Source organism: Terrapene carolina, unplaced genomic scaffold, assembly GCF_002925995.2.
Source record: "Terrapene carolina triunguis isolate 2854851 unplaced genomic scaffold, T_m_triunguis-2.0 Scaffold31, whole genome shotgun sequence".
Taxonomy (NCBI): Eukaryota; Metazoa; Chordata; order Testudines; family Emydidae; genus Terrapene; species Terrapene triunguis.
In genome coordinates, this window is record NW_020664382.1 from 709,764 (window position 1) to 819,391 (window position 109,628).

The 109,628-nt window shown below is 41.1% G+C and overlaps 2 protein-coding genes across 6 annotated transcripts; both read right to left on the reverse strand.

Moving 5' to 3' along the window:
• Window positions 1-4,954: 4,954 nt before the first annotated feature.
• Window positions 4,955-64,995, reverse strand: LOC113406533 (homeobox protein PKNOX1). Of its 5 annotated transcripts, none has more exons than XM_026651812.1 (14): window positions 64,929-64,995; window positions 48,921-49,010; window positions 41,853-41,952; window positions 32,254-32,381; window positions 30,518-30,689; window positions 18,309-18,479; window positions 15,783-15,882; window positions 14,396-14,493; window positions 10,940-10,978; window positions 10,665-10,793; window positions 9,608-9,684; window positions 8,204-8,376; window positions 7,738-7,824; window positions 4,955-6,928 (listed from the first exon to the last, which is right to left on the reverse strand). In XM_026651812.1, exons 3-14 carry the CDS (start codon window positions 41,901-41,903, stop codon window positions 6,717-6,719), a joined length of 1,437 nt encoding a protein of 478 aa, XP_026507597.1. In that variant the 5' UTR covers window positions 41,904-41,952; window positions 48,921-49,010; window positions 64,929-64,995; the 3' UTR covers window positions 4,955-6,716. The 5 variants fall into 5 exon arrangements, with proteins under 5 accessions (XP_026507597.1, XP_026507593.1, XP_026507600.1 ...); XM_026651808.1 differs by lacking the exon at window positions 64,929-64,995 and adding an exon at window positions 53,876-54,054; XM_026651815.1 differs by lacking the exons at window positions 10,940-10,978; window positions 64,929-64,995 and adding an exon at window positions 53,876-54,054.
• A 19,760-nt stretch (window positions 64,996-84,755) lies between these two features.
• Window positions 84,756-103,405, reverse strand: LOC113406476 (DNA topoisomerase 1-like). Its single transcript, XM_026651625.1, has 4 exons — window positions 103,358-103,405; window positions 96,446-96,539; window positions 88,535-89,503; window positions 84,756-85,026 (listed from the first exon to the last, which is right to left on the reverse strand). The coding sequence occupies exons 1-4, from the start codon at window positions 103,403-103,405 to the stop codon at window positions 84,860-84,862; spliced, it is 1,278 nt and encodes a 425-aa protein (XP_026507410.1). The 3' UTR covers window positions 84,756-84,859.
• Between the last annotated feature and the right edge of the window lie 6,223 nt (window positions 103,406-109,628).

A 109,628-nucleotide genomic window follows, 5' to 3' on the forward strand; every position in this document is an offset into this window, starting at 1 on the left:
TTCCACCTGAACACCTGTTAAACCTTTACATGAATATGCTTATAGCTGTGACTGCTGTCAATCTTTTCCAGATATTATATTCTCTGATGAAAGGACACGACCCTGAGATGTGCTCTGCATCCACAACTTCTATTCAGGTGAACACATCTGAAGATCAGAACTATAGCCTTATAGTCCTTTTGATTAAGATTTTCAAAGCTGACTAGGCAATTTAGCTATAACACACCCACTGAAATTAATAGAAGTGATGCAGATAAATCCCCTTGTCATCTTTGAAAATCTTTTTTCCTTAATATTTGGAAGAAAACATGCACACTGTTTTATGTCAAAAATGCTTAAAACAGATTAATCTAAGTGTAAAAGATCTCCAAGACACCATACCTGCTCCAGACCGGTGGCTGAATTAGTTGACATAGCAGAGATGTATTGACACGTTTACCCACACACAAATTAATAGAGGTTAAGGACTGCAAGACCAACGAAGGTTTGTAACAGAATTGTATTCCACATTAGAAGTATATAAATTTTAGAAACATTAAAACAAAATGCAGCATCCGGTTGATTTTTTCCCTATGATTAAATGCTGTTCATTTTCTTTTGCAGATTAAGTACTATAGGTAAGAAATATCCAATTTCACCAGGGACCATCAGTATAATTTGCACACTTTTCACGAGTAATAAAACCCCATAAAGCGGAAAGACATTTGGATCGAGACAAAAATCTCTTCTCATCTCCACTGTGATGTTTTTATTTTAATACTAATGTCACACAAAACCTACTTTAAGCAACATTCAGGGTCTGCCAGAAACGAACCCAAACCAATATATAGAGAAAGAAGGCTGGAAATTATTCTAATCTCCTGTGTCTTCTGTGAATAGCCCAGCTGAAGTCAAGGGAACAACAGGCCTAAATCAAAGTCCATTTAATTCAATGGGAGATTTTTCAGTGAGTTCAGTAGGCTTTGGATCATGCCTTATTTGCATTATTAATCTTTTAAGAAGTAAAGTTGGGATCTGGCCTATTGTCCCAGCTCTAGATTTTGCAGGAGTTTCCCAACAGTAGGTAATTTAACAGCCGACAGGCCGGATCCTGCATGCCTTGCACACTTAAAACTCCCACTGACTTCAGTAGGATTTTGAGTATGCCAGGAATGCAGTACTGAGCACTTGCATTGTCCTGCAATATCCTCGGCACTATTAAGTGGGGGATGGACCAGGCATTTGGCAGAACTCTGATTTTATGACTTGTGTCAGTTTAAGTTAGAGGGTTATTTTAATCTTTTTGTGTGCATATGTTTCCTTTTATTAAGTGTAGGTTTTTTAAAAAAAATCTCACTTTATATTAAAAGGTGAATTTATAAACTGTTTACAAAAGGGTTAATAAAGGCTTATTATATACTGTAATAAGTGGTTAATCAATTGTTTTGGTATCAAGAAAGAAATAGATTGCTTAGAGCCATTTCTAATCACCTTCTAGTAAAGCCATTTGTAATTTTTTTGGGGGAAGGATGAGGATGTATGTCCATGATCTGTGGTTGAAAGACTTTTTTCCAGATTTTTTTTTTTTAATTTGTAGTCTTCATCTGATGTACATTGTTACCTGCCCTTCATTAGGGAAGGCTGGTGGAGTTAATTGATTTGTAATTATGTGGTGCTGCTAGGTGGTTATTGTAAGTTTAATTATTGCCAGGACAGCTTTAAATCTGTGGTTTCAATGTCACATTAAAGACATAATAAAATACTGATGTGTCTAAGACCAACTACTATAACATACTACTTATGTCTATAACGTCTATTATAATCATTAACCCTTTATTAACTATTTATAAATGTATTCCTAGTATGAAGTGTGACCAACAAAATCTCTCTCCCTCTCTCATGAACACATACCAGAGTTGCAGAGTAATCATAAAATCTTCGTTGTCCTTGAAAATATTTTTATGAACTTATAATTACATATCCAGCCAAGTAATGAGTTTGGAGAAAATGCAACTGTAATCACATAAAAAGCTTATCTGCTTTTTAAAGTGAGGATTTCTGATCTAATAGAGCATGATAGTTCTAGAAATCCATTACAGTCTATCTGCCTTTGAAAAAACAAGTTGGCACATAGGCCTTGTACTGCATTGCACAGGAAAAATCGTTCTGAAAGTGTTTTGAAAAAGCAGTTCCAAAAAATGGCTTCCAGGCATGTACAGTAAGTTCAATGTCCATACCATTTTAATTAACAATTTCAGAGCAACAAAAACAAAGAACACATATCATAGACTAACTACCTGCTAAGTCTTTCATTCCTCAAAACAGCTTTTGCGCTGCAAAATCACAGTCCACCTCTCCCACCCAAAAACATTAAGAACCAGTAAACCATTTTTTCTGCATTTGGGTAAACAAAACAAAACAGGCCAAAAAACTGTCCCAGACAAAAAATCTTGGGTAACTAGTCTGATATGATATTTTCCAGCTATGTTACAGATTCCTGAAAATACGACTGATGTTGAACTAAATAATGCTAATATAATTAAAGCAATGTGAATGCTTCAACTTTAAAGATGAGGCATGCTTTTTCCATTCACAGAAACTGTTCATGTAAAAATCCATCATCCATGAAGCATGTTCTGATTTTTAATTTTTCTTTGCTTTGATAGATCAGTTGCTTCACAATATCCCTTAAAAGACAACTATCCAAGAAAAGCTAAATGTACAGTGTTCACATTTTAAAGATTGTCAGTTTTATAGAACAAATGTTGCTAAAACAGTGGAAGATTGAGGGTCATTTCTGTCACTATCTGAAAACATGGGCATCTAATAACATTAGGTAAATATTTTGACAGTAGACTACAAGGTTAGTAAGTTTGTAAAAAGGCGCGCTCTCTCACACAGTCAAAAAAAAGAAAAGAAAAAAGTGATTATTCAGTAGATCCTATAGAACTACAGAGCAGAACAAAACTTATATTTCCATGTTGCACAGGTAACCAAATGACATGGTTAGGGTGATCTTTTAACAGCATACTTGCGCCATCTTTCATTCTACTTCATGTTGAATGATTAAGTAAAATTATTTTATAATGTGAAAAATAAAATACTTGAAAGAGTTTAGTAAGCCTAGAAAAATCAGATTTGGGTTTGGCAAAGCCAACCTAGCTACTCAATCTACAATGAAACAACAACAAAGTTCAGTCAAGTCCTAAATGTTTCCAGGAGTACTCTTCAGCAATACATTGCACAATTCAGAAGTAATACCTGTTTAACTGTAGTATTTAAATGAACAAAGTAAAACCTAAACTTGCATTCTCATTGATTTTTCTTGGCTAGCTTTACTTTTGGGGGGAGATGATTACAGTCCGAATGCATTCTATTTGCTATGGCAGAGCGGGAAATTGTTTAGAAATAGAAATGTTTCACTAGTGTTAACATCTTAGATTTTCACGAGGGAATGAAGGTTACTTATATTTCCAACATGCTTTCCAAATTATATTTTGCCTAGTCAACTTTAAACCCAGCTGAATTTTTGGTGAATGTTTTGTCTGAATGATTATCAAAAATAAAAGAAGACCAAAAATACTACAATAGCGTACCTATAAATCACACAGTTATGGCTGGAGAGGTAATTTCATCTTGCATAGACTGAATAATTATTCATTAATTGCTCCCAAGCAGGTTTGGTACCAAAAATTGAATCATTAGTAACTTAAATTCACTTAATTACAATCAAGTGCATCTGTTTTAATTTTGCACAATATCCATGATTTCTTTTTAAATGTTGCAGTTTTAGTTATTAGATGTCAGTCCTTGAAAAAAATTGGGCCCCATAGTTTGTTAAATAGTACCTTTGATTATTAAAAGTGAAGTAATTTTACAAATATAGTTTACTTTTCACTATACTGTTCACTTTTTGCAGTTTTCTTGAGACTGACATTAAAAATGGATTACTAATAACAAAAGAAAATGGAGTAACTTTCCAGTCAATTTCACATTCCAGGTACTTATGCACTGGATAAACGCTGCAAACACCAGCAAGAACGCTTACTTATTCTATTGAATACAAAAATATATATTTCCACTAGAACGAAGGAAAAAATCCAAGGAAACACTTTTAATTGGTGTAATGATTTGTACAAGCTTGCTTTCATAAAATCAAAAGGGACATTGTCAACTTGAAATCTACTTGTTTTCAACTTAGTTAAAAGTTTCAGATACTACACCCTCCTAAGTCTCCCTGCCAATATATATGTATTTAAAAAAAAAAAAAAAAAATCACATTTTCCTATTTTTTGAGGACTCAATTCTGCCAGTTTTGCTCGTATTGAGCAATACATTATTCTACTCACGTATGTAAGTATTTGCAGCTCTGTGGCTTCAACTGCTACTAAACATGAACAAAGCTGGCTGAATCAAGCCCTAAAAATATTTTTCCTCTCACCTTCTGTTGTATGAAAAACATACACAGTACAATAGGAAAAAATGGCTCTACCATGGAAACACTGAAAAAGTGCTGGCAGAAGCAAACAGTAAACAAATTGAAAAGATAGAGAAAAGTATTTTTGCTTCCAATCTCTGTCAGTTATATTCATCTTGGGTGTTGCTTGTAACAATAGTAGGCAAAATGTTTTCATACAGGAGTTTGATTTTTAAAGTTGACTGTGCCCTTTTAATTTTTGGGTCAAATTGGACTTGTCAGTATGCCTTAAATCAATTACATTATACCAGTTTTCATAATTAAATCTTTCATTATACACTCTTAGTATTTTCTTTAAATTGCTCAGTACATATGGAAAGGGTACTAGAGGCAAAAACAGAGAAGATAGATTAAAACAAATGCTTTAAAAACTTTACTTTAATAATTCTAACCATAATAATACCTCATTACTGCAGTTGAGTCAACAGGCCCAATTCATCACAGGCATAAGTAGGTGCTACAGTAGCGAAGTCAGCTGCTTACACTAGTCGTGAATGTAGCCCAATGCCAGTAAAACAAGGATTTTTTTAATGGTAACCTCTGAAAAATAAATTTGCCTTCTATGTACATGTAACAATTTTTTAGCATCTCCTGTCAAGGTCTCTGTTCATGCTGCCTATAAATTGCTCAGTAAGGCAGACTTTAAAGCCCCAATTCAACAAAGCACCTAAGCATGCGTTTAATTTCAAGTATATGGTTTAACCCCACTGAAGTCAACGGGATCTAAGCACATGCTTGGATATTTTGTGGAATAGGAATGGCTTTAAGTAGGTGCTTATAGTTAAGCACATAACTAAGTGCTTTGCTCAATCAGTGCTTAAGATTTGAAGGTAGCACCCTCCTTTTCACACTGTCCTGCTACAAGATTTCTTGAGTCTACTGTTATTTGCACTTAACAATGGGGAAAGACCAACTTTTTCAGCATGAAGGGTCAATAACAGGTGTTCAGAAATAACAATACACAACTCAAGATCTGCGGATAAACTGAAATTAACCATTATCACAGATAAATCTATTTTCATCACTAGTTCTGAGTTTGTTAAAAGACACACAAGGATTTTTTACAAGCCTGTTGTAAATTCTGGTAGTGATGTTTGTATTTGAAAAGATTCTTTATATAATCCATAAATTATATTTTTTGTATGTGGAAACAAATTTCAAATTCAATAATATAACTGAGGTGGAAAAACTAGCCAGTCAGTTTTTCATTTTTAAAAATCAGACTGAAAAAACATGAACTATTAAGTTTCTCTGTTGATTACTAGAAATTGTGGATAATTGTACTTACTTACCTGAATACCTATTTAGCAAATATCTTCAGATACAAGTTTAGATACAGAGTTAAATGTAATTTGAGCATTAGTTTACACATATATAAATCAAAGTTTGACAATATCAAAATCCCATCAAACTGTGGGCCCTTCTTATGCTATTATCAAATATACTATACCACTATGGGATAGCAGAGAACCATGGAACACTAGCATTAGGCATGTTTATTAAATTTGGTCAAATTTTCAGAACCTTCCAAATAGGAATACTAAACATTTATTTTCCCCTTCTGGAAATTTTTTTCTCATGCTCAATACAGTTGTCATTCCAATTCCTACTCAATTTATAAAAATATTTTTTTTATCCAATAATCCCGCCAAGGTAAAAATAGGAGTTTTTATAGCAAATGATAAACAAGCTCACTGACTATGAGAGAAATTAAACTTATTTAAACTGTCATACATTCGCTACTGAATCACACATCTCCATTTTCTTTGTGGGTGTGTGTTGTTGCCCACCTCAGACTGGCAGTTTTTAAGGTGCAGAAGCATCTTTCAAATGTGTGTCTAACTTAATGATCAAGTGCCACATGCTTTGAATTTACATCGTTAGTCAACCAAGAGCTGTCTTTAACAACAGGTCTAATTGAAACTGCATAATTCTTTAGAAATTGTAGCACTTTCAATCTAATGAGAGAACAAAAGGGGTATTTATGTGGTTCATTATATTACTAGATGCAATTTTTTGTAATTAAAAAAAAACAAACTCAACCTCTCTTCAAAATTCAAAAACACATTTGAAAGAAGTTGCTGCACCTGCAAAGACACTCTTTAAGCTTACTATGAAATACAAAAAAGTGCACCCTTCTATATCTACATATAAAACATATTAGAAATAAAACTTGTGTAAAATGTTTGCTGTGCAAACTATAAAAACAGTCAGTCAGTCCATTCATTTTCCTAAATATTTTGTCACATTCTCTTGCTTCCTACTGCAGAGAATCACTGTTATCCAAAACAAGCCCACTGATGTTTGTTGTTGAGAGGTCTGCTCCATCGTCTTCACCACTATCCACAGATTCATCCTCACTTTGTCCTGCCATCATAACTTGCTGAACAGCCAAAGTAGCACCATCAGATGACAGAGACTGGAGACTGTCTACATTCATGTTGACCGGAGCTGTAATTGTTACAACAGCTCCTGGAGAGGTGAAAACATGTATACAATTAGTAAACTGAAAACAATGATCAAATCAGAATTTAGATTTAACATTACACAAGAGAATTTGGTTTTTTTAATAGGATACCTTGGAAATTACATACAACAACTAACTATGTTATTTAGGTTGCAAAGTCAAGCTCTCAAAAGTTAGGAAATTTCAGAATTGAGATTGCAAGACTCTATTTGGTCCCTCTGTGTGCATGTATGATACAGTCTTTAATTACATGATCACAAACTAATATTTCCCACTGTACCCCTACCTCATTCAGTGCACAGGCTGGAAGGTGCTCAGGGAATGAATCAGGGTTACTTAAATGGATGAGACTGCTGCCTTATTTAGCTCCCGTTGATGTCAACAATTAATTGCAGTGGTGTTGTAGCAGTGTTGCTCCCAGGATATTAGTGAGTCCAATAAAAGATATTACCTCACCCACCCTGTCAACAGTTACTGGCAGCTTTCCTATTGACTTCAGTGGGAGTCAGATCAGGCCCTTGATGCAGATGCTGCAAGGTGAGTAGGGACTTGAGGCAGGGGCCTGCAGGAAGGGAAAGGCTGGTCCTGTGGTTAAGGCAGTTGGATGCCACCCAGGAGGGATAACTGGGTCTGTTCCTGCCTCTGCCACAAAGTTCCTACATGATGCTAGCCAAGTCATTTAAACCAAAAGTTCAACAGGTGGTTACTAATGATATAGTCCTCATTTCTCAGTGCCCAGTGTGAGACTCTTGGGGCCTGGTTTGCAGCACTGAGCACACAACACTACAAGAGAATTCAATGGGAGCTGTAGTACCTTGGGCAGTAAGGCAGGGTGGTCTGCACGAATGAGAACAGCGTGGAGAGTCAGGAGGCCCCATGTAACAAGTCTGGCTCTTCCACTCTGGGAAAAATAATACATGTTCATGTAACTAAAAACTATATCACAATACACATGCACCAGAGCGAAGAATTAAGGTTGCATGGACAACTTTAATTCTGACATTTCCTAACTTCCGAGTGTTTGACTTTGAGAAACCTAAACAACATTCTTGAAACACATTTTTTCTAAATATAATATTATATACCAAAAATCCAAGTATTTAGCTAAAATTCTGAGAGAGAAATTTCTGTCAATTTTTTCCAGACTACCAACACAGTGGTTTAGCTACATCAGGAAATGCCCCAAAACATAACAACAAAAACCACTTTATTTCTATGTAATAAAGACATTTAAATAAGGAATTCATTTTACTATACATGTTCCAGCCAATTTTCCTTACCATCTGACATTGTAAGTTCATTAGATTGCTGCTGAGCAACTCCCGATGCAATGGAATCAGGCCAGAACCTCTGAACTGGTCTGTTTTGAGCTGTTTTTTTCTTTGTTTTTGGAGTTTCGGAACAGCTAGAATCCAGCATTGGCTGAAGAATTCGTCTTCTAGCATTGATAAACCTAAACATGACCAACAAAAAAACCCCCACAGCTTATGACCAAAAAATTGTGAATGCATGCGCATACACGCACACACAGAGACGGTCTCAACCAATGTTTTATGCAAAAAATAAAAATTAAATAGAAATTAATATTAAAAATGAAAAATGCTATTTCTTAGCACCTTGGTTTCACACTCCATGTCAGGGATGCACGAAAACCATTGAACCACAACACCTGCTCCTGGAGCACTGAAGTCCTTTGATATTGCAAATCTAACTAAGGAAGCAGCTCTCTACTTCTCCCTGGCTGTCAGGCCCTTCTTCCTCCCTCCTCTACTGCCAACTGGTACAGTTCTTCTTCTAGCCAGGTGCATTCTAAGGTCCACCCACCCAATATACGCTGTGAATCATTGCAGCATGGCCCAGATAATGGACGTTCCTCTAATTAGGGTCACCCCAGACACGGCTCCTACTTGGGTCATTTGCTCAGGTTCCCTGCTCACCTGGCTCTTTCCTGTTTCTCTCTGGTTTGTCCCTAGCTCCTGCCTGACATCCTTTGATGGTCCCACTAAATTTCCCATGCCTGGCTCTTGCGCCAGTCAATCCACTCTCTTGTCAACAGTCTCTACCAAACAGATTCTCCACCTTCTTCCCAATTCCCTGTAACTCCCTGCTCTCCTCCTGTTTATTTCAGGCCCCTCCAATTGCTGCACAGGAACCATCCTTCCCTCTCTTTCTGCTCCTGAACATAAATTCAAAAGCCTGAAAAGCCATCAGTAATTAATTTCTCCTGGTAAGGTAAGGAAGGATTGTCTTATAACAAAGCACAGGACTTTGAATGAGGAGACCAGAGCTCTATGCCAGATATGACAAAGACTTCTGGTCTGTTGGACGGGTCATTAAAGCTCTCTAGCCTCAATTCCTTTATCAGCAAAATAAGCATACTACTACTTCCATATCTCTCGGGGTGTTATGAAGTGAAAATCCTTAGTGCCTGGAGGGTGTTTTGAGGTCTTTAGGTGCTTTAAGTTTGCAGAGTACTATTATATGGAAGACCATCCATTGTTTCCAGGCAAGTTTAGTGTAGAACTGTAGATTTAACTCTAGATGTTCATGATTTTTTAGTTTAAGTTAGACTCTTAATTTTATTTCTATGTATTGTACACATGTGGAAGGCACTCACATACACAGAGTGTACCTCCATACCCACACTCCAATTATGGACATTAAGCCAAAGTTTTGGATCTTACCAATTGTTAACCTGCAGTAGTGTCAGATTTGTCTGGGCAGCAATTTGCTTTTTCTCATCTTCTGTTGGATATGGATGCTAAGGACAAAAAAAAAAAAAAAAAAGTAAGAAAAAAGCAAAAAGTTTACATTCTTTAAAAGAAAATGAAACTTTCTTCATTACTATTGATTAAAAATTGCTAGAATAAAAAAAACACCTGTTTCATTAACAAAATAATTTTTAAAACAAAATTTTACTGATACAGTCACTTAACAAGTAAAACTTTACTAAACAAAAACTGATTTTATCTTTATAAAGTGTATATGCCATCATTTAATTGCCAATGTCAAATTCAGAAAAAAAATGCTTCTCACAGCTGCCAGAGTCCTTGTTAGACAGTGTGATCCTTCATCAGCACAGCATGTGGTAAGATTTGATTAGTTACACTGTCTGACGGCTATGTCACATGAGAGTGCTGATGAGCCTTACGTGGTTAAATAACAACCCCCCTCCACCCGAATTAAACAGGACAAGGAAACTGTATGTAACATAAGAAATGCACATGTGATTTTCATGCATAATTTATCAGTTGTAACATCAGTTAGCTAAAACAGAAGATAGAGCACTATAAATTAATGGAGTATTTATTACTAATAGAGACCTATCTTCCCCTTCCAGCGCAAGTATGTGTGCACAGGGAAGACACTGTAGAATAACATGGAGCCAATGGCACAAAGCAGTTGTTGGAAAGTTTGGTGAAAATTCAATTCCCTTCCACATATAATTTATACATGAAAAGTGAGCCATGCATTGGAGGAGTACCTGGCACTAAATCCTGGGCACCACTGAAATAAAGAATAACAACTTCTAGGAAATTTAATAAGATCTTGCAGTTCAAATGTTAAATATATGCAAAATTAGGGCCTTATCCAGCTCAGATTAGAGTCAATGGAAAACTCTAACAGATTTCAGTGGAAGCTGAATTGGGCCCTTAATGCATACAAAGTAAGGCCAAAAAGTTTTATCTTCCTCAGAAAGTCTTCTCTGAATACTTATGACTGCTGATGTTTAATTCTTACCCCTATGTGCTGAAAGAGCCAAGATCTCATCACATTAGTAGCGTGCTTTGGAAGAACCCCTCTCTTATTTTTTGACGAGCCATCATCTTGATGCAAGATACTTAGATCTTGGTTTAACTGTAACTGAAGCTGCACAAATAATTTAAGAAAAATGTAGAAAGTTATAAAGTTACTTTAATGAATAAAGATGTTGCACAAAAATTGTTTTTATCATGTGAAAGCAATGAAATAAATTAGCTCTATAATCTGTGTCAAAAAAAGGGTACTTTATTTACCTGCAGCGGTAGTGGTGGAAGTTCTCTTGCAGTATTATCCTAAAGAGATCCATACTCTGGGTTACATATTATCAGGTTTCTGATGTTTTAGCATTTTCTAGAACCTCTTTCAAGAATTGCTGTAGTTGCCAGGAGGCTGTATTCACCGCATCACAGCTACCAAGTGCCAATTTATTTTCACTTACAATAAAATTCATTCCAGTGCAGGGGGCCAGGCATAAGATCATCCTTATCCTGTAAACACCATATTGAGAATCTGATTCTCTACTGACTTGCAATTTGTGTAGCCATTTATGCATGGTGCACAAAGAGTGTAACATGCTATGCTTATTTTGTAGTGTTTCACACTCACTTTACGCAGGTGTGACTACACAAGATGCAAGGCTGTGAAGAATCAGGCCCTAGGGGTTTAACATGGAGCTTAAGTAGTGTAAGACACCTTGTGCGGGTCTTCTGCACTGAGGTGAATTTAACTCTACGGCCCTTACTTCCCCAGCCTAAAAAAAATACATCAAAACTCTCAAAGCACAATAGGTCTGTGCATGTGCCTCAATACACATCATCATCATCTAAGAAGACAATAATGACAGGTATAAAAAGCAGCTCTCACTACTTAACGTTTCCCCCCGCCTCCAGCCTCTGGAAACTACAAAGCTGAACTGGTGAGAGGTGCACACACCAGCTCCTTAAAGAAAGCCATATATATAAACAGATACAAAGAATATATGTATGACAACTAACTTTGTAAAATAAACAGCTATCACCAGCTCCACTTTTAAGAGAAAAATCAGCTAAACTCTGTCCTTGAAGTATGCATGCAGTTTCTTGGGAACTGCATGCATACACGTTCAAGTTGAGTTTGGCCTGATGAATTTAGATTATTGCAACAATAAGTTCAAAAGAGCATGAGAACAGAGTAAAATAAATGACGAAGTTTAAATGATTGTAGTGGAAATTCAGCAGCTCCTTTAGCAAGTATATAACTGTATGCAAAGCCACTGTACAGGGAGAATCTATTACTTAAATGTACATCCTTAAAATACCAATTAATAAGGTTTTCCTCATATATCTCTATATGTGCACATACATTTTTAAAAACTACACTAAAGCAAAATTAAGTTTTAAAATTTAAATACACAAAAATCAGGCGATTCTGAATTAGAGTTTCCACACAAATTTTAACTCTACCCAGTCAGTAACCAATGCTGCATGCACTTGATTTATATTTATGCTGTACCTTTTCTACAGCTTCAGAGGCACATATTTAGTTTTTGTTTTACCAACTCTGGGTTATAGCCCCTGAGGCTGTATTATATTCTCCATGTTCCCTCAGCTACAGAGCATAACCAAGTGGCACCAGCTGTTTTAGAAAGGGCTGACTGGCTTCACCCGTAAATGTTCTTGGTCCCCCAAACCTGGCAGGCCACTGCATGATTAAAAGGAGCACAGCATACAGACTTGAAACGAGACAGTCCTCTCAGTCAGCTGGAATCCTCTGAAACCGAAGTCAGCAGGATTTGAAAAGTCTGCACTTGGGATAGAGAACATGAAACAGATTTCAAAGCCTGCTGGCCAGGTCTCCCCACAACCCCCAAGACATCTGAAAAAAAAAAAGTTGTACTGTATTGTTTCTATACTGTAGGATCATTTAATGGAAGACCCTAATGTAATGCCTACATGGGGAAGAGTTCAGGCTATTGTAGGATCCATAACAGCAAGTAAAAGCTAGACCTTAATGATTTTTAACATAGATGTATGAAACCTTCATAAGTTATCAATCTTTCCCTCTTTTGTCTCCTTTTTTCACTCTCAATTGATGTATCTAGATGTTCCCACATTGAAAAAATCTGCATCTATGAACATTTGGAGAGACGCTCTTCAGTGTTTATCCAAACCTAGTAGGAAATAGCATAGAGCTCACATATGATATATCATTTCGAACAGCTGTGTTACAACTTCATTATTTCTAAACCAAGTTTCCTCAAACAAGACAGAACACTGGTTCATCGCCAAGCATTGTGTATATGCTGAGTGTGACTATTTTTAAAAGGCTGTTCTTGAGCTAAGTGTAAAGTATCATATGAAAACAAAATTTCTCCTAGCCCCCAAACACATTCAGAATTGACAACACACACAGCCAATTTTTTTAAATTCACAGCAATCGGCTTCTCTGCAGAGGCTCACCATTGCATTTTTCAGCTCCCACAAGATAATTTCTTCCCCACTCCCTCAGAAATTTATGGAACACTGGAAATAGGAATTTAGGAAGATCTATTTCATGCCCAAGGGTTACAGTGGAATACAGGGTCAAAGTCAACCCACAGATGGACTTTGGAGTTCCAACAGAAGTCAAAGGAAACGGACATATTTGTGCATAAATTGAGGTTATTATTTCCCACTGGAAGCCACACTTTTCCCATTGAAAGAAGCAATAGTTTTCCCTCCCAACAATCCAGTTTATGTGAGAAATTTTACAAGTCAGGGGCATGGATGCAATTCCTATTAACTCAAAGGTATATGTATCTGAGGGCAGTATTTGGCCAGGTACGTGCTGTTACAAAGAATAAGTGAATTTTAAATATACTCTTTCATGAAAGAAAATCAGTAATTGTTAATGGACTTTATATTATGCAAATGAATCTTCCTGTTCAAATGTTTAACAAAATTAATCCACTCTAGGATCTTCTTATTCCTGGATAATCTGATTTACCACTTTCTGATACATGGACCACTATCTTGATGTTCTGATTTGAGACTGTCAATCTGTTATCATATATTTTCCTTTCCTGTAATGCAGATTTGATTGTACTGTCCTATTCTAAACTGTAAAGGGCTTCTCAGCAAAAGAAGGCTGATCTTTCTCTTTCTTGAGTGTGATGTAATGCACACTATTTGGCTGTCACCCATTTAGTTCAACACAGTACTCTGAAAGTTTGTGTAGTGAGAAACACCTCTTAACAAGAGTAAACTCTGAAATATATAAAAATAAAGTTTTAAATTACTGGTGCTGGCAGCCTTCTTGCGAAGTGACACTGCTGACACCAGCAGTATGGCATCATAACATACTTGTGTACATCCATCCTGCCATAATACTAGTTCAGTTAGAAAGAGTTTAAAAATGCTTAACGTTTACTCAGTAAACTATTTTTCTTCTATACAAATACTTCTCTGCTATCACCAAGAAGAAAGGAATTGATAGTTGATGTCATGATGTTCTGTCCTGTCAAGGGAGATTTTTGCAAATCTTTGAGATCCTATGCCATATTACAAATGTGGGGATCTTTGCAGCAATGCTTAACATTTTTTTCTGGATTAAAGTAATTAATTCTACATTAATTAATGTTTATTTGTGTAATGCTCAGTCTGTCACTTTATCATACTGAATACATTACTACTACTTTAAAAAAATAGTTTTTTTACTCCAAGAAACTATTCCATGAAGACCATGAAACAAACCTGTGAATTCTGGATCCTAATTGTCCCAGGTGACAGTGCTTGTGTCACTACTTGACCTTGTGGAGTGACCACAGTGACTGGCTGATACACTGTACCCCCTTTAAAAACAAACACAAAATTATGATTATAAAGTAGATGAAAGTGAATTTTTGAAAAACATGCATTTCAACACTAAGATCACTATTAAGTGAATATCTTGATGGGAGTTATTTTACTGACAAACATCATTCTTGTACCATGTCTAATTTAAAGAGGGACAAATAACATTCTATTTAATTATTTTAATAACATTATTGCTGACAAATAGAAATGCATTTTTTAGATAACTGATATTAACTATATTTTATTACAACTTCTCTAACACATTAAGATGCACTCTTGGATATTAAAGTTTCATTCATAGAAAACCATAACAAGTTTGACTCAATTTCCATCCATTTTAGATATGTCAGATCAGATGCTCATAGTGACCTTAGTGACAAGACATTTCAAGTGTATTTCATCTTGACTGCCAGCCCAACACAATGGTGCAGTTTGATGTTGTCAGGATTTCACTGACTTCCAGTTCCTGTTACCAATCTACATAATGCGATGAAAGACTTTAAAGCACAGCATTTCAATAATACATATTTTTTGCCTAATAATATTTTGAAAAACAGTAGAAAACATATGTTCTTTTCAACAATAGATCAAATAATTTTTCCATTTATAAAAGGACATTGCATAGAGATATATCACACCCTTCACCCCCACTTTCCACAAAATCCTTTAGATATATTTCTGTGCAATGTCCTTTTTTTGGCTGTATATACATAAGTATATACCAGTGGTTCTCAACCAGGGTTCCGGGGCCCTCTGGAGGGCCATGAGCAGGCTTCAGGGGGTCCCCAAGCAGGGCCAGCATTAGACTCGCTGGGGCCTGGGGCACAAAGTCAAAGCCCCACCGCATGCGGCTGAAGCCTGGGGTCCTGCCACCCAAGGCTGAAGCCAAAGCCTGAACAACTTAGCTTCTCGGGGCCCCCTGTGGCATGGGGCCCCAGGCAAGCGCCCTGCTCGCTACCCCTCTAACACCAGCCCTGGCGTTCATATGCAGAAAACCAGTAGTTCTGGCACAGGCGGATCATGGAGTTTTTATAGCATGTTGGGGGGGGCTCAAAAAGAAAAAAAGATTGAGAACCCTGGTATATACTATACTTAATTTACACACAACATATGAAACCAGTATTCAAAAGAACTACTGGGACACTCGGTTGTATGACATTTGGAAAGTTACTATTATAGGAGTTATTAATAATAAAAAATATTCCTATCTTTGTACATTTCTTAACAACTGTGAAAGAAAGCAAAATAAAAAGCAATATGCCAGTTTTTCTTTTCTGTGTCATACCTGCTACTGTTGCCATAGTTACATTTCCCTGCTGCAATGCTGATGCAGGCACCATAATCCCTTGGGGACTCAGTGTGCCTGCAATGGCACTTTGAATTTGCTAGAAAAATAAAATAATTAGTTTTTTTAAATTAAGTATGCTCATGTAATTTTTAGTTGCAACAAATCTGGGGCTTTAAAAAGAGGATCATCTCCAAGGGAAAGACTCCATCACTCAAAGGTCATTACTGCAAACTGATCAGCTTGAAAACATTAGTCATTAAATAATAAATTCACAAAGCAGACATGAAATACCCAAATATATTTGGGGATAAAAAAGATTTTGGATACAGAACTAAACCAGAAGTGAAACAACAATTTTCAAAGACATAGAAGATAAAGAGTAGATGTAATTTTACCTCCTGAGACCAATTGTAAGTGAATTTGGAGGTTTAATAAATAACTTAATTCCTTCTGTAGCTTTCTGACTTAAAAATGCAATATGTACATGATACCTTAATATTATAATTTAATTAAACTGTGTAATACAGTTATGTAATTTAAATTATGTTCATACACCCTGATCCTGCAAATATTTGTACATATTCTTAACTTTGCCTGTGAACAGTCCCACTGACTTCAAAGGAAGTACACGTGTAAAAATTAAGCAAATGTGTGTCTGTAGGATTGACAGCTAGTAGCCATGCCACCAAAAATTGTTTTAAGTAATCTCTATCTAATTTCAAACTTTCCTCGCCATGCTTCAAGGTACCAAAAGCAAAAAGTGAGCTTTAAAAACTGAAATTTAAACCATTAGGAATATTCATAGTACATAAAGTTAAACATGCACGTAAGTCATTACAGGATCGGCACCCTAGACTAAAGCACTACTAGGTAGTATGACATCATTGTCCACACTCAGGGAAATAGGGTTGCCAACTTTCTAATCGCACAAAACCAAACACCATACCCCCGCCCACTACATTCCCCCTCCCTTGGTGGCTCGCTCTCCCCCACCCTCACTTTCACTGGGCTGGGGCAGGGGGTTGGGATACAGGAGGGGGTGAGGGCTCCGGCTGGGAGTGCGGGCTCTGGGGTGGGGCTGGGGATGAGGGGTTCAGAGTGTGAGCAGGGGCTCTGGGCTGGGGCAGGGGGTTGGGGTACGGGGGGTGAGGGCTCTGGGCGGGGGATGCGGGCTCTGAGGTGGGGCTAGGGATGAGGGGTTTGGGGTGTAGAAGGGGGCTCCAGATTGAGGCAGGGGGCTGGGTGCAGGAGGGGGTACAGGCTCTGGGTTGGGGCGGGGGATGAGGGGTTTGGGATGCAGGTGGGGGCTCCAGGTTTGGTGGGGGCTCAGGGCTGGGGCAGGGCATTCGGGCTCGGGCGACTCCTGGTCAGCGGCTCAACGGGGCTAAGGCAGGCTTCTTGCCTGCCTGCCCACCCTGGCACCCCAGAAGCGGCCAGCAGGTCCGGCACCTACTAGGTGGGGGGGGGGCCAGGAGCCTTCACGCGCTGCTCTCGCCCGCAGGCATCACCCCTCCAGCTTCCATTGGCTGGGAACAGGTCAATGGGAGTGCAGAGCCAGTACTTGGGGCGCGGGAAACGTGCGGAGCCCCGTCGCCCTCCTGCCTAGGAGCCGGACCTGCTGGCCGCTTCTGGGGCGCAGCACAGTGCCAGGACAGGTAGGGACTAGCCTGCCTTAGCCCCGCAACACCGCCAACTGGACTTTTAACAGCCCGGTCAGTGGTGCTGACTGGAGCTGCCAGGGTTCCTTTTCGACCGGGTGTTCCAGTTGAAAACCGGACACCTGGTCACTCTACAAGGAAAGAAGTACCAAAAAGAGTAATAAAGCAATCATTACCTCTCGGATTATTTTATACAATAGATTAGGTATTGTAATCAGATATTTCAACAATCTAGCAAATACAGTGCACGTGTATAAGACTATGTGCAGCTGTTAATATTACAAGGTAGATAGAACAGACACGTGACACATCTCTAAAATATTACGACTAAAAACCAACAGGTAACCTTTGTCCACTCTAAAATGTTTGGATCAATTTATACGTTCAGTTTATATACACACACACTGAGCCAAACCGTCTTTTCATCTTCAGTGAGGCAGATAAACCTGACAGCTGGGTCAAAGCTAAGGAGACACTGCCAAAGAGATGCAATGCATATTACGACAACTTTTTCTTGTGCCCATTCGCTTTCCTAACATCTGTTCTCATCAAGGCAGCAACTCCAGCAAATCCCAAGTTTTTGTTTGTTTGTTTGTTTTTTTTGAAGTTGCTGGACTGAGGTAAGAAGTAAAAGGAATGCAGGCAAACAGTAATTATGGCATGTCTCTAAGTGTTGACACTTTTCAATAAACTTGTCCACTGTTCAGCTCCTCAAAAGAGGGTTGCTAACCTTAATAAAAACACAATTACAAAGAACAAGGTAAGCAGTGCATAAGTGGAATTCTTACAAAGTGCAGCAAAAAGGTATTTATAAATTTTGCAGTATTTCTAAGCAAAAGCTAATTTAAACTAACTTGAAATGTACCTGCGATGGTACAGGTGAATAAGGACTTCCAGGTTCTCCACTTAGTAGAGTTTCACTGTTCATTTTAGTTTTCAGACAGGCAATGTAACGACTACAGAAATCCTTGCAGAGTTCATTAACCTTTTCTAGCTCAAGCAGATGAATACGTAGAACCTGGATTGCCTTTACCATCTAGAGAGAAAGATGGAAAAAAGACTTAGAAACAAGGCAAGAAAACACTATTACTTGCATGAATAATATAGGGCAAACTTTAAAAACCATGTAAGAATATACTATTTCAATTATCAGAACACAGAATTAGTGATGCAGAAGGCTGCTCACAATACTCTTTCCCAGGCTGTATTTTACTGGAGTGTGAAAGGCATGTGTTTAGAACAAAATCCTGTGTTGCTCCACTGCTTAGGTAAACTGTCAAACAAGACAGAACAAACACAAATACAGCATAGGATTTTTCTTGTCTTGGCCACAGTCTATATTACTGTACAATTTTTAAAAAATGGTTCGGGCAGGTGTGGTGAACAATAGTACTCGGAGCTATACCCAGAAGAAGGGGTTCAATTCTTCAGTCCCGTTCCCTCACTCCCTGGTTCAGAAGAAACCATAAGTGCTATGGAAGCCTTGCTGAGGAGGAGTGCTACCCATTACTCGGCAACTCAAGTGTCCAATTAATGCTGCCCTATTACCTAAAAGGACATTGGCAGCAACATAAGGCCTCAAGAACAGAGCTGTGAAAGTGAAAAAGTGGGAGAGGAACCTTCAGTTCTTAGACAAGAATAGAGCCCGTCAGCAAATAAATAAATAAATAAATAAGCAAGCAAGCAAGCATTCATGCCATCCTTTGGATATAAACATATTTGTAATCATATCCTTTAAAATGCAGTTTTATTCCAAAGCAAGACTACATAAAACTGACATTTTACTCAACAGATCTGCTCCTATGTGTATTCAGCCATATCTGCTGACGTTAGTAACAAAAACGCATTGTTTTTCTGCTTTTTATGCCAGTTTGCAGAGCTAACACGTCTAAGAAAGAATCCTCAGCTCACCCTATTTCACCTTGTGCATCAACAGGCTTGCTCACGAAACTCCAATCTGTTATCCCAGTACAAACTCACTGAAGGTAAGAGGGTTGCACTGGTGACACTCGGGATAATTTGAAGACAATGGGAATGCATGTGTAATCTTATCTGGCCTACAGAACTTTATTACTTACAATGTACAAAATACAAAAAAATCCTGTGGCAGGACAGGGGAAAAATCCTATCACCCAGAAGCCTTAGACAAGTTAAATTGTTATCTGGGCAAGTAAAAGCACCAGACTTCCTGTTCACCAAACAAGGACATTAGGAGAGCCAGAATGACATCAGACACAGCAACATAGACCATAGTCAGAGGACCGAGTGGATGGGAAAGGGGAGCAGAAAGAACTAAGTTGCCTCAAGAGCAGGGACAGAGAGGAGCAGCAACACTGAGCTACCAGTGAGAGTGGAGGGGAGATGCTGGGCAGAGGGATGGGCCTAGCTGCTGTCAGCCAGATATGCAATGCTTTGGGGAAAGGGGCTGATACAAGGGGAAAAGCACACTACTGAGCATATCTGAGGATAATGTGTTGGATACAAGTGCTCTGATCAGACGTCTGCTGCAGTCAGATAGTTCAAAGGCAGTCAGGTATCTTTGCCAAAAAGGGAAGCCACGGTTTAACGTTTCAGCCAAGCCAAAGTAGGCTGTGTATTATTATTTATATTGTAGCAGCACTAGAGGCCTCAATCAGAGATTGACACCATTTTGCTAAGCACTATATGTACCTAACAAAGTCTGCCCTGTCCCCACAGAGTTTATCGTTTACTCAAACTAACTAAAAATGTCATTACTTGCTGCTGCTAAACACAATTTGATTTTATTTAGAATGGAGATGATCTCTCTCTAATACTTTGTTGCAGCCTTCAAACTGCAAATTTACTGCTACTAAGGACAGGTAGTCTGATTTTTTGCAGCAATCCTTGATTTACACACTACATGCTTAAGAAACATTTGTGTAAAGACTATCTATGCACCTAATTTTAAACAAATCTGAAAAGTGCGTGGAAGACATTGAACCACACTGCTGGGTTTTGGGGTAAAAAACCATCATCAGCAGAGCACAATATTGGAGGCCCTGGGCCAAGAAAGAATAAAGCACATGACACATAAGAAAAATGAGATACTTAGAGTTAAATGCAATTTCCAGAATTAATTAAAAGCTACTATAGATGTAGTTCATGTCAGAAAGATGAAATGTTCTGTGTAATTTGCAGAAAACATGAGAAGCTTTCTGATAAGAGAGATCTTCTTGTAAGTGGGTGAAAAACCGTTAGAACTGATTTGCTACACGTACATGATTTCTCTGCTGCTCATGCAAAATACACTGATGCAGAAAACAAGTTGCTTTGCCCCCAACAAGAACCTGTTACTATATAATTTTCTGTAAAGTGTTAAATAAGGAGATCCAACAGTTTGTCACCTTGTTTAACACTCTTTACAGTCACTAAACAAGATTTTAGTTCAAGGGATTCTGAGATTTTGCAATTTGAAGGCCAAAAGTGGCCTTAATCCTAGATCAGGGGTGGGTAAACTATGGCCCGGGGGCTGCATCTGGCCCTTCAGATGTTTTAATCCGGCCCTCGCGCTCCTGCTGGGGAGCAGGGTCCAGGGCTTGACCCGCGTAGCTCCCGGAAGCAGCAGCATGTCCCCACATAGGGACAGCCAGGGGGCTCCACACGCTGCCCCCGCGCCAAGCACTGCCCCCGCAGATCCCATTGGCTGGGAACCGCGGCTGATGGGAGCTGCAGGGGTGACGCCTTGGATGGGGCAGCGCGCAGAGCCGCCTGGGCACACCTCCGCATAGGAGTTTGAGGGGGGACATGCCGCTGCTGCCGGGAGCTGCTTGAGGTAAGCACCGCCTGGAGCCCGCGTCCCTGAACCCCTCCAGCGCCCCAACCCCCTGTCCCATCCCTGATCCCCCTCCCACCCTCTGAACCCCTCCTGCACCCTGGAGCCCGCATCCCCAGCTGGAGCCCTCACCCTCTCCCGCACCCCAACCCCCAATTTCATGAGCATTCATGGCCCGCCATACAATTTCCATACCTAGGCCAAAAAGTTTGTCCACCCTTGTCCTAGATCAAATCATATTAATAACTATAGCATGGAAGACTTTACAAATGCAAAGTTTCTTCAGGAAGTGCCTCAGAAATATATACAGATAGCTAGCTTTGTTACTGTGCTTGCTGATGAATCAACTGACAGGTAAGTAACTGAGCAAGAGATGGTGAAATCTGATTTGCGCATGATAACAGATCTTGTACTCTTTGCTGATACAGAAGACTTGCAATCTGGGATAGCTAGTGGTACTACTCAGGGAATAAAAACAGCATCAGGAATTGTAAATATCATGGCAGAATAGCTACAACCAAAACCAAATGGTCTTTCAAGACTGATTGTACAGTAGTGAATACAGGATATTAAAGTAAAGTAGTGTGCAGGCCAAATTTAGGCACAATACTCCTTGGCTGGCTGTTGTAAAGTGCATCATCCACAATACTGACTTGCTATTCTGGATCTCAAAAAAGATTCTCCTTATTCTATAAAGTTTGGATTTCTTTTGTGCACTATTTTGGACAAATTCACCATGTACACCGATTTGCTTGCCTGGCCAGAGCACTGAAGCCAGTGATCAAAAATGATCATTTAACAGTCACCCATTTTGCTACATATTGCAGAAACTAAGCTAAGGGGCTGAAGTAACCTTAGTTAAGGGCATCTTAAGGAGATCAAGACAGGCAAATTTGTGCGCACATTGTTTTCCATGATGGATGCAGCCTACATTGTGCCTGAAGTTTTTCTTACTCTTCAAGGAGAGGATCTCTTTCTTGTATGAAGTTTTAGCAAATCTAGAAAGTGGTATGTCGGAACTCACAGCAATGAAAGGCAATCCTAGCCCTTTGGTCCAAAACCTTATCTGTAGGGATGGCAAATGCTTCTGAGTCTTTAAAAGAAAAGCTGCAGAAAAATCAGATCCATGTGCTCAAAGTGTTATTTAAAATATGAATGCACATTCACCAGATTTCAATATTTTGACTACACAGAGTCCTAGTGATAAAAAAAAAAAAAAGCACCAAGCCATTATGAAAGTATACAATAGACAGTCTTCTAGACCAATGACCTCTTCCAGCGGTTGCCTTTAAAATTGTGTTTAAATACCTCCAAATCCCATATAAATTATCATGAACATGCATATTTAACAAAGTGTTTAACCAGCAGGTCACCTGCTTTTAAGGGTATACTGTTCTTGGTGGAAGTATTATTAAAAAATTGTCCTGTAATGCCGCAATGGTAGAACATGGGTTTTGCACAAAGAACTTTAAAACAAAAACAACCAGTGGCAAAACAAGACTTGATGTAGCTACAAGTAAACAGCCTAAATATAAACTTTTTTTAGCCTCACCAAACTATTCTCTACTGGCTTGAAGGAGGACCAGGAACAAAACACATTCATGGACAAAGTCACAATGAGCATACAACAGTTAGGTAGCATTCACTGGAGGGCTTGACTAATGCTAATCTATAGGATCAGATGGACAGTACCCATAGTATTACCTAGGTATCAAAACTTTTACTTGTTTGAAATAAGTTACCTTGCCTCAGTTCTGACCCTCTGTCTCAGATTAGTGGTGATACTGTAATTAACATTAAAGCAAGGACAAAACTAATGTAAGATAAAGTGAGAGCTAGACACACTAAAAACCAAAGAATAAAAATAAAATTCTAGCACAATAGTCCAAAACAGAACAGACCATAGAGAAACGCTTCCAGACAATTGCAGCAAAAATAATATTTCATTTTAATTCGCTTGAGAGAAAGAGACCACAGCCTGAAAATTGGGATGTGCACATTTTCGCATGTAATAAGTACATCTGCAGTCTTAATTTCCTGTGGACAAAGCATTAGAATTCTTTTCCCCCAGCATGACTGACTATTACATGCCACCTAATTATGGGTGTCAATAGTCATCTGATATTGTCTTTCCAGTTGCAGAAACAAATCTGGAACATCCACTAATGGTTAAATCCAGTAAGCAGAATAATTTGTCCATAGGTACCAGACAGTAAAAAGTACATTGATATTGTTTTAAGCAAACCCAGGCATATACTACAAAACAGGGAATAGGACTAAAGGAATGCCTATGCCATACAGATCCTTTGTCCATTTACTTCAATATCCTTTCAGTGAAAGTGGCCAGCACCAGATACTTCAGAGGAAGTTGAAAGAAACCTTATAGCAGGACAGTTATAAAATAAACTGCCCATGGAAGAAGTTTCCTTCTGACTCTCCACCATCTCATCAGATATCCTATGAGATTGGCTTATGCACTAAAAGATGAGGGTTTATTGTTCTTCTAAAAAATTGTATTGTATCTGTTGCGACTGTACTGAATCTAAACCAAAGTCCATTAAAGTCAATGGAAAGACTCCCATTGACTTCAATGAGAGTCATATCAGGCATATTATCACTACAAAATGTCTAATCCTTTGATGTCTATTAAGTTTGGCTTCAATGACAATGAATTCCACATGTTGTGTGAAAATTATTTTTTAAAATCAGCCTTAAATGTGTTGCCTTTAAATTGCACTGCAAATTCCTTGCTCTTGTATTATGGGAAAGAGTAAACAGGAGTGCGCAGATTTATCTTCTATATATTATTCATTATTTTGTCCACCTTTACCATAACCCTTTTATTTGTCTCAAGATCACTTTTCCTATGGAAAGTCTCTCCTTGCCTCTAAATAATACCATAAATCTGATAAAGGAAACATGGACTGCTCTGAGTTTCTATGCTACTTCTCATATGATAAATAACTGCCTGGATTAGCAACACCACCTCCATATGTCCCCCACAGGGATATATTGGGAAATATAGTCAGACACACTACTCGCAGGAGGCCACTTCAATACCTTGGGGTCAGCAGACACATCAAAGATTATGTGCATTCTTTTGTAACATACACCTCAGTGTTGCCTTTGAAAATTGTTAGTGTGCACTTCTGAGTAATGCAACCAACTGATGATTCTAACTAATCTTTAATTCTCTGGATCAATTCAAATAGGTGTAAAAATAAGTTGATAATGTTAAACTGCTAATTTGTTAAGTCTTCTTTTTAAATGTTGCCAGATAGCCTTTTCACTACTCTGGGTGATCTGAGCTACTCTAAATACTCTGCTTGGTAATATCTGTAACAACAGAACTCGCAAAACATACTGCTAACAAGTCTCATCGGTAAGCCCCTGTGGCATTCTTAGTACTGACCCAATAAAGAAATCTCATTACCTAATGCTAACAATGGTTGTACCATTACATTACACTGCATCTAGCATACAAAGAATACAAGTACTAATGTGTATCTTCTCTAGGATAGATTACTTCAGAGTTATTCACTGGGGCCTCATCCAAAGTCCACTGAAGTCAATGGGAATCTTTCCACTGATTTCAATGGTCTTTGTATGAGACGATGTTCGGAGTGGCACCCTTTAGGATACTATGCCAATTGATTCAATTGGGTGCAGCATGGAGGAACTGAATCCTCTCAATTCAAATAATCAGACAGTGCTGAAATTTAATTTAGATGTCATTCTCAACTACAGGTGCACTAAGGTGGTCCTTAGAGATATTTCAAGTAAATTCTGCTGGAGTTTCACATGCTGAAATCTTTTGCATAGCATTAGTGCAGGAATCCATCAGCTCACTTAAGAAGTGAGTAGTCCTCATAGGATCAAAGTAATAGGAAGTCATCAAAATGACTAAAATTTACTAAAAACTGCTGAATCACTGTGCTTTAAGATTCTGCAACCCAATAAAGCTCACAATCCACTCCCATTTTAGCCAAACGGCTTCATTCCCAAAAGATCTGTGCCATGTTGGCAAACCACTCTTTAGAGGCCATGTACACTTGATCAACCCCTTTTTTTGGGAGCATCTCAGCCAGTTTAGGTGTATGAGACAGATGAATCACCTTTAGAGTTCTGTTACTGATCCATGGGAGACTCCCAGACCATCCTTTATGATTGCTCAGAATATCCTGCAATTAGTGGATTAGCCTCTGTGCTGCCCTTGAGCCATATGGGTTTGCTGAGGACCATGGTCACAGTATCCCAATTATTGTGGCGCTATTGTGACCTCAGAACAGTCCTTGAAGCAACACTGAGTAAGTCATAAGAACAGCCATATTGGGTCAGACCAAAGGTCCATCTAGCCCAGTATCCTGTGTTCCGACAGTAGCCGATGACAGGCGCCCCAGAGGGAATGAACAAAACAGGTAATCATCAAGTGATCCATCCCTTGTTGCTCATTCCCAGCTTCTGGCAAACAGAGACTAGAGACACCATCCCTGCCCATCCTGGCTAATAACCATTGATGGACCTGTCCTCCATGAATTTATCTAATTCTTTTTTTAACCCCGTTATAGTCTTGGCCTTCACAACATCCTCTGGCAAGGAGTTCCACAGGTTGACTGAGCACTGTGTGAAGAAATACTTCCTTTTGTTTGTTTTAAACCTGCTGTCCATTAAGTCTAAATTCTGAAAGCTGTTCTCTCCCCCGCTCCCCCTCAAAAGTAAAAAGAAAGCTCTTTCACCTTGGCCAAGCTCATGGCTCTTCGTCTGTTGGTACTGAAATATGTGGCTTCTTTTAAATCAATACTGAAATGCATGGCTCTTCCTAATTCAGCTCTTGTTCCAAGATGACAGTGTACTATTGAGCTGGTATTTACCCCCAACATGTTTATGTGTCCACAGGAAATGCAACGGGGCCTGGACTGGAGGGAAGGGAGTCTTGGAGTTGTGTGGCCCACTCTGTTAGTGCCTGTCTTCTTTGCTTGGATGAGCTGGGGCCAAAGACAGAAGAAGAGAAGCTGGGGGGCAGGGGGAAGGAGGAGGAGAAATCAACCTTGTAATTAAGGATCCTGCCCACTCCACCTGGATATATAAATATATATTTTTAAAAGTTATAAGAGAGGAAAGGCTGCCATTGCAACCAGTTGCAAGCCTCCCTTGTGGGAGCACCAATAATTCAAGGAGGGTTGACATAAGAACCCTGTGTCTGGTTGGCTCTTGGGGACGAACTCTTCTGCTCATTTCTTTGGTGCCCTTGACTGATGGACTGTATATTGACGTGTGAACAATCCAGAATGTCCAATAATACCAACAGGTGGGGGAAGAGGTTACACTGGTCAAAGGTGTCATTTCTGAATTATCTCGTAGTGGAAAGCTCCCAAATAGGGGAGGAGTATGGCTAACAGACATACCATAGAGAACCTATCTAAGGTATTTGCAGTAGACATAAACAAGTCCACATGATCTATGGGCAAAGAGCTTTAAAGATTTTGATTATTCCTCTTGAAAGAAACCAGGAGCGGAGGACAAAGGAAAACAGTGTCTTTGTTAATATTCAAAAAGTTAAAAATATCTTGAGGCAGTATCATCTGATCTATTTCATGCAGAATAAAATGACTTTCATTTTGACTTATCTTGATGACAGAATCTAAGGCAGATTAATAGAAGTCTGAAAAAAAAAAAAAAAAACACACCGCACAGGAAATGCTAAGATGCCAGCCAAAAGCTGTGGCTGATTTAGGAGCAGCAGCAGTCAGGCACTCCTTTGCTGTCAGTCCTGAAAGAACTGACAGAGGCACTACAGGCTAAGAAACTGGCAGAAGTGAGGAAAGAGAAGAGCTGTCCCTCAATTCTAATACTATAAGAATTCCTGCCAGTCAATATACTAGGATCATGGACTTAAAAATGACTAAAACCAATGGTCTGTTTAGGGAATTCTGCTTACAGTTCTGTCATGTTATCAAGTGACAAACTCACAAGATCATGTACCATGTGACTCATACTTCAAAGATGACTGAATCTGAAATAATGGCTGCAATCTTTCTCAGAAAGAAATCTTTATGGCTATTTAAAACCATTAAATGTGTTTCTCCCCTTGACAATGAACCTCATATTTAAACAAGATATTTTAATTGAAAACAATCTGAAGGTGTGAAATGTCTGCAGCGGGGCTCTTTCTTTTCAACAGGAATCTAAAATGGTGGTAGCAATGTGGTGGGTCTTACAGAATGTCAGTAAACCTGCAGTGTTTTCCACTGGCTTGGCTACACTTTTCATATGATGGGAGAGAATATATCATTATAGCCATTAATGAAGCAGTTATTATTATTACCAACACTTATGATAATATAGTGGTATGAGTACTTCACAAGACTTCACTGGGTCATTAACATTCCAGTTAAAATGAACAAACACCATGTGCCCCTGCTGCTTGCAGCTTTCCAAAAGCCTGTGGAAGGACCTGGTTTATTTTCTCTCTTCCACATTTTGTCCATTATTTTTGTCTATGGTGGCAACAGCCACTCTACTACAGGATTTAGCCACAGAACTGTTATAGGATACAAACACATTTTGTCTTTTTTTGTTTGGACAAATTATTTTACAATAACAATGACCTTTTCTTATGTAAATTACACCAAACTTTGCCTCTCCGTTAGAGAGATACAAAGGTCTCATGGTTGAAACACTAGACTGGGACTCAGGAGTTCTGAATTCTCTTCCTAGTTGGGACCTTGGACAAACCACTGAATCTCTGTGCCTTCAGTTCTTCATCTGCAAAATGGGGATAGTAAGATCTCTCCACCTCACATAGGTGTTGATTATGCATTAATGCCTCTGGGGTACTCAGACTACAGAGGAGTGCCATTGAAAGGCCTATAAATGAATATAATGTAAATATTTCACTAACTCCTTAACTGTTTCTCCATCTTTCTTGAACAAAAACTGGGTTTTCCAGTTTAACTCTGTTCAATTAGAAGTCACCAAAACAAACTTTCTACTTGACAATGGAAATATCCTCAGCTATCTATCTCCCTTTCATTCAAGTCTAGTCATGGAGTTGCCCCCCACCATGAGCTCTTCTCTGCACCTCAAATGTATATAATCTGCAAGTAAGCCTACTGTAACCTTTTCAGTACAGCACATTGTCTTCCTCCCCCTCCAAGTAGCTTAATTTAAATATGTATCAAGCCCTTTCAATGTTGCCTCATACTTCACTCCCTCCAGTCCCCTGATAGTTTCTGATGATCCTTTCTGAATTCCTTCCAGTTTGTCAATACCTTTCTCGTCTTGTACCCAGAAAGAAACCCAGTATTTCAACCACAGTCACACAAGTGCCATATAGATAAGAACTATTACCTACCTCCTTGCTCCACGATATCATGTCTTTCTATATGTAGCCAAAATTGATTTTTGGTTTTTGGCAGCCATGTACACTCATGTCTAATTTGCTGTCACCCCTCTGTCACTATCACTTTGATATCACCTCTCTGTCACTTCCAAACAACTTAGGTTTCTCCCATCTGTTTAACTCAAAAATAAGAATTTAAGTTTTCCCCAGATGTATTGACTTGTGTCTCTCACTATTCCCTTCCCCCAAGTTATTAACTGCATGTTTTTAATCTTTCTAAGTCCCTTTCTATTACAACATTCTTCTGCCCTGACTTGTTTCCCAATTTCGTTAAATTAATAAATAAAACATGTTTACTGACTCTTCAAGATCGCTAAAAATGTTAACACCAGCCTTTGTGGGCATCCCAATAGACACCTTCCCCAATTCAATCTATTGCCATTTATCATTAAGCTTGGTTTACAGTCTTTTAGTCTTTAAAATATACTTATGCACACACTTTTAGAAAACTAAGGATAGGAAACTATCTTTTCTCCAAAGATACATAATAGATCCCTACTCCGAGTCTCTAACGCTCCAAGGCTGTGTTTGTAAAAATACAGAACTTGCAACAATGTAGGAAGAATATAAATATACTGTAACAAAGTGGAAAAAAAACAAAAACAAAGTAAAATATATCTTGATCAAAAAGCAATACAATAATCTTTATTGCCTGCTTTCAATGAGGCGGACTTCAAGCAATAATACCTTGTAAAAATAGGTCTGGAACTCTGTGTGGATGCCACAGAGCCCAAGCCAACATTCTTTTGACACTCATCGTTAAAAACACTGAAATCATAGCCCTACCAAAAAATAGCAATGCAAGATGTACTAAGACAGACTTCTGAGGTTGAATTTATGGAGAAGGGCCTTTACTGGGCTTGACATGTGTGCGTGAGAAGCTAGCAGGACTCACCGACCTAGGTAGAACACAGAGAAAAGATCTCTCACTCTAACATAAAAATAAGGTAGTCAAACATTTTTTGTGTGATGCATGTCAAAAGAGCCACATTGGCCTTTTTGGACCAGACAGTGAGTTCTTTCCGTGTAAGTTGGAATGCTCTTTTGGTAGGCTTCTTCTGAGCAACTGGGACTTCAGAGGTACTGAATCTCTGATCCTCTACCTGCAAGTACTCATCAGCTGCCTAATTTGAAGTTCCTTCTCTCTGCCTTGTCTGAAATGGCAGAATTCCATTTATTGCTACAAAACAGACACAACCTTATAGGACTCTCCATTTGAACAGCTTTTTACGTAGGCCCAAAATACCAAACTGAGTTTCATTTAGAAATGCTGTCTCAAACTGATTTATCATTCAATACAAACTGTTCTACTTGAATTTTTTTAAAAAAAGATTTCCTTATATTCCTATTGCATACCAGGCCTCAGACTTCTTTTTATGTATAAAAGTTAGTGGGCAAATTTTCTAACCTTTCCTCCCTCAGACAATGCAGATGCATCAGGCAAAAAACACACCACAGGAAAATCTGACTAGATAAGATCTATAGAACAGTGAACAAAAATTATCTGATTGCCTTCTGAGAAACTACTCTGTACAGTCAACTGGATTGTAGTGGGTATGTGTCTTAACTCATCTCTAAATATAATGTCAACCTCAGCTGTTTTAGGAGCACATATTGGAAACAACTATTGAAAAATGTGAGGCAGGTGGTCAAAATGAAGGATGCAATAGATGTTTGTAGATAACAAAAAAAGGATAAAAAGACAAACTAAGTTTACAGACTTTTTCTGATCTTTAGTTTCAGAATTCAGTACAATATTAACAATACACCATTGTAGGATCAAAAGATTTGGGAATCTACCAAGAGCAACAGTTGAGAGAAGTAATTGGGAATAAGAGGGAGAAGTGTCATTTGCTTCATAAAAATGCTTTATACTTACTAAATTATCAGTTTCTGGATCTTCACAAAAAAAGGGTTTTCCTTCCTTCTCCTGCTTCCTTACAAAATTTTCAATATCTACATCAAAACTAGCAGAGGTAGTGCCTTCTGAGCCCTGTGTAGATTGTTCACATTTTTCAAATAATAGTGCTAACAATGGAAACAGTGGGTGCCTAGGAATAAATAAATAATAAAATCAGGTCTGAATAAATATTTTTTTACTTTATATTTCCTACTTTATAATGTTAGGTATCCAAAAAGTAAAAACCTAACCACCATTCATCCAGAAAAGCAATTCTGTAAGTTTTATGAAAAGATTATATACAACACACAACTGACAATATTAGCCAAAAATCCATGTGAGTTATTAAAAAAAAAAACAAGAGTAAAACTGTATAAGATTTAGACACAACTAAAGCTGTATAATAAAGCATGACTAATTGGACATTGACAAGAAGATATAATAATTGCAGTTATGAAGCTATGAAATGCCATTTTATTAATTGTAAGTTAGTAGAAGGTGATGTATTAGTACAATGTGTAATGGATTAGCACTGACACAAAGAATGAAACCAGATTTAAATTACAAAAAAATAAGCCTGATAGCATCCATCTGGTCTCCAATATGTGCCCCATTTCAATATAACAAAATCACTTTACGGTTTGGTACAGCTGAGAACGGCCTGTATTTTGAGAGACTCGTGAAATTAGCTAACTTGGCTCAGGTCAGGACTAAGATGATTCTACCATTAACTCATTTTGTGATCTTGGCCAAGTCACTTACCCTCCTTATGTGTCATTTCCCCATGTGTAAACTGGCAATAACAGTGCCTTTGTAAAGCACTTTTGGTATGTCTATACTGCAAAGTGAAGATGTGATTGTAGCATGGGTAGGCATACATGTGATAGTTTTAATTTAGTTAGCACAGGTCACAATAGCAGTGTACTCATAGCAGCACAGGTTTCAGAATGGGCTACCAACCAAAGTACAGTACATGCCTAGGGTCCATGGAGGGCTTGTACTCTGGTTGATAGCACATACTAAAGTCCTCGCCACTATGTGTACACTGCTATTGTTACCCACACTAGCTAGATTAAAGCTAACACAGGTATGCCTATCTGTGCTACAATTACACCCTCACTTTGCAGTTTATACATACTGATTAATATCTTCAAATGAAAAGTGCTAAGATAAGTATTTTTGTATTATAGAGTTGTGAGAAAAGGCACATTTTTATTTATTTATTTATTTTTAACCTAAAGAAAAAGTGGTACAGGTTTGGTTGATCACAAAAATAAAATAAAATAAAATAAATGAGGAAAGGCCTCAGATACTATTGAAGCTAATTCTAACATATAAAATATAATGGGACAGTATGAGTTAAAGTCACTATTCCTCAATAGCCTAAACAAAATACTATTGCTAACTTAAAGCTTGATGCCCATTACAGCTATAGCAATATCGGTTTTTAATAACTGACATATCTGCACTTCATAATAGCCTTCAAGATCATGCAACAGAATCCTAAATTTGGGGAAATTTTTTGCCTTAAGTAAAGAGTCTGAAAATGAAACCATTTTATTTGAACTTACTCATTGTTTACTTGCAAACTACAGCTCATCTGGTTTTAATCTGCCTAGTTAAAAGAAAAAAAAAAAAGAAAAAAAAGAAAAGAAAAAACACCTAAAACTATACTTTTTACCCTTCAAAGACACAACCGAAGTCCATAATACTACCTGTAAATGGCCTGCTTGTCTGCATCCATTGGCGTCTGAGATTCTACAGGGGCAGGACTCACTCCTTCTGCATCAGTTTCAGAGCAGTTTGGGTCTTGTTCAGTTTTTAACTCGGTTACTACTTGCATCTGTAGAAAAAGGAGGATAAGTTATTTTACGTCACCAAGCACAAAGATTTATTAGTTAGTACACTGTTTTCTAAGTAAATAGCAATGCAAAAAGCTAGTAAATTGCCAGAAGGTTGGTATGATTTGGCAATTATACAAAAAGCATAAGCAGTAACAAGAAACTCATTTAATCCTTGACACTTTTTGTTGGATAGTGTAAAGGTCATTTCAAGTTTCAGCACTCAGCTTTAAAATTGGAATGATTGATATTAGTGAACTGCTAAAGCATTTTGTGTCTCACAAACCGCTATTTTTGGAATAGGTTAGACATATATTGCTCCAAAAACGAGTTTATGAAAAGGCTGGATTAACAGCCTTTGTGGTGAAACCACAATAAAAACGTTACCCTCCTATTGATTTCCTTCTCCCTTTCCACAGAGATACTGATGCAAATAGGGACTCTGGAGCTAGTTTCTTCATCCATTAAAATTCATACTTTGTTATACAGAACTGAAATATAGCATTTGTTGCAGTCTTTCACTAATCAGGAATGCAATTTCGCCTTACAAATTACCTCTAAACTTTTACATATACAGATGACATTAAACAATATAGGAATACCTACTCAATGTAAAAAGCAACAGAAAATAACAGTAGTTGTATTTAAAGAGCAATATTTACTAGTTTTTCAGCAGAATGGAGCAAAGTAATTGCCATTAAAAATATTTTAACAAGTTTGCCAGTTCAACTAAATGAGCTCATCTTCACATCCATGCAGAACAAACTTAATCAGCTTAAAACAGAACAACAACAAATTAAAATCAAGTTAGGTGAAAGATACCAGCCTAAAAAGGCATCCAATAGCGTGTGTTAGAGAGAGACTATCAGTCTGAACAGCTACTCAGCAGTTTGTGTGGGAGTGCAGGGCACAAGTAAAAGCTGCAATATTAAGAGGCAAGAAAAAGATGCAAAACAGGAAAGCACCAAAGCACCTTAAAAGATAAACCTAAAAAGAGTCATGATTTAAACATTACTAACAGGATATAGAGTCCTGTAATCTTTGGGTAGTTTTATGTTATTCCATGATCATATGGGGTATATTACAGCTCCACAAGAACATTGTTAGAGTTACAGTAGGGCAATTCAATCTGCACATATAGCACATCCTGAACGGCATCAATGGACTGGGAATGCCTTTGAGACTTTGATGGCTTTCTAAAATGGAACTTCCATTCTTCTTCACCTACCGCAAGGTATCTTTAGACTAAGAGCCCACTTAACGGGGACAGAAAGATCATCCCACTTGAAGAACTTACCTACCATGGAATCCAATCTTCCCTTCAAAAAGGATTGCATTTTTCTTCCCGCTTGAGCGTTAGTTACATCCGCCTGGGGGCACTGAACCAATGGCATACAAAGATTCTTTTTCTGCTTGAACCATGGCAGTTTGTGTCTTAAGCACCACCACCACACTAGGATCAAGGCCTCAGAAAGAAAATTAAAAACCACAGAAGGACCCACCCTCACAAGAGTTGTCACCAAAGGAGCAATCCTTTGAAGGAAGAGTCAGGCCCTTAGTAATTATTAGAGTAACCAACACAGACATCATCTAAAGACAAAGCTGCACCTAATTCCACACACAACGAACAAAAGGAATTTAAGACACTATCCTGAAGTAAGTCTTGCATAGGCTGTTTGTACTTTGTTGTCTGACACGGCTGAGCCCTCTTCTAGCTCAACAGGAAATTTTGAGAAAATGACAGAACTTCCTGACCCTCGAGAAGTTCTCTTGGAAGGCTTAGATGATTTTGAAGCCACTATGCCTGGAGAAAGACATAACCGATGGACTTATTTTTTGGCTAACGAAAGGAAGGATGGGCAATGGGAAAACAGACTCATGCATATAATCATAAAGATCGGGCCATATTTTTGCAGAGTCTGTAGGTGGAGGGGTCTTCACCTTGAGTCACTGGAAATTAAAAACAAGTTACCTAAAACTGGGGGCTACTTTCTTTCAGCTGTTTGCTGCTGATGACAGAAGCCAAGACACACCAAAACCAGAAGACTACTTTGTGGCAGAGTGCTCCTGAGGTACAAAACAAAACAAACAAAAAAAAGAACCACCGCTCTGCTCCTGAGGGAATTCTGTGCTACTGCGCATGCACAGAAATCATGTGCAGTGCAGAATTTTCTTTTCTCAGCACAAAATACATTCTGCCAAGAAGTGCTGCAGTTATGCCTTTTGCCCACCAGGGGCTGCTGTGGCGCCAGAACAGACAGCAGATGCTCCTGGGTGGGAGCAGCCCCAGCTGCAGGTAGGGAAGAGAAAAGGCTCTGGTCCTCACAGCGCCCTGCCTGTGGGACTAGGTCAGGAGGCGTGGGATATGGGGGGACGGTCAGGGTGGAACATATGGAGCTGCTGGGGAATTACAGACTGGGGTTCAGAAGGGCTAGTGGGGGGACAGAAGGGTGTAGGCTCATGGTGAGAGAGGTGGCTGGCTGAGTGGGAGTTCAGGGACACATGGGGACAGGGGCAGATTTGCCTAATTGAATTAAAGAGGTGAGGGTCTGCACAGGGGAGACTCCCTAACAACCCTTCCGCCTCACCTCGCAAAAAACTGTTCCATACTTCTCCCACCCACACCCAACAACCATCCAAGTTCACACCCAGGCTCCCTCCCAGCAATTACTTTCCTCTCCCTCAACTCCTCCATTACCCTTCAATGTATACCCCAAATTAAGAAACACAGTAAAAGAACTAAAAAAGAGCCACCGTGGCTTAACAACCATGTAAAAGAAGCAGTGAGAGATAAAAAAATACTTCCTTTAAAAAGTGGAAGTCAAATCCTATTGAGGCAAATAGAAAGGAGCATAAACACTGCCAAATTAAGTGCAAGAATGTAATAAGAAAAGCCAAAGAGGAGTTTGAAGAATGGCTAGCCAAAAACTCCAAAGGTAATAAAATGTTTTTTTTTAAGTATATCAGAAGCAGGAAGCCTGCTAAACAACCAGTGGGGCCCCTTGATGATCGAGATACAAAACAAGCGCTTAAAGACGATAAAGTCACTGCGGAGAAACTAAATGGATTCTTTGCTTCAGTCTTCATGGCTGAGGATGTTAGGGAGATTCCCAAACCTGAGCCAGCTTTCGTAGGTGACAAATCTGAGGAACTGTCACAGATTGAAGTGTCACTAAAGGAGGTTTTGGAATTAATTGATAAACTTAACATTAACAAGTCACCGGGACCAGATGGCATTCACCCAAGAGTTCTGAAAGAACTCAAATGTGAAGTTGCGGAACTATTAACTAAGGTTTGTAACCTGTCCTTTAAATCGGCTTCTGTACCCAATGACTGGAAGTTAGCTAATGTAACACCAATATTTAAAAAGGGCTCTAGAGGTGATCCCGGCAATTACAGACCGGTAAGTCTAACGTCGGTACCGGGCAAATTAGTCGAAACAATAGTTAAGAATAAAATTGTCAGATACGTAGAAAAACAAACTGTTGAGCAATAGTCAACATGGTTTCTGTAAAGGGAAATTGTGTCTTACTAATCTATTAGAGTTCTTTGAAGGGGTCAACAAACATGTGGACAAGGGGGATCCAGTGGACATAGTGTACTTAGATTTCCAGAAAGCCTTTGACAAGGTCCCTCACCAAAGGCTCTTACGTAAATTAAGCTGTCATGGGATAAAAGGGAAGGTCCTTTCATGGATTGAGAACTGGTTAAAAGACTGGGAACAAAGAGTAGGAATTAATGGTAAATTCTCAGAATGGAGAGGGGTAACTAGTGGTGTTCCCCAAGGGTCAGTCCTCGGACCAATCCTATTCAACTTATTCATAAATGATCTGGAGAAAGGGGTAAACAGTTAGGTGGCAAAGTTTGCAGACGATACTAAACTGCTCAAGATAGTTAAGACCAAAGCAGACCGTGACGAACTTCAAAAAGATCTCACAAAACTAAGTGATTGGGCAACAAAATGGCAAATGAAATTTAATGTGGATAAATGTAAAGTAATGCACATTGGAAAAAATAACCCAACTACATATACAATATGATGGGGGCTAATTTAGCTACAACAAGTCAGGAAAAAGATCTTGGAGTCATCGTGGATAGTTCTCTGAAGATGTCCGCGCAGTGTGCAGAGGCAATCCAAAAAGCAAACAGGATGTTAGGGATCATTAAAAAGGGGATAGAGAATAAGACTGAAAATATATTATTGCCCTTATATAAATCGATGGTACGCCCACATCTCGAATACTGCGTACAGATGTGGTCTCCTCATCTCAAAAAAGATATACTGGCACTAGAAAAGGTTCAGAAAAGGGCAACTAAAATGATTAGGGGTTTGGAACGGGTCCCATATGAGGAGAGATTAAAGAGGCTAGGACTCTTCAGTTTGGAAAAGAGGAGACTAAGGGGGGATATGATAGAGGTATATAAAATCATGAGTGATGTGGGAGAAAGTGGATAAGGAAAAGTTATTTACTTATTCGCATAATACAAGAACTAGGGGTCACCAAATGAAATTACTAGGCAGCAGGTTTAAAACAAATACAAGGAAGTTCTTCTTCACGCAGTGCACAGTCAACTTGTGGAACTCCTTACCTGAGGAAGTTGTGAAGGCTAGGACTATAACAGCGTTTAAAAGAGAACTGGATAAATTCATGGCGGTTAAGTCCATTAATGGCTATTAGCCACGATGGGTAAGGAATGGTGTCCCTAGCCTCTGTTTGTCAGAGGATGGAGATGGATGGCAGGAGAGAGATCACTTGATCATTGCCTGTTCGGTCCACTCCCTCTGGGGCACCTGGCATTGGCCACGGTCGGTAGACAGGATACTGAGCTAGATGGACCTTTGGTCTGACCCGGTACGGCCGTTCTTATGACTTCCCCAAGTCTTTACACTGCTTCTGAGGGGTCAGGAAATACATTTCTGTATTGTAGTTTAAATAAATTATTACTCAAATTACATACTTGCTGACAGGTTTTTTTTTTAAATAAATTACCAAAATAATTGAAACTGGCATGATTATATTGTGTTATTTTGACAAATAAAATATGCAGACTTTTGCCAAATTTTAAACTATTGTATACAGAATTTTTAATTTATGGCGCAGAATTTTTAATTTTTTGGCCGTAGAATTCCCGCATTCTTGTTGGTTGTTATAACCTTAATACATATTCTTCACAACTCAGAGACAGATGTAGGTTTCATTTTTAGAACGTACACACTATACATTTAAGTGATTTATTTTGAAAACTTTTCAGATTCGTTTTACAGCTATATCAGAAAAGGAATGATTGTTTGGTTATTTCATTTACCAAAGGTAATTGAAGCAGGTATTTATGAAGTCACTGGGAGGTGAACTATCTCCAATTCAACAGGTTAATCTTTAATATTTGGAGGATTTTCTTGCCCTGCTGTACTAGGAGGAGAACATCACCAGACAGACATTTAAAAAAATTGTATTTAACTAAAACAACGTTATGTATTCTGGATTTTTTTCTTCAACAGGAAACTTAATATTTTAACAAAACAAGCATATGAATTTTGAATTTAGTTAAACATTCAAGTTTTTTAAAATCAGTTTTGTTTTTGTTAAAACTGTTTTATTGAAAAAACAAAAACAAAAATTAAAATCGACTATGTCAGCCAGGTCAACATGAGAAATTTAAAATATTGGCTTCTGCAGCTAACTCAGTTGTCTTCACCTTCATTTTCCTATTTGTTCGTTATCTGGACAATAAAAACAAGCTTTTTTCAGGTCCCAAACGATTTCTCAATTTGGAATGAATTAGTCCAGAGGAAGAAAATATTCTTTCTACGCTGGCAGAAGCTACTGCTGTTAAAAGTGAGATATTCACTTCAATAGTCTCTGAATCCAAGTACTTAAGTGACTTCCACCAGTTCACTGGTGTGACTTTCTTTAAAACATCAGCAGCAAACATATTTCTTGAATGGTTCACCCTTAGCTCTGAAGGCAGGGCCGGCTCCAGCTTCCTTGCCGCCCCAAGCGGTGAAGCAAAAAAAAAAATAAATAAATAAAAAAATAAAGCCAATCGGCGGCACTTCAGCGGCGGGCCCTTCACTCCCTCTCTTCCTCTTTGGCGGCACTTCGGCAGTAGCTCAAAGAGGAAGAGAGGGACTGAGGGCCCCGCCGCCGAATGGCCGCCGAAGACCCAGACGTGCTGCCCCTTTCCATTGGCCGCCCCAAGCACCTGCTTCCTTCGCTGGTGCCTGGAGCCGGCCCTGTCTGAAGGGTATTATAGTTGGCATTATGGAGGGATGATTGCTGGATGTCCATGTCATAGCCAACTCCTCTTCTTCAGCAGTTAAGGTTTGATCCTGGTACTGAGTATTGAGAATATTTGCAAGAAAATGAGCTGTAAATAGTGCTTGTCCCATTCATTTTTTAATACTTGTAATTTAACTCTGTTATTGCATATTTTTCTTTTTAAGATCTCACTCAGTTCCTTCCAAATTTCAACAGCGTCAGCAATAAAACAGCTATTTCCCTGCATTTTGTTCAAGGCTACAGAAACAGACTTCAGGGTACTCAGCATATGTTCAACATTTCTCTTAAGCCCAGTGTTGAGAACTTTGGCTGTGACAGTGCCATCTATTTTTTCCCAATTTTATTCACAAACTGTCATCAAATTAGGCCAGTTCTTGATATAGTGCTCAAAACAGTCCACTACTGAGTTCCATCACACGTCTTGTGGGAGAGTTAGCGTGGTTCCTCCCATGTTTTTCAGAGCAGCTGCTGCAAAGTGGCTATTATGGAAGTATTTTGCAATTTCAACAACATTAGCCTTTATTTCTGGAACACTGAAGTCTTTGGCTAGGAGGTGCATCAAATGAGCACTTCAACCATATGTTATTAGCTTGGGACTCTCTTCTAAATAATTTCTTCTCATCTTGGATACATTTGCAGCATCGTCTGTGACCAAGCTGCATACTAGACATTTGAATTTTTTTTCAGTTTGTTATAGCTTTTACTGCGTGTGCATTTCCTGATGTATCAATTGTTTCGGTAAGGAAGACATTCCCTTCTTCTTTTGTCACACAAGCACATACAGCAGGATAATTGTGGACATTGCTCCACCCATCAAGACTCAGGTTAACAATTTTACCCTCTAGACCTTTTGCACACTGCTCAATTTCACTTTCATACACTTTTTATCCAACAATTTGCCTGCGACATCTGCTCTGTTGGTGGACTGTATCCTGGTTTTAAGGACTGAACCATGTTAATGAAGTGTGGGTTCTCAATCATATGGAAAGGAGAGTTTGTTGCATAAACAAACCGGGCAATTTTTTCATCAATTACGTCTTTTTGTAATCTGCTGGTTCTTATCACAAACTTATCTATGGCTGTTTCTGGATGATGGAGATTTTTTTTTTTCTTTTTGCTACAGGTGATATACTGTGGCTATGTGACATACATGATGTGACTACACTATCATTGGCAGATAACTCTGAAACTATAGAAAATGATGGTGATCTTGAAGATGGGTAGTCTTCAGAATCCTGTATGTTGAGGATGGATTCTCCTAAACAAAATAAGCCAATGCCATTATTTAATTATTACCAGCATACTGCTCATTTAGTACATCTCTACCTTGATATAACGCTACCTGATATAACACGAATTCGGATATAACGCGGTAAAGCAGTGCTCCGGGGGGCTGGGGGGCGGCGCGGGGCTGCGCACTCCGGTGGATCAAAGCAAGTTCAATATAACGTGGTTTCACCTATAATGCGGTAAGATTTTTTGGCTCCCGAGGACAGCGTTATATCGAGGTAGAGGTGTATTATTCATTGCATTCACTGACACTCAGTACTACTTTAAAGGTGAAATTGTAAAAGGAAGATCAGCCTATTTCAGCTATTTATTTGATCACAACTGCATCTAAAATGATAGTAGCAGAGAGTAACAACTATATTTTTTGCTCGAACATGAGAATTCAAGAATAGTCCAGAAGGAAGATAGGCAGTCCTTAAGAAAGAAGTATGAAATAAAAAAAGTTTACCAACCTGAAGATCCTGCATGTTCAGACATGTTCCTTTGATCATCTTCAACGCAGCTTCCTCCTGAGAAGGAACACTTCTCATGATGTTGTTTCATTCAGGCAACCAGGCCTTGCATTTCTTTGTTGCACTGTTTGCATTTTGCAAGCATGCCTGTCTTACCCACAGGTAAAGGAACTTCATTAAAATATTCCCAAACTGGATCTCTTATGGCCTGCTGCCATTATAGGTTTTCCCTTCTAGTGAGAGAATGGTATGGCAGATCTCAAATCAATGAAGGCTACACTCAGAAAGACCTCAAGACTTCTGGAATATGCTGCTCAAACAGTTTCACTTTTGTTTCTACTGCCTGTCCCTCCTGTCTCACATTTATCTCCAGACTTCTTCTCCTTGTCCAGATCTATTCCGCCCCCAACGATCTTCTATTCATTGAACTTTTTGAAACTTTGCACTTTTAGAGAGATGTAAGGGATTGACTCTGTGTACACAAATTTGCAGAGGAACAATAGGGTTGATGTCTTATTTCTCACTTCTATATATTATGTATTTATTTAAAAACATTTTTGCTGTTAACAAGCATGTTATCTCTGGAGTGGAGACACAAATCCACTGTTTGAGAACTGCAAAACTAAGCATCACTTATGGTATCTTCTAAACTGAGCACTGAGTCCCATTGGGTAGACAGAAAGATTAACCTAAATAATCTATACAAAAGTCCCTGGAACCCCATAGGATTGGGTCCCTAATCCATGAACTATTGGAACTCATTTACAAAACTTTTCTTAAACATTACATGAATATATTGTCTCATACTACAGAATTAGAATTTATAATCCCTATTCCACGATGAGATATCTTTGAGCTATAATGTATGTTAAATAAAACTATCTTTAGATAAATGCTTTTTGAGGAAAAAAAACTAATAAAAAAATCCAATTTAAATAAAATTAAAAAAAAAAATCTGATTTTTTTTTTAAATCATTGATTTTTATCCACCCTGCAACCAGCTCTTTACCAAGGCACATAAGTATTCTAAACTAAGTAAACCAATCAAAGAAAAGGATTTATGGAAAAAAAGCTCTCCAAAATAAAAGCAAGAGGTACTCCAAACAGAAGATAGCAATGTAGAGATTTGCCTCTTTGGAAATAAAAGATAACTGACTGTTCAGCTAACCAGGCTTCTTTGTAGGGGAAGCAACAACTCATTTTTCCTTCTGACAGTTAACACTGTCTCTATCTACTGGCAGGAAGACTTGTACCTACTGCTCAAGCTGGCATACAGCAATAACGGAGAACAGGTCTTCAGAGTGCGGATCAATGGCATGACTTTTTAGGAACCACTGCTCAAAGATGCAACATCATATCACATCACATATAGAGCCTAACCTAAAACAAAAAGGTCATTTTTCACTTGCTAATAGTAATGCAATACATAGAGGAGAAAAAATGCTCTCACTTGTTGTCCATCTTGATAGTTGTCTATACTTAATGTCTGTGTTGCCATCATGGTTAATGAAGGGTTTATAATGTCAAATCATCACAAGTGAGAACACATTCTAGAAAAGAGGAAAAGATGTCAGTTACAAAAATAATCTTTTTTAAAATGGATTCTACACAATGCAAAAAATGTTGACAAAATTTCTGTCTGCAATAGCAAAGCGAATCAGTTATTTAATTGACAATGCAATTATATTCATTTTTTAGGCAGCCATCACTCTCGCAAACAAAACATTTAAGTTAATTGAGCTATGGCAATTTAAGGCTCTGAACCCTACACGTTTTCCTTCTGTAATGTGTCTAGTCATCAGGAGTGCTTTGGTTGTTGCCAAATCTTTCCCACACTCTTGCATATCACTGTAGTATGTGACCATTAAGATGACTAATTACTCATTGTTTTCCAGATGTATTCTATTTTCTAGATATTAAAAACAGTCTCAAGTGGAGTTTTCCATTGAGAAAACATTTCAGATAGTTTGAAGAATATTCTCCATTTTCATTTTGTTGAAGGGCTTTCATATCATGAACAGAGGAAGGTCATAGCTAAGGATACTAGTTAGTCACAGAGGTCATGGCAGTCACGGATTCCATGACTTTACCAGACCTCCATGACTTCTTTGGCTTCAGCTGTCAGGGACTGAAGCTGGGACTGTGGCTTTGGCCAGGGCTGTGTGCCCTGCCCCGTAGCTGAGGCTGGAGCCGGGACTGTGCGCCTTCAGCTGGGGCTGTGTATCCCCTACCCCTTTGGCCAGGGCTTGAGCTGGAGTCATGCACAAACCCCTGCCCCCCAGCCTGGGGCCTGGGCCATACGCCGCTGCCACCCTCCCATGGCCGGAGCCATCCGTTGTTGTCCACTCCTCTCTCCCCGCTGGGGCTGTGTACTCCTGCCCCATGGCTTTGGCCGGAACCGGGGCTGTGCACTTTGGCTGCTGCCAAGGCCGGAGCTGGGGCTGTGCACTGTGGCTGCTGTCAAGGCCGGAGCTGGGGCTGTGTGCCCCTGCCCCGCAGCTGCGGCTGGAGCTGGAGTCGGGGTTGTGCGTGCCCCCCGCCCATGGCAGTGGGGCTGGTGCTGTCAGTCCGTACCCCCCATTGGGGCTCCAGCTGTCATTCTTCTTCCTTACCTACCCCACCCTCCGCCAGCCCTGTCTCCTGGTTACTTTTAGTAAAGTCACAGACAGGTCACGGGCTCCTGTGAATTTTTATTTATTGCCAGTGACTTTTACTAACAATAACCATGACAAAATCTTAACCTTAGTCTTAGCTCTTTGGGACAAACCTTTGTATGTGTTTATATGGAACCTAATTGAGCTCCTATCCTGATTGGGGCCTCTGGGCACTACTGTACATTTTCACTGATTTTAAGGCCAGAAAGGTCCATTATGATCATCTGATCTTCTGCATAGTGCAGGCCATAGAACAGCATCCAGCAATTCCTAAATCAAGCCTTTATCCTGTGGTTGAGCTAGAGCATAATTTTAGAAAGACATTCAATTTTGTGAAGAAAGAGGATTGGATTCATATTCCTAGATCCTTTAAACCTTTGTTTACAGTATTAATGAAAAACTAGGAGGAGGCTATTTTCTGGTTCTGGTCTGGAGACAGCAAAGATCTCACGAGAACAGGCATTTTTACAATATTTCAGTCCAAGATAGTAGAAGCCTCATAAGAACACCTGATCTTGGCAGAACATACACCATTCCAAGTCAAAAACCTCACAAGAGCAGATCTTAAGATTCTGTCATTTAATAACTGAAAGCCTAGGCCTGATTTTGTATTCTTGGCCCATCTCCATTTAAAATGCAACTCTCCTTATACTCGCCCCACACAACCCCAAAGCAAGCACTGAAGATACAAGAACTATTAATACTGCATTGCATTCTCATTAATCTAATCAATATAGATATGGGTGGGCAGAGATGCTGGAACAAATTTTTATTGTGGGACTGCTGAAAGCAGAAACCATGTATTTGGCTGCTATTACTACTTCAAGCCAGGGGGTGCTGCTACACCATCAACACCCCTAGTTCCAGCACCCCTGTGGGTGGGTCAGATATTAACAATGTCCTTCATAAAACTTTTCTATTATAACAATCTTTCGTACATAACATTTCTCTTGACAAAGGTATATTGCTATATTGCCATAAACAAAAAACTTACACACATTAATATTGGGATAAAAATCAAAACAAGAAACGTATTTTGTACCTAGATATTACAACACTAGACTTCTATAACACCTTCCATCTAAGGTAAAAGGGATCTCTAAACCTCATTGGTCCATAGTGATTGACACCCAGACATGGTAAAAAGGATGTAAGCGGTGGCCAAAGGCCTGGTTCATAGTTTAGCCATCTGGTGAGGGAGCTCGTTCAGACCCTCAACCAAGCAATAATTTTGAAAATCTGGTTGATATCGATTGTGATGTCAAGGATTGGGTTTGAGATGCTTTACGTCTCTGTGGTCTTTGCCTGTGCCTTTTGGGTTCGTAATGTAGTTGCTGCTGATGCTGGAACAAGGTGTCTCTGCTGCGTCGGTATGCCCGGTAACGTCTTCATATCATTGCAGGTGATATAGCCTGAGAGTATGGAGAGTCGCCTGGGAATCTTTCATTGAGTGGAGGATCTCATCGGTTTTGTCAGAGAAAAGTTTTTCCTCTGTCGAATGGGAGACCTTCCCCTTTTACTTGGTGATTTTTCAGAATTCCTGAGAATTGCAGCTATGATGCTCTGTGCATTACTATGGCTGTGGCTGTTGTTCTCGCCGCCGTGTCTGCCACGTCAAGGGACACCTGTAGTGCCGTTCTGGCGACCAGCTGTCCTTCTGTTAGTATGGCTTTGAACTGTGCATGCCTCTCCTCTGGGAGGTCTTTAATAAATTCATTCAGTTTGCCATAATTATCATAGTCATATTTGGCCAGGAGCGCGCTGTAATTTGCAACTCTGAATTGTAGGGTTGCCGAAGAATAGATCTTTCATCCAAAGAGGTTGAATATCTTGCCCTCCTTGTCCTGTGGAGTGGACCTGTACTGTGGTTTGCCGCATTGGTTTATGGCCTCTACTACTAGAGAATTGGGTAGGGGGTGAGAAAAAAAGGAAGTCCATAACCTTGGCGGGCACGTAATACTTCCTATCTAGCTTCTTACATTTTGATGGGTCAGTAGCTGGTGTTTGCCAAATGGTTTCCGCCTGTTCCCTGATGATGTCATTTATGGGCAACACTATTTTAGAAGTCAGACGATGTCTGGAGAATCTGGAGGAGTTTGTGCTGGGTGTCCTGCACCTCCTTGAATGGGATCTCCTGACTCTGTGCTACCCTTCTGAACAGTTCATGGAACTGTTTGAAATCATCAGCCGTGGTGGGAGGTGGCGGCATTATGGCTCTCTGTGGGGACCAAGAAGAGTTATGCACAGGTAATGCTATGTCCTGCTCGGTGCCCTCTTCCCTCTCATCCCCTGTTTCCTCCTGGGCTTCCGAGGTCTCCAGTATGAAGGATGGTGGTGGTGATCTTATTTTACCTCTGGGTGGGGTTAAAGGTCTGTTGTAATGAGCCCTCTATGCTGCCTATAGGTCCCAGGCTGGCCATTGCATAGGAAAGGGCATAGGTGGGCACATCCATGGTTGACCATACCAAGGTTGCATGTCTTGTCCATAGGGATCCTTTGATTTAATGGGTCCCCAGGGTGGTCTGTGTTCTGTGGGTGAAGAGTGGTGTGAAGAGAAGGCATGCTTTTCCTGTTCATCTCATCATCACTCGATAATGGGGGGGGTGGGCGAGGCTGGTCTGATGCTGTATGCTCAGGTGAGCCATCGATGCTGAAGAGTGGTGACTGCACTACTGAAGAGACCACAAGGTCTTTTTTTTTTTATTAATTGGTGTGGTGCCGTTGATTTTGGCACTGTCAGTACTGATGTCATTGTTTTAGATGGTACCGGGGACAGTGCCGATGACTTGTGGCCCCAACTTGCTCAGTATGGATGGTGTCATCTTGGCTCTGTCCGTCGGTGCCAATGGGGTCGCCAGCACCAGTGGTGGAGGCATAGTCACTGGTGTGGGCCTCGGTGCCGTGTCTCTTAACAGTATGGTCGGTGCTTTAGAGGAGAAGGCAGTCTTAGATACATGCCTCGACTCCTTGTCCTTCCGATGGGGCTAGGCAGAGGTCCCAGTGCGGTCTTTGCCAGAGGTACACTGTGCCTCAAAAGTACTCACCCGTGGAGTGGTAGGCACCAAAGATAGCGACCTAGCAGGAGACAGTTTCTTTTTATTCGGCTCTCTCTGTGGTGAAGTCGTGGCTCTTTTCCTTGATCTTTTAGAGGAACGAGCGTTGTCCTTAGTTGAGGTGGATATAGCCGGGGAGCCCCTGTGGAAAGAGTCTGTTGCCCTGGATCAGAGGCCAGTCGCAGAGATTTTTTTAGTAACTGACTAAGACTAACCAAACACCAACTATACTAGGAAAAAACTAAAACTATTTCTAATTATGTTTCTCTAGGTTTGTGAGAGATGCTGGGACACTGCGACGGAGCTCTGTCTCAGGCCAAGGATGGTGGCGAAGGAACTGAGGGGGGTCAGGTCGTGTGCGCACTAGATGAGGCGCCAACGGTGCCACGAGATGACTACTGCACATGTGTCCCCCAAATGGACACTTCTCCTCAAAATGTCTGATCAACGGCGCTGGGATGCACTGACACCTGAAGTGGAGCATCCACAGGGACAGCACTCGAAGAAGAAAGTATTATCTCCATTTTATAGATGGAAAAATTGAGCCATAATGCCGTTTTGGTGACCTCATAATGCTGTTTTGGTGACTTTCCAACTCAGTCCAGCCTCATATTTCTAGCTAACATACGGAAGGAGGCACTGCTCTCCAGTCCACCTAAGATGGAACACCTATAGGGACACTACTCAAAGAAGAGAGAAGGTTACTCACGCCGTGCAGTAACTGAGGTTCTTTGAGATGTGTCCCCCTATGGGTGCTCCACCTTAGATGCGTCTGCGTCCCTACGCCTAGGATCGGAGATTTTCGGTAGCAGTGCCCATTGGACCACATATGCACCCCATCCCACACCCTGAGTGGTGGCTATATAGCACTGTGCAGTCCAAATGCTATCAGTTCTTCTCTACTGCAGAGTCCATGTTTGAACTCCAAAGCAACGGGACGTAGGGTGAGTAGTGGAGAACCCAGAGGGACACACATCTCAAAGAACCTCAGTTATTGCACAGGGTGAGTAACCTTCTCTTCTTTTTTGAGGAGTGTCCCTATAGATGCTCCCCCTTAGGTGACTATAGAGCAGTCCCCCTGGTTGGAAGGCTGCGGCTTCAGATTTGGCTTTGTTACTGATGATAGGACAGTCAGTCAGCCTTAACAGAGCCTTTGATGCCGAGTCCTGCTCAATTGCGTACTGCACGGACGGCCAGGATGCTGCTCTACAAATCTCTGGTATTGGTACATCGTTCAGGAAAGCTACAATAGAAGGCCAATGCCCTATGAACATCTAGCATGTGGAAAAGGGCCTCTTGTTTATTTCCTTGTGGCTTAGAGAAGAAAGATGGAAGGTGGATAGGTTGGTTCAGATGGAATGAAGATGGCACCTTGGGTGGGGTCTTAATGTGACATTAACTTTGAAGAAGACTGCGTAGGACGGGTACGCCAGAAGGGTCCCCATTTTCTCCATGCTACAAGTGGATGTGATGGCTACAAGAAAGGCCATCTTCATTGATAGATGAATGTAGGAACAAGGAGTTCTTGACTTCAATTGGAATCGAGAGAGTTTTGCTCACTACCCTAGCAAATTTGATTGCTACAGTACGAGCCAGTCCGCAGGTATCAGCCAGAACCTGTTTTACAACTTCTAGGGCATGTGGCCACGACCACCTTTGTGATAAAACATGCCAGACCACATAGGCGATGTCTTAAAGGCTGGCTTCAGACAGTATATGCCCTGCCAGCAGCTGACCCTCTGTGATGATTGCCTAGAACTGTTCTTTTTTGTCCTCAGGGATGTAATCAATAAAATCATGTAACTTTGAGTCATTTGTATTACTATAATTTGACATAAGTGCCTCACAATCAGCAATTCTGAATTATAGAGTCACTGATGAGTATGCCTTTTGTCCAAAGAGATCTAGTCTCTTCCAGTCCTTATCATAGAAGGCAGAGGTGGATTAAGATATATTGAGGCCCTGGGCACAAAGAACATTTGCCCCCCCACACCTTACCCGTAATGAGGCCCCGCCCCCTGCTCCTCCCCTTCCCCCCCTGGCCCCTCCTCCTGGCCTGGCTGGAAGCTGGGTCATGGTAAGAGCTGTTCAGGGAGCCCAGGCAGCTGTGGGAAACCCTCGACCCTCCACCTGCCCTGGGCTGCATGCCCTGGGGGAAGGGGGACAGGGACATGGGTCGGGTGCTGCTCATGGTATACAGGTCAACCATGTTCTCCTATTTACTCTCATAATAAACTAAGAAAGTGGACACCCAATGATATTAACTCAAGGCATAACTACCTTGTGGGATTCATTGGTGCAAGATATGGCTAAAAGAGAGCTTTGTAGGATTCAATAAAGAAACAGATATAAACAATGTCATCTGCAGTAAGACTAAATACGGCAGATAGTTATAAGAGATATAAAACTGTATTTTTCAGGGTATAAACCAACCATTAATTGTCTGGGGTCAAGAAGAAACTTCTCCTATGGAATTATTAGTGCATAATTATTCCTTATAGGATTTTTTGTTTATTAAACTACACCTTCCTCTGAAGCATTTAGTACTGGCAACAGTTAGACAGATAAATGTGGGACACTGACCTGATCCAGTATGACTAGTAGCAGTACCAGTAGTAGTAGTACCAATACTTTCTATACAACCATCTATGTTTTTGTGTTCATACACAGCAAAGTAAAAAAAAAAAAAAAAAGATATTTCTCCTGCCCAAGGCAGGCTAGCGAAGAAAATATAATGGAATTTGCCTCCATCTGCACACTGCCTGTTAAAGGAGGAGTTAACATGGTACCAGCTGCAAGGAAGCTGCTCACCCCTTTATTTCAACTGGACGTAGAGGCCATTGTCTTATTCCAGCAGATTGAATTCCAGGCTCATTGGTGCACAAGATAGCAGATACACACCTAGGAATCAACAAGGAAAAATTCAGATGGAAATAATAATTTGGTAAATAGCTTATCAGCTGGAAATGAATCCCCCCCCCACCCCCAGAAAACAGAGTAAAAAAAAAAAAGGTTTAAAAAAAAAAAAAGGTAAGATGTTTTTTCTACCATTTCTATTTGCAGGGGGAAAAAGGATATATTAAAAAAGAATAAACTGCCCAGTCTTTATTGTTGACTTGCCCTCATCTTACAACCTCCAATGTTGCTTTTGCTAGTGCTTGCAAAAGAAAGCAAATATTGTGACTGCTGATCTTCTTTCCACTGTATGTGGAACCTTTGTATTTTACTCTCTGGATCAACATCCATTTGCTTGGGCAACACAAGGCAAATTCCAAAATAAATCCAGTGATGGCAAATCGGAACAACTGTGTACTGTCTTAAAGAAAGCTCTTCCATATCAAATCAAACACAGAGTCAAGAACTATTAATCAGCTTTTTTGATATCCTTCTTAATTGTACTCTCTCAAAATACTACATGAAAAAATATGCAGAACGTAATGTTAAGAATTATTCATCCCATATGCAGAGAGCTAGTAGGTTGTATTATAGGTTTACACAGCAGTTTAAAAAGCCTTCTTTAAATTAGCACTTAATATTGAATTGGATTTGACATTTTAAAACTAGCATTTAAAACTAGCATAAAACTGATGCAGAAATTATGAAAGTGTACTCAGAAAATATGGTTCCTGAAAACACTATTGAAAAATGACAGTTAACCCAGGAGCAAAATTTATGGTCAATAAAACTATCTCAGGGGAATGGTCAAGATGCTAATGCCATAGAGAGGTCGAGCAGTGAAACAACAGCTAAAAAGCAGTGATTCTTTAATACACAGTTGTGATTTAAAATAAAACTATGTATTCACTTATTCAAGACTCCATATTTCTAATCACAACGCAATTTTTCTAAAATTTAGCTAGAATGAAAAAAGACAAACGCCAAATCCAAATTTTGAAAACTGAATTGGAAATGGTTGGATTTGAGATCTAGAACTTCAGTTGTGTTCAGTGTAGAACCAATACCTCAAAGGGCCAGTTTTTTATTCCTGGGATAAACTATAATGAGGACACAGTGGCTATAGTACTGTCTCCCTTATCCACCAAAGCCCCACCTCCCCCAAGCAGCTGGACATCCCTTGTTTTCTGCAACTCTACACTGTTGTCTTTGTGCAGAGAGATCCTGTGGCCTCAGTACTGCAATTGCAGGCAGGATATCTGGGGATTACTACATTTTTAGATCAATCTCTGATAATTTTCATATGACTTTACATTGTGTCTCTTCATATAACCTTGTAGTGGGTCTACCCACGTGTGACCTCTGTTTTCATGAAACTTTGTATCAAAGCCTCATATAGAAACCTTGTATTGATGAGCCTTGGTATATGGAAACTTTGTATCAAAGCCTCATGTAGAAACTTTGCATTGCCCTCGGTATAATGTTATAGCCCCTAAGGAGAGAATAAGATAGAAGAAAAATGTCTTTTTGCTAGCAGTAGAACAAGATCTCCCCCCCCCCCTCTTAATCAATTGTCCTGTTGAATGAACGAGGTGTGAATGAGGAAGGCATGGAAGGCAGCACCTCCAGACAGCCTCAACCTTTGGAGAGGGGCTGGGAGCCAGACAAGCAGACATATTGACAGCCTCGGGGGTTAGAAGCAAGCACCTTCTTTTGGAAACACCCTCTTTGCAGCATTGGGACAACACCCAGAAGAAAGCAGCACAAAGGACCAATGGACACAGACACAGATTTTGAATCTGGTATAGATTTGCATGAGAGGGAAGCTGCTATAAAAGTGAGGTGTCTTGCAGAGGACCCCGGGTCTCGTCTTGTCAACATGGGAGCACCGATCTGGATCGGCAGAAGCCCGGCTCCACCCCCTCCCCCATCTAACTCACCTGGCCAGTGCAGTTAAGGGGAGCAACTAACTGGTAACAACAACAAGACGGAGTGTGCGTGTGTGTGTGTGAGAGAGTGTACTATATATATATATATATATATATACACACACTATGCATATGATACAATGTTAATTAATACATGCATTACTAATAAATGTGGCGTTTTGCCTTTTTCCCCCTGAAAAGATCCTGTGCAGTACTTTAAGTACAACACATTAGCTTTATGAATTTTATCGGTACATGTTATATGTATTGTTGTGGGCTAGGGATTGTATTCTACTCTATGGGGGAGGGTTAACACTGCTCCTCTAGGAATTAAAAACAGTCCCTTGACCCTCCCTCATGTAAGACACCAAATGTAAGCAGAGAAAGGTGCTGAAGGAGGACAGGACCTAGGTGGAAGGGTGCTACTGAAGTGTGGAGACTGGATGGGAAAGGATGCTGTGGGAGGAAATTGTGTTAGTCTGGATGGGAGAGAATCACATGGGGTTGTCGTTGTGCAGTCCTCCCCATGAAGATACTTGAGGCATTAGCAGACCACTGTGTTTTCCTCCAGAAGACATCAGATGAGAAAATGATGGAGGGAGGGTTGGAGGAGGTTTGCATGTGTTGTCCTCTTAAGGATCTTTTTGGAGATAAAGGGAGTGGGGGGGAGAGGAGACTGGAGTGCCACAGGAAATCATGGGGCCTCCATAGGTTGGGACAGTGTGAAGCCTGGGTTTGAGTCTAATATTGCTGAGATTTTTTAAAACTAATTTTATTCCTCATGTAGTCCTAGAAATAGGGCAAGATTTAAAGAGGGTAAAAAGAGGGAAGGTATGAGCACTCATATAGAACAGATTTAGCTGTTGAGAAGAAAATTAAAGGAACCAAAGGACATAAAGAGAAGAAATTCTTTAATTGCCTAAACACCAATGCTAGGACCCTGGTAATAAAAGGAATTGCTCATTTTTTTAGCATAAATTCAGTCTGGTTGTTATTACTGAAACCTGGTGGTGATTAGAATGTTAAAATCAATGGTTACACCCTATTTAAAAAGGATAAAGTGGGCAAAAGGGGCGAGGGAGTGGCACTCTATGTCAAAAATAACATTACCTGTTTCTGAATCACTGACAACTTAGAATAAAATGATCCTGAATATTTATGGATCAGTGTCCTAACAGATAAAGCACAAGATGGGGTATTAGTTGGTGTCTACTACAGACCAGCAAAACACACTAGGGAACAGGATGACCAGCTCCTTATACACTTACCTATAATATATAGGGGGAAATGCTACATGGTCATGGAGGACTTCAGTTTGAGTGACATATTCTGGATGTCTCATGCTGCCAGCAATAAAATATCCTTGGACTTCTAAATAGTATAGATGACAATTTCCTAATTCAAGAAGTGTTGCATCCAACATGGGGGAAACTCTATATAAGACCTCATCTTAACATATAAAAAGGAGCTGGTCACAGAACTAAAAATTAATGGTAGCTAAGCTACAAGTGATCATGACTTGATTATTCTGTTTGCACACTAAATATGTAAAGTCCAGACCAGTAATATATATACGTGGTACTTTAAAAGGGCTAATTTCACAAAATTTAACACACTTATACCCAAGTCAGGTGGGAGGAGGAATTTAATCAGAGAAATGTGAATGATAATTGGGAATCATTTAGAACACCATACTAAATGCCCAAAATCTCACAACTGAGGAAGAATACCATATTAGTTTAAAAAAAAAAATCTACCTGGTAGAGGAAGTGAAGGCACACACACATATATATTATATAAAAATGGAAAAAATGGAAGTTGACAGTAGTTAATATAAATCAGAAGCTAGGAATGGTATAATATTGATAAGGAAAGCAAAGGGATACAAGAAGATATCTATGACCGGAAGAGTTAAGGACAGTATGGAGTTTTTTAAAGTGTATTAGCAACAACAAGAATCCTAACAATAGTATTGGCCCATTACTAGATGAAAATGGTAGATTTATCAGTAGTAATGCAGAAAAGGCAGAGGTGTTCAATATATATTTTTGTTCTGTATATAGGGGAAAAAAAGATGAGGTAGTTATATCATATGATAACATTCTTTCCATTCCACTAGTATCTCAGGAGGATGTTAAACAGCAGCTACTGAAGTTGGACACTTAAATCAGCAGGCCCACATAACTTGTATCCAAGAGTTTTAAAAGAACTGGCTGAGGTGCTCACTGGACCGTTAATGTTGATTTTCAATAAGTATTGAAACACTGAAGAAGTTCCAGAATACTGGAAGAAAGCTAATGTTGTTCCAATATTTTAAAATAGTAAACAGGATTACCCATGTAATTATAGACCTCTCAGCCTGACATTGATCCAGGGCAACATAATGGATCAGCTGATATGGGTCTTGATTAATAAAGAATTAAAGAAGGGTAATCAATGTAAATCAACATGGATTTATGGAAAATAGATCCTGTCAAACTAACGTGGTATTTTTTTTGATGATACTACAAGTTTGGTTGATAAAGGTGTGTTGAAGTCATGTACTTGGAATTCTGTAATGCATTTGTCTTGGTATTACATGACATTTTGATTAAGAAACTAGAATGACATAAAATTAACATGGCACACATTAAATGGATTAAAAGCTGGCTAGCTGATAGGTCACAAGTAGGTGTATTTCTCATGGGGTCCTGCAGGGATTGTTTTTTAGCCCTATGCTATTTAACACTTTTATCAGTGATCTGGAAGAAAATAAAATCACCACTGATAAAGTTTGTAGATGACACAAAAATTAGAGGAGTGATAAATAATGAAGAGGACAGGTCACTGATACAGAGTGATCTGGATCCCTTGGTAAACTGGGCGCAAGCAAACAATGTGCATTTTAATACAGCTAAATATAAATGTATACAACTAGGAACAAAGAATGTAGGCCATACTTACAGGAGGGGGATTCTATCCTGAGAAGCAGCAACTCTGAAAAAGAACTGGGGATCCTGGTGGATAATCACCATAACATGAGCTTCCAGTGAGATACTGTGGCCAAAAGGATTAATGCGATCCTCAGCTGCATGAACAGGGGAATCTTGAGCAGAAGTAGAGAGGTTATTTTACCTCATATATGGCACTGATGAGACTGCTGCTGGAATATTGTATCCAGTTCTGGTGTCCACAATTCAAAAAGGATGTTGATAAACTGAAAAGGGTTCAGAGAACCATGAGAATTATTAAAGGATTAGAAAATACCGTATGTGGTATAGTGATAGACTCAAGGAGCTCAATCTATTTTGCTTAACAAAGAGAAGGTTAAGGGGTGACTTGATTAGTCTGGAAGTACCTATAAGGGGAACAAATATGTGATAATGGGTTCTTCAATCTAGTTAGGAAAAGTATAACACAATCCAATAGCCAGAAGTTGAAGCTAGACAAATTCAGACTGGAAATAAGACCATTTTTTTAAAAACAGTGACAGTAATTTACCATTGGAACAATTTACAAGCATCATGGTGGCTCCTTTATCACTGGCAATTTTTAAAACAAGATTGGATTTTCTCTAAAAGCTGCACTCTAAGACAGCAGTTCTCAGCCAGGGGTCTGAGGCCCCTTGGGGGGCTCTGAGCAGATTTCAGGAGGTCTGCCAAGCAGGGTCAATGTTAGACTCTCTGGGGCCCAGGGCAGAAAGCCGAAGCCCCATCGTGTGGGGCTGAAGCCTAGGGCCCTGAACCTCGCCACCCACAGTTCAAGCCTTAGCCTGAGCAATTTAGCTTTGTGGGGCTCCTGCTTGCTACCCCCTAATGCTGGCCCTGTTTTTTATATGCAGAAAAACAGTTGTTGTGGCAGTGGTGGGCAGTGGAGTTTTTACAGCATGTTGTGGGGGAGGAGGCGGCCTCAGTTCTAAGGCGCATACTATACAGGCGGTCAGACTAGATGATCACAATGGCCACGGAACCAATGAAAGCCAAAATGGAGACTATTTTAGCTTGATACAGTCAGAGAGAGTACAGTAACTTGGCAAGTGTAAAATACTGCATATCCCTATAGGTTAGGAAGTCAAAATCAAAGGCAGTTTGCCTTTGTCACTTGAAAAAGGCAAAGCACCACTGAGGTTTTGTGCTAAAAACCAAAACAAGGTAACCTGAGCCGAGGCCCAATTTTATAAAAGAAAGCACACAAAATAATATCCTAGCATCTTAATTGAAGAATTTACATTGCACACTCATTCTCTCAATGCCTACTTCATCTATTAAAAACACGAAGACCTGTGCACATCTTAACAGATGCATACATTAAAGATATTGTTTAGATCAATGAACTTACTAATGCAATAATACAGCAACATAGTGTACAAGAGTGTACTGTGTCACAGGGACTCACTCATTCCACTGCGGTTGCAGTGATTACTTGTCTCTGACTTACCTAAACACTACTGAGCATATACTACAGTTGTTCTGTGTTTGTTGTTTACAGGATAGCTAAAAATATTGTAATCTTTGTTTGTTTGAAGGATATTCATATGTGTCTATGGGATTCCCAGAGCATCAGCTTGCAAAAAGAGCTTGTCTACACAGGGACATTGACTAGCATATCTAGAGCGGAATAACGATTCCACTATAGCTATGCTGGAGTGACTTTGCAGCATGGCCATTCTATTCCAGAGTGTCACTTTTATTCCATAATAGTATGCCCACACAGGGGAGTTATAACAGCATAGCTATAGCAGAGTAATTATTCTGCTATAGTGGAACAGTTAACTCACTATAGCTATTCTAGTCAATTGCTCCATGTAGACAAGCCCAAAGAAAGTCACTGGTATGTTTTTCCATTACAGTAAGAGGAAAATTTGATTTTATATAAAACTTTTCCCTTGACTGCTTTGGGATCCAATCAAGCCACTACCCCCCCCCCCCCCCGACATGAAAAAGAGTGTAAGGCAAAGTTAAGGTTTGAGTGCATCTTATCTTTCAAGAATGTTAAGTTGGAAATCAATGTTGGAAATGTTAAGTTTCTCAAACAAGGCACCCAAACTCTGCCCATGAGGAGACAAAAGCTTATTTTCATCATTTCTTTGCATGTGGAGTGTTAAAGATATGCATTACATAACACTGGATTTATGTTTCATAGAGACATCTCCACTGTTACTTTGTTACTACATTAATCTTTGCTTTTTTCTTGTAAGTAATCTAATGTAATAATCTGGGCATGCTAAATCTGCATATGGATCATTTTGTGTCTAGTGACACTTGGCTACATGCCATCATAGAGACTGAGCCTATAAGGTACTGTGCATTTCACATGAAATGTTATGTGCCCTCAGCATTTGACGGGATTAGGTCCTTAATGATGAGTGAGTAAAGACTGCCTTCAATATACAGTTTGTCAAACCAGGAATTTGTAAAATTATTTTATATGTGCTACTTATGACTAACAATGTTGTGAAGTGGCACAACCATTGTATGATTAAATGAACCTTGTTTTTATGGTCACTGTTAAAATGAAGCTTTAGTATGGATGGATAAGGAAGTACAAGCTTTTAATTTTCTAAATGCATCACTATGAAGGCAGAATTAAACAAGATAGGATGCCTCATTTAAGAAGCGCAACCTAACTCTGCATTTCCTTTTTTTGTTTTTACACTAGCATTGTTGAGGTAACATTCACTTAACCCAAATATATATGCCTGCAATCTCCATTTCACCTTAAAGGTTCTGTTTTTTTAAAAAGAAACCTTAGACTAGCTGGAGGAAGGCTCCTTTTTCCTATGAACTGAAGTGGGTCCAAAAATTGGAAGGTCTCCTGGAGGTCTGGAGTGAATGCTAGCTGGGGCTGCTGGCTACAAAGTCTCCAAATAACCAGTGTCCCCACGCCCATCTGGTGAAGAGAAGTCCTGTAACTCTACAAGGGTACACAGAATCAGGGATCCTTTCCTACAGAACACAACAGTTCCCTTCCTCTCAGCTTCCTACTGTACACAGGACTTGGGCTGTCCTCCTAAATTCTGCAGGAATGGTGGTGAGGAATAAAGTGGACTGGAAGGCGACCTGAAGTTCAGAAGTGAAGTAGGGGGAGGAAAAATCTCCTTATCCCTCCTTTTGCTCTCAAGGCCCCATGAAGGGGATCTCGGTCATAGGTGCCTCACTAGTCTCCAGGACCCATTTAGGGTTTCCTGGTAAATGAATTTTCCCTCACCTGCTCATGCCGGCTTCCTTACGCCATGAACCTTAGAAAGCTTGTGGCCTCCTGCCAGTGAACCTTGGGATGCTCATCACAGTCCCCTATTCCCACTGGCTTTAGCAGCTTCACTTGGCCTCCAATTAGCCAAATTAGGTTCATATGGGACTAACATATGGTGCTTTCTGAATGGGCAGTTATTCAATATTTTATTTTAGCCTCATAATTCAGTGTGGCCCATACACTATCTACTGCACTTCATCCAAAGCAGCACAGAATAAAGAATTATTAATTTCTTAAAGGTTTTTCTGTGGTGCTCTCAATGTAATACCTTAGTTCTTTACAAACATTAATGAATTTATCTTCACAATATCCCTGTGAGATTAGATATTATCCTCATTTAACACATGCTGAACTAAGGGACAGAGACCAATGACAAAAATGTCAGAAGTGTCTACTAATTCTGGGTGCCCAACTTGAGAAGCCCAAGACCTGGTTTTTCAAAGTACTTAGTATTGTATAGCAATGAATAGACTCAGACTGGAGCTACCATTGTCATCACTTGTAATCATGAGCGCTTCACACTTCTGCAAATTTGGCCCAAGATGTCTCTTGTTGGGCACCCAGAAAACAAAGCATACCCAATAAGCATCTAACTGTGAAAATGTTGGGTTTAGTAACTTCCAGAATCACAGAGGAACTACGTTCCAGAGGCAGGGATAGAATCCAATTCTCTAGTGAAGCATTCAATTGTCTTAACCACAAAACCACCATTTGCTCGTCCTGCAGTCCCCTGCCTTATTCACAGCACACCTTCCAACTTCTGCAACAAATGAAGCAAGGGTCCTAAAGACCATAGCCTCATTCACTACAAAACCCAGATGCTTCTCTAGAGCACAGTCCTTGTGTGCACTGAATAAGTCAGGAGTCCAGTAGGTTTGGGATGGTTATATCCACAGCACAGTCCTCTGCCACGAGATAATGGAGTAACCAGCAGCAGTAGAAAACTATGTGGACCTGCTACTAGAGGGAGATGAGACAAATTCTGGCAGTGGCTTTCACAACTATTTTGTAGCTAGCAAAGGAATGTTGAATCAAGAATAATGGGTTTAATTCCAATGTGCTGTAATGGTTAGAGCATCTTCTGCTCTTGTTCCCCCTAGCCTCTCCCTATCCCCTTCTGCTCCCATCCACAGCTCTTGGCCCATCCCTCCCCTGATGCCTCCACACCCAACTCCTGTCCCGCTCCCTTATTCCCTCTGTTCCCATTAGTTCCTATCCCCCCCATTCCTTTCCCCCCCTCTTCTGTCCTATTGAATCTTGCCCCTGTTGCCCTCTCCTGACTCCTGTTCCCCTTCCACACCAGGTTCTTATCCTCATTACCAACCCTTCTGCTTTTTACCCTTCTGCATTTCACTCAGGCTGCTTCCTCCTTGCTCTTCTTGCAGTCTGAGCACCAGTAGGAGGAGCACTGACAGGAGAGACACTCAGTTCCTGTGCCTTGCACCACAGTAGTATTGGGGTACGTCCAGACTACCCGCCGAATCGGCAGGTAGTAATTGATCTATCGGGGACCGATATATCGCGTCTCGTCTAGACGCGATATATCTATCCCTGAACGCGCTCCTGTCGATTCTGGAACTCCACCAGGGCGAGCGGCGGTAGCAGAGTCGACGGGGGAGCGGCGGCCGTCGATCCCGCGCCGTGAGGACCCGAGGTAAGTCGAAATAAGATACGTCGACTTCAGCTACGCTATTCCCATAGCTGAAGTTGCGTATCTTACATCGACACCCCCCCCAGTGTAGACCAGCCCTTAGTAACTGGGAGAAGCAATTACAGGGAAGGTCCTGCTCAGCCCCTATAGCCCTGGGATGCTGCATGCTCAGTGCAGATGGAATCTTCATGGAATTTAGCTGCCAAACTCTAACAAACTGCTAATCACATGTAAACGTTTTCCAGAGGCTTATAACTCAAATAAATTTGGGCAAGTTTTCACAAGGGCAGCCAAAAATATAATCCTGGCACAAATGCAATCACCCTATCAAATTTCAAGTCTCTGCATCCATGTCCCTCAAAACAAAGGCTGTAAAATTTTGTTTTTTAATTGGCAAAATGTATTTTTCCCTAACCTCATTCTCAGAAGTCTTTGAACTGTTTTAGCTGAAACTTTCCAAAATAATTCAGTTTAAGACAGCCCAAATGGTTTACGTTTGCCGAAGTTAAAAGCAACTGAAAACAGGATTTTATAATGGAGAGTGTCAGACAACCTTACTATAGGCATTGCTACCTTCATCACTTAGAATATACACCTCTACCTCGATATAATGCTGTCCTTGGGAGACAAAAAATCTTACCATGTTATAGGTGAAACCGTGTTATATCGAACTTGCTTTGATCCACTGGAGTGCGCAGCCCCGCCCCCCAGTAGCACTGCTTTACTGCATTATATCCAAATTCATGTTATATCGGGTCGCGTTATGTCGGGGTAGAGGTGTATATGAATTTAGTGGTTATGAACTGATGACCTGGAAACATAAGTTCTCACTCCTCTATATTCTATACACACACATATTATGTACTTAAGTTCCAACTCCTGTTTTAGAATCCCCCATGTTTCTTATATAGGACATATATTTGAGAGAACAAAAACTAAGCCTGTATTACTGTTTTCCCTACTCTTTAGTCCATTGTTTTTAACTCTAAAGTAAGTAAGCGGAGAGGGCCTAGCCCACTGTGACTACCCCCAAAACTCACCATATCCTCAAAAAGGGCAGAGAAATTATCCTGAAAGCCCACAAATACAGGTTTAATCTGCTGGCAGTGTAATTCATTTTTATTTTATTCCACTAGAAGTAAATCACCATATCCCTTTTATTATCAGCAGTAGGAACTGCAGAAGATGGGGAGTTCCACCAGACAGAGACAGAGAATGCCACTCTAAGGGCAGTATATGACTATTTCTTAAACTGGTAATTCTATCCCCAGTTGTCAAGATCTGCTTTACAAAGCCTGGAATGTAGACCCAACTATTACATATTTTTGATAAAGTATTTTACTCAGTTATCAGTTGAGCCTTTACTAAAAGCTTCACCAGTAAGAGACAAATGAGGAATAGCAAGGGTTTTTTGTTTTTTAATACAGCAGCACAAAATAATACATTAATTTAAACACGGCTTATTACTGCTGATGCACACTATTGAATTTTAAGAGTTGGGTTTTTTATAAATTGTTTAGAAAATTCACTCTTTAAATCAGTGATACTGAGATTAAGGCTCGGGAGCCACAAGTGGCTTCTTAATGCGTCTCCTGAGGCTCTTTGCAGCACATGATATTAAAACAGTATGATTTAATTATTAACCAATCAGAATGCTTTTACTAGGTTATTAAACAATTGTAGTTGATAAAATAATAATACCTGGTCAGTCATTTTGCTGTGAAAATAATTCTATATGTATAGAAAATGAAACAATGAATTCACACTACTGTGGCTCTTTGAGTAATGTTGATCGCTACTATGGCTCCTGAACCACTGAGGTCTGAGTATCACTGCTTTAAATTATGTACTAATACTAAGTTGTTGACATACTCTTTCTATTATAACACAGAACTGACACACAGATTGTAAGAGAACAAGAAAGACTGTCTCAAGAAACAACAATCTGAGACCTAGCTAAACTCTCAACTTGAAAACCCTTCCCTCCCTCCTTCCCATACAGTACCCAGCAAAGTCCAGGGTTATTTAAATTAGATTTTTGATTGTACTTTGCCACTTGGAACTGAAATGAATACTTAGAATAACCAACAACTACTCTATCCTAGATCACATATTTATCATATCAAACAAGTGGTTCACAAACTTGTTCTGTACATGCAAGGAGGAAGAACACATGTATGCAAAGCAGAAGATGTAGGTTTTATTTCCAGTTCTAACACAGGGCGACCTTGGACATGTCACTTACCTCAAGTTATGTCTTCATTAGCACTTTTGTCAGTCAGGGATGTGGAGGGAAAAAAACAAACACATCCCAACCAACGTAAGTTACCCCGACAGAAGCACCAGTGTGCACAGCACTATGTCGGCAGGAGATGCTCTCCTGCTGACATAGCTACTGCCACTTGTTGGGGACGATTTAATTATGCCAACAGAAGAACTCTCTCCTGTCAGCATAAAGCAGCTACATGGGAGACCTTATACCGACGCAGCTGCCTCAATACAGCTGTGCTGCTGTAAGGTCTCTAGTATAGACGTAGCCTCATTATCACCATTCTACAGAGGAAGAAACTAAGTTATTACTATTTACTTACCGCGCAGGATTGTTTTGAGGCTTACTTAGCTAAAATTTGACATGGTCAGATGAAGGTTGCCTTGTATTTTCTCCCCTCCCCCACTTTCATTCTGGGCTACCAATGTCCCATGCTTATGACATCAGAATCACTTCCATGATCGTGAAGTGTGAGATCATAAATAACGAATGCCTCCAAGGAGTACCCAGGCCTCTATAACTATATTTGACATGGACAATAAGACAAACAACAAAAATCTAAAAGTTAAGCCTTTTACTATAAAGAAAATGAATGTAAGCCAACAACCTGTATGCCAAATTGAACTTTCCAAGTGTGTATCACAATTTCCATTGTAACACACCACACAGAGTTCTTAAACTTCCATAAAGCATACAGCAAATGGTAACTAAATACTGTTCTAGTTCAGCAGAGCACTTAAAGCAAGTGAGTAATAAATAAATATCTATTTCACAGATGAAAGGCAGCAGGTATAATTAACCCCACTTTACAAATGGAGAAACAGGTGAAGTGGCTTGCCCAAGGTCACTCAACAGGTCAGTGATAGAACCAGAAATAGAACTGCAGCTCTCCTGAGTTCCACTCTAGTGCTATATCCTCTACACCACACTGCCAGTGAAGTCAATGCAACTATTCACATGCTTAAAATATGTCCTTAAGTGATTTACTAAATTAAGAACTTGTCATAAAGTTTATATTTTGACATTGACATTTGTGTCCTTTATTATAAATCAGGGCAGGGGACTATCTAAAATTGAAAGTATTCATGGTGACAGACTAAACTGAAGATATGTTTGGAACACAAACTGAGCATTGAAATTATTCTCATTGTAACAAAAAATAAAGAAGCACTAATTTTGTAACAAAAAATAAAGAAGCACTAAATACTAAGCTATAGTAAAAACAAAGAAACTCAAAAGACACACTGTTCTATATCACCAAATAAATGTGATTTGTTATTTGTCTCATTTCTCAGATATTTTCAATAATTTAAGACAGTTCATTATAACTTTTTGTACTTACTAATTTATAAATATACACATTTTTTGCAATTTTTGGCAGAGGTATTAAGAAAATGTGTCCACAATATATTTTTATTATCTGCTACCCTGGAGATTGTGGGTTTGGATCAGGAAATTTCTGATGCTCCAGCAGTCATTAGTTTTCTGGCCTGCAATATAATCTGAGAGATTAAAGTATTCTGTATACACAATTAACATTCTTGAAATACATTTTAGGGCTTGTACACACACACACACACACACACACACACAAATTGTATCGCTTTGACTATACATGTATAGTTAAAGAGGTACAACACCCCTATGTGGACCCAGTTATGCCAGTACAAAGGTGCTTTATATTAATATAGCTATTCTCATATAGGTATTGTTTATTTCCAATCCCGTATAACTAGGGGTCCAACTAATATAACTCCTTCAAGTTAAAACAAAACAAAACCCCTAACTGAATTAGGTATACCAGTACAAAAACTGAGTATAGACCAAACATTGGAAATGAGAGCAAGATCATGGACTTTAGAATAAGCAAGCAGCGATAACTGTGTACAAGAAAGCTTTTTAAAAAAATAAATAAAGTTTTAAATAGGACATTTTAAATTAGATGAGCCTTTCATAATAAAGTAAATTGACCTTCAAAAAAGAAAAAAACCCTCTGTGATTCCCAAGTTCTCCAAAGAAGTCTACAAACTAAGCCAAAATGTGTTTCATGCTCTCTACTCCAGTAAGATATTTAAAGGAACAGACATCAGAGTCCAAGTAGGGTCAAGGGAAAAAAATTAAAAAATAAGTTTTGCCTGGATTGCTCTATGTGGGAAAAATAGTTTATTATGTAGCACAACATTCCTAATTCATAAGGCTATCAAAATAAACCTGGAACCTCACTTTCCCCCCTGAAACCACACATCAGCTACATTTCTGTAGATGACTGGGACAAAAAGAGGACATTAATTGAAAGATGCATACAAAGCCAAAAACAGCAATTGCATCTCCAAGAGTGTTGGAAATATTAGCTGCTGGGACACCATTGTACAGATGAAAAATAACCTTAAAAAATATAAATAAAGCATGACATGCAGAGAAACACATAATATAAATGTTAAACAGTGAAGTTTTAATTGGTGAGCTCTGGGTGATATCTACTGGTACATAGGACACACATTTCCATAGACTCAGGATGCAGGATAGATAAAATGGGGTACCGATATTATTACTATGTATATGTAGTACAAGAGTGGCCAAAGGCCCCAGTCAAGTTTTGGGGCCAAATTGTTCTAGGTGCTGTGCAAACATGTAGGAAGTCATGCTCCATGCCTCAAATTGCTTATAATATAAACTGAAACAAGCTGCAACAACTATACCGTAGCAGGTCAGTTTAGCACAGAGCTAATAAGACCAGCCACTGCCTAGCTTAGCTATGAGCACAACTTGTAATTTCTGAGTCATTTCAAAGGCATCATGCTGCCAGACCACTATTCATTAACTGGCTGATTTCTGGTGGGTGTCAAGGAAAAAGTGGAATTCAAGATGGGATTTGAGGAGGGCTGTGAACTATACAGTGGGTATCTTTGTTGTTTATGTGGGGGCCTAATAACCCACTCCTGCAAGCCAGGTCTATTGGTGTCAGGCTCAGGGGGTTAGACTGTAGGCTCCTTGGGGCAGGAGCCCAGGTCAGCTTTTCTAGCCTGTACAGTGGTGAAGCAGCGTGGTGCTGATGGCGGCCTGGGCCACAGACTAGATGATCTCCTGGCTTGAAAAACTGTAACTCAAACTCTCAGCGCCCAACAATAACCTGGGCTATCGGCAAACGGTGCCCGGCAGCAGCATGGCGGTGCCCGCGGCAAGCGGCTCACAGCCCGGCCCGGCGGGGACGTGGCCGGGGGTTTAACACCGCGCGGAGCCGCGTGTGCCCGGGCAGGCGGCGAGCAGAGACGCAGACAGCTGCTCTTTTCTCTCACCCAGGGACTGCCGCGGGCCAGGCTAGGCCACAGCGGCAGCGACCGCCCCACCTCCCAGCCTGCGGGGGGCGGAGGGGGAGAGCAGTGCCCCCGCCCCAAAGCCCGGCGGCAGCAGCTCCCCCGGCCCGACCCCCGCGCCATCGGAATCTTCGCAAAGGCCCTTTAAATATCCCCCCCTCCCGTCGCCCTCGCGGCACAAACAGCTGTTCCCCGTCCCCTTCCCTCGCGCCGCCTCCCTCCCCCTCCTCGGCGTGCGCGCGCGCGCCGCCTCCCTCGCGCTTCCACAAAGGCAACGGTTAGTCGGCAGCTGTTCCAGAAATTTCCTCGCTCCCCCCTCCCCTCCCCGCGCCTGTCCGCCGCCGCCCCTATCCACCCCCCCTCCCGGGTTGGATATAGCGCGGGTGCCCCCCTCCCCGCTGCTCCGTGTGGCGGGCTCTCGCTCCCCCGCCATCCCCGGTCTGCTTGTGTGTCTGGGCCCGGCCACCCAGCGGCGGCGGGCGCGCCGTGATGGATGGATGGCTGGGAGCGGGTTTGAGTGACAGCGCTTACCTGGGTGCCAATCTTCGTCACACTGACAAGCGGCTGCAGCAATCGGGACCCGCACCGCCGCGACACGCGTCACCGCGCACACACGCACCCGGCCAATCGCCGTCGGCGCCACACTATACGACAGCACGCTGCGCATCACGCCTCATCAATATTCACCAAGGGGGCGGGGCGAGCGCCGGCGCAGGGCACGCCCACCACTACGCTCGCCGGAGCGAGTGGGCTGGGCGAGCCGCACGGCTCCTCCTCACGCCGGCGTGCCGCCACACGTCCGTAATGAATACTCATGAGGGGGCGGGGCGAGCGCAGTCTCTGCCACGCCCCCTTCCCCGCCTCTTCTGTGTTGTCGGGGTGAGAGGGAGGTGAAACCAATTCCCAAGGGCGGGGGGAGGGGGGACGGAGATACCAAGTGAAGCGGGGCGGGGGCGGGGGAGCCGCCTTTTCAGGCATCTGCATCAGGGCCTGCTACAGCTGTTGTCCCCTATGGTTCTGCCCTGAGCTGGCGAGGGAGGCCTGGCATTTGGCGCCCCTACTTTGCTGCCCCCAGGCTCTCAGATGCCCCTGCTGCTAGGGCGCCCCTCCCCCCAGTCCCTGGCAGGTGTGGTGCCCCCAGGCCCCCTTGTGTGTGTGGCTTGTGTCCCAGTCGCTCCCCTGTCCCCTTCCCCCCCCCCTCGCCGCACAAGGCCCTGTGCTTGCCCCCCATGTAGCCAGCCCATCGCCAGGGGCTCGCTGCCCATGGTCAGGGATGCAAATAAAATAAAGGCAGGGGGCGAGCAGCAGCCTGGGAATGGCAGAGCCTGTTGGTGTTACACAAATGGGCACTGCTGCACTCTGCCATAGCCTTCTGCAGAGCCAGGCCAAGGGACGAGCCTTGGCCCGCTGAGCTGGTGAAATTGGCAGCAGGCTAGCTGAGTGTCTATGCAATACACAGGCCTGTCCCATATCCCCTAAGCATGACCCCACTTCTCCCCATCTATCAAAACCCTGCTCTGTCCCCACCTGCAGTTTTTCTCTCTGGAATCTGGTCACCCTACACCTACCATCACCACCTAGCCAGTCACATATTGTCATTTTAGCTGCCTTCTTGCCTGAGGAGGCCTACAAGGCCTGGTCTACACCAAAAACTTAGGTAGCCCTAACTACATTGCTCAGGGCTGTGAAAAACTTCATATCCTGTGCAACATAGGTCGACCTAACCCCCACTGTAGACGCAGCTAGGTCAACAGAAGAATTCTTCCATTGACCTAGCTACCGCCTCTCGGAGACGTGGATGAACTAGAAAGACCCCTTCTTCTGGTGTAGGAAGTGTCTACATTACAGCACCATTGCTGTGCCAGTGTGGTGTAGTGTAGACAATACCCCAAGTGAGCTCCCTCTCTTGCCACTTCTCTATACATTCAGATCCATGTGGAGTTAGAGACTATGAATGTGATAAAGAATAAGTCTGGCAGAAACAGTAAGGGGGAAATGAGTATTGCCAACCCCAAGTTTTCAAAAATCAGGTGACAACACTCATAATATTGTCTGAAAAATCATGAGATTTTAATAATAATAATAATAATAATAATACATTTTGTATTTTTTATTTGCCTTCTGGCTTTTGAGCCTTTAGGGTTCACGGCAAGCTTTACTCTGCAACCAGTGGGGCTAGAAACTTCCTCTTTTTAAAATGAAAGCTGACTCCACAAGATAAAGCTTTAAGAAAACCACCAAAATATCAAGAGACTTGCATTAAAATTTCAAGGGTGGGCAACAGTGAAAGGAGAAAACAAGGAAAAAGAAAAACGTAGAAAATGAATTAGAGGAAAGAATATGCATTCTTTTCTCTCTCCACACCTAGCTGCCAAACAATCATGTGCTCCCCCTTCCCAGCACCACAAAGAGTCCAGGACAGGGGGAACGATATAACAAAGGGTAGAGGAAAGCCACAATGAGGGGGGTGGGTGGAGTGCTCTTGCACTCTGTAGAGTTCCATAGCTGTGAGAGTACATAATATAAACCAATGGTGATATTGATGTGCAAATCTCCTTTTTTGACTTAGAAAACATACAAAGTGAATACAAAAACTTTTTTGAATAAAATGGTTGTCACAGTTCAGGGCAACTGCACCTGTATTCTCCCTCCTTGGTCCAGCAAGGGAACCCATTCTAGGCTCTCAGCTCCAGGCTCCGCAGTTGCCAATTCTTTTGGGTAGAGACCTGTGTCTCTCTCCCTTCTGACTGGGGTATTTCCAGGCTGAACAGTTGCCTGCCTCCACTGTGTTATACCCCAAAAGATAGACTGCCTTGGCAGGCCTGCTTTGCTGCTCTGCTCAGAGACAGTAGACAGTGTAATTACCCACAGTTATAAGTTACCACACAGCTCTTTCTAAGCAAGCACTTTTATTCTTAGGCTAAAAGCACTACAGTCAAATCATATTAAAAACAATAAAAGAACCTACACTCATGCTAGTAAGCTTACCAGAGATCACCCTGCCCCAACAAGGCTCTGACTGGTGATTAGTCCTTCAAACCCCTCCAGTTCATAACAGTTTTCTCTCAGAACTTGCTCCCATATCTAAAAGGGCCTCAGTGGACCAAAGACTTTCCAACGCTTCCCTAAGGATTGGGGCCCCACTTGGAGCAGAGGTCTGTCCGTTTGCTGGATCAGAATGAAGCACTTGAGTCACTTTAGCTCAGGCTATTTAACCAAAAATCTTTTCTTTGTTGGACAATTCCCTGGATAATTCAGTTTGAACTAGTATAGGCAAGTCTCTCTCCAGGTGGTGGTAGCTCTCTGAAGGTGTTACAAAATGAGTTAATTTGCCCAATCACGTCCCCCCACCCCACCCCCGAACTCCCACTGTTCTTAGTTCCTGGAGGGCTGTGGTCCCCTTCCCCCCACAGAAATACATACAATCCCTTAAGAGTGCATAAACTTTTGCATTTTTAATCCAATGAACTGTTAAAATACTTAAACTTAATTTGATAAGGTTTAATTTAATTCAATAAGGTTTGCCCAAGATATTGTCCTAGCTGTCACAGTGTTTAATGCTTGCAATTACAATTTGTAAAAAGCTTCAAATGACTGGCAATACGAAAGTCTTGCAGTTATAAGTAATTAAATACCAAGGTTCTCATACTAATTTTAACTTTTTTTCATACTGCACATATTGAGTACAAACTGTATGTGTAGTTCTGAGAACAGAATTGGGCTTATTATCTATTAAGGCTACCTTTAATAACTTAAGCCCCAGTACTGTAAACACTTATGCATATGCTTAATTTTACTACCATGAGCAACCCTAAGGATTTTAATGAGACTCCTCATGATTGTAAAGTCAGGCATCTGCATAAGTGTTTGCAGGCTCAGGACTCAAGTTATTAAAGGTAGCCTTAATAGATAACAAGCCCAATTCTGTTCTCAGAGATATACATACAACTACAATTTTCTGAAATAGGACTTGTACAGTTGTATCTGAGGGCAAAACAGGATCCTGTATATACACAGTACACCTGTTAAGGTTACTGTGACATCCTTAACTTTTGCAATTCCTAAGTTCTGATAGTTAAAAGTGTATGCATAGTATCATATTGATGTAAGTTTTGTACCTAACATATTCAAACAGAAAAAAGGAAACATTTCATTTGACAATAGTCTTTATTATGTACTTTGAAGCTTTTTGATATTTAAGCATTAAAAGCTATGTTTTTAAAGTGGTATTGGGATGTGTATGTGGAAATCACTAATGTGCATAACATTATACTGAATAAAAACTTTAGTTCCAATGATCAGGTTGGCATAACATTGGCATAATAGTCTTTTGCACAGGTTTCCATTACAATGATGTCAGTTTCTTTAAGTGCTGAGCTTTAACAAAGGAAGGGTTCAACTGCTGCTCTCTTTTGTTACTAATGGGAAAAAAACAGTTAAATAATAAGAGATCTATGTTAACCATTTTGATGTCCTATGGCTATTTGGAGTGCATCCAGAAAAGCAGCCCTTGTATGTCTGTCCATGTATGCTGAACATTCATATAGTCTACTAGAGTTTTACATGACATAGTAACAGTAGTGAAAAAAACTTGTGGGACTCATTGTACAATAGATGTGGGACTCATGTTAATACTAATAATAATCTATTTAAGTTAATATTAATGATTTAACTGAGTCTAAGTAGATATTAAGTCCATGAATACAGTATAACTCAGTTGATAACATTCCCTCTAGGCAAAAATGTTAAGAGATCATGTTCCACAGCAGGCTTTGGGCTCATATCAAATGCTGGCACTGCAGTGCAGTACGGCTCAAAGGGAATTCTGCACACTGATCAAGATGTAATTCTTTGGATGAGATATCACACAGTGGTTTCATTTACCCATCTCTGTTCAGAGAAAAAGTAAAGACCTCAAGGCATTTCCCAAAAAGAGAAAGGAATAAATCCTATCTCCTGTTTGGCATTCCTTCTCTCATTAAAACAAGTTCTAATTTCCAGGGCTGTACGTTAGCTGAATCACTGGCTGCATAATAGTTATTCCATCTGTTTATACAGTTGAGTCATTGCATTACCTGGTATCAAATGCGTTATTTGGAAAGAATGTTAGGCTATCTTGAGTATAAAAGGCATATATATATATATATATATATATATATATTCCATTCTATATGTTCTCCAATACTTTGACACCTTTCACTCCCGTTTTAACATTTTAACAAATGGCTGAAAAGTTAGCTGATAGTACCAGCACAACAAATACAGCAGAGTGAACAGTATTACAAAAATACCCCAAAACAATGCTATATTGCCTTCCTACCTGCAACACTCTTTGCTGCAGGAATTTAATGGTAGTGGAGCTAAATTATTTCATAACTCAGTACATTTAATTTCCATTTGAGATATCATAAACAAATTATGTAGACAGAGTTTGAGGAGAAATTATCTGTTTTTTATTGGTGCCAAGGAATTGTGGCTATTTGGTCACTTGATTGCAAACTTTCTTCCAAAATATAAACTGTTTGAAAAGACACAGTAAATTTTAAACCTAAATTTTATCTTTTTTTTTTTTTGAAAGGGAGGCAGGGAAGGAAGGGGGCCCTTATATGTATCAAAACACTTTTTTGATTTAAATATAAAAATTAAATGAGAACATTTTATTTAACTGTTACCCTGTAGTGTTTCAAATGCAAACAACATTGTTCTAGTCCAGGGGTAGGCAACCTATGGTACGTTTGCCGAAGGTGGCACGCGAGCTGATTTTCAGTGGCACTCACACTGCCCGGGTCCTGGCCACCAGTCCGGGGAGCTCTGCATTTTAATTTAATTTTAAATGAAGCTTCTTAAACATTTTAAAAACCTTATTTACTTTACATACAACAATATTTTAGTTATATATTAAAGACTTATAGAAAGAGACCTTCTAAAAACGTTAAAATGTATTACTGGCACGCGAAACCTTAAATTAGAGTGAATAAATGAAGACTCGGCACACCACTTCTGAAAGGTTGCTGACCCCTGTTCTAGTCAGTGCATGAGAACCTGAGAATGAAACTGACTAGAAATAAAAATAAAACCAGTCTACTTTCACTTTCCAATAAATGGGCCAGATCTATCTCCCAAATCTAAAGTCAGTGGAAAGACTCCTGTTGGCTTCAACGGGAGATGGATTGGGTCCCAAGTGAAATGCAATGCAAAGCAAAAAGAAAACAAACATCAGAGGTTCTCAAACTAAGGTCCACAGAACACTTGCTTATGGTCCATGGAGACCTGTCTTTACTCTTCATTTCCAGCTGCTTTTACAGGTCTCCAGGGTTTTTATAGCAGAGAAGAACTGGGAGGCTTTCCAAAAGCAGCTGGGAATGAGGTGAAGGAGCCAGCCAGCCAGCCACCCCGCCTCTGCTGTATAAATGGAACAGGAGAGGAACCAAGAGTTACGCTTAGCATCTAGAATAAAAAATGGGAGCGGAGTGACCAGGGGAGCAGAAGAAAAGAAAACAAGGCAGCTGGGTGGTATGTCCAAAAGACCAGGTAGCTGCTGGAGATAATGTCCAGGAGAAAAGAGAATCAAGCTGTGGGAAAATGTATGCAGAGGAACAGGAGGTCTACATAACAAGCAAGCATGTGCAGTGAAAGAAACGTAAAAGATGGCAAGACAGTAGAGAAGCATGAACAGAGAGAAACAGAACAAATGGGAGGGGAAAAATGAAAGGAAGAGGAAAAGAAGAGAATATATTAACTTTTAAAAAAAGACACAATGCATTGCATTAAGGCAGTTAAAATACATACATATTTTCCTGATAATACTGCTCAATACAAGCAACTGCTGTAGTTCCCAGAGTGATATTATGTGACTAAAAATGCATGAGGAGTTTTATTACGAGGAATCTCCATTAAGATATGGTCTATACTATCAAAATATTTGAGAATTCCAGGAATAGTAAAAAGTAAACAATATTTTAAAAATTCTCTTTTAATAAAGTAAAGTGTTGTTAGTACCAGTGATAAGGATATTTTAATACAGCGTACTTTTATGTTGATTGTGTGCCTTTTATAAATCTCAATATACTTAACTATACACTTAAATATCACACTGAGCTGTGTCCAGAATTCAAATATTGGTGTCATCACCTGAAGTACTTTCAATGAGTGTTAGGAATACTATTATATGTGACTTTATTGCCTTTACATAGACTACAAGAGCCCTCTGAGCTACCATAAATTAACTTTTCAGAACTGTAACTGGGCACACCCTATAAAACATTCTGAAATATCAGAAGTTACACCAATGAAATACCCTCTTCATATGTGCTTTCTGATGTTATCCACAGTAAAGATTTCACATGTCCAATTCAGCTTTCTGTCTCAAGGGTCTGTTTCACATATTCCTGCTTTATGAGCAATACCACTGAACACTGTCAGACTTATTCACTTTTTGCCATGCTGCCCCCTGCAAATTAAAATGTCTGCTCACAAAAATGAGCATGCTTGTATTTCCCATATATTTTTGATATCAGAAGATTGAAACAAACCCACTTATTGTCTATTTCAGTGTGATATCCTTCAGATAAATGTACTCTGTATGCCTATTTGAAAGTTCAATCAATTCTCAACATTTTCTTTCTTTAATTAAAAAAAACTAGAAAATTAAATGCAAAAAGTCACATTAATTCTGTATTATGGTGGACATTTTTAAGCCCATAAGAGTCAGGAAGTTCAATGTAAAAGGTAAAAGTCAACTGTAATTTGACCATATTGTTTATTTTATATGTTAATCCTTAGAACAATGGCATGGTTCACACTGCCAACCAAATAAATATATTATTATATACAGTCTCCAGAGGCACAAAGTACCACAATTTTATAACATGAAAGTGTACACAAGACACCACAGGTGCACAATGGTGCCCAATTATAGCTGCTATAGAAACCATAACAACTGTACATTTTTGGTTTAAAAAGTTCACCAATAACATTTTACCATTTATTTAACATGTATTTAGTATAAATAATCTGGTTAGAAGATATTTAGAAACTGAAAATATCCTGTGGGTGAAAACATGTAATGACTACATAAGTTCCAGATACTCCCCTAGTGGGAAGTATTGTGGTGGGACATTATTGGGGTAGTTAAAAGAGAGAAAGGTTTCAAAATCCATGCTTTGGTCCAGGCTTTTCCACTGTCCAGTCTCTCCTCATCATCCCTATTGCTGATAATGGTTTTCTTAGTGGGAATATCACAACTGTAGTCACTGCCAGAATCCATTGGCTCAAAATTACTCTCTGAGTCAGAGCTTAATGCCATTATAAGATCTGTAACAGCTGCAGCAGTAATACATCTGCAAGTCATTTTAAAATTTCATAATGAATAAAAAGTTATCCATCACACAGATGTATACATTATATATGAACCCTACTTCCTATTCAGTTACACTTACAGTAACCCGCTCCCCTTTGTATACTATAAACCTCCCTAGCTGCAGTATGACACCTAAAATTTACTATATGGTGTAGCAATAATAATATTACCTAACCTATTCTACCTATTTTAAACAAAAGATAGGATGTTGAAAAAAGAGAAGGGGAATAGAAAGCTATAAAAATTCATGATGCAAAAGTGAACTATTAACAGCATGAGACTGAGTGAATAATATAGTGAAAAAATAAGGTGACTATTGAGAAACAATGAAAAATATGGACTTTAAATATACAGTTACGAGGTTTTGTTAAGATCTCCAGGGATCCCAATGCCCCAAGCCTGCAATCTGATACCCGATAACACAGCCAAGATTTGAAAAATAAAAACTCAGTATAATAATGAAATGGGTGGGGCAGGTTAGGGTAGAGAAAGGGAAGCTATGAGTAACTATGAAGATTTTAGAAAATAATAAAAAGGGATCAACAAGTGTAAACACAATCCATGGAAGGAAATGTATACATGTCCACCAATTATGAGCTCAGTCCTGCAGGATGCTAAATTCCTCATACAAGGTGCTGAAAACCCTTAACTTAGGAGTTCAAGTTGCTCAACAACTCAGCATCTTGCAGGATTGGGCCCTACGTGGGCTGAAAAACACCAGAAAATGTTATTCTGTATTTATCTAAACAGTAAAAATGAATCAGACAAGAAACACTTTCACCATAAAAACTATGTAGTGACAAGGCAAAATCCTGGCACCACTGAAGCCATTAACTTCAACGGGGCCAGAATTTCACCCATAGTCTCAAAAATGTTTAAAGAGTATTTCATTTTACTTAATCTTTCATTATCTATTGTTTGAAAACTCCTTTTACAAGCTCAAAAGTAAGTTTTGTCCTTTCCCATTTGTTTTACTCTGTATTTTTGTGTATCAGTACAGTATCTTTCATAATATCACTACGGCTCGGGAAACAGGGAATCAACTTGCACTTCCACAGTGAGGTGGCTATCCATGCAACAGCAGATCACACCATATTTTAGTGTCTATATAAACAAATAGTTTTTAAAATGGTATGGTTAGAAAAGTGACTATGTGAAAATGCTTTCTTCCTCAACAGATCTGCTTCTTATGTGCATTCAGAGCCTGAACTGCTTACTTTACTGACAATAAGTTTTTATTGGTTGCATATAAAAAAAGACAACATATATCTGTTTTATGATCTAAACCAACTGAGAAAATACATACTGTAAAAATGAAAAATCTGTTAACACTATGAATGGCTCATCTTGGACAGGATCCTGGTGGATTCTTAGACTGATATATGTTTTTAAATCTTATAATGTGTTGTATTTCAGGGCTGTAAAATCCTCTTGCCAATGGGATGGCCCAAGCACCTCTTTATGCCAACTGGCAGAGGGCACAGGGATACATGGCAGTGCAGGGATCCCCTGGGTTCACCAAAAGAATGTCATGCAAGGTCTCTAATGAAAGTCTGTGTCACACTGGTCATCCTAATCACTGTGAGATGTATGCACAGAAAATGTGAGGATTTATGTATATATGCTGAAAATTACCTGCTCTAGGCCTTGTAGTTAAATGCAAGTCATTCAAATTGAGAAAAAACTTCTCCAGACTTGAAGTGGGAGATACTTATTTCCTCGGTGGACCATTGTGTACTGTGTGTTTTACAATAGAAATCTATTAGCATACTGAGTGAAATGTTAATGAAGAGCTTGTGGAGACTTCAGAAGGAAATTAACAGGAAAAGGTAAACAAGGGTGGGGAGGGAACCCTGTTTTCAGGTGAAGATCAAAGGTCTGGTTTAGTAAATCTGGGGTGCAGAGACATGCCCTGGCATCCTTCAATCTATGAAGACACATTGCCAGCAGGCATGATCTTATGAACAGAGGATCTCAGTAATCCTGGTTGAAAATGCTAGGAAAAGGACTTAGGGTAAGTTATTCAGCAGGAAACAGGAATGTTTTGTGAGTTTAGTTTAGGCTCTAGAAAGCATGTTATGTTTTTGGTTTTTATGTAACCATTTGTTTCCAATACTCTTACTTACTGTCATTTGAATTTCTGTTCTTTGATAATAAACTTATTCTTGTTTTCACTATAAATATATCTAAGTGCTGTTTGTTAACCAGAGTTGTGATCCTGAGTTAAAACTAGTAAGCTAGTCTGTCCTGTTCCTTTGTGAGTAATGAATCAGAGAGTTCCACGAGCGTTCAGTGGATCAGGAGCTGGGCACTCCAGACAGACGCTTGGAGGACTAACCTGTACAGAGACAGCAAAGCTAGCAGAGGCCTGGAAGGCAGTGTTTGTGTTGCCAGAGGTTGGCAGAATGAGGGAGCTGATCCACACAGACAAGACTTCTTCATGCTCAGGGTAAGTGGTAGTTAGGTGCCTCACAACCCTGGGAAACATCACTAGTGGTCAGAGGTGAAAGTAAGCCGGTACGCCCCAGTACGGCTTCCCCTGGCAGCAATTTAAAGGGCCCGGGGCTCCAGCCGCTGCTGGGAGCCCCGGGCCCTTTAAATTGCTGCCAGATCCCTGATGCCGGAGCCCTGGGGAAGCGGCGGCAGGGCTCGGGCGGTGATTTAAAGGGCGCGGGACACCTGCCGCAGCTACCGCCCAGAGCCCTTTAAATCATCTCCGGAGCCCTGGGGTAGCGGCGGCAGGACTCTGACGGCTATTTAAAGGATCCGGGGCTGAAACCGCCCCCTCCTAAGGACTCCGGAGTACCGGTAAGGCCTTTAAGTTACTTTCACCCCTCTAGTGGTGCTTTCAGAGCAGACAGCATCACTGCCTTTGCTGCTCACAGCTTTCCTAAGATACAGCAGAGTAAAACAGATCAGAATGGTCAAGATCACAGAATACCTGAACAAACATGAAACTGACAATAAACAGATTGTTTTCACTTTGCTGCTTCATGCAGTGTTGCCAACTCTTTGAATTTTATCATAAGTCTCATGATATTTGATGTTTTATTTAAGGCTCCAGCTGCTAGAATCATGTTATTACCTGAGAAACTCAACTTCCATTTGAAAAAAACCCAGTTTCTGCATCCCTCATGGTTGAAAGGAAAAACTTGAAAATGTGAACACTTAAGGCTCCAAGAGCAAAAGGTAAATAAACAGAACACAACCTTTATTAATGTTTAACTGTCATGATTTTTAAGTCCATCTAATGATTTTTTGGGAACACCTCATGATTTTCAAACACTCTGAGTTGGCAATACCATGCTTGGGAAAGCACTAAGTGATAGCAGAAGCAAGTACTGAAGTTATTTGTGGAGGAGGGATACCCAAGGATAAGGAGCCTAGGGTATGGTGATTAAGACCCTCACAGCTTACAGATAGGGTGACCAGGTGTCTGGTTTTCGACCAGAGATCGTGGTGGCTCTGGTCAGCACCGCTGACCAGGTCGTTGACTGTCCAGTTGGCAGCGCCTTGGAGCGGGACTGGCAGGCTCTCTGCTAGCCACCATGTGGTGCCTGGGAAGCAGCTGGCATGTCCGGCTCCTAGGCTTACGGGCAGCCAGGGGGGTGCGCATGCTGCCCTGCCCCACAACTGCAGGCGCAGCTCCCATTGGCTGGGGCATGGCAGGGGACGAACTAGCGCGCCTAGCAAGCGGCTGTTGAGGGGTCGTGGCGCGTGCCTCTCCCACTGCTGCTGGCCCTCTTCTCCTTGTGCTCCTCCTGTGGCTGGGCTCAAGCTGTGGCGCATGCCCTGCGGTGGACCGCGGTCTGTTGCCCCATTGCCGGACCCCGGAGTTGGAGGTATGGATCCTCATCTCCGAGTGCTGGAAATGGGGCTACACCCCCATCCCCCTCACTGCGTCCCTCCCTGCCCCAACCTCTACCTCCTTCACTGCATCCCTCCCCGTCCCATCCTGCCCTGCCCCCCACACCTACTCATCTCAGCCCTGTACCCCTTACAGCGCTCTCTCACCCATCCTCTCCACCTCCCAGAGCTGCCACCCTCATGTCCCTTACCCCCCACAGCCCTGCACCCCATTCACCTCCATACACTGCTGCACTCCCACTATGTCCCTATACACCTGTGCCCCCCACATCCTCATGCACCTGTAGCCTTCTGCCTCCCCCTGCATCCCCATCCACCCCCCATACCCCCTCCTCTCTCCTTCACTGCCCCTTCTCACCCCCACCCTGCTCTCATCCTTGGCCTCTTTCCCTCCCCATCCTCTCTCCTCTACCCCCATTCTCCATCTTTTCCCCTCCAACCCACCCTTCTCCCTTCCTGTCTGGGTGTCTCTGTGTAGGCAAGTGTGTGCATGAATGCATTGTATGTGTGTAAGAGACTGTCTCTCTTTGTGTAGGGAGGTGCATATTTGCCGCATGTGTGTATATCTGTGTGAATAACATTTGCAGCCTAACTCTTAGACTTTTATTCCTTTTGCTGGCTTGCACACACAAAAAATTGATGACATAAAATATGCGTGTATGCATTTCATAACAAGTTTTTAAAAGAGAAGGGAACTCTAAAAGAAATGTATTATTTCTTAAAAAGTGAATGTTGTTGACTAGTAATTGCAGAAGAGCCAATGTATCATACATTTCTCCCTCCCTCAGTCTAGCTACATTATACACTCTTTGTTGCAGACTCTCTCTTTTTATGTGTATGTTCAGCACCTACCGTCCTGGAGCCCTGATCTTAGTTGGGGTCTCTAGGCACTAAACAATTGTAATAATAAATAACATGGAAGTATATGTGTTAGTGCATGCTAGATGTGTACACATGAATACACGTGTGTATCTGCATATAGGTGTCGGAGTCAGTTTCTACAGATTTATTTATATAGGTATATGAACAGGTATGCATTTCTGTGGTTGTGCTCTATGGATTTGTATTTGGGCTTCAGGAGTGGGCCTTTAATGGATCCACTGAAGCTGTGATAATGTGTGGTCCAAATTCCACTCATAAAATTATAATAACTTTAGTGAACAAAAATCATAGATCTGGTTATGAAAAATGGGAAGAGGGGAGGGAAAGAATCATAAAAACCTTTGTGAATTTTTTTTAAAAATTACCCTTTTTGACTATTTTGCTGCCAGTTCTAGCATCCTGTAACAAATAAAACCTGAAATTAGCATAATATATCTGTCAGAACAATAAATATGCCTGTTTGGGCCTTGCAGTGAAAATGAGCATGAGCAAGGGTGGGGGAGAGCAAGCGATGGGGGGGGGGATGGTGTGAGCGGGGGCAGGGCCTCAGGAAGGGGCCGGGCAGGGCCTCTGGGAATGGGAGGGGCTAGGGTGTTTGGTTTTCTGGAATTAGAAAGTTGGCAAGCCTACTTACAGCAGCAACCAGGAGGCTTTGGGAAGTGTAGCCTAGCAGATCCCTCTCTGCCCATTGGTATCCATGAGGATGCTGGGGAAGTTTAGAGTAGTGCAGATGTTGCTTCCCCCTCATCCCAAACAGCAAGGCAAGAGACTGTGATGAGGAGTTGGGAGAAAAAGCTCTTTCTCGCTTCCAGCAGCTGAGGGGAAGGAGAGGTTGGAAATAAGGCTTCAATTTTATCAGATACCTGCTAAGAAGAGGTTGATATGAAACTCACAGGGCAGGATCCAATAATCTAGTAGGAATCCCCTTTTTCCCTGTCTTCACTAGTAGGCCTCTGGCTAGTAAGTATCTGGAACATTTGTACAGCCCTTTTGTATCTGAATGTCTTTACCATTGCTTGACTGTAATTTCAGAATTGCTGGAATTTATAAACAGAGCAGTTGTAGTATATTTTTCTGATGGTGTTAATGTGTATAATGTGTGTCCTGGGGAGAACTAGAACTAGCAGCAGCTCAAAGTTTCTGGATTATATGATCACTTATAGAAGATATATTTAAAAAATGCTTTTCTTTTTACTCCAGTTGGCACTGAAAATAAACAAGATGTACAAAGGATGGGAGAAAGTAAGTACTATTACCCCATTTTACTAAAGGGGAGCTGAAGTCCAGAGAAATTAAGGTCCAGATCTACAAAGATATTTAGGCTCCTAAATCCCATTGAAATCACTGAAAGTTAGGAGCCTAAATACCTGTATGGATCTGGGCCTAAGTGATTTGCCCAATGTCTCACAGGGAATCTATGGCACCTTAGGCAATTAATCCAGTCCCAGTCCAGTGCCTGAGCCACAAGATCATGGTTCCTCTCACTTCTCACATCCTACATGCATTTTCCAAAGACTACTTTTCCCTCTAAAGACTGGAGAATTTGGCTCATAGTTTCACATGAGCCCCAAAGAGAGTTTGGGTAACTTAAACATAGCTTGAATTGCTGAATTTGAATTTAAACTGTTAAGTGTGGGGGATACTTTCAGGGGAGGGAATGTATGAGAATGGGAAATGAAAGTGTGGTGGGCTAACCTCCGTTAGCCCCCTTCTGGAGCTTCAAGGAAAAGCCATCACAATCACGGTCCACTGATTTACCTGGGGTACTAGCATCTGCCTAATATGGTACGTGCTGTGGCTCAACTGTCTTTACCAAGCCTCACATGTTCTCCTGTGGAATATTGCATAGATTTAGGGCACAGATCACTTCCACTGTAGAACTAGCATACAGAACTGAAACACCTGAAATTCTCCAAAAAAGGTAGCAGGCAATCAGAAAATAATTTGAATAAAAATACAAATGTTACCATTAAGTAACTTTTATGTGACAGGATTTTAAGTGCTTTAAAAACTATCCATCCAGTGCTACTGAAATAGTCACATTTGGGAGGGAGGGTTGGCACCAGCTGGTGCTCAGCAAACTGCACAGTGGTTTGTGGGGACAGAAAAATGTTGTCTGCTAAAAACCTAAGTATCAATCTTACTGGACCTATATGATACAAGTACAGTATACAATACACTATGTATAGTGTACAGTCGGATGCTGTAGACCAACACATGCATCAAATGGGTGTCATTGTGCCATATTTCTCACCACCACCATCACTGCCATATAATGTGGCTTTCCCCACTATTACATATTGTAAAAGTGCTTCACAGCACTGGGTAAGGGTTTGATTTCCAAAAATAACTGAATGTACGCTGTCTATCAAGGGGTAACAGCAACAGATCTGAAAAAGTACACTGGGAACTCTATCTTCCTGAAATAAAAATTTAGGCTACATCTCCAAAACCATGAAGTGTATGCTATTGTTAAAAAAAACAAAACAAAACTATTTAGGCAGAGTAGAATTAGAAATGGGAAAAATCTGGAAAGGATGTTGATGGGATATTTATTTAAAATCCTAATCCCCACAGACGATTGTCATCTAAAAGAGGAGAAAGGAAATTATATATAAACACTCCACCACCACCCCTGCAAAACCTAACCAAAATATTAAAAGAACATTAAGGTAGCAAAGTTAAGCTCTCAGAAGTTAGGAAACATCGAGTCAAGGTGGCCTGTGTAAACTTAATTTGCCTCCCTTGTGCACATGGATATGATAGAGTCTTAAATTACACAATTGTATGCTACACAATGTAGGATAGGGACCTTAGACTGTAAATTCTTTGAGTCAGAGACTGTCCTTTACTATGTATTTGTACGGCACCTAGCACAATGGGACCCTAATCTTGGTTGGGGCCTCTAGGTGTTCTGGTAATACAAATAATTCAACTTCAACTCCCTGAGTTCACTTCTAGCCTATTGGGGAGGATTTCAGAACAAAGAACTGGTAAGGCTCTTAAAACAGGTCCCTTACAAGCAGCACACTTGGGACAGCGTGAAGATACAGTCCCTCTGCACAATTGCCTGAGCCAGCATGACCTCTTCAAGCGTGTAGTTCCAAGTGGACAGAACATTCCACAGAACTGGCATTCCCACTCTGCCACACCTCTCCAGCAGGCTCAGTCAGTTTTGGCTCTCATCTGCCAGTACTAATGGAAGAGAGAACATGAGCTATTTGAAGAGTTACCCATCTTCCTCAGACCTTCCTAAATGCTTGGAAAAGGTCCTGGTATTTTCATTATCTTTTTACTGCAGACAAGAAAGAGTCACCTTAATGCACATTTAAAAGCAGCTTGGTCAATGACAAGACAGGGCTCAAGACTCACGTGCTAGGGCTAACGCAACTGTTCAGAAAACCATTTACTTTGAACAGCAGTGATTGTTTTTCTGCTCAGCTGTTCAAAACATGGAACACACTTCGGAAGAAATTATCTTAAACACCAACAAGTTAAAAGACTTTTCACCTATTTAAAACAGGTCTGAAAAAAGACTACTGACTTCTCTACTGCTAAACCTGTTTACTGGGTTTGATCTGGATTTCAAAACAAAAAGTCTTTACATTTCTGTTATTCATAACTTCAATAATTGCATCTGAATTCAAAAAAATCTTATTTCTTATCGATTTCTGCTGTTTCTGCATCTTAATAAACAAAAATAAACCAGTTTCACTTTTAGTTAGATTCTAGTGAGTTTCTCTTACATTCTCATCTACTTGCACAATGCTACATTATTTGGATTGCAAACACTGCTTTTAAATTTGTATTAAGAATTTTCTGCTGGGTTTTGTAGAATTTGTTTTGGGCCTAATTTGTTTTACGTTTGGAGGTGTAACAGAACTGTATAAACATCATAGGCTGAAAGATTTTTGGTGCAGGACGCATGTCTACCTCTGACAAATGTCTAGAACAATGGGACACAATCCTGACCTGGATGATGTCATCATATATTACATATCATATATTATAAACAAATGATAAAAAAATGATAGGTTAGAAATTTGTAAATCTTTTGATCATTATATCACATTCTGTTTTCAGAGCAAGAAGTGCTTTGAAATTAAACTGCATCCAGAAAAGAAATGCAACTAGTCCTTCTATAACAAGCAACTACAAGAAATCCAATCTGTACTGACACTCTTTTCTACAAAAATCCAGGAAGTTATATTTCTATGGTGATGGTAGGAAGCATAGAGCAGTTAAGGTCTCTTCTCTTCATTGTAGAATACAATACTGACTATAAGACAACATAGTATTAGGGCATGTATTGATAGAATTGTGAAGTTATTCCAATGTTGACCTTTATGGCCTGTGTTCTACAGGAGGTCAGACTAGATGACCACAATGGTCCCTTCTGGCTTTGGAATCTATGAAAAGATGTGGAGAAAAGGGTCACCATCTGATAGTTACTTGAACTGTGTCATACAGTCCAAAAGAACATTCTGTGTGTGTTGTCTCTGCTACCCTTCTTTTACAACTACAAAAGGCTAATCCTGTGCACACTGATTTATGTGGCAAATTCCTATTAATTTCAAGTACAGACTAGGACCTAAAGGAGTTTCTGCTCTACTAGAATCCATTTATTTTTAGCAGATCCACTAAACTATGTATAATTTACCCATTTCTGAGGCTGACTGTGTACTTAATAAGGAGGAGCACACAAAATGAACAGTCTTGGCCCCAAAGAGCTTACCATCTACAACAGTGGTTCTCAAAGTTTTGTACTGGTGAACCCTTTCACATTGCAAGCCTCTGAGTGCGCCCCCTCTTATAAATTAAAAACACTTGCATACATTTAACACCATTATAAATGCTGGAGGCAAAGCGGGGTTTTGGGTGGAGGCTGACAGCTCGTGACCCCCCATGTAATAACTTCATGACCCCATGCGGGGTCCCGACCCCCAGTTTGAGAACCCCTTATCTACAACATTGTGATTGTATTTAGAAAATCTATGACCCACATTATTATTAGACTGTACTTCTTACTTTTACTCTATACAAATAATATCTGACATGATCTACAGACTCCATATGTAATTACAAAACGAAAACCATGATTTGCAGGTATTTTAGCACTGGTATAGTTCTGTATTATAGGCCTGACATGCAGTGCATTTAGGACTCGAATCTGCTTCCATTTCAGTCAATGACAAAACGCCCACTGACTTCACTGATGTAAGACTAGGCTCTTCAGCAGGAAAACTCACAAGGCTACTTTTGAAAACACACTTTTCATGTTTATGTTTGTTAGTAACAGCACAGTCCTTTCCATCTTACAGGTACAGTATATATGGTTTCACAATAGGACTTGCTGTCCCAGTGAACCCTGATGTTTCATTAATGTTAGTGTCAACATTATTAGTATAAATGTGCATGAAGAGTAAACACATTGATCTGTATTTTCCATTTGCTGCTTTTTAAATTTCACAGCTCTGTGTAGTTAATGGAGGATTAATGTGCATCTTACATTCATTTTATTAGCAAAGAAAACAGTTCTCTTGGTTCCTAACTTAAAACGCTGAGCAACAGATTCATGTGGGCCTCTTGCTCATTTTTACTACAGTTATAAAATGCTTTTAAAATTTGTTTTGGTGGGTGAAGATATAAATAACTGCTCTATTAATGGCACCCAGGGATTTGTGGCCAATATCCAGATTGTCCACTGGCTGACTTCATTTTCCCTTTGACCAAACTTGTTCTAGTGTTTGTAAAAGTAAAAGCAGGTAATGGAAAATTCTGGGTTTGCTGCAAAGCACATTGCTTGAAGGCCAATTAATTTTTAAAAGAGAAAGAACAAGAAAACCAGAGTGGAACTAAACACACATAAGCTGGCAACCATCGAAGTAGTTTCCCAGTGAATGGAAGGGGATTACTAATAGGATAAAAATATAAATTTACTAGGACCAATATAAATTAACACAGGATTTATGAATTGAAGACTACTCTTCTCCCATCATAGCACATTTTTCATAGATGAAGTGAGACCCAACAGCTACTTTTACTTTTATTCTGAAAGAACAGTAGAAATTTAAATATGGTCCCAATGCTATGCACCAAAGCTCCTAGCCTATCAGCACAAGGAGTTATTGATTTACACGATCACTGTTGCTTTAATTATTAAATATTCAATTCTCATACATCTGGAGATAATACTCCTAAAAGTTGAATTGATGTACTGTAATGGATTAAGAATTGCCCAACTGTTGTTCCCTTAAATATTAAATAGCTTGATTTTTTTCAGTTTTATGGGTGCCCCCTCATTTGCTCTATTACAAGTTCTAGGAGTGTCTCTGTATGTTATGTAAGGAGATAAGGAAAATCTATATTCACATGCTTCTACCAACAAGGATATTCTTTACCATAGCCCCATCTTCAACCAAAGGCTTTAGTCCTCACTTCATGCAGCATGCATAAACTCTTTAAAGCAGTGATTGTCTTCTTGTATGAAGAGAACATCACAATGTGGACACTAGCAGAATAAAAGTAATAAAATAAATAATAAATAACAATAATACAAAGAGGCATATAATGGACAAACAGATGCACATTCATTGATTTCCTTCAAAATAAACACTGCTGTGAATCAGAGGGTAGGATCAAGGCCAAAGTTTAGAATCAGATACCTAACATTTGATATGTAGTCAGCTTAGACCAGGGGTGGCCAAACTTACTGACCCTCTGAGCTGCATACGACAATCTTCAGAAGTTCAAGAGCCAGGGCGTGCCAGGCAGAGCAGGGCTTCAGCCCTGCGGCATGGTGGTGCGGCTAAGGCTTCTGCCTCGTGGGGAGGGAGGGTCTTGGGGCTTCAGCCCAGTCGGGAGGGGGGGCTTGGGGCTTCAGCCCTGCTCCTGCTGAAGCCCTGAGCCCCAACAGATGCCTCCCATAGGGTTGAAGTCCCAAGACCTCCCTCTCCACAGGACAGAAGCCCCCACCCCCATCTCCCCACCCCAGGGCAGAAGCCCCAACCTCCTCCCCCCAGTCTGATAGGCAGAGAATGGGGGACCTCCTCCATGAGCTGCACTTTAAACTGTAAAAAAGCTGCATGTGGCTTGGCCACCCCTAGCTTAGACTACATCTTGTGTCAATATGCACTAGGATCTAGAAAAGCTAATTATGAAGAAGTCAAGGTGACTAATTTGTAACTCGCTAATGGACTTTAACACAAAGTGACTCTGATAGACAAGAAGACCTCATCAAAACCATCAGCGTAAGTTACTGCAAGTTTATTTATTTTTTACAATATGGACAGTGCAGCAGTGTCAGAGCAATTCATTCAAATAGGCTTCAACATTTGTTTTTATCTTGGCTCTTTTAGTGCCTTGGTGACAGCCTTCCAGAAGATGGCTGAGGCTGTCTGAATTGTGAGAGCTCCACATCAAAATCCACAAAGGTATACATATTATACTCATGATGCTGGAGGTTCTTGTAGGTAGAATTATCAAATTCTTCCTGTGCAGATGCAGCAGCTGTTTTGGTCTCTGTGGAACAAAAATAAGACTAGTGAACCTAGTGATGCCAGAACAGAGATAACACTCTTTCTGACTGCATCAGTTCCATACAGTTGGAGACTCCTCATTCATTTAAGAAGAAAAAAACAAAAAAGTCAGCAGCTACAGTGTAAGGCTAAAGTTGCTAAACTTCTGTTTGTATCTTATAAGATACCAAGGAAGCACATCACACGTCTTTATATGAAAAGACAGAACAACAGATTACTTGAATCAACTAACACAGGATTCCAAACATATGACTCCCTTACAGTGGAAAACATTAGCAACAGTACTTTTATTTCAACACACAAACAATTTACTGTTGATGGAAATGAGCCTGTCTCTCTTGAATGCTGCCTAGTATATACTTAATGTCACTTAGCTTTACTGGTTCTCCCCACAGCCAGAACATTAGGTGACAAGCCAAGAGATGCAAAAGAGCATTAATTACACATTTATATCTATCATGTCAGACCACAAAATAAGGACATTAAAACAAATTAAGCTGATGATCTTTTCTAATAAAAACTTAGTTACAAAAAGGATTTCCACAAATTATTTCAACTGTGGCTGTATCAGAAAATATATCAAGGACTTTATATTTCAATCCTCCTACTCCCGCATTATGAAATTCCTTGTATACTCTTTATTCTTTTCACACTCACACTGGCTTTCTTTTCTAAAGAGATAATTCTGAATGAATAATAAAAAGCTTAAATTTCTGATATCACATATACTAAAGCTGATATTAATTTTTGTACTTTAGAAAGATTACACTAGTTTAAATAAGATCTTTTATAACAACATTACTGTTCAATTCACTTTACCACACAGGGAAATTGTGAGAAAATCTTTTCCAGAGCAAGAAGAAAAGCAAAACAGTATTCCCTATGCTAGCCTGTACTTTTATATAAAAAGGGTTGACAGTCAGAAAGAAAGTTTAGTGCGATCTAGCAATAAAAGTTTGTGCCACTTGTATGCAGTGGTTTGCATTTGTTTATTTTATATCAAAAACTTTACCTTCTACAGTTATTTGTTTTTTTGGTAATGGGACAGTCTCCCAGAAAAATAAACAAGCAAGAAATAGAACATTGTGTTTTCTCCTTAATCCTTCTATATTGGTGCAGTGATACCATATGTTTCAACACATGTATCTGTTGCATTTTATAACTGAGACTCTTGCAAGTGTAACAAACAACAGAAACCACTACATACACATTTGAACCAGGTGTTGCAATCTTTGCTGGAAAGAGCCCAAAGAATAAGCAAGCTTAGGAAATAGTACAGTCAACCTGCAAGACAGGGTCCTTCTAAGTCAAGAGACAGATGCTCAGGAAAGAACAATCTCATTTTTTCCTGCCCACGATGCACTGCACTTGGTTCCTCAAAAGAAGACTTTATTCCTGAGTTCTTCCCCCATACTTCAATCTTCATATGCACTCTCTCTCAAGCAGAATGAGCTTTTCACATGATGTTCTTGTTAAGTGAGTCGGAGGTACACTTCTGAGTTACTTAGCTGGTAATTTTACTTACCAACAGCTAATGGCACATTTGTTTTGATGGATGGTTAGCATTCCTATTCCACTTTGTGGGATGAAGCAGATTTAAAGTACAGATTTCTAAGTAGGAAAAATGTACAATATGTCTTGCAAGTTGGTCTGGCTGCTGTGTTTGCAGATAAATGAAAGAATACAGAAACAGGAAGGAAATGTAGGTTACACAAAATCTGTGACCAGTGCTGTTAACTATTGCTCTTCTGTTTATAAAAAAGACCAGCAAAAGACCAGCAACAATTTAAAAATTGTTAAATGAAAACCAGATTTTGCTCAGTTACACCTATTTAAACCAGAAGTAGCTCCTCCATTTACTTTAATGAAGTGACTCTAGATTTACTCTAATGAGTGAAAGCAGAACCCAGGCCACTGTTTAAAATATGAACTAGTTAAGAAAATGGTGCATACTTGACTTTGATGCAGCAGTGCATTTTAGAATAAAGCCTTTCTCCAACTCACCAGAGGTTAACTAGACCCATTCCTTTAATTTTCTAGTAACTTTCTAGGTTTTAACTACTGAAGGGAGTGACTGAAGCTACAGGGCTTGGCTCTCTAAAGATAGTATTGTGGGGAAAGAGGAGAAGCATCAAATATAGACAACCGTAGGGAATGGTGTTTTACAGCTTTCATAAGCGCCTTCCGTTGGCTGTGAAGAAGAGCAAAAAGTTGGCAAGGTTAATCATAACAGTGATTGTATTTTAAAAATATTGAGGAAATATCCTTGGATTCTAACTCTGAAGGTAGGTCAAATTAGTGGTTGACTTTTCCTTTAAATAAAACCTGCACCCCTTTTGCCCAGCACTGTCTCTTGAAAATTGACATGCAAAAAGCATTACTTGTCATCTAAGCCTCTTGCAAATAATTCTGATCTTGCAAATAGGCCTTATTTGTGCTTTCATCCTTGCAAGTAGGCAGGTTCTTTAAATTAAGTGTGCTAGCAAAATGGTAGCCAGATTTTTGAACATCAAAAACAGGACACCTAGCATTCTGATGGGCTGGAGGAGGTGTTGAACAAGTTGGGATGGAGAAATTTTTCCTTTTATTGGACTATGGGGAATACAGGAAGTATCTGGCAATGGGGCTGAGGGTGTGGGATTCATGCAACTTGTGGGTGGGAAACTGAATTGTTTAAGGAGATCAGTTATAACCAAGAAGGTTATGCAAGATACAGATATATGGCTGGGACATGATTTGGGGAAGGCATGATGTGTGATAGAGAAAGACATCAGTGCCCCTTTCTCCCCAGGCTATCTTATTGATTTTGTTGGGTCCTTTGCTGGCCTGACATATTACTCACCTTACAAGTCCGCCTGTCTCACAGCTAACTCCTGTTCCTGTGATCTTCCTATGCTACCCAAATCTGTTGCAATCTGTGGTATGGCAAAACTGGGGGAGACAGTGGCAGCATTTGAGCAAATGGGATGGTGGCACATTCAGCTCAGCAGAAAGGCAGCTACTGGGTTTGTATGCAGAAGTTAGACAGGAAGAAAAGGGGGAGAATCCAGAGGTTGGGCACAGGTCGCTGGCTGTCTTCAATGTGGTTCTACTGAAAGTGCAACAAAATCCTGATTTTATGACAACAGACTACGACTAGAACAGTCCCTCGAAACTGGAACAAGCTCGGTTACCTTATCTGTTAACAAGTATAATGTTGATTTAAGAAAAAAATAAGTACAATGAAAAAAAAAATATGTTTCCTTCCACCATCATAACTAGAAGCTGCATATTAAAAAGAAGAGAGAAAGTTTTTCAACATAAGTACATGATAGCAAGAATTTATCACCAAGGTGTGACTATCTCCTCCACAATGTGCTATATCAGCTAGCTTTATAACAGAATATGGAGAATCCAGATCAAAGAGTTGATATTGTAGATATAATTAAAAATGTTATTTCAAGCCCCAGCCCCAGAAGAACCAATATAGTTCAAACAATTTAAAGCTGTACCCTGTATAGTGCCTTGCTCTTCAGTCTGAGCTCCAGCTTCTTGAATGATCTCCTCCTCTGTTGTAGTGTTTACCATGAAGGGTGTCTCCTTCAAAAACTCCTCTTGTAGTTTAGGAGAAGCTTTTTCTTTTGTCTCAGTCTCCTGTACCTCCCTTGTCTTGGTTTCTTCCCATCTCAATAAAGTCAGCTTTTGTTCCACTTCTTGCTGAGGCCCTGGCGGAACCTTTAGCTGTGCTGCTGCTGGTGGGGCTCCAATGGGAGGCTCCGCCAAGTGCCTAGATTCCTTAAGTCTGACGGCTGTTGGCTTTTGGCTGTCTTTAGCCTGTGTTTTTGAGATTGACTTCTGCAAATCTGTCCCTTCTGGGCTTTGTTTCACGGAAGGTTCTCTTGTTTCTGACTTTAATATTTTACTCTTGACTGTTGCTGTTTTACCAGACTCCATCTGCTTGATGTGAGGCACCTCAATTTCCGGTCTGGGCTTCTTCTTAGGTATATATTCTCGGTCTCCTTTCTGGGACAAGCTCTCTTCTGCCAATGTCATTACCTTCACTGTTCTGTTCTCAAAAAAGAAGGGATCTCGTCTTGGAAACTCTACTCTGGTTTTAGTGGAAACTCCTGCGGCGCTATCTTCTTCATCAGAATCAGAGCTAGAATCTGATTCAGAGCTGGATGAAGACTCTTCCTCAGCCAACTTCTTGCTCAAGCCTCCTCTTGTTGTGATAGAAGCCTTTCCCTCAAGTGAGGAAAGTGTTACTCTCTCTGGAAATGCTACCAAAGTTTTTCTTGACAAGAATTTCCTCACCTCTTCATCCGTTAGCTTTAAAGCTTCATCAGTGCTAGTACTAGTTATGGTCTTGGTCTCACCTTTATTTGCAGATGGTGGGTGAGAACTAGTAAACAACTTTTTAGGGAATTCAACTGTTGTTTTGGTGGCCAGCAGTTTGGTGCTCTCCTGAGGTGCCACCACATCTAGGAAATGGCATAAAGAGGATTATTATCATTTCTGACACTCCTGTTAATTTGGAGATCCTAAACATCCAACGTTAAGTTTCTGAACTGCTCTGGTATAAAAATCAAATTTGAAAGTGTTATTTCATTAATTGCACAACCCTGGAACAGACAGCTACATTTTCTATATTGTGCATAAATCTGAAGTGGTAAAAATAAGAACTCTACTTAGCATCAGACATTCTTTACTGCTAGAACTGGAACTCTCATGAGATCTGGCTTTTGTTCCTTGCTGTGTCTGAATTCTTGTGAGAGCTCTGCAATGTCACTTTCTTTCTCTGTGACTCAGTTCCCCATCAGTAAAGAGGGGACAAAAATATCTTCCTATTTTACAAGGGTGTTAGAAGAAATTCATTACCGCATGTGAGGTACTCAGATACTACAGTGATAAATATTATATATAAACCTAAGAACAAGACAACAAAGAACAATAATTACTGAGTGATCAATTTGATAACCATCACAACAGAATAGCTATCTTCATAAGCAACAGAGGGATAACTCATGAATGTTGCTTAGATGGCTACATGTCTCTCCCTTGTTCAAGACCTCATATAAAGTATAAAGTAACTGGTTATAAAAATGTCCCTATAATTTACCTGCTGAATTGTTACATAAAACCACAAAATGCTGCCCCTTCCTCTTCTTGAGCTTTTCCACTTACTATTTTGCCTTCCTGCCTTCTTCCTCTCTGTCTGTTTCTCTGTGCTGGGATTTCTCCACATGGACATTTCAGTGGATTTCCTGATCCTGTCATCAGCTCTCTGATTATTCCATATTGGGGACAGTAGCAAGCTAAGAGAAATTGCCAGCCCGCCACTCTTTCTCGGAGTAGAGGTGGGTACCGCCACTAAATTTTACTGTCCAGATTGGGGATGCTGGAAAGAAAGCAGTAACTTCTAAACTGTTACCCACCCATGGGCCTTAGGTACTCAAGGCAGATTGTGTGGCCTGCTGGAGGAGTGGAAGACCAGTGACAGAGACTATTCTTGTGAGGACAGGGAGAGCTTCAGGAAAAGCTGGCAGCTGCCATGCAGCACTACTAACCTGTCCCACTACTCCCACAAATAGCTGTATGATTCCCACTTTGGTGTGTAGTTTAGTGTGGCTCTGCCACATAACTTGGAAGTCCATGCTGCGTAACTTGGATCTAACGTACCACATAGATCACAGGGTATTGATTATTTCTACACGTACTTTTTCCACCAGTTTTACAGTTATGGAGATTAATTGGGATGTATGAGAAATAAGCGATTCCGAGTACAGTTAAGCCTTCAGCAACATGCGAGTTAAGACATCAGTAAAGTCACAGATGCATGGAATTAAAAACATTTCATGAAGAGAAATATGGTAATTTTATTTATATTTCAAATACAGTAGTTTAAGGTAAATACTAATTTATTATATAGATATTATTTACTTAAAAATAATTTCAGAGACACAAAATGTATGTAAGGCACAGCGAAATCAAATACTGGGTCATCAACCCAGACACCATGGTCTACAGACATTGTCACCGATATTTGAGAAATTTTATTCAAATATAAAAAGATCTTGTACTAAATACACAGGAAGTGGCAAGGTAAACACAAGAGTCGGGGGGGGGGGAAGTATCAACAGAGCAAAAGCTGGAGCTGTGTTCATGCTGGGAAGTCTTTAGAAACTGAACAAAAGAAGGCAGCAGCAATACTGAAATGGAGCATTAATACTGGGCATCATTAAAGACTGGAAAAAAAGAATATGATTTAAAATTCAGTGAAGAGTGAAATATTATATTTGTCAGCATATATCATTAACCATGCGATCAAATTATTAATGGTATAGAAGTTTAGTTAGGCACTGAGCAGAAGAGCATTTTCGCAAAGTCAGTGGCTATATTAACAAGCTTTTTGACTAGCAATATTAAGGTGCTTCAAGCTTTGTACCACAGGATGCACTCAACTAATATTGAACTGAACTGGCTCTGTTGGAACCAATAACATGTCCCTGTCAGTGGCTGGCATGGACATATTATCCTCATGAGTGACTTAGAGGATAAAGATAACAGTGGTATCACTAGCAGAGGCTCTAAATGATAGAAAACAGCAGCCAGTAGGACGAGTAGAACCAGTTTAAAATGTGTTCATTGTCAGAAAAGTAGAATATGGAAATGTCCTTTTTGTTCCCTTTCAGTGATTTCCACAACAAATGTGTTCATTTTATCAAGTGTGGCAAAGTACCTTCTTCTCCTCAGCAGGCTCAGTCCTTTTTAGCCTTGGAGACACAGGCTTGGGCAAGGCAAATCCTTGCAGGTAGCACAGGGTTTGGCTATTCCTTTTCTCAGTCAGCCCCTTGTGCTTGTTTATCTTCCCTTCTGGGGACAGAGTGCAGCCTTCCTTGCAGGAAGGGTTCAGAGCCTTGCTGCTCCTAACTTCCTGGCAGCTTCCCTGGTTCTCTCACTCTCTCTTCCCCCCCCCTTCCATGCCAGGGAGGGTTTAAAAAGGTCCCAAGCAGTTGGAGCCAGCTGAACCTAATTAGTTCCCTAGTAACCCCTTGCCCAGCTGAACCTTATTTCCCCATGGTTCTCTCTCCTCAGTGGCTTGGGAGAGGCCTTTTTAACCCCCTGGGACTGATTACTACCCCCTTTGTAGCTGTTTGCCCTGGGTTTGCCACACAAGACAAAGAAGATTTTCACAGCCTCCTCAAGCTGGGATCTCAAAAATCAGGCTATGTTCCATGTATTTTTATTACCAATAAAATACACTGGATGGAATAATCATGTACTCAAAGGAAGATGTCCTAATTGGTCTTTTTCTACACTATCCAGAGACTTACAAGAGTTAGATTCCAGAAATTGATGCTATGATACTACAGTGATGACAACCCTAAAAGTACCATATATAATTATTGTTTTATGTATATTTTTACCAAAACCATGCTTCAAAACAAAGATACTATAAAACCAGTAACTGGCAGCAGCTATTGATTTAAAATATTTTAAGTTTGCACTTCTTGGAGCATTATCAATAATGACTGGAAGGCAGCAAAGGCCCTCAGGTAGGATATCCAAGCTTTTATTTCCCAAGCTTTTTCAGAGATCAAAGTTAGGGATTGGGAGAGTTTGTTTTGGAGAAATCTTTTCAAGCAGGTTCTTTTTAATCTGTCTTTGACATGTTTGATTATTAAGTTATTTAAATTTTGCATATGTCTAGAAAATAACTTAGAGATGCAATGTACAAGTCTGAACAAATAAAAATAGGGTTCTAACTATATGTTATTTTCTAACAAGATATGCTCAGTCCTAGCCTCCTATTGGAAAGTTTGGGTCTAAAATACATGTGCATGTATAAAGCTTAAATTACAAGCAACCAACATGATTGTTATGGATCAGATACTACCATTTTCCACTTCTTCATAAAATCCCATTCAGTATTTTCATAAAATAATGCTAAACTGAGATTGAGGGCATTTAAGCAACTGTTTCCATTTTTTATGATAACATTAAAAATACAGGTCATTGGCCCGAACTCTCTGAAGGGATCCACAAGCACATGCTCTTGAAGTCCATGGGACTATGCTCAGGAATAAAAGTCCACAATTGTGAATTATTTTTGTAGTATTAGGCCTTGATCTTTAGTCTGGTCAATTTCTATTTAGAAACATGTAGCTGAAATTGTTGCTCAACTTTTACTCACTTTAAGTGATAAAAAAGTGACAGGATCTAGATATTACAGCATTTTATAAAGTCTCTATTTCAGGGTGGATAAGAATCGGTTGATTTTAAAAAAATCCATTTTTAAAATTTAAATTAAATACAGGTTTATTTAAAAAAAACTATTTAAAATTAAATTTGAAATTGTGACCACCTATATTAAAATCTAAACTTTCTAGAATCTATACAATCATTTAAATAATAGTAAGCAGTGCATTTGCTGCCAAGTTTTAAAGAAAGTCAAATCACTGAATTTGTGGAAGTTACTGGCTAAGCAATTGGAATGAGAGTCTGAAGTGCTGAACCTGCTTTTGACAGCAGTGGCCTCTTCTCCAAGTGCAGAGAGCACTCTTTATTTCAGTTTATTCAACTAGTTCAGTTCAATGGTTAGTTCATTCAAAGTTAAGAAACCAATTTCTGTAATTAGTAAAACAGGAAGGCTTGTTTTCCTCTTCCAATCCTAAAACAAGATGTGAGAGGATGAGAGCTACTAGTTCTAAAATCTTGAAGGACTGGTAACCTAGAAACAATCAGTTGAATACACTAACTACAGATAATGCTTCCTTTGTTTAATAAGGAAGTTAGTTTTATATGCAAAACATGTTTTGATAAATATTTTTTTCTTACATCTCTAGCACATAAAAGGTAGTTTTATTTAACTAATAATAACTATTTAAAAATGTTTGTGCATTTAATTGAATTTTAATTTCCATCCAAATAAAGCCTGATACAAATCCCAAATGAAAAATTAATCATAATCTAAGAAGAAATGCATCATTAAACTTTTTCTAACGAAAGATAAAAGATTAATAATCCAAATAAATATAAATTAAGCTACATAATTGATTAAATAAACATGTATAGAAATAGTGTATCCTCCTGGTTTGCAAAAAGCACTAAATTTAGTGTAATGGCTATATTTAAATGCAAATTAACATGTTTTAATAGTTACCAACCAATGAGAATCACTTTCTTTAGGAAAATAACTAAAAAAGTATAAATGCAAAACAAGATTAAAATCCAAGATTTAAATTAAGGTTTTCTGGTTACGGATTTGAATCATGATTAAAGTCCATGATTTAAAAATCAATCTATCCTGTTCTCTCCTTTTGAAATTTACATCCAGATTCTGACTTAGGTCACAGGCAGAGATGATCCAAATACCCCTGAGCTTTCTGAGTGTTTCGAAGTTCCAACCCAGATCTGTATTCTACTTAGTTTGCAAGCTCCTCGGGGGAAGGACTGCTTTTTGTTCCATGTTTGTACAGCATCCAGCACAATAGGCCCTGATCCATAACTGGGGTCCCTAGGTGCTAGTGCAATACCAACATTATCTTGCAAATAGTACCTTTCTTTATAATGGGCTACACCCCAACCCACCAGAGGCCAATGTCCCAGGCTCTGAGGGGAATGTTTGAAGTCCAGAGCCAAGTTTTACAGTTTATACCCATCTCTAGTTACAGGTGAAAAGTGAATTTTGGAGACTCATTGCAGTCACTTTTGTCCACATGCCAAAGCCACTTCATACTGGGATCCCAGCAATCTGCTAAACTGAGGCCAAAAAATCCAATAGCTTAGCTGTTGCAGGTAAGATCTGAGGTGTATTGGCTGCACTGGGGTGGGCAGGAAAGAAATGTTTGGCTTACAACAGTGGTTCTTAACCAGGGGGCCATGAGCAGGATTCAGAGGGGCCGCCAAACAGGACCAGCGTTAGACTCGCTGGGGCCCAGGGCAGAAAGCCAAAGCCCCACAGCATGGGGCTGAAGCCCGGAGCCCTGCCACCTGGGGCTGAAGCAGAAGCCTTAGAAACTTAGCTTCATGGTGCCCCTGTGGTTTGGGGCCCCGGGCAATTGTCCTGCTTGCTACCCCTTAATGCCAGCCCTGCTGTTTATATGCAGAAAACCAGATGTTGTGAAACAGGTGGGCCATGGAGTTTTTATAACATGTCAGGGGGGGCCTCAGAAAGAAAAAGGGTCAAAACCCCTGGCTTACAATACATAGGTCTACATTTTGCCTGATACAAACCAGTTGCTACTAGTCCTTTGCTAACATGGGCATGTGGCAAAGCCCATCTGTTTGATAAGCACTAGTGCAGGTGGAGGCAGTTGAGGGTGGAATTTCCATGTGGTGAGGGGTTTAAGTTTTATTGGTTTGCTGATTGACAATAAGATGAAGTGTGGTGAGAAGCTGTTGTTTTGGACAGTCTATTTCATATGGTCCTATGGTATTTTTTTTTTTTTAAATTACTTCTGGGTTCATTCTGTGCCAAAAAATTAAAAATTCGGTGCACAATATTTTAAAATTCTGCAAATTTTATTTGTCAAAATAACACTACATAATCGCACCAGTTTCAATTATTTTGGTAATGTATTTCAAAATACCTGTCCGCAAGTATGTCTATAACAATACAGACACACAAAAATTCCCTCAGGAGTAGAGAGTTAAAGAAACCCCTATGACAACCCAGTTCCTGTTTTTCTGCCCTCTTTCCTGCCCCTCCAAGCCCAGCCAGGGGGCCAGACACCCACAACCCCTTCCTCCCCAAGCCCCGTCCCGGGGCCCCCCCAGCCCAACCCCCCCCCCCCCCCCCCCCCGGCCCCCCCCCCCCCCCCCCCCCAGAGACAGCGAAAGCCTGATGCTCAGTCCCAGGCTTGCACAGAGTTTCCTCTGCGCCACTCTCTCCTTCCCTCAGGGCATGCTGGGAACTGCAGCTGCCAGGAACCCTCTAGCTCCCTCTCCCTCCCGCCAGCAATGTCTTCTATGTGCAGGCTGGGTTCTGCTGGGTCCAGTGGTCCTTAGTTGCGGCTAGCAGCAATGCAGCCCATTTCTGTGGGGAAAAGGAAATTCTGTGCGTATGTTAATTTCTGCAAAATTCTGCATTGCACAGTGGTGCAGAATTCCCCCAGGAGTATTAAATGTATGTCACAGGTGTCCAGAGTCTGGGAGTCCTTTGATATGGATTATGTTTAAGATGAAAATCAAAATCGATAAAATTGCCCCTCCCCTTAAGATGTATAAATAGTTACATGACATAGAAGAAAAAATCAAAATTTGTAATGTGGACATTCCACAGACTAAAAAACCATTCAAATTGCTTCTTGTTAAATACCAAATGAAAAATGAAGTTTCTATTAGCTGTGCACCAATTTTAATGTGCTCATATACATGACAAATGTACACAACCATCAATTTAAGAAAAATAAATATCTTACTCTTTTCTTGCCCTTTTTTAGAGCCCCCTGATTTGGTGCAGAGAGAAAGAGATGGAGAGAGGCTTCGGAGTCCCCATGCTTCTAGCTTTAGAGTCTGCAAAATTAAAATCAAACAAATCTCTTATTTTTTTTAATTAGATAAAACTTTGATTTTTCACCTGCAGTGTTCTTCTGATTTACTGTTAACTACTGTTTTGCGTAAGATGCAAAGAGGGATGACTGACGTGAATTCCCTGGATGCAGTACAAAGGTGATGGTGGAACGGTTATCTCATTGGGATTCCTCTCACAGATTTGCTTTCTGTGAAACAGCAGAGACTATAATCAGAAATTCTTGTTCCTAAATTATACAGATAAAATACTGATGCTATTTGTGTATACCACTTACACCAAGGAATAATACAGTTAAACTAAGCAAATATTTAAAAGTATGGAAGGAAACAGGTAAAGCTAGATAGTTAAACACACTCTGCTCATAGAATCTCTTACAGTATGATTTTATAGACCAGAAACCCTCATGACGCCCACTCACCCTACATTATATTAAATACAAAAATGTTAAAAGAACATTAGTTAGGTTGCAAAGCCAAGCACTCACACTTTGGGAACTGCTAGAAATACCGTTATCTGTCCTCCTTGCACATCCAAGCTGTGCACTGAAGAGGAGCTAACATGTAACTGCAAGATCCTAATGCACATGCACAAGGAAGCCAAGTCAAGGTTGCATGAACAACCATCAATCTGTATGCAGTGTTGTTGAAGCAGTGTTGGTTCCAGGATTTTAGAGAGACAAGGTAGGTGAGGTAATATCTTTTATTGGTCCAACTTCTGTTGGTGAGAGAGACATGCTTTCAAGCTATACAGAGCTCTTCACAGAAGCACTGCTGCATCCAGGTCATGGTTTGGATGGCGCCCAGTCTGGCTCTCTTTTTCCCACCTGGGAGGTGGAAGGGCTCCTACAATAAAGGTGCCCCTAGGAGGGTATGTGGCATGAGACACTGGAACCACAAGCTGGGTCTGGAGAGAAGTTATGGAGGGAATCCAGCTCCAGTCTCTCTCCACTGCCCTGGTTACTCTCATAACAGCTGCTCTGGCAGCAGAGTATCTGCTGCTTGTTCAGAACTCAGGCCAGGTTCTTTGTAATGGTCAGGGTTTCTGGTAAGCTGCAAAAAGGATCCATTACATTCTCTAAAATGGAAAGCATTAGGCAACCTAGGGTGACCAGACGTCCAAATAAAATCGGGACCGTCCCGATATTCAGTTGTTTGTCCCGCGTTCTGACGGACGTATTCTGGCTCGGGGCTTTTTTTTTTTTAATTGCGCTTTGGTGGCGCTCCGGACCTGCCCCCCTATGTGTCCTGATATTTTGTTCATGTAATCTGGTGACCCTAAGGCAACCTAAATATAGGGGTTTCTACCAGCTCCCCCTTATGCAGTTCCAGTCCAGGCTACAAACTCTATTAAGTCACGACTCTCCTGCTTCATATGGTCTGGAGTCCCCTTCAGTCCCCTCAACATTATTAGCCTGATACACCAAAATTGTGCTTTTTACTCTCTCGTATATAGGCCAGACAACATTCCTCCATCACAACCACATTTCATTGTCTATTCGCAATACACATTCCAAAAACACCTTATGGAATATTAGATGGAATTTGAAGGGGGGGGAAGATTGGAGGGGCAAAAAAATCCAATCTAATTTATCCATGCGTCTTATATGGATTAGAAATCCCATTACACCTTCCCCATTTTGAATTGGAGACCAACACCTACCACTCATATACAGACCACATATCTACCTACATCCAGTCAATTCTACACAAACACCCCAACCATCAACCCCGACTACTACGGCCAGAATAGAAGAGTGTTTCCAATGTGTCTATAAAATGTACCACATTTTCATTTGCAGACAACTATTGCAAAAATTTCTCAAAAGTTGTGATTATGAAATACGTATATCGAAGCTGGATGCAGGCAGTTAGGACTGTTCTGAGCCAGGACAATGTGATTTTACACATGCATCTGTAAGATTCTATGAACTGTGAATACAGTTAAGTATTTATTTACCTACCCTTCACTATTTATATCCTTGCTTTTAAAATGTTTAGGAATTTTAGGACGGCTGGGGGGAAAGAGGGGGGAAAGACTAAAAATTTAAAAAACCTGTTAGTGTTCCTTAACTTACACAGTAGCAAATTTCATGTTCATTTAAAAGAAAACAGCTATGGAGCACTTACAAGTTTAAAAATTTCACATGTTCATGGCTTTCCATAGCTCACTCTGCAAATTTTAAACCGTACTGTAAAACCAGGTCAGGGGACAACTATTTTGTTACCAGAACCTCTGACTCAGTTATTTATGTAGCACAGAAAGGGCCAAAATGCTCTTCCAAAACTAACATTATTGGCATTATCCAAATTTTGAGTCCAAAGAAAATACCTTTGAGTTTTACTCCTTTTCTGTTCAAGAAGAAATTTCACAAAACACAACCTTTTGCACTTACACTTCTGGAGAGCATCTATATTAGAAAAAAATAATAGTACCCGTACTGCAGCAGCCAGCCAATAACAATGCTTAGACCCAAATTTCATGATACAATTATAAAAATGCCCCTCGAGGCCAAAGCTGAAGCTGTTTCGTGCAGCCGCTGTAATACAGGTACTCATTTTTTTCTAGTTTAGACAAAACTGAACCATCTCTGCTCGAAAGGTTTCAAGGGCTTCCCCCCTGCAACCAATTAACCATTTTCCCAGAAGGGTCAAGGTAATGCTGCCCAGTATGCATTCAAGAATTATAGTCTTATTCTGTAGAGCAATTATTTGTTGTTTACACTGTTTCCTTCCAGAATGACATTTTTGGCCATATTGGATCATGTTTTACATTCTGCCATACTGTGTCCTGGTTTATATTATGTTGCACTAAAAGGAAAAACACAGAAAAAGCAAACAGCAAGTAAAGTTCAAATATTTGTTGACACTGTGGGCTACACTCTTAAAGTATGCAGTAGTGAACAATCCTGTTTTGGTAGAAAAAGATACATAGGTTTGGCAGAAATCAATTTAAAAAACAGTAATTTTGGCAGATAATAGTAATGTTTATTTTAAAACATTTTTATCTATTTAAATTTTCACAATAGTGGGAAATTCTGAGGGATGTCGGACAATAATTATTTAATGACAGTAAATGTTGAGATTCAAAAAGTTAAAGCATTATAACTGTTAAAACACAAATTGTCAACAACACACATCAAAATATACAAAGTATATCCTGAAATCTAACTAATAAATTCTTACTTTAATAAATAATTTCGTACTTTGCCTATCTGTACATTTCTATTATCATCAATAGAAATATTTTTGTCAGTTTGTGCGTGTACACTGAAATTGACATTTACTGATAAAAATCTAATCCTTCCAAGCCTAAAGATACACAGTACTTTTTTGCCAACTCTATGGGCTTGTCTACATTACCCGCTGGATTGACGGGCAGCGATCGATCCAGCGGGGGTCGATTTATCACGTCTAGATGCGATAAATTGACCGCCGAGCGCTCTCCCGTTGACTCTGGGGGTATGTCTACACCCAGCCGCTAGTTCGGCGGCTGGGAATCGAAGTTCTGGGTTCGACTTATCGCGTCTTGTCTGGACGCGATAAGTCGAACCAGGAAGTGATCGCCGTCGACTGCGGTACTCCAGCTATACGAGAGGAGTACCGCGGCGTCGACGGGGGAGCCTGCCTGCCGCGTGTGGACCGAGGTAAGTTCGAATTAAGGTACTTCGACTTCAGCTACGTTATTCACGTAGATGAAGTTGTGTACCTTAGTTCGAATTGGGGGGTAAGTGTAGACCAGGCCTGGTACTCCAGCAGGGCGAGAGGTGCAGGTGGAGTCGACAGGAGAACGTCAGCCGTCGACTTACCGCTGTGAAGACACCGCGGTAAGTAGATCTAAGTATGTCGACTTCAGCTACGTTATTTATGTAGCTGAAGTTGCGCAATTTAGATCGATCCCCCCCGCAGTGTAGACCAGGTCCATCTCTGAGGCACATGGAACAGAATTTGAGATCTGGTCATGGACTATCTACCTACGTATTTAGCCCAGTGTCAGACAGTAGCCACTACCTGTTAAAGAAAGGCAAAAATCAATATAAACACACACAGTCAAATGTAAAATGAGGTACAGTATGTGTGTGTAGGATTTTCTTCCTGATGCCAATTTTAGTCAGTTTACTTTTTGAAGCATGAGTTTTGTTTTCACCTCGAGCTGTTTCTTGCATTATTGTGTAGAAACATTTAAGACTCGTTGCAGAGAAGCCCTTGCATATTAGAGCTTATAACTAGGATTGGCAGAATTCTTTTTTTTATATATATAATTTTAACAGATAATATTGATGTTTATTTTTAAGCATTTTTTATTTGTATTAATTTTTATATTAATTGATTTAAATTTTCACAGTTGCAGGAAACTGGGGTGGAGTCAAACAATAATTATTTAATAACAGCAGATATTGAGCTTAAAAATTTAAAGTTTTATAACAATTAAAACACAAATTGTCAACATCACGTCAAGAACTATAATTGATCTTAGCCAAAAAAAGCTGAGAAGCGATATCTTTAAATCAACAACTCAGACCTGTTGTTATTATTCATTCACTAGTCCATTTGTAACAAGCCTAACTTAAAAGTCTAAATCACTGGATTTTTGACTATAATAAGTTCTCAGGCAGCGTTTTTCCTACTTTCCCTATCTATAAATTTTGATTATTATCGATGGAATATTTTTCATCTGTTTGTGTATGGACAGTGATATTGACATTTATTGGTAAAAATCTAATCCTTCCAAGTCTGCTTATAGCCATGTTTGAAACAATTTTCAAGCACCATTCTAACAGATTGCATCAAACGAAGCCCAGTCTGCCTGAGCCTCGTCTTCACGAGGAAGGCTAATAAGTATTAGACTGGGGCGGGCAAACTTTTTGGCCTGAGGGCCACATTGGGTTTCCAAAATTGTATGGAGGGCCAGTTAGGGGAGGCTGTGCCTCCCCAAACAGCCAGGTTTGGCCCGTCCCCCGCCCCCTATCCGACCTCCCCCTGCTTTTTGCTCCCTGACGCCACACCCCTCCCCCCAGGACTCCTGCCCCATCCAACCCCGGCCTGTCCCTTGACGGCCCCCCCCGGGACCTCTACCCCATCCACCCCCCCATCCCCTGACTGCCTCTGAAACCCCCGCACCTGACTGCGCCCCGCCGCCCCATCCAACCCCCCTCCTTCCTGACTGTCCCCCCCCCCGGGACCACTGCCCCCATTTAACCCCCCTGCTCCCCACCCTCTGACCGCCCCGACCTCTGACCACCCCCCAAACTCCCCTGCCCTCTATCCAACCCCCCCGCTCCCTGCCCCCTTACAGCGCTGCCTGGAGCACCAGTGGCTGGCGGAGCTACAGCCGCGCCTCCCAGAGCACTGGGACAGGAAGCCATGCCGACCGGCTGGAGCCAGCCACGCCACCGCACAGCACAGAACACTGGATCAGGCCACTGCCCGGTATCTGCGCTGCCCAGCAAGAGCTCACAGCCCTGCTGCCCAGGGCACTGTGCCGGTGTGCACTGAGCTGAGGCTGTGGGGGAGGGGAAACAGCAGGGGAAGAGCTGGGGTCTAGCCTCCCCAGCCGGGAGCTCAAGGACCAGGCAAGAGGGTCCCGCAGGCCGGAAGTGGCCCACAGGCCGTAGTTTGCCCACCTCTGTATTAGACACACCTTTCTCCTGTGGTGTGGGCATGACCAGATATGAAGCCTGGGCTCTGGTAGGAGGGACAACAGCAGTCCTGGATATTGAGGCATGCTGCCAGGCAAACAAGCTGGAATGTTTTGAAAATTTGCAGTGACACATTTTCCAGATAGGCCTCCCTCTACACTGGAGCCTGTCTACAGCAGGGCACTGAGCCACACCACTCTGGCTGGGGCCACAAAGGGACAGGGCAGCTCCATGCTCCTAGCCACAGCACTGCTGCATGCAGGCAGGTCTCCATGTAGGGTTGCCAGGTGTCTGGTTTGGGTGGCTGGGAACCGTGGCCAATGGGAGTTTGGGGGGGGCAGTGCGCAGAGCCGCCTGGCCATAGCTCTGCATAGGAGCCAGAGGGGGGACAAGCCGCTGCTTCCAGGAGCTGCCTGAGGTAAGTGCCACCCAGAGCCTGCACCCAACCCCCTCCCCCAGCCCTGATCCCCCTCCTGGCCTCCAAGCTCCTTGATCCCAGCCCAGAGCACCCTGCTGCACCCCCAACCTCTCATCCCCAGCCCCCCCATGAAAATGAGCAAGGGGGGCGAGGAGATGGAGTGGGTGGGGCAGAGTGTTCTGTTTTGTGCTAGTGGAAAGTTGGCCACCCTGGGCCCCAGAGCGGAGAGGCCTCACTGCCCCGCCTGCCCAGCATAAGGGGCAGCAGCCTCAGACTCTGGCTCCTTTCTCGGGGTGAGCAAAAGGCTGAGCCCCGCCCAGCCGCACCCACCCCACGCCCAAAGACGCATGCGCAGCACCTATGGTACACCCCCACCCCCCCCGTTGTGTACAGGCTCCCTCTGGGAAGGTGAAGCATTGACAACATGACGCATGCGCACTAGCCCCACCCCGCCTCTTCCCCCGGCCAGGAAAACTGACCCCGGGGCAGTGGAGTGGCGGCTGAGCCCGGACGCATGCGCAATGGCTACTGTCCTTGCGCCCCTACCCAAGAAGTCAGTGGCCCCTTGAGACAGTGCGCGCGGGGAGAGGGCGTGGCTGAGTTCTGGCGCATGCGCCCCAGACAGGAGCCACAGCCCTGGGTTGAGTTGAACGGGAAGCGCCGCTAACGCGAGCCGGCCAAGTGGGGACAGGTGCTTGCGCCTCTCCTACCCCCGCCCACGGGAGAGCATCTTCCCCGCCGCTTACCTTGCGAGTCACGGCCCGGCCGCAGCCCAGCAGCGAGGAGGCCGCCATGTCTGTGTCCTCCGAACCGGTCCCCCAACGCCTCGGGGAAACGCGGCACCAGCAGCAGACGTACCCACCTCTCGGGGGCCTCGTTCTGCGTGTCCCCGCGGCGTGGGCGGGGCCTCGGTGTAGAGCCTCCCTCCCCCGGCAGGCCGCGTTCCATCTGACCCGCCCACCGCCACAGGAGCCAGCCCCTCGTCCCCGCCCCACCGCCGCGCGCGCTGGTGCTGCTGGCAGCATGCGCGTGACAGCCCCACCTAAGTGAGGAGCCCCCACTCCCTGTGAGGGGACCGGACCCCTCTCACAGCGGGGGGAGCTGCCCAAGAGCACGTCCAGCGAAACAGGAGAAGCGCTGGGGTCCTATTGGGCACTGGGAAGTGCATACTCCCTCCAGCCTGGTGGCAGAGGGATAGGAGGACTCATGTCCCTGATACTGCGGTCATGACTTCACATCCTTGTGCTTCAGCCACAGCACAGGACTATCCGGCCCCATGTATAGACTAAGTGCCAGTCCTGGAGCATCCAAAGAACGGGAGAGAAGGTTGGCTATGATCGTTTGTAAAGACAAAGATTTTCCAACAAGACATTGTTCGCTCTTTTCAGTGTAGTTTTCTAAGGCCTCAATCCTGCAGAACACCAACTACTAAACAGAGGGCTTACTACCTCCAGTATTAAGTGTTGTGCAAGATTAGATCTTAATTTTGCAGGGAACCAGTATATTAGCAAGGAGCATGCCATATAATTACATTTTTGCTTGGAAATATGAACACAATGCATAACAAAGTCTAAATAGCTTGCAATAACAGGTGAAGGTGCAGTGACATTTTAAAAATACCTTAACTAGTTATAGTGATATTAGAAAAACACTTTTAAACAGAGTGCTAAATGAAATAAGTATTATCAATTACGTTTTAGGACTGTATGCACAGAATCAACCCCCTGAAGTATCCAGTGTTACTATCTAGAATGATAATTTCTAACATTTATAGAACATACACTAGGACTCCTTTTTCAAAACACTGTTCAGACATTAACTAATAATTATCAGAGTACATGTCAAGTAAGTACACATTGTTATCCATATTTTACAAATGGGGAAACTGAACAATCAAGGACATAAATTCTGTCTCAAAGTTCTCAGCATAGTTTGACAATTTACTTCCATCCAGGTTCCTGCACGCAGAGCTCTTTGTAGGATCAGAGCCTAAATTACTTGGCCTAGGACCTATGGCAAGTATGTGACAGATGTAGGGTTTAGAAATCAGGAAAACTGCCTTAGTTCATACCACTAAACTACACTGCCTTCTGAAACTAGACTTAAATAAACTGTTACTTGCAGGGACTTTTATTAAAAAGAAAAATCTAGGGACTAAAGTGTAGCAAATTTAGATTGAATCACTTCTAGTTTATATATTCATAGTATAATTTGTACTGATAATATTAATTAAAGCTTCCTGCTTTTTAATAAAATCTTGACTTTCTATAAAGCTTTGCCCTATGAAAGTTATAATTTACACAGACCAAAAGTAGAACAGACTTATTTGCTGATTTGAGGGAAAATACCTTTGATTCTTGGGCCCCATTTCTACAAACATCCATGTATGAATAATTTTACAGACATGAATTATCTCATTAACTTCAGTCAAACTACTCGTGCATAAATTTAAAGTGTCTGCAAAATCTGGGGTATTAGTCAATGTTTAAGGGACACTGTCAATTTGCATTTTTTGATTAATTTTAAAATATTCAGTGTTCTTACAGTATGTCTAGGAATAGTATGTCCTGATAGTTTAAAAAAAATCCTTTAGAACATATGAATATAGTGGTTTTCCTATTGCTTTCTTTATATTTATCAGAAGGGAGCTTTGGTTGAGCATGGGACACAGGATGCCAAACATCCTCAGACTCACTCTTTTTTACCTCTTCTTTCTCTTTGTGCTACTTGTTCTGTTTCAGCTGTCCTGTGACTGTTATTGATGAGCACCCCTTTGCAAAGCCCCGGGGAGGGAAAGCACCATTAAGAAAGCAGTCTGTTTATTACTAAGGCCTGGTCCACACTACCCCCCCACTTCGGACTAAGGTACGCAAATTCAGCTACGTTAATAACGTAGCTGAATTCGAAGTACCTTAGTCCGAACTTACCGCGGGTCCAGACGCGGCAGGAAGGCTCCCCCGTCGATGCCGCGTACTCCTCTCGCTGAGCTGGAGTACCGGCGTCGACGGCGAGCACTTCCGGGATCGATCCGGGATCAATTTATCGCGTCTAGACAAGACACGATAAATCGATCCCGGAACATCGATTGCCTGCCGTCGGACCCGGAGGTAAGTGTAGACGTACCCTTAGGGTACGTCTACACTACGGGATTAATCCGAATTTATATAATTCGAATTTTGGAAACAGATTGTATAAAGTCGAATGTATGCAGCCACACTAAGCACATTAATTCGGCAGTGTGCATCCATGTACCGGGGCTAGCGTTGCACTGTGGGTAGTTATCCCATAGCTATCCCATAGTTCCCGCAGTCTCCCCCGCCCATTGGAATTCTGGGTTGAGATCCCAGTGCCTGATGGGGCAAAAAACATTGTCGCAGGTGGTTCTGGGTACAGCCTCACCCCTCCCTCCATGAAAGCAACGGCAGACAACCATTTCGCGCCTTTTTTCCTGGGTGAACACTGCAGACTCCATACCACGACAAGCATGGAGCCCGCTTAGCTCAAGACAGCAGTCATGAACATTGTAAACACCTTGCGTGTTCTCGTGCAGTTTATGCTGAGCCAGGACCAGAAAAATGAGGAGAGGAGGAGGCAGCGACAGCAGCGCAGCGACAAGAGTGATGAGGACATGGACATGGACACAGAATTCTCTCAAACCGTGGGCCCCGGTACTTTGGAGATCATGTTGTTAATGGGGCAGGTTCTATCCGTGGAACGCCGATTCTGGGCCCGGGAAACAAGTACAGACTGGTGGGACCGCATAGTGTTGCAGGTGTGGGACGATTCCCAGTGGCTGCGAAACTTTTGCATGCATAAGGGCACTTTCATGGAACTTTGTGACTTGCTTTCCCCTGCCCTGAAGCGCAAGAATACCAAGATGAGAGCAGCCCTCACAGTTGAGAAGCGAGTGGCGATAGCCTTGTGGAAGCTTGCAACGCCAGACAGCTACCGGTCAGTCGGGAATCAATTTGGAGTGGGCAAATCTACTGTGGGGGCTGCTGTGATGCAATTATCCAAAGCAATCACTGAGCTGCTGCTACGAAAGGTAGTGACTCTGGGAAATGTGCATGTCATAGTGGATGGCTTTGCTGCAATGGGATTCCCTAACTGTGGTGGGGCGATAGATGGAACCCATATCCCTATCTTGGCACCGGAGCACCAGGGTACCCAGTAAATAAACCACAAGGATTACTTTTCAATGGTGCTGCAAGCACTTGTGGATCACAAGGGACGTTTCACCAACATCAATGTGGGCTGGCCGGGAAGGGTTCATGACGCTCGCGTCTTCAGGAACGCTACTCTGTTTAAACGGCTGCAGCAAGGGACTTACTTCCCGGACCAGAAAATACCGTTGGGGATGTTGAAATGCCTATAGTTATCCTTGGGGACCCAGCCTACCCCTTAATGCCATGGCTCATGAAGCCATACACAGGCAGCCTGGACAGGAGTCAGGAGCTGTTCAACTACAGGCTGAGCAAGTGCAGAATGGTGATGGAATGTACATTTGGCCAATTAGAAGGTTGCTGGCGCTCGTTACTGACTCGGTCAGACCTCAGCCAAACCAATATCCCCATTGTTATTGCTGCTTGCTGTGTGCTCCACAATCTCTGTGAAAGTAAGGGGGAGATCTTTATGGTGGGGTGGGAGGCTGAGGCAAATCACCTGGCTGCTGATTATGCGCAGCCAGACACCAGGGCGATTAGAAGAGCACACCAGGAAGCGCTGCGCATCAGAGAAGCTTTGAAAACCAGTTTCATGACTGGCCAGGCTACGGTGTGAAAGTTCTGTTTGTTGAAAACCCGCCCCCTTGATTGACTCATTCCCTGTAAGCAAACCATCCTTCCCCCTTAAATCACCGCTTGCTTTTAAAGGAAATAACGTCACTATCGTTTAAAAATCATGTATTCTTTATTAATTGATTATAAACATAGGGAGAGAACCGACAAGATAACCCGGGTGAGGTTTGGGAGGAGGATAGGAGGGAAGTAAAAGGCCACTGAAAAAATTCAATATAATGACAACCTTTTGGTTGTGCTGTCCACTGGGGTGGAGTGGGAGGGTGCACGGAGCCTCCCCTCCTCCCCCCCCCCGCGTTCTTACACGTCTGGGTGAGGAGGCTATGGAACATGGTGAGGGGGGAGAGAGGTTATACACCGGCTGCAGCGGCACTCTGTTATCCTGCTGCCGTTCCTGAAGCTCCACCAGACATCGGAGCATGTCCGTTTGATCACGCAGCAGCCCCAGCGTTGCAGCCTGCCACCTCTCATCTCGAGCATCCCCCATGACCTCACATTCACTGGCATCTTTCCTGTACTTAGATACTGTGTCCTTCCACTCATTCAAATGAGCTCTTTCATTGCGGGTGCATTCCATTATTTCCGAGAACACCTCGTCTCGCGTCCTCTTCCTCTGCCGCCTTATCTAAGATAGCCTTCAGGACGGAGCAGGGAGGCTTGAAAAATTTGCAGCTGCTGGAGGGATGGAAAAAAGGAGAGAAGTTTTTAAAAAGATACATTTTACAGAACAATGCTGATACTCTTTCACGGTGAACAACACTATTCACATTACATAGCACATGTGATTTCAGTACGAGGTCGCATTTTCCATCTTAATATTGAGTGCCTGTGGCGTTGGTGTTAGAGATCACAGACACAGGTCCGGGAAACAGAATTCAGCTTGCATGCGGCCATGGTAAGCCATTGTCTTTCAGCTTCTGCGCCCTCCTTTCCCACATACCAAACAAAGCCCGTTGACTGCTGCGGTTTTCCTGTTAACCTTCAGCAGCAGAAAACAAACTAACCCCCCCCCCCCCCGCATCCAATTCTCTGGGATGATCGCTTTATCCCTCCCCCCACCGCGTGGCTGGTATCAGGGAAGATCCCTGCTAGCCAAAGGCGAAAAGCTCAGCGCCAATTCCCCCCTTCCCCCCGCGCTTGGCTAACTGCAGGGAAGGATTTCTTTTCAGCCACAGGCAAACAGCCCAGTAGGAACGGCCACCTCTGTCCCCTTAATTAAATTCCCGTATTTCAACCAGGTTACCATGAGCGATATCACTCTCCTGAGGATTACACAGCGAGATAAAGAACGGATGTTGCTTGAATGCCAGCAAACACTAGGACCATACGCTGCCAGGCTTTGTCATGCAATGATACCAGATTACTTGCTACTAGCATGGCGTGGTCAAGTGTCCTACCATGGAGGACGGAATAAGGCTGCACTGCCCAGAAACCTTCTGCAAAGGCTTTTAGAGTACCTCCAGGAGAGCTTCATGGAGATGTCCCTGGAGGATTTCCGCTCCATCCCCAGACACGTTAACAGACTTTTCCAGTAGCTGTACTGGCCGCGAATGCATCCCAAGTCCTCAGGGCAAATTAATCATTAAAAAATGCTTGCTTTTAAACCATGTTTTATATTTTAAAAGGTAAACTCACCTGAGGTCCCTTCCATGGGGTCATGGTCTTGGGTACTGGCTTGGGAGGGTACTTCAGTCAGGCTGAGAAAAAGATCCTGGCTGTTGGGGAGAACGGAGTGCTGTGTGCTCTCCACAAGCTTGTCCTCCTCCTCCTCCTCTTCCCCGTCCGCAGAATCCTCAAGTGTGGCTGATGAGATTACCCCCGCCTCGGAATCCACGGTCAGAGGTGGGGTAGTGGTGGCGGCCCCCACTAGAATTGCATGCAGCTCAGCGTAGAAGCGGCATGTCTGCGGCTCTGACCTGGAGCTACCATTTGCCTCCTTTGTTTTCTGATAGGCTTGTCTGAGCTCCTTGACTTTCACGCGGCACTGCTCTGAGTCCCTATTGTGGCCTCTCTCCATCATGCCCTTGGAGATTTTTTCAAAAGTTTTGGCATTTCGTCTTTTCAAACGAAGTTCTGCTAGCACTGAATCCTCTCCCCATATAGCGATCAGATCCAGTACCTCCCGTACGGTCCGTGCTGGTGCTCTTTTTCGATTATCGGCCTGCATGGTTATCTGTGCTGATGAGCTCTCTGTGGTCACCTGTGCTCTCCTGTGCTGGGC

Coding starts and splice junctions, on each gene's coding strand:
- LOC113406533 (XM_026651812.1), bottom strand. CDS start 41,903: ATGATGGCAACACAGACATTAAGTATAGACAACTATCAAGATGGACAA. Junction 15,883..18,308: donor ATTCACCTGTACCATCGCAG/GTACATTTCAAG, acceptor TTATTTTTCTAG/CAAATTCAAAGTGCCATTGC. Junction 10,794..10,939: donor TTCCACCACTACCGCTGCAG/GTAAATAAAGTA, acceptor TTATTTGTGCAG/CTTCAGTTACAGTTAAACCA.
- LOC113406476 (XM_026651625.1), bottom strand. CDS start 103,405: ATGGCGGCCTCCTCGCTGCTGGGCTGCGGCCGGGCCGTGACTCGCAAG. Junction 89,504..96,445: donor TAAAAAAGGGCAAGAAAAGA/GTAAGATATTTA, acceptor GCCATTTCCTAG/ATGTGGTGGCACCTCAGGAG. Junction 85,027..88,534: donor AGAGCAAGGCACTATACAGG/GTACAGCTTTAA, acceptor TTTGTTCCACAG/AGACCAAAACAGCTGCTGCA.